Source organism: Salvelinus sp. IW2-2015, linkage group LG20 (assembly GCF_002910315.2).
Source record: "Salvelinus sp. IW2-2015 linkage group LG20, ASM291031v2, whole genome shotgun sequence".
Taxonomy (NCBI): domain Eukaryota; kingdom Metazoa; phylum Chordata; class Actinopteri; order Salmoniformes; family Salmonidae; genus Salvelinus; species Salvelinus sp. IW2-2015.
Window position 1 is genome coordinate 48,003,460 of NC_036860.1, and position 144,179 is coordinate 48,147,638.

The 144,179-nt window shown below is 44.0% G+C and overlaps 6 protein-coding genes and 1 pseudogene across 7 annotated transcripts in view; 3 read left to right on the forward strand and 4 right to left on the reverse strand.

The window, feature by feature from the left end:
- The window catches only part of LOC139029453 (sacsin-like), a 44,015-nt gene extending 36,064 nt beyond the window's left edge, over positions 1 to 7,951 (forward strand). The window contains exon 8 of the mRNA XM_070449464.1: positions 1 to 7,951. This exon is cut by the window's left edge and continues 3,398 nt beyond it. Coding sequence (XP_070305565.1) covers positions 1 to 7,617 — 7,617 coding nt within the window. The 3' untranslated portion in view covers positions 7,618 to 7,951.
- An 8,605-nt stretch (positions 7,952 to 16,556) lies between these two features.
- Positions 16,557 to 18,682, reverse strand: LOC111980401 (ependymin-2). Its single transcript, XM_024011131.2, has 6 exons — positions 18,507 to 18,682; positions 18,275 to 18,306; positions 17,896 to 18,036; positions 17,524 to 17,710; positions 17,261 to 17,345; positions 16,557 to 17,056 (listed from the first exon to the last, which is right to left on the reverse strand). The coding sequence occupies exons 1-6, from the start codon at positions 18,592 to 18,594 to the stop codon at positions 16,924 to 16,926; spliced, it is 666 nt and encodes a 221-aa protein (XP_023866899.1). The 5' UTR covers positions 18,595 to 18,682; the 3' UTR covers positions 16,557 to 16,923.
- A 39,525-nt stretch (positions 18,683 to 58,207) lies between these two features.
- LOC111980737 (cardiotrophin-2-like) lies at positions 58,208 to 59,414 on the forward strand. The gene is made up of 4 exons (XM_024011668.1): positions 58,208 to 58,417; positions 58,547 to 58,648; positions 58,764 to 58,973; positions 59,181 to 59,414. The coding sequence occupies exons 1-4, from the start codon at positions 58,208 to 58,210 to the stop codon at positions 59,412 to 59,414; spliced, it is 756 nt and encodes a 251-aa protein (XP_023867436.1).
- Positions 59,415 to 60,096: 682 nt separating this feature from the next.
- LOC111981987 (unconventional myosin-Ic-like) lies at positions 60,097 to 86,763 on the reverse strand (annotated as a pseudogene).
- Positions 86,764 to 93,809: 7,046 nt separating this feature from the next.
- LOC111980814 (rho GTPase-activating protein 35-like) lies at positions 93,810 to 106,476 on the forward strand. Of its 2 annotated transcripts, XM_024011814.1 has the most exon segments (8): positions 93,810 to 94,207; positions 94,387 to 94,439; positions 99,340 to 103,238; positions 103,706 to 103,847; positions 104,348 to 104,425; positions 104,841 to 104,972; positions 105,483 to 105,588; positions 105,780 to 106,476. In XM_024011814.1, coding segments are annotated over 6 exon segments (4,587 nt in total). In that variant the 5' UTR covers positions 93,810 to 94,207; positions 94,387 to 94,439; positions 99,340 to 99,515; the 3' UTR covers positions 106,186 to 106,476.
- Positions 106,477 to 117,720: 11,244 nt separating this feature from the next.
- Positions 117,721 to 118,872, reverse strand: LOC111979991 (prolactin-releasing peptide receptor-like). The gene has a single exon (XM_024010685.1). It carries the CDS (start codon positions 118,870 to 118,872, stop codon positions 117,721 to 117,723), a length of 1,152 nt encoding a protein of 383 aa, XP_023866453.1.
- Positions 118,873 to 132,756: 13,884 nt separating this feature from the next.
- The window catches only part of LOC111981451 (cell adhesion molecule DSCAML1-like), a 112,449-nt gene continuing 101,026 nt past the window's right edge, over positions 132,757 to 144,179 (reverse strand). Inside the window, 16 exon segments of the mRNA XM_024012720.2 lie at positions 132,757 to 135,926; positions 136,059 to 136,376; positions 136,556 to 136,756; positions 136,957 to 137,109; positions 137,357 to 137,475; positions 137,698 to 137,728; positions 137,912 to 138,067; positions 138,334 to 138,621; positions 138,833 to 139,021; positions 139,488 to 139,586; positions 139,816 to 139,979; positions 140,171 to 140,288; position 140,888; positions 141,009 to 141,161; positions 142,571 to 142,635; positions 142,638 to 142,709. Coding sequence (XP_023868488.1) covers positions 135,490 to 135,926; positions 136,059 to 136,376; positions 136,556 to 136,756; positions 136,957 to 137,109; positions 137,357 to 137,475; positions 137,698 to 137,728; positions 137,912 to 138,067; positions 138,334 to 138,621; positions 138,833 to 139,021; positions 139,488 to 139,586; positions 139,816 to 139,979; positions 140,171 to 140,288; position 140,888; positions 141,009 to 141,161; positions 142,571 to 142,635; positions 142,638 to 142,709 — 2,564 coding nt within the window. The 3' untranslated portion in view covers positions 132,757 to 135,489.

Consider the following 144,179-nt stretch of genomic DNA (forward strand, 5'->3'; position numbering starts at 1 on the left):
TTGAAGAATATGTCCAAAAATGGAGACCTTCAACATTACCAGTACTACACCTTTTGGCCCAATGAAAAGAATGTGAGTAAGACTTTCAAACCCCTGGTTGATGAATTTTACTTCGCCATCACTCAGCACTTCTCTGGCAAAGCTCTGGAGCTCTTCAGTGATGGGGACAACTGGTGCTCAATGTGCAATGCCAGATTTCTGCACCCAACAATTCAAGAGGACAAAGCTGTAGGAGAGCTTGCAATGAAGGTTTGTCAAAGATATCCAAACACATCTTATCATGTTGTCCCTCTGCCATCGTGGGTGAGACAGAGCTTCATACAGACCGGCTTTGATATGATTCTAAATCAGAGAACATTTGATTGGGAAACATTTTACCAAAAAGTGGTATTCAACAACCTGAGCACTATGGACCAGAAGAGTAGGAACACTCTTGTTCTGCATGCTATTGACCTAAATGACGATGCAATTGACAATCTACTGAGGAGCTACCCATGCATTCCTACAAAGAAATGTGGACAACTCCAGTTCATCAAAAAACTTGTGAATCCCCCTGGAAAAGTAGCATGCTTGTTTGAGCAAGAGGAAGGACGGTTCCTTGGGGGGACCAAAAATGACTTCTGTTCCTCTAAAAGGATTCAACGTCTGTCAGAACTGGGGATGCTGAGTAACCAGCTCCCTTTGGAGGACATCACAGAGAGAGCAGAGACCATTGCCAGCATTTGGCAAAAAGAAAAAGGGAAAGCATACAAGCATCTTCAGTGCATCCTGGAGCTGATGAGGGACTCCTTACAGGATAAAGCCTCGCCTCACTGGGAGACTCTGAGAAACACAGAGTTCATTCCAGCATGTGCTCCAGTGAATACATGGGAAGGTAAAGATGGAGCAGTCAGGCTTCAAAAGCCTACTGACATTTACAGTGACCGATGTCGCCATCTAGTTGACATGACACAGTCTGTGGTAGACTCTTCAAATTTGAAAATACACAGTGATGATGCAGTGCTACGCATACTGGGACTTTGTGAAAGCCCCTCACTTGAGACAGTGCTTCAACAGCTGCAGGAAGCATCCAAGCACACAGAAACATTTGACAAACCGATGCTTTTCAACATCGCCCTTGAATGCTACAGATTTCTGAATGAATGGCTGCATGATGAGAAGGAATCCTCAGCCATTTTTGAGAGGGCACACTCATTCCCCTTTATCCTGGTTGAAGACAGATTTGTGGATGTGAAATCTGTGGCAAAAATTGAGTATTTTGAGGCTAAACCGTATCTTCATGTCCTTCCACCTGCCTTGTCCAGTTTCAAAGAGCTCTGGAAATGTCTAGGCATCCAAAAGCAATTCACACCAGAACAGTTCCATGGTGTACTGCAGAAACTTAGCCAAGCCTATGGTATCAGCCCACTTTCCAATAATGATCTAGAAACTTGCCTGACAATAATCATAAGGGGATTATATAAAGCCAAAGATGAAAACCAAAATGATGGTCTCATACCTGATGAAAACCAAGATGACTGTCTCATACCTGATGGAAGTGGTGTTTTGAAGCCATCTAACCAGCTCTATTTTAATGACAGCCCCTGGATGGAAGTGTCAGAGGATGTCACTTTATGCCATAAAAAGATATCTCGTGCCATTGCACTTTATTTTGGGGTGAACACAACAAGACACCACACACTGCAAAAGCATTCAGTAGAGAACTTCTCACCATTTGCCGAAGAGTTCGGACAACATGAGGAACTGACCGTCCGCATTAAAAACATAATTGCAGCTTATCCCTCAAAGAAGGACATCCTGAAGGAGCTCATCCAAAATGCTGATGATGCAGAGGCCACAGAAATTCACTTTGTTTTGGACAAAAGAAATCACAGCACGGAAAGAACATTTGGAGAGAGATGGCATCCACTGCAGGGCCCTGCACTGTGTGTGTACAACAACCAGGTATTTTCTGAAGCTGATCTGAGAGGCATTCAACAGCTGGGAGAAGGTGGAAAGCACAACATTCCAGGGAAAACTGGAAAATATGGACTTGGATTTAACTCAGTCTACCACCTGACTGACTGTCCTTCGATCCTAACTGGTGACAAATGGCTCTGCATATCTGATCCCAATCTGAAGTATGTTGAAGGTGGATCACGAGAATCACCTGGCCGCAAGTACACTCTGAAGAACGAATTGAAGAACACCTTCATGGATGTTTACAATACATTTCTCCCAAATGAATTCTCTCTTGAAAAAGGCACCATGTTTAGGTTGCCTATCAGGTCGTGTGCCATGGCAAAAACCTCAAAGATATCAAACAATGTCGTCAATGACAGAGATATCGATGAACTGTCTTCAGCTCTCCGTGAAGACCCTGAGGGATTGATTCTATTCTTGAAGAACATCAGGAAAATACAGTTCCATGAAATCAACACAAACACAGGAACGCTTAGAATTACTTTCTCGATTGAAAAAAGTATTTCTGAGAAGAGTCTTGCAGAAAAGGTTTATTTTCAAAACCACGTACAACAGTCCTTGTTGTCCGATGGACCAACAACACCACATGAAACCATTTACAATGTCAAGATTTCATCATCTGATGAAAGGCAAAGCCAGTGGATCATTGCAGAGCAGTTTGGCTCCTTTAAAGGAAACACTGATATGAAAGGAGAGACTGGCAGAGTTCCCCAGGCATCTTTGGCAGCATGTGTAAGCTCTCATTCTAAACAGGATGACTTCAGTGGACAAGTGTTCTGCTCCCTGCCCTTGCCTGGTAAAACTGGACTTCCAGTCCATGTAAACGGAAACTTTCAGGTAGATTCTTCCAGACGGGCGCTCTGGAAAGAGGATGAGAAAAGTTTGAAGACTGATTGGAATGAGTCTCTGAAACGGAACATCATTGCCCCACTGTATGCTGGCCTTCTGAATTACATCTGCAACCTAAAGAAAGTGAAACCCAATTCCATACATCTTATTAATTCAGTCCTGGACAGCTCCTACTTGTCCTTCTTCCCCACAATTACCAAAGACATTGGCCAAGATTGGCATGAAATGATTCATGAAGTGTACAGGTCAGTCAATGAAAAAGAACTCTGTGTTGTTCCAGTACTACACAGATCAACTTGTCAAGTCCAACCCCAGTCAATGACACACCTGACAAATGTAAAGGAGTACACTGTTGACTGGTCAAGTGTGAGAAAGACAGAACCAACTGACAAACCTCATCTAACAAGCATGGAGAACAGCATCTTCATTTCTATTTTAGAAGATATTGGAATGCAGTTGGTTCCTTCATCCACAAAGATGACAGAAATATGGACCTGCTTCAAAACAGCTGGAGTTGATGTGGAAAGAGTCAGTCCTTTGACGGTGGGAAACTACCTGAGGAAGAAACCACTGAATGATCCAACTCAAACTGAAATGGGTTTACCTCTACCCATTGGGCAGACTTTGATCAGAGACAAAGAGAGATGCTCCAAGCTCTTGGAGTACTGTATCGAAGATGTTGTAGTTAGCAAGAACACTTCCAGTTCAGAGAGCGGACTTCAAATAGCTGCTAACAAAAAGCATTCCAGATCAGTCAGTGGACTTCCACTCCTTCTCACTCAAGATCAGATTCTCAGAGTGTTCGATCCTGAGTCTCCCAAGCTTCTGTCAACATTTTACGGAATGTTCCATGGACATCAAGAGGATTTTGCTGATTACACAACCAACTTCAATCATGTTGAGGTTCTAGAAGATGGGAACTTTCTTAAGAAATTGACAATTCCAGTCACAGCTAAGTATTTGAAACCTATACTTCTGCAACTCCTTCAAAACGGTGAAACTGATCCACAATGCAGGTTACATGTACCAGACAAGACAATGGACTCATGGCTGAAAGCGCTTTGGGAATTCTTTGATGTTCAAGTCAAATTAGCAGCTAAGAAGGGTGAAGGTGATAATCAGGCTCTGAGGGCCATCAAGGAGTTGTTCTCTGACTGCCCTATTTTGCCAGTTGTGTGCCCAAGACTAAACAACAAACATGTTCTCCAAACAATGAGGAAGATGTCCAGTGTGATTTGCGTTGAATCAAAAGAAGACATGTCATCTATACTCCTGAAACTTGGTCTCATGAAAATAAACATTCAATTCTTCAGACATGTGGACCAACTGCTGTATCAACATCTACTCCCTGAGCTCTTGAAGACAAGTGACGGCAGTGCTGTGTTGGACCAAGTCCACCAGCTGAAACATTCAGAGTTTCGGCACCTGTCTAGTGATGAGTTGATTAAACTACTACAGTTTCTGCAGTCTGGGATGTGCTCATCTAAAAACAGACAGGGCTACCAGAGAAAGCTCAAGTCATTGCCATTATTTGAAACCATACAGGGTAGACGGCAGCGGATTGATGGACAACAAAATGTATTCATCCTCAGAACAGAGTTCAAGGAAAGCTTTCCAGATTTGTACATGGCAGATGACAACAACATCTTCCTCAAATATAACTGTGAAAATGAGAGCTTGTCAGAGAACCTGAGCATTAAAATCTTAAGTGATTTGGAATACTATGTACAGTTTATTCTGCCTTTCCTACACAAGCTAAATGAGAACCAAATTATTCTCTCTGTCCAACTGTTGTTGTTGCTACAATTAAAACCCAACTACAAGTATCATGAAAAAATCATCTCTACAATGAAAAATGTGAAATTCATTCGGAACATCCATGGGAATCTGCAGATGGCCTCTTACTACTTTGATAAGAATGAGAAGTTGTACAAAGTCATGCTGCCACAAGAGAGATTTGTGCCAGAAAGCTTCTGGAAAATATTCCCAGATGGAGGGATCATATCTCACAAGGTTCAAGCAAGGAAACTGCTCAAAGAACTTGAAATGAAGTGCACTGTGTCAGATGAGGAGATAATTGAGTTTGCTCATAAAATTGAATTGGATGCCAAAGTCACTGCCAGCCTCCAAGAGCTGAAACTAAAGTCGTCTACATTGCTTGAAACTATTTTGGAAAGGGATGTCGAAAAGCTAGCACCAAACTTTCTCAAAATTGTTTCTGACATTAAGTTTGTTTTTCCTGTGGAAATTCAAAAGAGGTTGTGCAGCTACCACCAGTCATTTGCTGGAGAGAGGACTGTAGTTTCAATCAGAGGTTGTTTGCTTGGAAAATATCTCCACAAGTCCCTGATTTGGACAACCATGCCAATACTGCACTTAAGAATGTGTATTGAAAAGCATATAACAATGATGAGAGAAGCAGGCGCTGTTGAACAGCCCCCTCCGGAACGTGTGATAGAGAACCTCAGAAACATCTGTCAGTCACCATGCCAAACTCCTGACTTGGTTGCAACCCGAGCTGAAGTGTTCCGGACATCTTACACCTATCTACAAACAATAGAGTTTGACCCCAAGCTGTTGTCTGACCTCCCTGTGGTGCTGGTGGAAGAAGATTCTACTCTTGTAAAGACCAAGCAAACAGCTCTGGTACTGCCTCACGATGTGAAGTTTAGGCCATATTTGTATGGCATTCCTCCAAAGGATGTTAGGTATGCAGAATTCTTCAAGAAAATAGGCGTCAAAGACGAGCCTACTGCAGAGCAGTACTGCAACGTGCTACAAGAAATCCATGCAGATTCCACCGACAAGCAAACCCTTCAACCAAATCAGGAGGAAACTGTCAAGTGTGCTGTAGAGCAGCTTTTTTGTCTGATTAGGAAATTGGAAGAAAATCAGTTGACCTCAGAACTTCCCAAGGGTTTGTATCTACCATCAACAGATGGCAGACTGTACCCTTCAGACTCTCTGTATTTCAACGACACAGTCTTCCAGGGTAGCAGATTGGAGGGTGCTCTTAAAGACTTTAAACTCCTGGAGAAACTGAGCAACTGCCATTTAGGGTTTGACAGGTATGGGCATCATAAAATGCTGCAATTGTTGCCCCTGGAGATACGACCCAAAATGCTCTCCCAGACTGTAGTAGAGAACATGGTGGAATCCAACATGCAACTGTGTGAGTACGGGGAGGGCTGCGAGTTCAGTGGATGGTTTCAGGCACATCTGTCCTCTGCTCCTTTCAGGCATGGTCTGGTTTGTCTCATTAGACAGCAGAAGGAGGGCCAGGTTTCACAAGGCGACGCTGCCACCATGTGTGAGACAACATTTGGCAGCATTGAGATCACCTGCTGCAAGAGCCTTGAAACGGTGCTTTGGCTTGGCCAGGAGCTACTGAGTGGCACAACTGCTGCCACACAGCTGTATGTCAAAAAGGGCCAGCAAGGTTGCACCTTCTACCTGAAACACAACGACGACACGGCCCACAAAGTGAAGAGTGACGTCATCATGAGACTGACTTACGAGATTAATGTCCTTCTCAATAACATTCTCGGCTCAAACCTCCTGCTAGTTCTGGGACACCTTCTCTCGTGTGATAGCATGGAGGATGTCAAGATGGCTCTGGAGCAGAACGGTATCCATAACAGTGCCGATACTGGTAGCACCAATACCGAAGAATCCCCGAAAGGACTGCCAGAACCAGGAGGTCCTATTCCTGAAGAGTGGCACGACACCCTGGACATGAGCTACCTCAACAACTATGAAGCTGGGGAATACGTTGGCTATAAGAAGACGGCAGAGGAGGAGCATTGGTGTTATGCAGTTATAGTGGAACAGCTGTGTGTACCAACAGGCCAATCAGGACAGAGTGCCCACAGACACAAAATACAAATTGGGAAAGATAAAGTCATCTTAGTCTGTGCCCTTGATCTGTATCAATTTAAACGGGAAAAGAAGCCTTCTTCCAGTGGTGCAACTTGCATGGAAGTGGTACAACTGGCAGAATCTGTTCCACGGTCATCAACAACAAGGGTCTTGCCACAGTCTTTGGAAGAAGCCAAAAAGGACTTTGAGGATTGTCTGGCAGAGATCTGGACTCTGTCTGCAGATGAGAGACACAAGGCCATCAAGCGCCTCTGGTTGAGGTGGCACCKAGACAAAAATCCAGACTGTCTGCAACTTGCCACAGAGGCATTCAAGTATCTGCAAAACAGAATTGAGGATCTTGAGAACAGCAGGACGGGGAACCAATCATCCCCGCAATGGAACACAAATTTCCGAAACTTCTACGAACAGTGGAACCAGGAAGCTCATCGCCACCGGTGTGGGAGAGAGAGGTTCTCCAGAGCAAGGGGCCACAATACCAGATACAACTTCTATACATATCATGGAAATGTACCACAACCCAATCGAGCAGAGGCTCAGCGCTGGTTCAGTCAGGCCCAGTGTGATCTAGCTGCTGCTCACAACGACACAGGAGGCAGGGCCACAGAGTGGACTCTGTTCAAGGTACATCAGGCCGTGGAGAAGGCTCTCATAGCAGCCGAGTACAGAAGACATGGACAACATTCCAGCAACATTTCCATCTCCATCCTGGCTGAGCGGGTATCTGACTACAGCCCCAACTTACACACTCTACCCAGCATTGTGAGCAAACTGAAACAGCTGGGAGTCGACGCCAAGACCACTCAATACCCAAACTACCACCCCTTACCAAACATTCCCAACAAAATGTTCAAGTGTGAGAATGAAACAGAGGTACTGGACATGGCATCAAATCTTCTGTGCAAAATAGAAATGTATATTCATTGATTCAAGACATAGCCTGCATATGTTTCCATTGGGCATTGATAGAAAACAAACGGTTGATTATTGCATCCAGTTCTTTTAGAAATGCACACAAAAAAATGATAAATGCTAAATGTATATTTCATGTGAGCTTGTGCTTAGCTGCAGGTGTATTATGATCATTCAAGTGGTTCAGTAATTATTTTTAAGAATACATTAATTTAAAGGAGAAATTGTTTTTGTTATACGTCACAAATACAGTAAAATGTAAATTTTTCCACTTTTTATGTTAAATGTATTCTGTTTTAATAAATGTCAAATATATAGATGTGATTTAATAAAGTAAAGATTGATCATTCTCTCTGCATCCTCTGACACATTACAGTATTTAGTCTCCAAGTAAAACAATGATCAGTCATCTGATAAAAGCATTTTATTTATTAAGAAACCATGAAAATAATGACAATGAACCATAACAGACAAATGCATGTCAACTAACAGAATGTTCTCTGAAAATATCTCCTGTATGAACGATGTCACCACTCATCAGAAAATAACAGTCTGGTAGTGTGTGCTTCGTTGTCTCTCGGCAGTAGCCAGCCCCCAGTGTTTATGCAATACAAAATGTTTTGTTCTGTTGTCTTCATAGAGAAACATGTTTAGTCTGGGGTTTCATTTGAATCATCTTCAGTCTCTTAACACACGTCTTCACCATGACCCTATGGCTGGAGCCTTTATCTGGGATCCAATAATAATAACTTGTATATACAACAGGCTGCTGCCTGGGACCATGCGGTGCACTAAGGATACAGAGGAGTCTTTACATAGCAGATACAGTATGGTGGATGGTAGGGGAACAAAATGCACTTAGCATTCTGGATTGCTGCAATATACGTGGAAGACTACTGTCGCAGCTGCCCAGAGTGTCAAATGACATTTCCGAAACCCACTGGTCCCCCTACCGATCATCGGGGTGCCCATTGAATGCATCTCCATGCACATAGTGAGACCCCTAGTAAAAACAGCACGAGGACACCGGTACAACCTGGTAATAGTAGACTATGCCACCCTGTATCCCGAGGCCATTCCACTATGGGCGGCGGTATCCAAGGGAATCGCCCGGGAGCTGTTCCACCTCTTTAGCCAGGTGGGCATCCCGAACGAGATCCTGATAGACCAAGGTACTGAGTTTATGTCCCGCCTAATGAAAGAGTTGTGTGTTCTCCTGCAGATAAAGCAGATCCGGACCTCCGTCTTTCACCCGCAGACGGATGGGCTCGTCGAGCACTTCAATAAAATGCTCAAACAAATGCTGGGGAAGGTCATTGAGCAGGACGGGAAGAACTGGGACCAGCTACTACCCCACCTAATGTTCTCAATCAGCACCCTTGACCTAACCAAAGGATATTGGCAGGTACCGTTGGCAGCCTCCTCCCGGGAGAAGACGGCGTTTTTCGACACCAGATGGATTATATCAGTCCCGGGTGCTCCCGTTCGGTCTCCAAGGAGCCCCGCCCACATTCCAAGTACTTCGACCCCACCAGCAGTACGCAGCGGCCTATTTGGATGATATCATCATCCACAGCCAAGGTTGGGAAGAGCACCTGACGCACCTCCAGGCGGTGCTGGACGCGCTCAGACAAGCCCGATTGACCGTACAGCAGGTCAGCCACCAGGGGGAGACTTGTCGAGGCCTGGTGACAGACGGAGTATACATCACGAGGTGATGGCTCCATCTGCTGGATGTGGCACAAAAATATCTAAAGACACTGAAGCAGCAAACTTTGTGGAAATTAATATTTGTGTCATTCTCAACTTTTGGCCACGACTGTACAGTTGTGGAACAATGGGAAAGTAATTCTGCTTTGAAAGTTGATAAAATTGTAACCCACTTTTGATGTTTTGGTAAACCAACTGGAGAGCTCTTTGTCTACACCAATTCAGCATCGTTTACACCCTCTTAAGCCTTAGCCCCACCCATCTCTTTAAGGATTCACATGTGAGGCCATGTACTAAATAACCAAAGATTTCAAGACTAAAGGCTGGTTTATACTACGGCAGTATTCGTAAATTCAATCCGGAGTGCCAGAGTTCGTAAACTCAGAGCGTTGTCAACAGGATGGCGCCGGAGGGTAGGGCTGCCGTCTAATCGGCTCTCAACCAATCATGCTATTTTGTTTGTTTTTTCGCGTTGCTCGTAACTTGTTTTGTAAATAATGTTGCTGCTACCGTCTCTTATGACCGTAAAAATCTTCTGGACATCAGAACTGGGATTTGTCGGGTTCACCTAGGGGTCATGAAAAGGGTTGTACCAAAATGTTTGGGGTATTAGAAAAATTGATTATGTTTATGTTTTATTAATAGAAGGGGAGGGGTTATAAGACCCTTACATTTATAGGGTTTTAGACTACGGATTAACAATATATATATTCATTGTAGAAGTTTAGTATTGTTCTACAGTTGTATTTTAGTTTTCTCTCTCTCTCTTTCTGCCTCATTATAAAGAGGCCCCTCTTAGAAATGTGTGACTTAGACAGAACTCTGCAGGGGAGTGAAGGAGATAAGACTAAGCAAACATTCCACAATAAATCAACTTTGGGGGAAGGGGACATTTACTGCTAAGTGTTTAGCTAACAATAAAGGCCCTGTTTATACACCTTTGTAGGCATGGTTTTAGTCCCAGGAGTAGAAGATGATGACCTAGGCAGTGACATCACAAGGGCGTGACTAAGGGTTTAATAAAACAACTGGAGACCTTTTGTTGGATGCAGAACTTACTCAACAACATTCATGCTATGTTCCTGTTTGTCAACTTCTGTCTGCAATTGCATCGTAAAAGGTTTTTGAATGATTTAATTAAAGATATTGTCATAATGCTAATTTCACCAATGAGTAACTGATTGATAAGGAAACGAGGAAACGAACCCGAACAGATTACTAACCTCAAATTGGATGAGAAGTTCTTCTTCAATGAGTCAGCCGCGAGGGATATACTGCAGACACCCGACCAGGCCCCGATCCCTGTGATTCGCTGGAGAAGGAAACTGAGATTTTGAGGCAAACGATCCGGGTGCCTTGCGAGGATCAGGCGACGAGTGGCTAATCTGCCCTTGACTTCCATTCTGCTAGCTAACATTCAATCTCTGGAAAATAAATGTGACGAACTGAAAGCATGTATATCCTACCAACGGGACATTAACTGTAATATCTTATGTTTCACTGAGTCGTGGCTGAACGACGACATTAAGAACATACACTGGCGGGTTATACACTCCATCAGCAAGACAGAACAGCAGCCTCTGGTAAGACACGGGCGGGGGCCTATGCATTTATGTAAACAACAGCTGGTGCACGATATCTAAGGAAGTTTCAAAGTTTTGCTCGCCTGAGGTAGAGTATCTCATGATAAGCTGTAGACCACACTATCTACCTAGAGAGTTTTCATCTGTATTTTTCGTAGCTGTCTACATACCACCACAGAGCGAAGTTGGCACTAAAACCGAACTCAATGAGCTGTATTCCGCCATAAGCAAACAGGAAAACGCTCACCCAGAGGCGGCGCTCCTGGTGGCCGGTGACTAATGCAGGGAAACTTAAATCAGTTTTACCGAATTTCTATCAACATGTTAAATGTGCTACCAGAGGGGAAAAAAATATAYACCAKCTTTACTCCACACACAGAGACGCGTACAAAGCTCTCCCTCGCCCTCCATTTGGAAAATCTGACCATAACTCTATCCTCCTGATTCTTGCTTACAAGCAAAAAAACACCAGTGACTCGCTCAGCCTATAAAAAAGTGGCCAGATGAAGCAGATGCTAAACTACAGGACTGTTTAGCTAGCACAGACTGTAATATGTTCTGGGATTTTTCCAATGGCATTGAGGAGTACACCACATCAGTCACTGGCTTTATCAATAAGTGCATCGAGGACGTCATCCTAACAGTGACTGTACGTACATACCCCAACCAGAAGCCATGGGTTACAGGCAACATTTTCACCGAGCTCAACATTCACAAGGCCGCTGGGCCAGACGGATTACCAGGACGTATACTTCGAGCATGCGCTGACCAACTGGTAAGTGTRTTCACTGACCTTTTCAACCTGTCCCTGACCAAGTCTGTAATACCAACATGTTTCAAGCAGACCACCATAGTCCCTGTGCCCAAGAACACAAAGGTAACCTGCCTAAATTACTACCGACCCATAGGACTCACGTCTGTAGCCATGAAATGCTTTGAAAGGCTGGTCATGGCTCATATCAACACCATTATCCCAGAAACCTTAGATCCACTTCAATTTGCATACCGCACCAACAGATCCACAGATGCTGCAATGTCTATTGCACTCCACACTGCCCTTTCCCACCTGGACAAAAGGAACACCTATGTGAGAATGCTATTCATTGACTACAGCTCAGCATTCAACACCATAGTGCCCTCAAAGCTCATCACTAAGCTATGGACCCTGGGACTAAACACCTCCCTCTGCAACTGGATCCTAGACTACCCCCAGGTGGTAAGGGTAGGTAACAACACAACACGCTGATCCTCAACACGGGAGCCCCTCAGGGGTGCGTGCTCAGTCCCCCTCCTGTACTCACTGTTCACTCATGACTGCACGGCCAGGCACAACTCCAACACCATCACTAAGTTTGCTGATGACACAACAATGGTAGGCRTGATCACCGACAACGATGAGACAGTCTATAGGGAGGTCAGAGACCTGACCGTGTGGTACAAGGACAACAACCTCTCCTCAACGTGATCAAGACAAAGGAGATGATTGTGGACAACAGGAAAAGGAGGACCAAGCACGCCCCCATTCTCATCGATGGTGCTGTAGTGGAGCAGGTTGAGAGCTTCAAGTTCCTTGGCGTCCACATCACCAACATACTAACATGGTCCAAGCACATCAAGACAGTCGTGAAGAGGGCACGACATAACCTATTCCCCCTCAGGAGACTGAAAGGATTTGGCATGGGTCCTCAGATCCTCAAAAGGTTTTACAGCTTCACCGTCGAGAGCATCCTGACGGGTTGCATCACTGCCTGGCATGGCAACTGCTCAACCACCGACCGCAAGGCACTACAGAGGGTAGTGCGTACGGCCCAGTACATCACCGGTTGCCAAGCTTCCTGCCATCCAGGACCTCTAAACCAGGCGGTGTCAGAGGAAGGCCCATAAAATTGTCAAAGACTCCAGCCACCCTAGTCATAGACTGTTTTCTCTGCTACCGCACGGCAAGCGGTACCGGAGAGCCAAGACTAGGACCAAAAGGCTCCTCAGCTTCTACTCCCAAGCCATAAGACTGCTGAACAATTAATAAAATCGCCACCAGACAATTGACAAATTACCTCAACTAACCTGTACCCCCGCACACTGACTCGGTACCGGTGCCCCCTGTATATAGCCTCGTTATTCTTATTCTTATTGTGTTACTTTTTATTATTACTTTTTATTTTAGTCTACTTGGTAAATATTTTCTTAACTCTTCTTGAACTGCACTGTTGGTTAAGTGCTTGTAAGTAAGAATTTCACGGTAAAGTCTACACTTGTTGTATTCTGCGCATGTGACAAATAAAGTTTGATTAGATTTGAAGACAACAGGAGTGGCTTCAGTACAAGTCTCTGAATGTCCTTGAGTGGCCCAGCCAGAGCCCGGACTTGAACCCGATCAAATATCTCTGGAGAGACCTGAAAATAGCTGTGCCTTGACGCTCCCCATCCAACCTGACAGAGTTTGAGAGGATATGCAGAGAAGAATAGGAGATACTTCCCAAACACAGGTGTGCCAAGTGTCTTGCTGGTTAAGGGCTTGTAAGTAAGCATTTCACTATTCGGCGCATGTGACATATAAAATTTGATTAGATTATTTTGAAATCAGAAATGCATCACTTTTGAAATAAAGGTTAAATTAATACCATTTTTAAAAGATGGAGTGCTGTATCATATGACCTGTCCTCCACAATCACCCGACCTCAACCCAATTGAGATGGTTTGGGTTGTGTTGGACCATAGAGTGAAGGAAAGGCAGCCAACAAGTGCTCAGCATATGTGGGAACTCCTTCAAGACTGTTGGAAAAGCATTCCAGGTGAAGCTGGTTGAGAGAATGCCAAGAGCATGCAAAGCTGTCATCAAGACAAAGGGTGGCTACTTTGAATAATCTCAAAACAAAATATATTTTAATTTGTTTAACACTTTTTTGGCTACAACATGATTCCAGATGTGCTATTTCATAGTTTTGATGTCTTCACTATTATTCTACAATGTAGAAAATAGTAAAAATAAAGAAAAACCCTTGAATGAGTAGGTGTGTCCAAACTAGAGCCTGTAAGTAAGCATTTTACTGTAAGGTCTACACCTGTTGTATTCGGCGCATGTGACAAATAAACTTTGATTTGAAATAGGACCAGTGTGGGCTCTAGCTGTTATCTACTTTCTCAGTTGGTGGTGGGCAGTGGACAGTTTCCAGTGGACATTGAGTTTCTGTCAGTAACTGTCCCCTCCAGTTATTTATGTGGTTGTTGTTGTCCCATAGTGCAGAGGTTGGACGGTAAAAATAAATTGATTTCCACTGTATCCTAGTTATTTGCTTGATGCGTAACCCTTTAAATACTAACTAAAATGCTTTCATTCTTGATAATAAGTATATTATCTATGTTATTTCACACATATGTTTGGATCACACATCCACAGCGCAAATCAGTTTCTTTGGTGAAACATGTTGCTGGGATGGCCTATGGAAAGCACAGAAAAAGTCACTGCCACCCCAAACCCCATGGATCCCTGCCAAAACTGTCATGTACACATAATACATCTGTAGTCTGCAGAAGAATAGACGAGAGCAGGGAGTGTTTACAGTGCTGATACTACAGAATCAAACGGAACATAATGGATCTCTATGGCTGATATAGACACACTGCCACACTGAGAATTAGCCTGTAACTCAGCATTAGACTTAAATTATTTTCCCATGTGATTTTATTTGATCTAATTAGGCTATATCTTCACTCACAGACCTGTTTATCTACCTGCAACCTCTCAGTCACTTTATTCAGTATAAATATTTTTAGAGAAAGGATAAAATATAAAAAGCAGTGAAAGGAGGGGTGTGGGAGCGTGTGGATTAGTTTACGAGGTTGAGTCATTTTCAAAGAGCTACAATCTAACTGTTGCTTCACGCAGATTGGCGGCACGGTGAGCCTGCTCTCGAACAACACACAGGACAAGAAGGCTAAAATGTAACTAAGACTACATTTGGAGGGACAAGCAACACCGCTGTTTTAACAAGATCAACATTTAACAATATTGGATAGGTTAATCTGGGGCGACACATTTCAGTAAAATAGCCTATTTTCCTTTGACAGATGGTGGTGGTCTGAATTGCAGTTATGGGCTCTATGAAGCAGGCATAGAARGACCCAGGGATTAGACATGTTTGCGAGATCATCTGATGAGAATGCAAGAATCCTTTCGTGTAAATATTGGCACTGAAATCATTGAAGCAGTGTTTTATATTTTAGGCCTACAGTGATTGACTGCAGTGGACTGCTCGAACTAAACACAGAAAGACAGAGTTTGTCCGCCGAGAACCAATAGTCTGCTCTGATGTGCTCTAATTCTACAGATAATGCTATTTTATCCATTTCTATGTTTGACCCAGATGCTTTTATTCGACCGATTTTAACATTTTAGCGTGTGTTCTGATAGTCTATCAGTAATTCAACTCACCTACTGACACCTCCTGGGCAAACGCGAGCGAAATAAGTAACAAAGGGAGACAAACCGCGATGAAAGTTACAATTTTGTCTACCGCCAGCTCCAGACGCACTCATTTGTACTTTGACTGTGTTGGATCCTTCAATAAAAAGTCGGAGAAAACGTATTCTGTAGCAACGTGTGCAATCGCCATGGTTCAATGTGAAATAGTCACCGTGTGACCAATTTCAAAGTAATCGCCAGTTAAAATGTGTCGTTCATCTGAAAAGCAAGCCGATGTCCCACGTTATTACGCACATTAGGCCTATTTGCTATGAAGACCGCGAGGAACTAAGCTTTACTGTAATTAATTAACAACAAGCATGTTCCTTATCTGAAAGTGCATTCAATGATTCCTGTTACTCATGGTCTAGACTTGCACGGATGGGCTAGCGGCAAAGGGGTGATCGACACGTGACCCACCTCAACGCTCACAGCCTATTATTATTTTACTGTCAATGGAAAAGCAGTGCCAGACTGATTACCTGTGACTTGCCTAGGTCCACGGCCATATATGCAATTAAGTCCACGCACTGAGTGTTACAGAAAACAAAATAATGTTCTCTCCTCCAGGAATAAATTAGGTAGGCCTGATTCATAGCGTTGCTATGACAGTTTAATTTCATACATGGACTAGTCCCCCACTGCTGCAACTGCTGCCGTGCAGTGGGCCCCATGTGGTGGTGCTGAAATGGGCCAGTGGGCCTACACATTTCAGCATGTTTGGAGGGTCCCATTCAGTCACACTGTCCCAGCCCTGGCAGCTGCAGCACCAAGGACAGCAGCTGGCCTCATGCTCAGCAACTCACCCCAGATAGGGTTCACGCTCTGTCTCCCTGCTTGTTTTGGGTTTAATGACTTCATTGCCTTTCAGGTATCACATCCCTCTCTGTTAACCAGAAATAGTTTAAAAGTTATTTCAAACCCAATTTACAACAGGCCACAAGTGACCATGTCTGTGAAATACATTTTATGTAAACCTAACCCAGAAATACTGACAGACAAAGACAGTGAGTCTATTGTTCCGGATCAAAGGCATGACTAATTAATGAGACTAGAGTTTAGCCAATGTGGGCTACAGGGGCTAGACGCTACGGTGCTGCAATTAGTTTCAGCTAGAGGTTAAGAGATATTCTTATGTATGTTTGAGGAAGATGTTGAAGATGACTTGGGTAATAAAAAAAATACATTTGGAGACTGGAAAAGATTTGGAGTTTTTATTATCTTATTTGCCTATGCAGACCTCTTACGCATTTGCAACTTAAAGTGACAGATTGTTAGTGTAAGGTACAAACGTTATATGTCCATCTATCCTGGTCAAATGTAGAGATTACATTAACATGACAACTTGAAATTAACTTTCCTTTTTACATCTGATCCATCTTTTATGCAATGTCTTCAAAGGGGAATCAACAAAGAAAGTAAATTATAATACAGATCTTATCTAACAGAAGAGGAAAGATCGTAATAAAACACTCAAATGTAGTCATTAGAGTGAGAGAAACATCTAGGTGGATTAGCTTGCCAGGCTCTTGGTTGGTTGGGGCTGGAGGTCCTGGTGACACTGTATCAGACAGTGTTGAAAATATTGAAGAAGTCATTCTTCTGGCCCTTTGGAGTCCCCTCCAGCTCCACAGCCTCACAGAAAGACGGCAGAGTGAACATTTCAGGGTCCTTCACCTCAGTGACCACTTCAGAATTGCTGTAAGAAAAAGYGAAATCACATGAATATTTCGGGCAMGCAAGAACCTACACCATAAGCACAATCAGATATACAGTGTAGAACAAAATCTACAATCTTCAAATAAATCTAGTACTGTAATAGGGCAATATGGTAGCAGCATACTTTACATACATGTCAGTAACCTTACCACTGCTTTAAGCAAGTTAAAAGTATGTCACACACCTGAAGAGGAGTGTGATGGAGTCAGTTGAGTAGAAAGTACTGAGTGGTAGACATTCTCCCACAGTAGTTAACACAGAATACTGGCCTGGAGATCAGATAGATAGACAGACAGAAGTACTGACATATACTGTATGTGAATGCTTTGATACACCTCAATAGCCTTGCTATATAATCCATATACAGTATATATCATATATATCATGTATTACTTCATTAATGAAAATCACATTGACAGTCTGACTCCTAATGTGTATCATAATTACCCTTAGTCTCTGCCACGGATCCCATCCATATGTTCACTTTGATGTTCTCCTCCTGAACAGTGTCACTCCCCAAAAACAGCTCAACCTGATGGGCTGCACCAGCGGGGAGTTCAAGAGCGTGAGCATGAGAGTGCAGAGACATCTTCTTACAGGACTGGTTCTTCATGTCAATGTCATAGAAGACCCCCTGAGAGAGATGGTAGAGATGGAGGAAGACTCGGTTATGACAATGCTGTGTCATAACCATAGTAACAAGTGTGTTATACATGTATACTTTGATGTTATAAAGCAGCTATTCTGCATTACAATTGGGTTGGACTCAACTGAAATGTTGTCTTATAAGTGTTTATTTCTGTTAGTTCTCAGTGTTACCTCTTCAAATAGCATCAGGTAGTCCTCCAGATGCTCAGTCTTGTTGAGGTGCATCTCACTTTCAGTGAAACGTAGCTTCTTGTCCGTAGAGTCGTAGCTGTAATGTCCAGTTGCCTTGATTTCACCTCCTGTAAGGGCCATCTGTTTTATCAAGAGAGGAAGAGCGAGAGGAAGATATAAAGAGAGAGAGAGAGAGAGAGAGAGAGAGAGAGAGATGAGTATGACCCCATTCTGTACCTGCAAAAACATCAGTGTACTGAAACAGGATTGCCTGAGCTGAATGTCTGGTTTGGTTTTGAAATAATGGAAATATAGCCACACGGTATCCTTACATGAAACTGGACATTGATAATGGTTAATGGATTAATGGACAACTCACCACAGTCAGGACCCCAGTCATATTAGGTGATGCTAAAAGACAAAAACGGAATTTAGACAGATTTTAAAACTCAGAGATATGTAGGCATATAGGTATAATTTAAGTTAGAGACTGTCAAATCTATGAACCTTGACGATATTACAGAAATAGTCATACAAGTAACAGCAGTTTTCCACATAGTGCACAGCAAACATTAACTACTACAAGTAGATATAAAGCAGATAATCCTTACTGCAGTGTTGTGGGCCGTGGGACTCTGCCAGGGCGGTGGCACCCAGACACAGCCAGATGGAAAGGGCAGCGAAGGCGAAGTCCTGCATCTTCTTGTGGAGGGAGACTGAGGTTAACACTCAAACTTACACAACTCAGAGAGGATGATCACGACTCCAAGCGGTTCCAGGAACTGTGACAGGATGGATGGACACTGGTCCTTTTATAGTGTCCAACCATGGGATTAAACGGAACACCTCTATGGGTCCAACCCCCACAGTGTCTGTAACAGTGGAAGAATGTTTTGGAAAGAGACAAGGGGTGGTTTAAACTTGCTGACCTTTCCTTCCACGTGGACCCTGACAAACAACATCTGCATAAACAGGGACTTAAGGACAAGCCACATGGAGTCACTATGAAGTAATGGTCTGCCTTGCCATTGTGTGTCCTGTTCTGTCCTTGTGTGTCCCCTGTCTTGTCAGCATCTTGTGCTACAGTTGAAGTCGGAAGTTTACATACACTTATGTTGGAGTCATTAAAACTGTTTTTTCAACCACTCCACAAATGTATTGTTAACAAACTATAGTTTTGGCAAGTCAGTTAGGACATCTACTTTGTGCATGACACAAGTAATTTTTCCAACAATTGTTTACAGAGCAGATTATTTCACTTATAATTCACTGTATCACAATTCCAGTGGGTCAGAAATGTACATACACTAAGATGACTGTGCCTTTAAATAGCTTGGAAAATTCCAGAAAATTATGTCATGGCTTTAGAAGCTTCTGATAGGCTAATTGACTTCATTTGAGTCAATTGGAGGTGTACCTGTGGATGTATTTCAAGGCCTACCTTCAAACTCAGTGCCTCTTTGCTTGACATCATAGGAAAATCAAAAGAATCAGCCAAGACCTCAGAAAAAAATTGTAAGCCTCCACAAATCTGGTTTAATCCTTGGGAGCAATTCCTAACGCCTGAAAGGACCACGTTCATCTGTACAAACAATAGTAAGCAAGTATAAACACCCATGGGACCACGCAGCCGTCATACCGCTCAGGAAGGAGACGCATTCTGTCTCCTAGTGATGAACGTGCTTTGGTGGCAAAAGTGCAAATCCATCCCAGTACAACAGCAAAGGACCTTGTGAAGATGCTGGAGGAAACAGGTACAAAAGTATCTATATCCACAATAAATAAGTCCTATATCGACATAACCTGAAAGGCCGCTCAGCAAAGAAGAAGCCACTGCCTCAAAACTGCCATAAAAAGCCAGACTACGGTTTGCAACTGCACTGGGACAAAGATCGTACTGGAGAAATGTCCTCTGGTCTGATGAACAAAAATAGAACTGTTTGGCCATAATGACCATCGTTATGTTTGGAGGAAAAAGGGGGAGGCTTGCAAGCCGAAGAACACCATCCCAACCGTGAAGCACGGGGGTGGCAGCATCATGTTGTGGGCGTGCTTGTCACGTTCTGACCATAGTTCTTGTGTGTTTTACTTGTTTTATTGTTGGTCAGGACGTGAGCTGGGTGGCCATTCTATGTTGTGTGTCTAGTTTGTCCATTTCTATGTATGCCTGATATGGTTCTCAATCAGAGGCAGGTGTTTGTCATTGTCTCTGATTGGGAACCATATTTAGGTGGCTTGTTTTTGTGTTGGGGTTGGTGGGTGGATGTCTTCGTCTTTGTGTTCTGACCAGATAGGACTGCCTCGGTTTTCACGTTTGTTATTTTGTATTTTTGTATATGGTTCACGTTATCGTCTTTTTGTTTATTAAACATGTTGAACACTAGCCGCGCTGCATTTTGGTCCTCTCCTTCACCAACGGAAGAAACCGTTACAGTGCTTTGCTGCAGGAGGGACTGGTGCACTTCACAAAATAGATGGCATCATGAGCAAGGAAAATTATGTGGATATATTGAGGCAGCATCTCAAGTCATCAAGTCAGGAAGTTAAAACTTGGTCGCAAATGGGTTTCCAAATGGACAATGACCCCAAAGCATACTTCCAAAGTTGTGGCAAATGGCTTAAGGACAACAAAGTCAAGGTATTGGAGTGGCCATCACAAAGCCTGACCTTAATCCTCTAGAAAATTTGTGGGCAGAAACTGAAAAAGCGTGTTGCGAGCAAGGAGGCCTACAAACTTGACTCAGTTACACCAGCTCTGTCAGGAGGAATGGGACAAAAATTCACCCAACTTATTGTGGGAAGCTTGTGGAAGGCTACCTGAAATGTTTGACCCAAGTTAAACAATTTAAAGGTAATGCTGCCAAATACTAATTGAGTGTAATGTTACTTCTGACCAACTGGGAATGTGATGAAAGAAATAAAAGCTGAATAAATCATTCTCTCTACTATTATTCTGACATTTCACATTCTTAAAATAAGTGGGTGATCCTAACTGACCTAAGACAGGGGATTTATACTAGGATTAAATGTATTTTGGCTAAGGTCAAATCAAATCAAATGTATTTATATAGCCTTCTTAAATCAGCTGATATCTCGAAGTGCTGTACAGAAACCCAGCCTAAACCCCAAACAGCAAGCAATGCAGGTGTAGAAGCACGGTGGCTAGGAAAACTCCCTAGAAAGGCCAAAACCTAGGAAGAAACCTAGAGAGGAACCAGGCTATGAGGGGTGGCCAGTCCTCTTCTGGCTGTGCCGGGTGGAGATTATAACAGAACATGGCCAAGATGTTCAAATGTTCATAATGACAGCATGGTCAAATAATAATAATCACAGTAGTTGTCGAGGATGCAGCAAGTCAGCACCTCAGGAGTAAATGTCAGTTGGCTTTTCATAGCCGATCATTAAGAGTATCTCTACCGCTCCTGCGGTCTCTAGAGAGTTGAAAACAGCAGGTCTGGGACAGGTAGCACGTCCGGTGAACAGGTCAGGGTTCCATAGCCGCAGGCAGACAGTTGAAACTGGAGCAGCAGCTACGGCCAGGTGGACTGGGGACAGCAAGGAGTCCCTCATGCCAGGTAGTCCTGAGGCATGGTCCTAGGGCTCAGGTCCTCCGAGAGAGAAAGAAAGAGAGAATTAGAGAGAGCATACTTAAATTCACACAGGACACCGGATAAGAAAGGAGAAGTACTCCAGATATAACAGACTGACCCTAGCCCCCCGACACGTAAACTACTGCAGCATAAATACTGGAGGCTGAGACAGGAGGGGTTAGGAGACACTGTGGCCCCATCCGATGATACCCCCGGACAGGGRCAAACAGGAAGGATATAACCCCACCCACTTTGCCAAACACAGCCCCCACACCACTAGAGGGATATCTTCAACCACCAATTTACCATCCTGAGACAAGGCCGAGTATATAAACTTCCGACTTCAACTGTATATTCTATGATTCCTTGGGTATGGTCCACCCAATTAGTTTGTAAGCCATGAGACAATATTCAGATACTAATCATACTGTATGAATGCTTACTGCTTGGTCATAAATGTACTTGTAGTGGACAGTAATATTTGACATGTGTATATATAGTATATATGATATTATAAATACCTCACATGCGACTGGTAATAAATGTTTATCTGACTCCATAAAGATAATTAAAATATACAAGCAAGCATCATGCTTGACGTTGACTAGCAAGAATTCGTCTGAGAATTGTCTACACCAAAGGTAAATATTTAATTAACATTGTACAATGAATGGATTCACATACGAGGAATAAAGCTTAAGTTACAAAGCATTAACTTAACGGACAAAGCATGAACAAAGTGATGCTTATTAGGCGGGAGGCCTACAAGCCTAGGAAATTGGAACTGATCATACAACCTTCCCCCATGGACTGGATACAGGATAGGAGAGAGAACAAAGGCATTTAATTCCATTTCTAACATCTGAAGGTGTAACCTTTCAACCCAAAACCAACCACCATTGACCAATCAAACGATACAAAGTTTACAGTATCCTAAACACTCCCAGGCCCAATCTCCACAGGGTGTCACAGCATTTAAAGACTTGTGTCTTGTGTCGTTTCCCTGCTGATGAGACCAATGTAAATAAGACAGCCTACATACTTTATTCGATGGCGTCTCAACAATAAACTGTAATAGACTGCGTAAACTGCGTAGAATATGGTGCACTTTTCAAACTAGAATATCTACTGTGTAAGTTTTATTCATGCCCTTACAGTATATTAATAGTGCTTCCTGTGTAGTTTCTGTCTCTATGGCTGTGAAAGATCCAGTGATCCTCTGGTTAACTAAGGGGGAGTCCAATCCAAACACTGAAAGCCCTGGTCAAATGAGGTCGGCTCACTGTCATCCTGCTGTCTGTCCTCTATTGCTCTACAGCAAACTCTATAAGATAAGAGATTTGTCTTTCTTTTGAGAGGATGGATATGATCACATTGCTGAAGAGGTTACATTCCACTATATCTTCAACTTAAAGGTATGTTTTGAAAAAGTTGTCACATATTGCGCACACCTGGCAACCATCATTGTGCACACCTGCTCCCTATCGTTAAGCACACCTGGACTTTATCACCACCCTGATTACTCACTTCATATAGCCCTCACCAACCTCAGTCATCAGGCAGTATTGGTTCTGTTTTTATGTCCAGATGCTTTTCTTGTTTTGTAACACGCTCGTTATTATTAAACTCACCATCTGCATCCTGACCCGTTGTTACAGAATACTGCCTCAAATTATGGAAGCAGCAGATTACACCATTTTCCAAATGGTCAAGGAACAGGGTCATCTTCTCCACCAACACCACGACCAGCTGGCTCTACTGGTTACGACCATGAAGGAGGTCCTCCACGTTCTCCACCGCCTCGACACCAGCAGCGAGGTTCTCCATACCTCTGATGGACGGCCTCCTACCACGGGTCGTCAGTGAGCCAGTCCCCCAGCCTACCCAGCCGTCCTCCCAGGTCCGTGATGCCCAACTGTCCCTTCTGGAGAAGTATGTTGGTACTCTATCAAAATGTCATGGCTTCCTACTCCAGTGCTCCCTCTATTTCACCTCTCAGACAGGAGCCCCCACCACCGAGAGGTCCAAGGTTGCCACGGTCGTTTCCCTGCTGACCGGACAGGCGTTGGGGTGGGCTACAGCCGTCTGGGAGAGAGGAGGAGCTGGGTTCCTACCAGAGGTTCATGGCTCTGTGCAAGGTGGTTTTCGACCATTCTCCAGAGGACAGAGAGGGAGGTGAGCGACTTTTCCAATTCCACCAAGGTGCCCAAACCGCTGCGGAGTACGCCCTCGCCTTTTGGACTGTGGCAGCCTCCAGCGGATGGCATGAACCGGCACTCCACACTCTATTCTGCAGTGGACTGCACGAAGAGGACCAGATGGAGTTGGCATGTCGGGATGACAACATATCCTTGGACGCTCTCATCGCGATGGCCATCTGTCTGGATAACCTTCTTCGGGCGCGTCGGTGTCCACCTCACCACTCACCTCCCTCCTTTGGCTGTCCTGAGGCAGAGCCTGAACCCAAGGAGGTAGGGGATACACACCTCCCAGAGGCGTCGCTGGAGACAGCTAGGGCTCTGTTTCTATTGCAGTCACGAGGGGCACCAGCTGGATATGCGACCATTGGGATCCTACACAATTACTCACGTCACAGCACCACTTACCCTCACCATGGGACCCAAGCACCAGGAAAGCCTTCCCTTCTTCATCACCGCACCGTACACAAAGTCATGCTCGGCCAACCGTGGCTCCAAATCCATAACCCCACCATCTTCTGATCAAAGATGAGAATCAACGCCTGGGGACCAGGATGCCGGAGGACCTGCTTTCCTACACCCTGTTTTTCTACCCCTATCAAGCGGTCCTCCCGTATCATTTGCCCCGTGTTTTGGGAGGTAGCTGTGGACATCTGCCAGGCTCTGGAGGGAACCCGCTTCTGCCCTCGAGTGCGTCTACGTCCCCACGGGGTGAGAGATTGGCTGTTGACCTGGGCACACACATCCCTCGCCGCTGGACACCCAGGTATCATCAGCACCGTCTAATCCCTCTCCGATAAATACTGGTGGCCCACCATGGCGCAGGACTTTGCCCACTATGTCAACTCATGTTCGGCATGTACTCAATCCAAATCTCCCTGGCACTCTCCAGCAGGTAAACTACTTCCCCTTCCCGTGCCCCAGAGGTCTTGGTCACATCTGTCCATAGACTTTGTAACGGATCTCCCCCTTTCTGATGGTTTTACCACTATTCTGATTGTTGTTGACATTCTCCAAATCTTGCCGTTTTATCCCGCTCTCTGGTCTACCTACCGCTCTCCAGGTTGCTGAGGCACTATTCCAGCAGGTCCTCTGGCACTATGGCCTTCCGGAGAATATTGTTTCCGACCGTGGTCTCCAATTCACTTTATGGGTCTGGAAAACCTTTATGGAGAAGCTGGGGGCCACGGTCAGCCTCACATCTGAGTCACTGCCAGGTCCGGCAGGTGGAGTGGGCCCAGTTCCTTCCCTGGGTGGTATGTGCCCAGAACTCAGTCACTCCTCCACCGGGCTGACTCCATTCCAGTGCGTCCTGGGATATCAGCCAGCCCTGGCTCTGTGGACTCTGAGCCAGAACGAGGGCCCTAGCAGTTGACGAGTGTTTCCGTCGCGCAAAGGTGTGGAACGCCGCCCACATGAGGCTCCATTTTGCCCTCCGCTGTCAGAAGGATCAGGTGGACCGCCACTGCTGTGAGGCTCCCGTGTTCCATCCTGGTGATCGCATCTGGCTCTCCACCAGGAACCTCCCGCTCCACCTGCCCTGCCGGAATCTGAGCCCCCGGGTGTGGGGCCCTTCAAGGTCCTCCGGAGGGTCAATGAGGTAACCCATCGTTTAGAACTCCCCACTAACTACGGGATCTCATCATCTTTTCATTTTTCCCCTCAGTCCAGTGGTTCCTGTTCCCCTGGCTGATTCCGTCCCCCATGACACCCCTCCACCTCCCGTGGACATGGAGGGAAGCCCCGCCTATGCTGTTAGGTCCCTCCTGAACTCCTGCCGTTTTGGGGGTCGGATCCAGTAACTGGTGGACTGGGAGGGGTACGGTCCTGAGGAGCACTCTTGGGTCCCGTTGGCGGACATCCTGGACCCCAACATCATCCAGAATTTCCATCCCCGCCGACCAACCCGCTCCTCGCGGCCGTCCTCCTGGCCGGCGTCTTTCTACGGCTGAAACCGCATGTCAGGTGGGGTATTGTGCTCCCTCTCTCTGGTGCTCGACGTCGCCGGTCTACTAACCACCATTCCTGGCAACCCATATTGCGCACGCCTGGCAACCATCATTGAGTACACCTGCTCCCCATCGTTAAGCACACCTGGAGTTCATCACCACCATGATTACTCTCCCTTCATATAGCCCTCACCAACCTCAGGCAGTATTGGTTTTGTTTTCATGTCCAGACGCTTTTCTTGTTTTGTAACTCTGTTTGTTATTATTAAACTCACCATCTGCACCTGCTTACTAACTCCCTGCGTCGTTACACACATGAAAACAAAAAATTCCCCCGGGAGTTGACAGAACATGAGTTGCAAGATTATGATATACTGTATCATTAACCCCTTTCAACCTTGCCTGATCTTTTTTCCCTCTCAGATTTCTCTACATTGTTGCTGGCTGACAAAAGACAAAGACAAGATCTGCTGTGGTGGTCTAAAGCGTGCGTCTGTGTGTGAACAAGGGTCTTTAAGTTCACGATTAGTTGTTGCTGATCAATTGCTTGTTTTTTTTCTCTAAACAAAAGTGCTGTTGTTATGTTACCGTATCTACCTTGGTTCTGTTTTCATGTCCAGAAGCTTTTCTTGTTTTGTAACTCTGTGTAATGAATACTCAGGGAGAAAAAGGTGTAGATTCGAGCGCGGCAGGTTTTTATTTCGCCTTAGCAGAAGGCAGGAATCGTAGTCGCAGGCAAGGGTCAGACACAGATAGGCAAACAGGCAGGAATCAAAACTAGGACTGAAGGCTATAACTGGTTCTTTCAAACGAGCTAATGAAAGGCTTAGKGTCAAAACAAACAATACCTCACAAAGGCACAAACAGAATGAACTGAACTAAATAAGGAGCTGATGAGACCAGGTGAGTAACTAACTAACACCGGTGAAATCAATGAACAAAAATGAAAGACAGGGCTACGTTCAAGAACACAAAGAAACAGAACACAAGGTTGACTAAGAAAATAAATACAGAACCTTACACTCTGTTTGTTATTATTAAAGGCACCATCTGCACCTGCTTCCTGACTCACTGCGTCGTCGTTACAAAAGTGGTAAAATGGAGATATATTACCTTGATAAACACCATATTTCACTGCTCCACAGCTCAGGTTACAGAGCATGTTGACTGGTCTATAATCAGTGATCTGACATGCATGGACATCCACATGCTTCAGGATTCTAATCTGGATACACTGTAATAGACACAATCTAAACACTGTAATAGTTGAGTTGTTCCACTAAATTAGTGCCTTTTCATATTTTAAGTAATTGTGCACCAATATTGAATTTGAAGTCTGTTTATATTAAATGAAGTGCCCTTTAATATAGACCACATGGAGAACGTTCTTTATACGAATAAAGACTTGCTAAAGTGCTAAAATTAATCATTTGTACATGTCCCTCTGACTCTTCAGGTTTTCACCATGATTGTAAAGTCTTATTTTGTTGCTTGGACAAGGTCATTTCTGAAGATTATTTATTCAATGTGAATAGTGAGGCATTTTTGATTATTTTTGGCCATGTTCAAGTTTTTTTTTGTGGTGGAAAACTGAGTTGGTTGAGCGTAACACTTAACACTATTGGCACTTAATAGTCAGTATTTCATTTATTTCACCTCTCTAGATGGGAAAACATCTTCAACTTAATAAAAAAAACGTGCTTTTCATGACAATGTTAAAATTAGGTGCAATCAAACATTTTCTTTCACCAAGTTACACATCAAAAGGCACCAAATTGGTGGTTAGTAATTATTATTGTATTTTGGACTGGACCAGTTAGTAATTATTATTGTATTTTGGACTGGACCAGTTAGTAATTATTATTGTATTTTGGACTGGACCAGTTAGTAATTACACCTTATTTAACCAGGTAGGCTAGTTGAGAACACGTTCTCATTTACAACTGCGACCTGGCCAAGATAAAGCAAAGCAGTTCGACACATACAACAACACAGAGTTACACATGAAATAAACAAACATACAGTCAATAATACAGTAGAAAAAAAGTATATATACAGTGTATGCAAATGAGGTAAGATAAGGGAGGTAAGGCAATAAAATAGGCCATAATGGTGAGGTAATTACAATATAGCTGTCACGTTCTGACCTTTATTTCCTTTGTTTTGTCTTTATTTAGTATGGTCAGGGCGTGAGTTGGGATGGGCAGTCTATGTTTATATGTTTTCCTATTTCTGTGTTTGGCCTGATATGGTTCTCAATCAGAGGCAGGTGTTTTGTGTTGTCTCTGATTGGGAACCATATTTAGGTAGCCTGTGTTCTATTGTGGTTGGTGGGTGGTTGTCTTCAGTCTTTGTGTGTCTGCACCAGATAGAACTGTTTCGGTTTTCACGTTTGTTTGTTTTGTATTTTGGAAGTGTTCAGTTTATTGTCTTTTATTAAACATGATGAACACTAATCACGCTGCGCTTTGGTCCTCTCCTTCTTCCACCGACGAAAGCCGTTACAGAACCACCCACCAAAACTGGACCAAGCAGCGTGGTAACAGGCAGCGGCAGCAGGAGCAGCGCGAGAAGGAGGAATGGACATGGGAGGACGAGTTGGACGGCAAAGGACCCTGGGCAGAGCCAGGGGAATATCGCCGCCCCAAAGCAGAGCTGGAGGCAGCAAAAGCAGAGAGGTGGCATTATGAGGAGCTAGTACGGCAGAGCGGCTGGAAGCCCGAGAGGCAGCCCCAAAAATTTCTTTGGGGGGGCACACGGGGAGTGTGGCAGAGTCAGGAGTCAGACCTGAGCCAACTCCCCCTGCTTACCGTAAGGAGCCAAGGATGGAACCAGAGCCGGTCAGGGCGGTATTGGAGGTGAGCGAAGCAGAGACAGTAAAGGAGTTAATGGGGAGATTGGAGGAGAGAGTTATGAGGGAGGTGCTGGTTTGGTGCATGAGGCACGACATCCGCCCGACGGAGTGTCGGGGATTTGATGTCACCTGAGTCAGCTCTCCATACTCGTCCTGAGGTGCGTGCTAGCCGTCTGGTGAAGACTGTGCCAGCACCACGCACCAGGCCTCCTGTGCGCCTCCCTAGCCCTGCACGTCCTGTGCCAGCTCAGCGCACCAGCTCTCCTGTGGCAGCCCCATGTACTAGCTCTCCTGTGGCAGCCCCACGCACCAGCCCTCTGGTGCCGGCGCCACGTACCAGGCCTCCAGTTCCAGCACCCCGCACTCGCCTTGAGGTGCGTGTCCTCAGCTCACTACCACCAGTGCCACACCACGCACCAGGCTTCCTGTGCGTCTCCAGAGTCCAGTATGGCCTGTTCCTGCTCCCCGCACTCGCCCTGTGGTGCGTGTCCCCAGTCCGGTACCACCAGTTCCGGCACCACGTACCAAGCCTACTGTGCGTCTCCAGGGTCCAGTATGCCCTGTTCCTCCTCCCCGCACTCACCAAGTGGTGCGTGTCTCCAGTCCGGTACCACCAGTTCCGGCACCACGCACCAAGCCTCCTGTGCGTCTCCAGAGCCCTGTACGCCCTGTTCCTGCTCCCTGCACTCGCCCAGTGGTGCGTGTTCCCAGCCCGGTACCACCAGTTCCGGCACCACGCACCAGGCCTACTGTCCGCCTCAGCAGGCCAGAGTCTTCCGTCTGCCCAGCGCCATCTGAGCTGCCCGTCTGCCCAGCGCCGCCTGAGCTGCCCGTCTGCCCAGCGCCGCCTGAGCTGCCCGTCTGCCCAGCGCCTTCTGAGCAGCCCGTCTCCCAGCGCCGTCTGAGCTGCCCGTCTGTCCAGCGCCATCTGAGCCGCCCGTCTGTCCAGCGCCGTCAGAGCGCCGCGTCTGTCCTGAGCCGTCAGAGCCACCCGTCTGTCCTGAGCCGCTAGAGCCGTCCGTCAGTCAGGAGCCGCCAGAGCTGTCCGTCAGTCAGGAGCCCCGAGCCGTCCGTCAGTCAGGAGCCTCCAGAGCCGTCCGTCAGTCAGGAGCCGCCAGAGGCCCCGCCGAGTCAGGAGCCGCACACCAGTCAGAGCCGCCAGAGCGCCCGCCAGTCAGGGACCGCCAGAAGCGCCGCCAGACAGGAGCCGCCAGAGCCGCCCGCCAGTCAGAGCCACCAGACGCCCGCCAGTCAGGAGCCCCTGAGCTACCTCTCAGTCCTGAGCAACCTCTCAGTCATTAAGCTACCCCTCAGTCATGAGCTACCCCTCAGTCATGAGCTACCCCTAGTCAGCTACCCTCATCATGAGCTACTCTCAGTCATGAGCTACCCTCAGTCCGGAGCTGCCCCTCAGTCCGGAGCTGTCCCCTCAGTCCGGAGGAGTTTCTCAGTCCAGAGGCGCCCTCAGTCCAGAGGCGCTCCTCAGTCCGGTGGGGCCCTTTATTAGGGTTCCCAGGCCAAGGTCGGCGGCGAGGGTCGCCACTCAAAGGACGCTAGGAAAGCGGACAAAGACAATGGTGGGGTGGGGTCAACGTCCAGCGCCAGAGCCGCCACCGCGGACAGACCCTCCCCTATAGGTTCAGGTTTTGCGGCCGGAGTCCGCACCTTGGGGGGGTGGGTACTGTCACGTTCTGACCTTTATTTCCTTTGTCTTTATTTAGTATGGTCAGGGCGTGAGTTGGGGTGGGCAGTCTATGTTTATATTTCTATGTTTTCCTATTTCTGTGTTTGGCCTGATATGGTTCTCAATCAGAGGCAGGTGTTTTGTATTTTGGAAGTGTTCAGTTTATTGTCTTTTATTAAACATGATGAACACTAATCACACTGCGCTTTGGTCCTCTCCTTCTTCCATCGACGAAAGCCGTTTCAATAGCAATTAAACACTGGAGTGATAGATGTGCAGAAGATGAATGTGCAAGTAGAGATACTGAGGTGCAAAGGAGCAAAATAAATAAATAAATACAGTATGGAGATGAGGTAGTTGGATGGGCTATTTACAGATGGGCTATGTACAGACAAAATTATCTGTGAGCTGCTCTGACAGCTGGTGCTTGAAGTTAGCTAGGGAGATAAGAGTCTTCAGCTTCAGCAATTATTGCAGTTCGTTCCAGTCATTGGCAGCAGAGAACTGGAAGGAAAGGCGGCCAAACGAGGAATTGGCTTTGTGGGTGACCAGTGAGATATAACTCCTGGAGCGCATGCAGCGGGTGGGTGCTGCTATGGTTACCAGTGAACTGAGATAAGGCGGGGCTTTACCTAGCAAAGACTTGTAGATGACCTGGAGCCAGTGGGTTTGGCGACGAGTATGAATTGAGGGCCAGCCAACGAGAGGGTACAGGTCGCAGTGGTGGGTAGTATATGGGGCTTTGGTGACAAAACGGATGGCACTGTGATAGACTGCATCCAATTTGTTGAGTAGAGTGTTGTAGGCTATTTTGTAAATGACATCGCCAAAGTCGAGGATCGGTAGGATAGTCAGTTTTACGAGGGTACGTTTGGCAGCATGAGTGAAGGATGCTTTGTTGCAAAATAGGAAGCCGATTCTAGATTTCATTTTGGATTGGAGATGCTTAATGTGGGTAATATATGTACATGTCCAAAGTTTACACAAGATAAAAATCCAGACAGTACTGTCCATGAAAAATTCTGACCCTGGCATACAGAGAGAGACAGGATCACGTCCAAAAACAACGTTTTCTTGGACAAGGAGAGTCCATCTTAGTGCATATAGATTCTGTAATATTTGTGTTGTGGAGAAAATTACCAGGCAGGAGACAGGAGTACAGTTGAGTGCTGTTTAGTAAAAACATCTCGTGCCCTACAGCTCCCGGCCCAATAGTAGCATGTGCACTTGCTATTAGTTGTCATAACATAACACTGCCATAATACATTGCTGCTTAGTAACAGCATAGTAACTAATATAGACAGATATAGATCACCAATACTACACTCCTCCCCATATCTTTCAACTCCCAGAGAACAAGGTAAATACATTTGTGAAATACTCATGCAATATCTGAACAATACATTCTTGAACATTTCTCAATTACTTGGTTGAAGCAGACTTTTCAGATCCCAGCACAAATCCATGGGATATTTTGCCCAGAAGATGGAACTTTTGTCCTAATAACTAACCCAAGTAATGTAGTTTTTATTTCCTTTTATCTAGGACATATTAAAGTGTTTGTTTGTTTTTACAGTTTGTTACCTCCTGAAATAGCTCAACTCACAGGTCAAGCTTTTGAGGTGCCCTTTGCTGTCGAACAGGATATCTCCGCTCCTCCTGAAATTCTGGTGGTAGGCCAGGTTTGGGTGGAAGGTCAGGTTCAGATGGAAAGCCAGGCTCTGTTTCTCCCATACGTCCACAGTCATGAGAATAGTCCTGGGGGTCATTATTGTTCTTGTTCTTTCGGCATGTCTCTGCTGGGGCATTGGACCGTAGCAGATGATCCCCATGAACATTGACATGGCGATGACCAACTTGGACTTTGTAAGTCAAAGGTCCTCTGTAGTGCAAGATCACACCTGAGTTCCACAGGCACTTGGGGTATCTGAAATCCCGTATCATCACCTTCTCTCCCTCTATCAATTCTCTGACAGTCTTTGAGTGTCTGTCATGAGCTTTCTTCGGCTGTAGCTGGTGCTTTGCCATAGTGTTTGACAAGTCTGGTTTCAACAATGTCAGGAGGGCACGTGGTTGGAGTTTCAGAAACAGTTCAGCTGGTGTACGTTCCGTTACTGTGCGTGGTGTGTTACGGTAAGTAAACAGGAAAAGGGGAAGCCTTTGGTGGGTTGGCACAGACTGAACCTCGAGTCTAGTCCTTCTTAAAGGTTTGCACGGCTCTCTCTGCTGCTCTGTTTGATGCCGGGTGGTGAGGTGGTGACAGGATGTGCCTTACTCCGTTGTTATTGAGAAACATTTCTAAATTGTTCGATGTGAAAGGAGGGCCATTGTCCGAGACGAGCTCCTTGACTAGTCCAAAGGATGCGAACAGGTGTCTGAGAAGATTGATGGTCTTCTCAGCTGTGGTCAGTTGAGTAGGGAACACTTCAATCCACTTGGAATGGACATCGACAAGGAAATGTTGCTTGTCAATCTTGGCGTAATCCACATGGATGCATCCCCATGGTGTTGCAGCCCAGGACCATGGATGAAGAGGTGCAGTAGCAGGCTTATTGCGAACAGCTTCACAGGGTGAAAAGTGGCCTACATGCTGCTGAATGTCCTGATCCAGTCCAGGCTTCGTAAGAAGCATTTCAAGGTCCTGGAGTGGCCTAGCCAGTCTCCAGATCTCAACCCCATAGAAAATCTTTGGAGGGAGTTGAAAGTCCGTGTTGTCCAGCAACAGCCCCAAAACATCACTGCTCTAGAGGAGATCTGCATGGAGGAATGGGCCAAAATACCAGCAACAGTGTGTGAAAACCTTGTGAAGACTTACAGAAAACGTTTGACCTCTGTCATTGCCAACAAAGGGTATATAACAAAGTATTGAGATAAACTTTTGTTATTGACCAAATACTTATTTTCCACCATAATTTGCAAATAAATTCATAAAAAATCCTACAATGTGATTTTCTGGATTTTTTTCCCTCATTTTGTCTGTCATAGTTGAAGTGTACCTATGATGAAAATTACAGGCCTCTCTCATCTTTTTAAGTGGGAGAACTTGCACAATTGGTGGCTGACTAAATACATTTTTGCCCCACTGTATCTCCGGGCGAGTGCTTTAATTCGAGTGATCCCTGGATGTCCCTGAATTTGTGAGGTACCACCACCCTTGATCCCCACAGAACATATCCTTGATCAGTAGACAACTGGTCTTTCTTGTCGATGAATGGACTAAGGTTATCGTCGTTTACGAAGGTTGGACAGCTGGCAATGTTAAGTCCAAGCACTGGGTCTTTCCTTGTTTCCTCTGCTATGTCTGAAGCAGATGTGGGCAGTTCGTCAATGAGAGAGATTTGGAAGACTGCTCTATCATTTTCACTGTCTGTCACTTTTGCATGTTAGTCTTTATAGTGCATTACTATTTGCATGATCACTGGATCATCTGTACTCGATCTCGTAGTCGTACGCTAGCAATATCAGAGCCCAACGTTGCATTCGAAGTGCAGCCAGGGTTGGTATGGCTGATTTTGGTCCAAGGATGGCCAACAGAGGCTTGTGATCTGTCAGCAGTTGGAACTTCCTTCCGTAGAGGTATCTGTGTAACTTATTCTCAAATTATTCTCACTTGGTGACAGAGTCCGTGATGCAAATGCGATAAGGTGTTCTTAATCTGATGGTAGAACATGTGAGATGACGGCTCTTACTTCGTATGGAGATGCATCACACGCAAGTCTCAGCTTCATCTCTGTGTCGTAGTGGTAAAGCCACTTGCTATTTAGCAGATGCTGTTTCTGAGTCTTGAATGCTTCTTGGCATTGTGGAGACCAATTCCACTTTGTATTGGCCTGCAAATTGGTGAATGCCATTACGTAAATGCGGACAAGTTTGCCACAAACTTTCTGTAATAGTTCAGGAGCAAGGTGCTCTTCAATGGTTGGTGCTGACAAGGATGTTGTCCATGAAGCACACACCATTGTCTATCCATCCAAGATCTGATCCACATGTTGGAATATCGCTGGAGCTGTCGAGATCCCATACGCCAAGCTATTGAATCTGAATAGCCCCTTGTGTGTATTGATGGTCAGATACTGTTCTGACTCCGGATCCAGCTTCAGTTGTTGTTAAGTGAAAGACAGGTCCAGCTTACTGAAAACCTTCCCTCAAGCCAGAGTGGCAAACAGATCTTCAGCGTTTGGTGGTGGATTTTCCTCTGGTAGTATGCAGCGATTTACTGCAACCTTGAAGTTTCCTCACATTCTGACGGTCTTGTCTTTCTTTGGGACTACAGCTATCGGAGCGGCCCAGTCGATACTCTCCACTTTCGTGATGATGTTATTCTTCACTTTGCTAGCTGACAACTTTACGGTTTTTACTTTTTACTTTTTAATTACCGTTTATATTTTTAGTTTTTCCCTCATTCAACTTTTTCACTCCGGACGCTTTATCTGGACATGGTTCGTCAGCACCTTCAACAGCCGAAGCTAAGTAGTAACATTAACATGATGCCTTCTAATTGCAGTCGCTATGTACTATAAATTATAATAGGAGAACGATCGCCTTACGGCGAGGATAGCTGTGCGCAAGCCCAGCTTCAGACGCAATCGTTAGGCAAGGGTAATTTCAGTGTAGGAAAGGATGAAACAGCGTCTGTGCCACCAGTAAGTACAGATAGTAGTATAAATCCCCCGCACAGTCCCCGCAGCCGGACAACTTTCTCATGGCTTCTGGATGGAAATACTGTAGGAATGCTCAACTGGTGTCGCTCATTCAGCCGACAGAAATGTTCAACCGGTTTTCCCCATTAATAAGTAGCGAGTCGGAGTCTGAGGCCGAGTCTTCTCTTGTCTCTACTCCTCCCGTACGGGGTCTGAGACGCCGAAGCTTCCCACCATTAGCTCTGACAAATTGAAAACCCTAGTCATTGGCGACTCCATTACCCGCAGTATTAGACTTAAAACGAATCACCCAGCGATCATACACTGTTTACAGGGGCAGGGTTACCGACGTTAAGGCTAATCTGAAGATGGTGCTGGCTAAAGCTAAACTGGCGAGTGTAGAGAATATAGAGATATTGTTATCCACGTCGGCACCAACGATGTTAGGATGAAACAGTCAGAGGTCACCAAGCGCAACATAGCTTCAGCGGTGTAAATCAGCTAGAAAGATGTGTCGGCATCGAGTAATTGTCTCTGGCCCCCTCCAGTTAGGGGGAGTGATGAGTCTACAGCAGAGTCTCACAACTCAATCGCTGGTTGAAAACTGTTTTCTGCCCTCCCAAAAGATAGAATTTGTAGATAATTGGCCCTCTTTCTGGGACTCACCCACAAACAGGACCAAGCCTGGCCTGCTGAGGAGTGACGGACTCCATCCTAGCTGGAGGGGTGCTCTCATCTTATCTACCACATAGACAGGGCTCTAACTCCTCTAGCTCCACAATGAAATAGGGTGCAGGGCAGGCAGCAGGCTGTTAGCCAACCTGCCAGCTTAGTGGAGTCTGCCACTAGCATAGTCAGTGTAGTCAGCTCAGCTATCCCCATTGAGACTGTGTCTGTGCCTCGACCTAGGTTGGGCAAAACTAAACATGGCGGTGTTCGCCTTAGCAATCTCACTAGGATAAAGACCTCCATTCCTGCCATATTGAAAGAGATCGTGATACCTCACATCTCAAAATAGGGTTACTTAATGTTAGATCCCTCACTTCAAAGGCAGTTATAGTCAATGAACTAATCACTGATCATAATCTTGATGTGATTGGCCTGACTGAAACATGGCTTATGCCTGATGAATTACTGTGTTAAATGAGGCCTCACCTCCTGGTTACACTAGTGACCATATCCCCCGTGCATCCCGCAAAGACGGAGGTGTTTGCTAACATTTACGATAGCAAATTTCAATTTACAAAAAAAAAAATGACGTTTTCGTCTTTTGAGCTTCTAGTCATGAAATCTATGCAGCCTACTCAATCACTTTTTATAGCTACTGTTTACAGGCTCCTGGGCCATATACAGCGTTCCTCACTGAGTTCCCTGAATTCCTATCGGACCTTGTAGTCATAGCAGATAATATTCTAATTTTTGGTGATTTTAATATTCATATGGAAAAGTCCATAGACCCACTCCAAAAGGCTTTTGGAGCCATCATCGACTCAGTGGGTTTTGTCCAACATGTCTCTGGACCTACTCACTGCCACAGTCATACTCTGGACCTAGTTTTGTCCCATGGAATAAATGTTGTGGATCTTAACTACTTCATCACCCTCCCGGATCCGGGATCCTCCTCATCAAAAAAGCTGACTAGCATAGCCTAGCCTAACGGGACAGGATATCATTATAATATAATTTTCATGAAATCACAAGTCCAATACAGCAAATGAAAGATAAACATCTGTTGATCCAGCCATCATTTCCGATTTTTTAAATGTTTTACAGCGAAAACACAATATGTATTTCTATTAGCTAACCACAATAGCCAAACACACAACGCATATTTTCACATGTTTCCACCGCATAGGTAGCTTTCATTAAAACCGACAAAATAGAGATAAAATGAATCACTAACCTTGAACAAGTTCATCAGATGACAGTCTTATAACATGTTATTACAATACATTTATATTTTGTTTCGAAATGTGCATATTTGAGGTTAAAATCATAGTTTTACATTGCAGCCACCATCAAAAATAGCACCAAAGCAGCCAGAATAATTACAGAAGGAGCAACGTGAAATACATAAATATTCATCATAAAACATTTATGAAAAATACATGGTGTACAGCAAATGAAAGATAAACATCTTGTGAATCAGCCAATATTTCCGATTTTTTAAGTGTTTTACAGCGAAAACACAATAAGAATTATATTAGCTTACCACAATAGCCAAACACACAACGGCATTTATCACCGCAAAGGTATCTTCGCAAAAAACCAGCAATAGATATAAAATTAATCACTAACCTTTTGACAACTTCATCAGATGACAGTCTTATAACATCATGTTATACAATACATTTATTTTTTGTTCGAAAATGTGCATATTTAGAGCTGCAAATCGTGGTTATACATTGTGAATACGTAGCACATTTCTCCAGAATGTCCGGAGATATGGACACTCACCTAATCTGACCAAAGAACTCATCATAAACTTTACATAAAAAATACTTGTTGTATGGCAAATGAAAGATACACTGGTTCTTAATGAAACCGCTGTGTTAGATTTTTAAAAATAAATTTACCACAACATACAGCTTGGGTTATTGTGAGACACGGCTCACCAACACGGCGGAGAATAGGCATCAACATATTACACAGGAATACGAAATTCCATCATAAATGTTTTCTTACTTTTGCTGAGCTTCCATCAGAAATGTTGTACAAGGAGTCCTATTTCCAGAATAAATCGTTGTTTGTTTTAGAATGTCCATTTCTTCTGTCGAATTCGCGCCACAATGTTAGCCAAGGTTGCTAACATTTTTCCATCCTCTCTTGGAGCAAAGAACGGAAAACTCCAAAAGTCCCAATAAACGTTGAATAAACTGATAAAACTCTGTTGAAAAAAAACTACTTTATGATGTTTTTATCATATGTATCAAAAATAAATCAGAGCCGGAGATATTCGCCGTGTATACCGAACGCTTTTCAGAAGACAATGCCGAGCTCCCCCGCGCGCCGTCGAAGACAAAGAAAATACCGGACCTGTCACTCCAAAAGTCTTTATTCGACCTCAGATCAAGCTAGACACCCCATTCCACCTTCCACTGCCTGTTGACATCTCGTGGAAGGCGTATGAAGTGCATACATATCGATAAATAAAAGCCACTTGAATAGGCAGCCCTGAAACAGAGCCTCGTTTTCTAGATTTTTCAACTTCCTTGTTGGAAGTTTGCTGCAAATGAGTTCTGTTTACTCAACAGATATAATTCAAACAGTTTTAGAAATTCAGAGTGTTTTCTATCCAATAGTAATAATAATATGCATATTGTATGATCTAGAATAGAGTACGAGGCGTTTAATTTGAGGAACGATTTTTTCCAAGTGAAAACAGCGCACCCCTATTGACAAGAAGTTAACCACTAACTGAGGAACTCAATTTAACCTTGCGCAATACCCTAGATGCAGTTGCACCCCTAAAAACTAAAAAACATTTGTCATAAAGAAACTAGCTCCCTGGTATACAGAAAAATACCCCAGCTCTGAAGCAAGCTTCCAGAAAATTGGAACGAAATGGCGCCACACCAAACTGGGAAGTCTTCCGACTAGCTTGGGAAAGACAGTACCGTGCAGTATCGAAAGAGCCTCACTGCTGCTCGATCATCCTACTTTCCAACTTAATGAGGAAATTAAGAAACAATCCAACATTTCTTTTTTGATACTGTTGCAAAGCTAACTAAAAAAGCAGCATTCCCCAAGTGAGGATGGCTTTCACCTTCAAGCAGTAATAAATTCATGAACTTCTTTGAGGAAAAAGATCATGATCATTAGAAAGCAAAATTCGGGACTCCTCTGTTAAATCTGCGTATTCCTCCAAAGCTTAGCTGGTCCTGAGTCTGCACAACTCTGCCAGGACCTAGGGATCAAGAAGAGACACTTAAGTGTTTTAGTACTATATCTCTTGACACAATATTTGAAAATAATCATGGCCTTCTAAACCTTCAAGCTGCATATGGATCCTATTCCAACTAAACTACTGAAGAGCTGCTTCATGTGCTTGGCCCTCCTATGTTGAAAACTAATAAACGGCTCTCTCTATCCACCGGATGTGTACCAAACTCACTAAAAGTGCAGTAATAAAGCCTCTCTTGGAAAAAAGCCAAAACCTTGACCCGGAAAATATAAAAAACTATCGCCTATATCGAATCTTCCAGTTCCTCTCAAAAAAAAATTGAAAAAGCTGTTGCGCAGGCAAACTCACTGTCTTCCTGAAGACAAACAATGTATACGAAATGCTTCAGTCTGGTTTTAGACCCCATCATAGCACTGAGGACTGCACTTGTGAAGGTGGTAAATACCTTTTAATGGCGTCAGACCGAGGCTCTGCATCTGTCCTCGTGCTGCCTGGATACATCGATCACCACATTATTTTGGAGAGACTGGAAACCCCAAATTGGTCTACACGGAACAGAATTCTTGGCCTGGTTTAGATTCTTATCTGTCGGAAAGATATCAGTTTTTCTTCTGTTAATGTTGTCCTCTACACATCAACTGACATTTCGGTGTTCCTCAAAGTTCCGTTTTAGGACCACTATTGTTTTCACTATTATTTTACCTCTTGGGGATGTCATTCGAAAAAACAGAATGTTAACTTTCACTGCTATGCGGATTACACACAGCTGTACATTTCAATAAAACATGGTTGAAGGCCCCAAAATTGCCCTCGCTAGAAGCCTGTGTTTCAGACATAAGAAGTGGATGGCTGAAAACGTTCTACTTTTTAAACTCGGACAAAACAGAGATGCTTGTTCTAGGTCCCAAGAAACAAAGAGATATTCTGTTTAAATCTGACAATTAATTCTGTGCGTTGTAAAGTTGTCTCAAATAAAACTGTGAAAAGGACTCGGCGATTTACTCTGGACCCTGATTCTCTTTTGACACGAACATATCAAGACTGTTTCAAGACAGCTTTTTTCCATCTACGTAACATTGCAAAAATCTAAATTTTTCTAGGTTAGACTACTGCAGATGCTCTACTTTCCGGCTTACCCAGATAAAGCACTAAATAAACTTCAGTTAGTGCTAAATATGCTGCTAGGAATCCTGACTAAACAGGAAATTTTGATCATATTACTCCAGTTCTAGCTCCCTACACTGGCTACCTGTTAAGGCAAGGCGTGCTATTTCAAAGTTTTACTGTTAACCTATAAAGCGTTACATGGGCTTGCTCCTACCTATCTTTCCGAGTTGGTCCTGCGTACATACCTACACGTACGCTTAGATCTTTGTGCGGCTATACTCGGCCTTGTCTCAGGAGATGTAAGTTGGTTGGTTGAAGATATCCCTCTAGTGGTGTGGGGGCTGTGCTTTTGGGAAAGGGGTGGGGTTATATCCTTCCTGTTGGCCCTGTCCGGGGGTATCATCGGATGGGGCCCACAGTGTCTCCTGACCCCTCCTGTCTCAGCCTCCAGTATTTATGGCTGCAGTAGTTTATCGTGTCCGGGGGCTAGGGTCAGTTGGTTATATCTGAGTGTACTTCTTTCCTGTCTTACCGGTGTCCTGTGTGAATTTAAGTATGCTCTCTCTAATTCTCTCCTTCTCTCTTCTTTCTCTCTCTCGGAGGACCTTGACCCTAGTACCATGCGTCAGGACTACCAGGCATAGATGAACTCCTTGCTGTCCCCAGTCCACCTGGCCCTTGCTGCTTGTTCCAGTTTCAACTGTCTTGCCTGCGGCTAATGGAAACCCTGACCCTGCCTCAGCCGACGTGCTTACCTGTCCCCAAGAACCTGTCTGTTTCAACTCTCTAGGAGACCGAAGGGAAGCCGGTAGACGATGACTCATTGAGATCGGCGTAAGAAAATGCCAACTGACATTTACTCCTGATATTATTTGCCATCGACTGGTCATTATGAAACAATTTGAACATGCTTGGCCATGTGTTCTTGTTTATTAATCTCCACCCGGCACAGCCAGAAGAGGACTGGCCACCCCTCATAGCCTGGTTCCTCTCTAGGTTTCTTCCTAGGTTTTGGCCTTTCTAGGGAGTTTTTCCTAGCCGCCGTGCTTCTACACCTGCATTGCTTGCTGTTTGGGGTTTTAGGCTGGGTTTCTGTACAGCACTTCGAGATATTAGCTGATGTACGAAGGGCTATATAAAATAAAATTGATTTGATTTGATTTCTGTAAGCACTCCAGTTCTTTCTCTACTGCTTCCTTAAGAGCATAGGAAACTGGACGTGGTTTGTGAAAGATAGGCTTGGTTCCTTCTTGCTCTCTGACTTTTGCTGTGAAGTCTTGTATCTCACCATATCCATCTTTGAAAAGTTAATTTGTGCTTCTCCAGCATGTTAGTGAGTGTAGCCTGACTCACTGGTTTCTCATTTCTCAGACTGAAGATTTCTCCCCAGTTCAGCTTGATCTTCTGTAGCCAGTTTCTGCCTAGCAAAGCTGGTTTCTCTCCTTTAACAATGATAAGCGGTAGCATCCACTCCTTCCCTCATAGCGGACTGTGTCATGACTGTCCTGTAAGGATTCAAATAGGTCAGATCAGCTTAGAAATAAATAACTTCAGCCAGACATTTAATTTACATTTAATTCATTTAGCAGACGCTCTTATCCAGAGCGACTTACAAATTAAATTMGAAAGTTCATACATATTCATCCTGGTCCCCCCGTGGGGAATGAACCCACAACCCTGGCGTTGCAAGCGCCATGCTCTGCCAACTGAGCCACACACAGACCCCCTCTCACCCGCAGATGGGAGAGAAGGGAGCTGGTGAGGGGTTGACAGCTCACACCCTGTTGTAAATCAAGGACAATAACTTTCAGCTATATCCCTCTCCAGATTTACACAGGAATGTGCCTTTGTTTCACAGACATTTTCCAGACAAAGCTCTAACACGTTAGCGAACACTGGAACAATATTTCTAACATAGAACGTGGAGAATTGTCAGAACTAACCCAATGACATTTTGAGTGTTATTTTGTGATGTCATTAATGGTGTTATAAAATACTATAACTTGAAAAGTATACACACTATGTGTGTGAAGTGTCCATCCGATTCATTGTGCATGAAATATGAAAATGTATTGAAGTGTTTTTGTTAAGAGAAGGATGTGATTTTACAAACTATAAGAGGAAATTGTTTATATAACTTTGTACAAGTAAGTTGTCACCGCCCCCTTGAGTGAGGTCAGAGAGCATGTCAGCCTCACGAACAGGCCTTTCTGAACGAACTGTATAAAACGATGGGTTAAGAATTAACATATCAGACCAGAGAGGCATGTAGCTGCAGCTCACGTCCAAAGTTGTTCGAACTCTGAAATCTCAACACGAGGTAGAGACGATGAAGTCACCTCCCAGACAATCACTGGTACGGCTGATTAGCTGTCCTAAGTAAAGTATCTAGAAAAGTGAATTTAAGTGTGACCATTCTCATACTCTTCTCAAATCACCATAGTACGCTACTCTCATCACCCCACTGAGAACCATCAACACGGCTGGCTAGCCTATCTTCAAATAATCCTCTTCCAGAGCGAGTGGAAGTAGAGCGAGCTTTGTAGTTCTGTTCAGGACTGCACYACGGGTCGCCGGATGCCGGGCAATGGCAGAGGAGAGCAACAGTAGAAGGCGGGTGGGGACCCCTTTTGGTCAATCAGAGCCTTACATTCGTGCCGTGGAAAGGCCCAACCAATCCCTTTCCAAGAATGCTCCGTTAGGAGAAATACACAAAAAACCAAGGCATTTCCATGTAAATACATTCATGATTTCTTACTCCAAACGGGCGGCGGTATATGTGCAAAGTATACAATTACTGTGAGAGTAGCTTCTAAATGTACCAAAGTATTATATCTCTGTCCTTCTCCACCTCCCCCCCCCCCCTCCATCTCTTTTGTAACAAGCTGCGATATTGTGTCAGTCCGCTAGGGACCTGTTTTTAATGTATTAAGTGTGTATGTTTATCCTGTGTTACCATTTACTTAGCTAGTAAATAAATAATTAAACCAATTTGTGTAGTACTGAATCATAAGTAAGGCTGGGTTTTTTGCAGATGCAGGATGTTAAGACTGTTCAGAATGATGATATGATACAAGGATATGATTAATAAGTTGACTGTTTATGGATGTGATAGGTAAAGACCCTTTAGAGTTTATTTCGGGAGATGGTAACTCTTTAGAGCCGCTCTCGTGGTGCCCCAAATCCTAATGAGTTAATTGTTACATGATGAATGTAATCGGGTGACAATTGAACATAGTAAGTTGATTAGATAAATAACAGTTATCAGAGTAAATAAAGTATTAAAGTCACGACAACTGGTACCTGGATCTGCCCTAACACAGGAATAGTGTCACCAGTGTATGATGAAAGGCGGATGGATGCTGGCTGAAGAGGGCACTCTATCAGTTTTTCTTTGTAGATTCTCTCTGGAACAAAAGATACAGATGCTCCGGTGTTCAGCTGCATTTTTACTGGCTTTCCAGCTAACTCCATGCTGAGATAGATTTCATATTTTTGTTCTTGAGCTGTGTACACTGTGAACAGTTCCAATAATGTTTCAGATGTACCTTCCTCTTCTTGTGCTGCGTCTGACACTTTGTGCGCTCTTGCTGTGAGTTTTGGAGCTTTACATACTCTCTGTAAATGTCCAACATTTCCAAAATTGTAGCACTTTTTATTTTGGAATCAATATGCACTGTGCTGATGATAATCTCCCCCACATCTGTACCAATTTGGCTTAGACTTTTGTGATGTGGGCTGCTGTGTTCTTGTGTTGCCTTGAGGATGGGACTGAGAAAAGTGTGACTTATGTGAGCATTTTGCTTCACGTGTGTCACTGTGTCACCTTGTGAACTCCTTTCTGATGATCTGTATGTCCCGATAGGTCAATTGTATCCCTGTGGGCAAGCTCGAGTCCAAGTGCGATATCACAGGCTTTCTTGAAAGTCAAGTCCTTCACTGACATAAGCTGTCTGTGATATGCTTCACCTGTGAGACTACATACAAACTTGTCTTGGAGAGCGTCATCAAGAAATTGTACAAACTCACATGTACTTGCCAGCTGTTTCAAAGCAAGGATGTAGTCAGCCACGGTTTCCCCTGGACTCTGGAAAAATTGGTAGAATCTGAAGGTCAACTCCACTGCTTTTATTGGTTTAATGAGACCTTCCAGCAATCCATACTCAGTTGGACCCAAAACACTGAGAAATACYTCTGCTTTCTTTTCATCTTTAATTTCATTTGCAGCCAGCCAATGCTCAAAACACTCTAAATAGGAATCAAAATCCTCTTTTGTAGCCTTTGTCACAAACGTCGTAGTGAGGAGAACAAAGCGCAGCGTGATGTGAATACATAATTTAATACAAGACGACTGAACATGAAGAACACTAACAAACTATACAAAATAACAAAACGAACGTGAACGCTATAAACACGGAGTGCAGAACATGCAACATCAACGTAGACAATAACCCACAAACCAAACAGGAAATTTGGCAACCTAAATAGGATGTCCAATCAGAGACAACGATAAACAGCTGCCTCTGATTGGGAACCAATCCAGGCCACCATAGACCTACATATGTCTAGACTAGACACACACACCTAGACATACAAAAACCCTAGACAAGACAAAAAACACACATACCACCCTTCGCGTCAACACCCTGACCTAACCAAAATAATAAAGAAAACAAAGAATACTAAGGGCGTGACAGTACCCCCCCCCCCAAGTACAGTACCCGCACCAAAGGTGCGGACTCCAGCCGCAAAAACCTGACTCTAAAGAGGAGGGTCCGGGTGGGCCTTCTTCACGCGGCGGCTCGGGTGCGGGACATGGACCCCTCTCCACCTCAGTCTTGGCCCACTTAGGTGGCGCATCGGCCCCGCACTGAAGACCATCGTAGAGGGCGCCTCCGGACTGACGGGCGACTCTGGCGGCTCCGGACGGGAGGCGACTCTGGCGGCTCCGGACGGGCGGGCGACTTCTGGCGGCTCCGGACGGGCGGGCGACTCTGGCGGCTCCGGACGGGAGGCGACTCTGGCGGCTCCGGATGGAGGGCGCTTGGCGGCTCCGACGGGAGGGCGACTCTGGCGCTCCGGACGGGAGGGCGGCTCTGCGGCTCCTGACTGACGGGCGGCTCTGGCGGCTCCTGACTGACGGGCGGCTTGGCGCTCCGACTGACGGGCGGCTTGGCAGCTCCTGACTGTCGAGGCGCACTGTAGGCCTGGTGCGTGTGCCGGAACTGGTGGTACCCGGGCTGAGTAAACGCACCTCAGGGCGAGTGCGGGGAGGAGAAACAGGATACACGGGACCGTGGAGACGCACTGGAGGTCTGGAGTTTATAGCTGACACAACCCGACCTGGCCGGATGTTTATTTTCACCCTGCACAGGACGTACTGGGCTGTGCAGACTCACCGGAGACACAGTACGCAAAACCGGCGCAGGATATCCTGGTCCAAGGAGGTACACTGGAGACCAGGATCGCTAAGCCGGCACCCTCCTTCCCTGGCTGGATGCTCATTCTAGCCCGGCCAATGCGAGGAGCTGGAATAGAGCGCACTGGGCTAGAATAGCACACTGGAGACACAGTGCGCTCCACCGCATAACAGATGCCTGACCAGTAACACTCTCCCCACGGTAAGCACGAGGAGTTGGCTCAGGTCTCCTACCTGACTCAGCCAATCGCCTCGTGTGCCACCCCCCAAAAGAATCTTGGGGCTGCCTCTCGGGCTTCCGTGCAAGCCGCGTACCTTTATATCGTCGCCGTTCCTCCATTCTCCTGTATCCCCCCTCGCACTGTTCCATTGAATCCCAGGCGAGCTCTGGCACTCTCCCTGGATCGATCGACCATCTCTCTATCTCCTTCCAGGTTGTTACTCACTCATCCTTCTCCCGGATCCATTTTTCCACAAAGTGCTGTTCCTCCCTTTCACGCTGCTTGGTCCTTGTTTGGTGGGTTATTCTGTCACGAACGTCGTAGTGAGGAGACCAAAGCGCAGCGGGATGTGAATACATAATTTAATACAAGACGACTGAACACGAAGAACACTAACAAAGAATACTAAGGTCAGGGCGTGACAGCCTCAAACTCTGGTACTCGACCAATGGTTGCCATTTTCACAGTTAATTGTTCAGTTTCCACATTCCTTGTATTCCTTCATTTTCAGAAATGTCATCTAATTCTTRWCTTTCTCCATTTCAGAAGTTTCTGAAATGTTTTCATTATCTGCGCTCATTTGTAATAATGTGCACACTGTGTTACGTTTCATCTTTKTTATTTTTACACTATTTCTCCACTGAGATTGTCTATTTTCAATGGGTTCAATGACAGTTCTTATGATCACCAGCAGAGGACATTGTCGCTATTCTGGACTCCCATAGGCTTGCTATTTGGCAGCTCTTGAACACTGTTCCTGCTAGCAGTGCTTAGCATAAGCAGTCTTCTACTGTAGGAAACAACGGACGATTTACATCATTATATTGAGTTTAATTACTCACYCAACATTCTTCCCATCAAGCAATGTCCGTTTAATCAGAGCTTAATAAAGAGCTTAATCACCTCATCGCCACTGTAATATTTGTGTTGTGGAGAAAATTACCAGGCAGGAGACGGGAGTACAGTTTAGTGCTGTTTAGTAAAAATATCTCATGCCCTACATTAGTAGCATGTGCACTTCCTATTAGGTGTCATAACATAACAGTGCCGTAATTCATTACTGCTTAGTAACAGCATAGTAACTAATATAGGCAGACACAGTACCAGTCAAAAGTTTGGACACACCGACTTATTCAAGGTTTTTACTTATTTTTTTATATTTTCTACATTGTAGAATAATAGTGAAGACATCAAAACTATGAAATAACACATGGAATTATGTAGTAACCAAAAAAGTGTTAAACAAATCAAAATATATTTTTTATTTGAGATTCTTCAAAGTAGCCACCCTTTGCCTTGATGACAGCTTTGCACACTCTTGGCATTCTCACAACCAGCATCACGAGGTAGTCACCTGGAATGCATTCCAATTAACAGGTGTTCCTTAAAAGTTAATGTGTGGAATTTAAGTTAATTTGGGCCTCCTGAGTGGCGCAGTGGTCTAAGGCACTGCATCACAGTGATAGCGGTGCCACTAGAGATTCTGGGTTCGAGTCCAGGTTCTGTCGCAGCCGGCCGCAACCAGGAGACCCATGGGGCAACGCACAATTGGCCCAGTGTCGTCCGGGTTAGGGGAGAGGTTTGGCCGGCAGGGGTATCCTTGTCCCATCGCGCACTAGTGACTCCTGTGGCGGGCCGGGTGGTGTATGGTGTTTCCTCCAACACATTGGGGCGGCTGGCTTCCGGGTTAAGTGGGCATTGTGTCAAGAAGCAGTGTGGCTTGGTTGGGTTGTGTTTCAGAGGACGCACGGCTCTCGACCTTCGCCTCTCCCAAGTCCATACTGGAGTTGCAACGATGAGACAAGACTGTAACTACCAATTGGATACCATGAAAAAGGAAGAAAATAAAAGTTAATTTGGGGAATTTCTTTCCTTTTTAATGCGTTTGATCCTATCAGCTGTCTTGTTCAAGTAACAGATACATCTCAACATCAACTGTTCAGAGGAGACTGTGTGAATCAGGCCTTTATGGTCGAATTGCTGCAAAGAAACCACTACTAAAGGACACCAATAAGAAGTAGAGACTTGCTTAGGCCAAGAAACACGAGCAATGGACATTAGACTGGTGGAAATATGTCCTTTGGTCTGACAAGTCCAAATTTGAGATTTTTGGTTCCAACGGCCGTATCTTTGTGAGACGCAGAGTATGTATGCAGATGATCTCTGCATGTGTGGATCCCCCCGTGAAGCATGGAGGAGGAGGTGTGATGATGTGGGGGTGCTTTGCTGGTGACACTGTCTGTGATTTATTTAGAATTCAAGGCACACTTAACCAGCATGGCTACCACAGCCTTCTGCAGTGATACGCCATCGCATCTGGGCTTAGTGGGACTTTGGGCTTAGTGGGACTATCATTGTTTTTTCAACAGGACAATGACCCAAAACACACCTCCAGGCTGTGTAAGGGCAATTTGACCAAGGGGAGTGATGGAGTGCTGTATCAAATGACCTGGCCTCCACAATCACCCGACCTCAACCCAATTGAGATGGTTTAATTGAAATGCATTCCAGGTGACAACCTCATGAAGCTGGTTGAGAGAATGCCAAGAGTGTGCAAAATTGTCATCAAGGCAAAAGGTGGCTCAAATATAAAATAGATTTTGATTTGTTAAACACTTTTTTGGTCATTACATATGTGTTATTTCATAGTTGATGTCTTCACTATTATTCTACAATGTAAAAAATAGTACAAATAAAGAAAAATCCTTGAATGAGTAGGTGTGTCCAAACTTTTGACTGGCACTATAGATCACCGATACTACAGGTTTGAGTACGTAATCACACTGAATATTGACAGTTTATTATTTTTTACTATCTTTAGGGCTTCTCTAGTGCAAATAATGTGGCAGGGTACAGATGTACAGTGGGAGATAGAGATATAAGGAAAGGGATTGCTGGGGTCAGGTACTGTCCGTACATTGCAAATGAGCAGAGCAAGCGTTTTGGTGTTCCATGGTATCGTCAGTGCTCTCTTGCTTACCAAAAATGGGAATGAAAGCTAAACTAAACTAAAACAGATGTATTGAAACTAAAAGTGACCGAGACAGGGGAATCTCTGTCAGTGTTCCTTCAAACAGAATGAGGGTAGCCCTACTGGTGAGTCGTGTGTGATTTGACACTGTCGTGCTCGTGCATGAAAAGCCTAGGATGCCGGACGTTTCTGAGATACTGGAACCGGCGCTCCTGGCACTGACGATTATACCAGGCTCAAAGTTGCTTAGGTCACTCGTTCTGCCCATTCTAACGTTCAATCGAACAGTAACTTAATGCCTCGATGCCTGTCTGCCACATGACTCACTTTCTGTAGGAGTGAAATGAGGTTGGCCCACTGTCTTCTGCTGTCTGTCCTCTGTTGCTCTACAGCAAACTCTATAAGACAACAGATTTGTCTTTCCTTTGAGAGGATGAATATGATCACATTGCTGAATAGGTTACATTCCACTAAATCTTCAACTTAAAAGGGATTTGTTGAAAAAGTGGTAAAATGGTGAGATATTACCTTGATATACATCATATTTCACTGCTCCACAGCTCAGGTAACACAGCATGTTGACTGGTCTATAATCAGTGATCTGACATGCATGGACATCCACATGCTTCAGGATTCAAATCTGGATACACTGTAATAGTTGAGTTGTTCCATGAAATGAGTGCCTTTGGCATCCTTTTGATATTTTAAGTACAAATTGTGCACCAATATTGAATGTTAAAAGCCTGTTATATTCAATGGAGTGGAGAATTCAATAAATCATTTTTTTTATATGAATAATGACTTGCTAAATTGCCAAAATTCAACATGTTGACAAGTCTCTCCGTGCACCATCTGTGACTTCAAGGGAGATTTCAACCCACTTAACCCCAACATTTCTCCAAGTTTTCACCATGATTGTAAAGTCCTAGTTATTTTGTTGATTTGACAGTCATTTCTAAAGATTATTATTTATTTAATGTTTTTAGTGATTCATTTGAAGGTAAAAAAAAAAAAAAACCTGTCCCTCATTTTAAGGTCAACCTGTAACCTGTAAGTGAACTGAACATTCATTTGAATAAGATGAAAGACTGTGTGAGACTGTGTGAATCAGGCCTTCATGGTCGAATTTCTGCAAAGAAACCACTACTAAAGGACAGCAATAAGAAGAGACTTGCTTGGGCCAAGAAACACAAGCAATGGACGTTAGACCGGTGTACATTTATCCTTTGGTCTGGAGTCCAAATTTGAGATTTTTGATTCCAACCACAGTGTCTTTGTGAGATGCGTGTGGGTGAACGGATGATATCCGCATGTGTATTTCCCACTGTAAAGCATGGATGAGGAGGTGTGATGGTGTGGGGGTGCTTTGCTGGTGACATTGTCTGTGATTTATTTAGAATTCAAGGCACACTTAACCAGCATGGCTACCACAGCATTCTGCAGCGATACACCATCCCATCTGGTTTGCGCTTAGTAGGACTATCATTTGTTTTTCAACAGGACAATGACCCAACACACCTCCAGGCTGTGTAAGGGCTATTTTACCAAGAAGGAGAGTGATGGAAACTACTACTACTGAAAGAGCTGCTTCCTGTGCTTGGCCCTCCTATGTTGAACATAATAAACGGCTCTCTATCCACCGGATGTGTACCAAACTCACTAAAAGTGGCAGTAATAAAGCCTCTCTTGAAAAAGCCAAACCTTGACCCGGAAAATATATAAAACTATRGGCCTATATCGAATCTTCCATTCCTCTCAAAAATTTTAGAAAAAGCTGTTGCGCAGCAACTCACTGCCTTCCTGAAGACAAACAATGTATACGAAATGCTTCAGTCTGGTTTTCGACCCCATCATAGCACTGAGACTGCACTTGTGAAGGTGGTAAATGACCTTTTAATGGCGTCAGACCGAGGCTCTGCATCTGTCCTCGTGCTACTAGACCTTAGTGCTGCCTTTGAACCACCATCAATCACCACATTCTTTTGGAGAGACTGGAAACCAAATTGGTCTACACGGACAAGTTCTGGCCTGGTTTAGATCTTACCTGTCGGAAAGATATCAGTTTGTCTCTGTGAATGGTTTGTCCTCTGACAAATCAACTTACATGTCTATCGGTGTTCCACAAGGTTCCGTTTAGGACCACTATTGTTTTCACTATATATTTTACCTCTTGGGGATGTTATTCGAAAACATAATGTTAACTTTCACTGCTATGCGGATGACACACAGCTGTACTTTCAATGAAACATGGTGAAGCCCCAAAATTGCCCTCGCTAGAAGCCTGTGTTTCAGACATAAGGAAGTGGATGGCTGCAAACTTTCTACTTTTAAACTCGGACAAAACAGAGATGCTTGTTCTAGGTCCCAAGAAACAAAGAGATCTTCTGTTAAATCTGACAATTAATCTTGATGGTTGTAAAGTCGTCTCAAATAAAACTGTGAAGGAACCTCGGCGTTATCTTGACCCTGATACTCTCTTTTGACGAACATATCAAGACTGTTTCAAGGACAGCTTTTTTTCCATCTACGTAACATTGCAAAAATCAGAAATTTTCTGTCCAAAATGATGCAGAAAAATTTATCCATGCATTTGTTACTTCTAGGTTAGACTACTGCAATGCTCTACTTTCCGGCTACCCGGATAAAGCACTAAATAAACTTCAGTTGTGCTAAATACGGCTGCTAGATCCTGACTAGAACAAGAATTGATCATATTATCTCAGTGCTATCTTCCGTTCCTACACTGGCTTCCTTTTAAGGCAAGGGCTGATTTCAAGGTTTACTGTTACCTATAAAGCGTTACATGGCTTGCTCCTACCTATCTTTCCGAGTTGGTCCTGCCGTACATACCTATACGTACGCTACGGTCACAAGACGCAGGCCTCCTAATTGTCCTAGAATTTCTAAGCAAACAGCGGGAGCAGGGCTTTCTCCTATAGATCTCAATTTTTATGGAACGGTCTGCCTACCATGTGAGAGACCCAGACTCGGTCTCAACCTTTAAGTCTTTACTGAAGACTTATCTCTTCAGTAGGTCATATGATTGAGTGTAGTCTGGCCCAGGAGTGTGAAGGTGAACGGAAAGGCTCTGGAGCAACGAACCGCCTTGCTGTCTCTGCCTGGCCGGTTTCCCCTCTCTCCACTGGATTCTCTGCCTCTAACCCTATTACAGGGGCTGAGTCACTGGCTTACTGGTGCTCTTTCATGCCGTCCCTGGAGGGGTGCGTCATTGAGTGGGTTGATTACTGACGTGATCTTCCTGTCTGGGTTGGCGCCCCCTTGGTTTGTGCTGTGGTGGAGATTCTTTGTGGGCTATACTCGGCTTGTCTCAGGATTGTAAGTTGGTGGTTGAAGATATCCCTCTATGGTGTGGGGGCTGTGCTTTGGCAAGTGGGTGGGGTTATATCCTTCCTGTTTGGCCTGTCCGGGGGTTTCTTCTGATGGGGCACAGTGTCTCCTGACCCCTCCTGTCTCAGCCTCCAGTATTATGCTGCAGTAGTTTATGTGTCGGGGGCTAGGGTCAGTTGTTACCTGGAGTACTTCTCCTATCTTATTCAGGTCCTGTGTGAATTAAGTATGCTCTCTCTAATTCTTCTCCCGCTTCTCTCTTTCTTTCTTCTCTCTCGGAGAACCTGAGCCCTAGGACATACGTCACGGCAAACCGGATTGATGACTCCTTGCTGTCCCAGTCCGCCTGGCCTTGCTGCTATTCCAGTTTCAGCTGTTCTGCCTGCGGTATGGGAACCCTACCTGTCCAGACCTGCTGTTTTCAATCCATCTTATGATCGGCTATGAAAGCAACTGATATTTATTCCTGATATTATTGACCCAATGCTTGTCATTTATGAACATTTTGAAAAATCTTGGCTCTCTCTAATTCTCTCCTTCTCTCTTTCTTTCTCTCTCTCGGAGGACTGAGCCCTAGGACCATACGTCATCGGAAACCGGGCATGATGACTCCTTGCTGTCCCAGTCCGCCTGCCTGCTGCTATTCCAGTTTCAGCTGTTCTGCCTGCGGTTATGGAACCCCTACCTGTCCCAGACCTGCTGTTTTTCAACTCTTAATGATCGGCTATGAAAAGCCAACTGATATTTATTCCTGATTATTATTTGACCATGCTTGTCATTTATGAACATTTTGAAAATCTTGGCTCTCTCTCAATTCTCTTCTTTCTTTCTCTCTCTCGGAGGACCTGAGCCCTAGACCATACGTCAGACTACCGGGCATGATGACTCCTTGCTGTCCCCAGTCCACCTGGCCTTGCTGCTATTCCAGTTTCAACTGTTCCCTGCGTTATGGAACCGCCACCTGTCCCAGACCTGCTATTTTCAACTCTTAATGATCGGCTATTGAAAAGCCACGTGAAAATTATTCATCGATTATTATTTGACCATGCTTGTCACTTATGAATATTTTGAACATCTTGGCAATGTTCTGTTATAATCTCCACCGGCACAGCCAGAAGAGGATGGCCACCCCTCATAGCCTGGTCCTCTCCAGTTTCTTCCTAGTTTTGCCTTTCCTTAGGGAGTTTTTCCTAGCCACCGTGCTCTACACCTGCATTGCTGTGCTGTGTTGGGGTTTTAGGCTGTGGTTCTGTACAGCACTTCGAGATATAGCTGATGTACGAAGGGCTATATAAAATAAACTTGATTTGATTTGATTTGATGGAGTGCTGCATCAAATGACCTGGCTTCCACAATCCCCCGACCTCAACCAAATTGAGATGGTTTGGAATGTATCAGACCGCAAGGTGAAGGAAAAACTGCCAATAAGTGCTCAGAATATGTGGGAACTCCTTCAAGACTGTTGGAAAACCATTCCAGGTGAAGCTGGTTGAGAGAATGCCAAGAGTGTGCAAAGCTGTCATCAAGGCAATTGGTGGCTATTTGAAGAATCTCAAATATAAAATCTATTTTGATTTGTTTAACACATTCTTGGTTACTACATGATTCCCTGTGTGTTATTTCATAGTTTTGATGTCTTCACTATTATTCAACAATGTAGTAAACAGTAAAAATAAAGAAAAACCCTTGACTGAGTAGGTGTTCTAAAACTTTTGACCGGTAGTGTATATATTCTTATTCCATTCCTTTACTTAAATTTGTATGTATTAGGTAGTTGTTGTGGAATTGTTAGATTACATGTTAGATATTGCTGCACTGTTGGAACTAGAAGCACAAGCATTTTGCTACATTCGCAATAACATCTGCTAACCATGTATACGTGACCAATAAAATTAGATTTTATTTTTGATTTTATTTGAAAAATGGTAAGGAAAGGTAATGAAATTAAAATAGATGTATTGAAACTAAAAGTGACCGAGACAGGGGGAATCTCTGTCAGTGTTCCTTCAAACTGAGAGAGCACAGGCGGAAGTCATAAAAATGAGGGAAGCCCATCTGGTGAGTCATGTGTGTGATTTGAAAGGGGTAGTATGTATGTATGTGACTCATAAAGATCTTCTTCCACACAACACACACATCCACACACTCCCACTCAGCCCCTCCCGATACCGCATCACTGTGAGAGTGTTCTGCTCCCCAAGGAGAGGAAGTAGATACTGTATCTGTCCATCAGCACTGTTGTCCTGACTGTCCACTTCCTCTCTCCAGGTCTGAATCTGACCTGTGTGCACGGGCCAGTAGTGCCACAACAGTGACACGACAGATACACACTCAGATAGTACCAAAGCTGTGCCCATACTTGGCTGGTTTTGACTGATCACTAAATCGATTAAGCAGCTGCTTAATATATATTTTAACTCTCATTTGAATCTTGATTATGACTATTTATGACCATTGGCTTTAGGGTAATGCCAGAGTGCCATATCATATCTCTACTATGTTTCTTGATAACAGAAAGTGGGATGGATAGTCATGATGGTCATGACAGTGGTGGTAAAGGTGGTAAAAATGGTACTGATGATGTACTCTGAGACATTCCCATGGCAGTCCCCCTGCAGGCTGCTGATTCTGGGGGATCACCAGGAGATTGGCAGGACAGAAACTCCTCTCTGCTCTTTTTATCACCTGCCACTCTCTGCATAAGACTGTGATGAAACGGCCTGCTTCCGCAATCCAGAAAATGACTCAGCCCTATCCTTCTCTCTCTCTCTATCGCTCGCTCGTAATTGAGAAAGTAGATGGAGAGAGAAAGCGAAAAGAGGGAGACCACTATTACTCAGACTGTCTATGACACACAAATGTGACGCAATGCTCTCTCAAGACGGCACTATGATACAACAACCTACAAATATATTTTTTATCATCAAGAGTATATTTTAAAACTGCCTGAAATTTTTATTTTCCAAAAATCTCAACTGTCAAATTGTATAAATAAATGGCAAGACAGAACACCAAAAACAGTAAACTGCTGCATTTGCAGCAATGATTGTGCAGTGGTGGGTCATTCTTGTCTAGGCACAAGGGTTATTGAGTGACCTTTGATCCCTTCACTGTATGATTACCACATTTTCCCTGCACACGTTTTCCCTGTAATGTACATAATTTATATGGTGCAACGACCAGACTGGGTACGCATCATAATGACTAACACAGTGTGTGTGTGTGTGTGAATGCAAGAACGCTGGCCACCTTTGTGAAATGTTGTCTTGTGACTTATCATCTCATACCGTGCAGCAACAGGTAAGCTGTAAAAAATGGTTGATAACATCTATAGGTGCTTTCTACACTTTTGTTGTTAATTATACAAAAATATACACTACCGTTCAAAAGGCCAGCATCCCGGAGTCGCCTCTTCACTGTTGACGTTGAGACGGGTGTTTTGCGGGTACTATTTAATGAAGCTGCTAGTTGAGGATTTGTGTTGAGGATCTGTTTCTCAAACTAGACACTCTAATGTAGTTGTCCTCTTTCTCAGTTGTTCACTYGGGCCTCTCACTCCTCTTTCTATTCTGGTTAGAACCAGTTTGCGCTGTTCTGTGAAGGGAGTAGTACACAGCGTTGTACGAGATCTTCAGTTTCTTGGCAATTTCTCGCATGGAATAGCCTTCATTTCTCAGAACAAGAATAGACTGATGAGTTTTAGAAGAAAGTACTTTGTTTCTGGCCATTTTGAGCCTGTAATCAAACCCACAAATGCTGATGCTCCAGCTACTCAACTAGTCTAAAGAAGTCCAGTTGTCAGTTTCAGCTGTGCTAACATAATTGCAAAAGGGTTTTCTAATGATCAATTAGCCTTTTAAAATGATAAACTTGGATTAGCTAACACAACATGCCATTGGAACACAAGAGTGATGGTTGCTGATAATGGGCCTCTGTACGCCTAGGTTTACCATTGTATTAACTGTGCTGCCAGACTTAAAGTACTGCATCCTGAATGAGAACAGTGCTTTCACAATTATTCACTTTCAAAATTACTATCAATTGCATTTTGAGATATTATTTCAGGTGGGCAAAAATGTGATATGTTTTTCATACTCTACAACTACCTTGGTGGGCTGTGCAGTAACATCAAAGTGAATAAAAAATGTAATTGCCCAATGGAGCTTTAGTTTCCACGATTATTTTAGGCTGTGATTAGTTCTCTATTACTGTAACAAAATACTGTAATTTAGATAATAATGCTGTTTCATCCTCTTCTTCTATAGCCACCCCCCTACGTCTTGGTCATCCATCCATCCAAGTTCACAATTTTTTTAAACACTATACATAGTATAAGGTATACTATTATAAAGGTTTCTGAAAAATAAAGGGATTAGTTTAATTTACCTTTAACTCTTAATTTGGATTAAAACAACAATTTGCATGTGGAATCAGCTGTTTCTGGTAAACTTGTTATTGTCAACGTCTCAGCTAGTGCTATCCTATAGCCAAACCCATAATATATGCCCCATTATAAGAGGTGCTGTATGCATATAAAATGTGACAAAATTCAAGATTACATGTTGATGTAGGTATTTATGCATTAAATATTTTTGACCAGATTTTGATATTTCTACTTTAGCTTATTTCCAATGCGTGTTTTCAGATTACCGACGGGATTCGTCAGGGCGTGTCACATATATGAATATATAAAGACATTGGGGTCCGAAATGATTAACACCGTTGATAAAGATGAGCAATAATGACTGTATAAAATAAATGATTCAAATACTGAGCTACAGGTAAATGCCAAAATAATGGAAAGACTRGAGTAAATGAGGGATACAAAGAAAATTGAAAGCAGGTGCTTCCACATAGGTGTGGTTACTGAATTATTTAAACAATTAACATCCCATCATGCTTAGAGCCATGTATAAAAATGCTGGGCAGGCCATTATTTTGGCTGCCATGGCTATGCCTCCATAGGATGACAATGCCCCCTTCCAAAGCGCAGTGGTTTGACGAGCATGAAAACTATGTAAACCATATGCCATGGCCGTCTTCGTTACCAGATCTCAATCCAATTGAGCACTTACGGGAGATTCTGGAGCAGTGCCTGAGACAGCATTTTCCACCATCATCAACAAAACACCATTGAAGCTGTTCTGGCTCGTGGTGCCCCAACACKCTATTAAGACACATGTTGTTGTTTCCTTTATTTCAGCAGATACCTGTAGTTTATACATCAGTAATAAACAGCTAGGAATCCAATGGTTGAATTTGTGTGATTGTTATTTTGGTTATATGACAGTATTTGGCAACCAGCTAAATGACAAATCACACAATTTCAATCATTGTTTTATAACTGTATATTAATTATTTATAAAAGATTAACAAGTATCTAACAGTGTATAAACTAATTATACGGCCCGTTTAAAATAATTTGGCCCACTACTAATGTAAAGAGTAAAGGAGGGATTGTAGGTCTTTAAACCCAATACCGATCCAATGGTCTAATAAATCAGATACAAAAATAAAATGTAGTTCACTAAACTCATCAGAATATCATATATAATGACTAATTAGGCTAGATTACAATTAAACTGTAAAAAGTAGAGTTTGATCAAGATAAGATTTATTAGCAAAATTAGACATCATATTAGGCCCTTCTATCTCAAAATGATAGTGAAAACGGAATAATTTAGCAATTATGTGCTTACAAACTTCTAAACAGAATTGGCAATTGAGATGAATCATCCGTGCAGGAACCCCTACTCAAGCTGCTGAGAAAAACTCCAGGCCACAAGAGAAACTAAGGACGTATATAAATATCAAAGGATGCAGCTAGGATGTATGTCAATCACAGATTGTTATCGCTAAAAGGTAAGTCTGCTCTGTCTCTCTCTCTCTCTCTCTCTCTCTCTCTCTCTCTCTCTCTCTCGAGCTCACTCTCTGAACTAGTGTTGAGCTTTACAGGTGTTCCATAGCTGGACCACCTGTGGTATACTCCTTTATCGCTATAAGGCTTAGATACTAAGAAGTCTGTGTTAGTGCGATGGGAGAATGATACTAGGTTAGAAAGCAAGGATTTTTGGAGCTTGTCAAATTCTACAGTTTTCCATAGTAGGTACTAGATTGTCAAGGATCTACAATTTGTACTGTCTTTGTGTTGTTGTTGTAAAGTAATACATATTTAGGGCTTTATTCAATTTGTATTGCTGAAGCGTTACAGATTGCGCTATAGAAATGTAAAGGTAATTTCCTATTGAGACGAAATATGTAGCGTTTACCATCTGTCAGTGCAGTCTCCATTAAAGCCAGAACATTGCCTTTAAATTTCAATCACGCTATAAAGCTGAACTCCTGCAATACAGATTGAATAGAGCCATTACAGAGAGTTCCACAAGTAGCCAACATGTAATGAATATTGATTAGAATAAATGTTGACATGATTGTGCAGTTCAGCATATATTCATCCTCTCCCTGTCTCTTCCAGATGGCTGTTTGGTGGTGCGTTCTGTTTCCCCTGTTCTTCCTCACCCTGAGCTGTGTGTACCCATGTTGTGCTTCCACTCCAGGCCTACTCCAGGCCTACTCATACTCCCTCAAATCCACCAGGTGCACCCACGCCCGGGTTCAGCAGCTGCTCATGAGATATGTGAGTTAACTCCTCTGTTATTCCTCTGTTACTGGTGGCTAGTCTGCTAGCACTTATATGCCCAGAGACAACAGCTATCCTCACCTACTACAGGCTGTTATCATAATGTACCCTCATTTGTCTTGTCAGAAAGAGGAGCTGTTGGAAGACAAGCAGTTTGAGGACAGAGATCTGGAGTTACAGACCATACCATCACTCTCTACAGACTTCTACCACTGGCTTCAGATGAAGGTTTGTGTTTGTGTGTGACCTGTGTATGAATCACTGTTAACCTGTGGTGGTTTAATGCTTTAAAAGGTACGATGGAGCAGGAGTGACATTGTGTATAATGTTACGATCTGTACAGGACTGGGAGCGTCTGAGTGCTGCCTCTCAAGACCTGCACACTTTCTGGGCTCACCTGGATATGAAGAGAAAGGAGATGGAGGTGGATAAGGTGGAACAGAGAGCAGCCCACTGGATGGGGACAAGGGGGAAGGCTAAAACCACCATACCCCAGGGTATACACCGCATTCAGACAGACCTGCGGGATCTCATGACAAAAGTCAACTTTCAGGTACAATGCCCACCATATAAACGAATGAACGAACACATGCACAGATACACATTTGAGGTGTTCACACATTGTGTGTATACTTATTGTCTTTGCACACTAAATTAGGTGTTCACATAGCTACCCATCACTCAGCAGCTACTGTATATCCACCGTGAGGAGAATATTGTTACGAGCTCAGTCTGATAAACCTCTCTGTGGTCTTTACAGTTGAGGTGTGTGAACAGTTCCAGTGTGAGCCCCACCTCTCCCCCAACCCTGACCCGTGCAGTGAGCCCTTCCTCCAGCCACCAGGCCCTATCAAAGTCCCTGTGGACCAGCCGCCTGGAGGGCTACGTCATCCTCAGGGACCTGGAGCGCTACCTCACCAAGCTGGCCAGAGACTTCATCCTCTTGAAGACCAAACACAGTGGTCCTCCAAGCGCCCAGCCCAGTGGCAGATAAACACGGTGTGCATGGATTCATATTCATAATGCGTAATAGTACTGCACTAGCCTGGAAAAGTTGTGGTCAGAGTGGCTTTTAACTTATTTTGTGGACGAGGGATAATATTGGATGTGAGAATTTACGTATTGTTATGAATCATAACACAACAGGATTTTATGTTGTCAATGCACACCGTTTATTTAAGCAGTAACAAGTTAATACAGCTAATACCAATAATAATGATATTCATATTATTCATATTTATAAATAATTCAGTATTACTTTTGACAGAAAGACTTCAATGGAGTTTAATTTCTGGTATTTACCCTAAGATCATGATTTCTCATCGTTGAGAGATGCTATGTTCACTTTGTTACATGGAGTATTACTGTAAGTTGTACAGCCTTACTCTCCTCTGGGTTTCTCCCTGAGTTTCCATCTTTTCTGTCTCTCACTCTCTCTGACTAACAGCCGAGAACCGGAAGAGTGTTGAGAAACACAACCCAACATCCCCTTTTTCCACAGCCCTCACTGACTTCAATGCATATTTGCCTATTTATTTACTTATTTATTACTTATTTATTTGAAAATGCTGTTTATTGTTGTTACTATGGAAATATAAATATTGTTTTGTATTTTTATTACATACAAGAGCTAATATATTGTAAACAGGACTACAAAATAAAGATGAAGCATAAGATTTAAAATGTGTGGTTTCATTTAATACGACTATTGCTAATAAACATCAAAGTATTATGAATGCCGGCAAAACCTCTGAATCCATTATATATGATATGTCGTCAATAACTAAATCAATAACTATATAAAAATGCAGATTAATAAGTGCAATTGTGTTAAAAGAGAAAATAATCATTCTATTTTTTGCAGTGAGTGTATGGCTATGGTCTCACATTTAAAGAAGAAATACAACTTCTGTGTGGCTATAATCTGATTGGCTATGGCAGGAAATCATCCTGTGGAATGATTGGTTTGCTGTGGATTACAGCGAGGCGGTCATTCCTTCCCATCATCATCATGGGTTGAGTTTAGGAGCCGTCTGCAAAACAAGTCAATTTACAAATGGCGTCATTGTTATTACCTAATGTGGATTATTGGTCAAAACTTCCAATGAAAATATAAAGATGAAAGAGGTGGCTATCTTTAAACTCTACTGCTTTCCATTTTACAATCCCAGTCCTCCTCATGCTCCATCTACAAGTCCTCTCTTCTCCTCTATCCCCCTTTCTCATCCTCCCTTCCTCAGCCCTGCTGTCCTCATAATAATGGGTCTCTTCCGTCCCCTTACTCACCACTAGCAGGTGTCCTTTCTTGCCTTTGGCCACCTTCAGCTCTGGTCCACTGGTGAAGTCAATGACCCCCTCTTTCCCCTGAGCCACTGCAAACTTAATACTGCACACAGGAACAGACAGGAGGAGAGGACCAGAGGAAAGGAGGGAAGGGGTAGGGGGTGAGAGAGAACACTATCATGATCACTAACAGTGGATGACAGTTGGAATGGGTTGACAAATGTCAGCAGGCTCTCAAAGATACTCTGATGAAGCTATCCAGTGTCCAGATGATCAGAGGAGCCAAACTCACCTGTCCTGGCTCATGTTGACCTTGATCTTCTTGTCCGCCATAGTGGCCAGCTTGGTCACCACCTCGATCAAATGATCGCACTGGAGCACCATATCACTCTACAGGGCAGACAAGGYGTCAGAGGTTAGGTACTGTACTTTATGGCATGGCAGTAAGTCGCCATGACAACTGCTAGATAGAATAACCAGGATGAGGTCATCCTGTTACCTTCTGCTTGTTATCCTCACTGGGCACGTTGGAAGAACCATGAACCCATCACTGAGAGAACTCACAGAGATGCCTGGAAAAAGAAGAACCGTGTTATACAGTGGACACATACACTACAACTACCTTATAACCAAGGTTATAACCCCCCCCCCCTGGCCGGACCACCCCTAGCCCCTCAATCCCCTATGGCCCCCAGCAGAGACTCACTCCTCAGGGCTGCATAGTCGATCCTCTGCTTCAGCTTGGCTTCGGTCACCAGCATGGCGAAGGAGGAGGTGAGGAGCAGCTGGCGAGGCCGTGCCTTGTAACCCCTCCTATCATACTTAGTCACCGCAATTCCATACTGACAAAGACAGATAGAAAAAGAGGGGGATTGAGAGAGAAAGAGAGAGAATGACAGAGAGAGAGGGAGAGACACAGAAAGAGGGAGGGGTTGTCATAAAAACCCAAAGTTTGAAGTCTAACTGTATCAATACTGATTCAAAGCAATACATGACATTGTAAAGATGATGTACACAGCAAACAGACAATTAGCAGGATTAAACTACTCAGCCAACAACAGCAGAGTGACAGAGGTAAGACAGAGGTCGCAAACACTGTCTCACAAACACGACAGGGGGATAGTATTACAATATCATATTACTCACCTTCACTTTGTCATTGCCCAGAGTCTGTATCACTTTGAGGTTGAACTCCTCACTGTCTGTGTACAGGAGAGAACATCTGTCAGTGGCGTGTTTGTGAAGTACGTGGTCTGTGAAGTTTGGAAGTGTGTGCACACTGTGTTAGTGAGTGGACCCTACTTAGTCTGGAGGCCACAAACAGCTTAGGGACACTCTGGGGATAGCTGTCCTTCTGGTCRTTGAATATCTGACTGGCTACCACCTTCTGCTCCATCTATAGAAAGAGAACAGAAGAGATGCCTGTAGAGTGAGAGAGATGGAGAATGGAGAAATGTGGACAGAGACAGAGAGACACAGAGAGACACAATGACAGAGAGACACAGAGACAGAGAGACACAGAGACAGAGATACACAGAGRGAGAGAGAGAGAGAGAGACAGAGAGAGTGTGTGAGATTTAAAAAACGAATAGAAAGAGGACAGAAATATCCTTTCTATGTGTTCCCGTCAGGTGAGTGACAGTAACAGACAGTAGCCTACCTGTTTCTTCCACTCTGGCTGGATCCTCCTGCAGTAGGCCCGCATCATGTTCTGCATACACAGCCTGCACAGGTGCTCTGACGCCTACACAGACATAGGGACAGATACAAATAAAACATTGACACATTGAATGTACAACAGTCAGATGCATTGCACCATCACCCCTTGGCTTACGCTTAATGTCCCTCAGTGCGTATTGTGTGGAGTGTTGTTGGGCTGGTTGCAGTACCTCAGTGAGGCTAGGTGGGGGGATGGGCCAGCTTTTGTCCAGGACACTCTTAGGTGGGTTCCTAAACAGCATCATCAGGAAGGAGAAACGCTGATGGTCCAGGAAGTACTCGTTTTCTGGACAACGCTCGTAGTGGCGGTAGATGAAGCCTTTGATGAACTTGCGTATGATGTCCACAGCGTGTCTGCGATGCCTGGCCCTCTGGCGGGATTTCATCCCTCTCCACGCAGACTGGATCACTAGAACTAATAGATAGATAGATGGATAGAGGACACAATCAGTCATGTCACAGACACACCACAACAAGCTACAACTGTGCAGAGCTCATAAGAACAAACAACAAAGTAATATCCTCTGCATTACTTCATTCATAGATTCAGCAGATATCAAGAAAGTGGCTACAGAGTAACTGCTTCAGGAGGCAGTAATTGAGAAGCAGAGAAATAGTGTCAGCTCTTTGATTCAGACCCTCACCTGCCTGTCTGATGCGGAGGTACTTGGCCCTCTCTCTGTAACCCCTCCATGAGGTCTGTAGGGTGAGAACTAGAGCAGAGAACAGGAACAGAGGAGACAAAATGGTTGGACCACAGAACATAAATGTTTAATTGGATCCTACACTGAACAAAAATATAWATGCAACATGTAAAGTGTTGGTCCCATGTTTCATTCAAATACAATTGTGCACACATTTGTTAGTGTTAGTGAGTATTTCTCCTTTGCCAAGATAATCCATTCCACCTGACAGGTGGGTATATCAAGAAGCTGATTAAACAGCATGATCATTACACAGGTGCATCTTGTGCTTCGGACAATAAAAGGCCACTTTAAAGTTTGCAGTTTTCTCACACAACACAATGCCACAGATGTCTCAAGTTTTGAGGGAGCATGCAATTGGCATGTTGACTGCAGGAATGTCCAACCGAGCTGTTGCCAGAGAATTTAATGTTAATTTCTCTACCATAAGCTGCCTCCAATCGGCCTCACATCCACAGACCACCTGAAACCACGACAGCCCAGAACCTCCACATCCGGCTTCTTCACCTGCGGAATGGTCTGAGGGGGGATGGGGTGGAGGTGAGCTAAGGAGATTCTGAGCTATTTCTGTCTGTAATAAACTCGGGATAAACTCATTCTGATTTGCTGGGCCTGGCTCCCTATGTGGGTGGGAGCCATGGCTGCACCCCTGCCCAGTCATGTGAAATCCATAGATTAGGGCCTAATTAATTAATTTCAATTGACTAATTTCCTTATATGAACAGTAACTCAGTAAAATCTTTGAAATTGTTGCAAGTTGTGTTTATATTTTTGTTCAGTATAATTACATTAGCTTACTGTTTTATCCATCCTTATGCTGCTGCTTAGTTGACCAAGTGGGCACTTCCCTGTTTTCCACTGCTACTGCTACTCTGCTGTTTATCATGATCTATGTTATTCTCCTAGCTAATTACATGAATTACATTAATTTCCCCCAAATGGCCTTGTCATCATCTTCCCTGCTGTATAGTCTCACCGAGGGCAGGCCTCCTGGCTTCCAGGGAATCTTCAGTGCTGAACAGAGTCTTAGGGAAGCGGATGAAGATCTTGGTCCTGCAAAGAGATAGGGAATTATACATCAACAACATACTGTCTCATGTTTCTCCTCACAACATGACTAAGGGAAATGTATGTCCCCTTACTTCCCTCCCTCCCCTCTCTCTCTCTGTGTACCTACTTGCCCAGTTTGTATTCCTCTGGTTTGTAGCCGAGGTGTTGGACCAGAGTGGCTACTCCATCAGCCAGTCTGCCCTGCCAGTTAGGCCACGTCCTGGGACACAGAGACTTGTACCTGTGGTTACAGAAATGTATATAGTTAATATAGAAACTGTGGTTACAGAAATGTATATAGTTAATACAGAAACTGTGGTTACAGAAATGTATATAGTTAATATAGAAACTGTGGTTACAGAAATGTATATAGTTAATATAGAAACTGTGGTTACAGAAATGTTATAGTTAATATAGAAACTGTGGTTACAGAAATGTATATAAGGTTAATATAGAAACTGTGGTTATAGAAACATGTAAACAGAGATGGCATAATATAGACACACACACAACACACACACACACACACACACACACACACACACACACACACACACCACAACACACACACACACACACACACACACACACACACACACACACACACACACACACACACACACACACACACACACACACACACACACCTCTGTAGGAAGGTTTCGTAGTGTCGGCGGTAGGCAAACCCAGCTCTCCTGACCCTCAGGTTCTCCATCAGACCCAGATACTTGACCTGGTTCTGACTAAAGCCTCATCAAACCTCCCTGGGGAGAGTGAGAATATTTATTGACTGATTGATTGATTGGACTGATTGACTTCACAGGGTGATGATTACCTGACTGCTTGGCATCGTTGGGTTTGATACAGCGCACATAGGATGGCTCCTTGGACATCAGTATCTCTATAAGTTTGGCCAGGCTGTTCTTAAACTGAGTGCAGCCTCAGAGGGAAGCAGAGAGGTGACATATCAAACTGTTTGAGTGTGTGTGTGTGTGTGTGTGTGTGTGTGTGTGTGTGTGTGTGTGTGTGTGTTGTGTGTGTGTGTGTGTGTGTGGTTGTGTGTGTGTGTGTGTGTGTGTGGTGTGTGTGTGTGTGTGTGTGTGTGTGTGAGCTTGCTTGCATCTGTGTGTGTGTGTGTGTGTATACATCTCACCGTTTCTGGGCGTTTTTGGTCAGTCACTTCCTCTCTGTGGAAGCACTGACTCAGGACCTGGCTATCTGACTGGCATATGACCTGGACAGAGAAAGCACACCACAGAACCATGTAAACACAACACACCAAAACATCCACCACACTCTATACCTACTGTAGTGTACACACATAAACCATGTGTGAGAATTCCGAGAGAGATCATGGGAAACCTGTAGTAATTGTGTGGTGAGTGTGAGTGTGTGGTCTGTGTGTTCTCATTTCTCTATTGTTGCTCCAGCCTCACCTCTTTCAGGTTTCTGTAGAGAAGGTCCTTGTTCTTGTCCAGAAACCCTTTGATGCAGATGAACACAAAATATTACAAACAGTATGTGTGAGGATGAAATCAGTTTATTATTTTCTGCAGTTACACTATTGCCAGATTGATTAGCTAGCTCACCATTGACACTGTAGTTGACCTCTCCTGCATAATGAATCAGTTTGAACTCCTCTCTGCTCACTGCCTTGCGAGTCTTCCCATTCGCCAACTTGTGACTGACAGACAAATCATATCTTAGATACAGAACCACAAATATACACACAAAAACATATTTGGAACATGGTGCAAATACACAAACAAACTGTGAAGGCACCCATGTGTTTTGTGCATGTGTGTGTGTGTAAAAGAGACTCACGTGACAAAATGGGCATGGCCTCCCAAAGTGTCCTCAAGCTTCTCGAGGAAGGAGATATCGCTGGGCTCCCCTGGTCTCAAACACTCCTCATCCTAAAACACATTTATACCTTAACATTCAACTAGAGACAGGAAAAGTACAGAAGGAGAGCGATATTAGAGAGAGGTGAAAGGCTAAAGTGAGTCAGATACACTACTAAACTGAAGTGAATGGCAGTTATTCTCACCAGGATGGAGATCAAGCCTTTGTGCTTTTCCTCTACCAGGTCACAGATGATCTTGTTGTCGAAGTACTTCACCGGCTCCCACTGAAATATACAGTATCATTACCGAACTACACCTTCATCACTACATGACAGTATGTTTTTCTTAGTATAGCTCAATTCTTGTTTTGTCTATTTGAATGAAAACACCCCTCTCTTTCTCTGAGTACCCATCGACCCTCCCTGACTCACAGTGATGCCCTCTGCCTCGTACTCCTCCTGCTCAGACTTGAGGGTGAGCTCAATGAACAGCTGCTGCAGCTTCTCATTGCAATAGTTGATGCAGAACTGCTCAAAACTACAGGGAGATGGTTAGGGTAAAAAATATGGCACAAAACAACTGTGCTACAATGTTTTTTATTTATTTATGAACCTTTATTTAACCAGGGAAACCCATTGATAACGGGGTCTCATTTCCAATAGTTCTCTGAGAACAACAGTTCAAGCAATGTGAGCAACACATTTAAGCATGATCACCACAAAATTAGTTACAGAGCTTCAAATAAATTATATTACATTCAAAGAGCCGTAGAAACAAATATACAGTGCATTCAGAAAGTATTCAGACCCCTTGACCTTTTCCCAAATTTTGTTACGTTACAGCCTTATTCAAAAGTTGATTACATAGTTTTTCCCCTCATGTATCTACATACAATACCTCCTAATGACGAATCAAAAACAGTTTTTTTATAACATTTTAGAAAATATCTGAAATATCACATTTACATAAGTATTCAGACCCTTTACTCAGTACTTTGTTGAAGCACCTTTGGCAGCGATTACAGCCAAAAGTCTTCTGGGGTATGACGCTACAAAGTTTGGCACACCTGTATTTGGGGAGTTTCTCCCATTCTCTACAGATCCTCTCAAGCTCTGTCAGGTTGGATGAGGAGAGTTGCTGCACAGCTATTTTCAGGTCTCTCCAGAGATGTTAGACAGGTTTCAAGTTCGGGCTCTAGCTGGGTCACTCAAGGACATTCAGAGACTTGTCCCGAAGCCACTCCTGCGTTGTCTTGGCTGAGTGCTTAGGGTCGTTGTCCTGTTGGAAGGTCGTTGTCCTGTTGGAACCTTCACCCTAGTCTGAGGTCCTGAGCGCTCTGGAGCAGGTTTTCATCAAGGATCTCTCTGTACTTTGCTCAGTTCATCTTTGCCTTGATCCTGACTAGTCTCCCAGTCCCTGCCATTGAAAAACATCCAGGGTGGGTGCCAGGTTTCCTTCAGATGTGACGCTTGGCATTCAGGCCAAAGAGTTCAATCTTGGTTTCATCAGACCAGATAATCTTGTTTCTCATGGTCTGAGTCTTTAGGTGCCTTTTGGCAAACTCTAAGCGGGCTGTCGTGCCATTTACTGAGGAGTGGCTAATGTCTGGCACTCTACCATAAAGGCCTGATTGATGGAGTGCTGCAGAGATGGTTGTCCTTCTGGAAGGTTCTCCCATCTCCACAGAGGAACTCTGGAGCTCTGTCAGAGTGACCATCCGATTCTTGGTCACCTCCCTGACCAAGGCCCTTCTCCCCCGATTGCTCAGTTTGGCCGAGCGACCAGCTATAGGAAGAGTCTTGGTGGTTCTAAACTTCTCCCATTTAAGAATGAAGGCCACTGTGTTCTTGAGAACCTTCAATTCTGCAGAAATGTTTTGGTACCCGTCCCCATATCTGTGCCTCGACACAAAACTGTTTCGGAGCTCTACGGACAATTCCTTTGACCCCATGGCTTGGTTTTTGCTCTGACATGCACTGTCAACTGTGGAACCTTATATAGACAGGTGTGCGCCTTTCCAAATCATGTCCAATCAATTGAATTTACCACAGGTGGACTCCAATCAAGTTGTAGAAACATCAAGGATGATCAATGGAAACAGGATGCACCTGAGCTCAATTTCGAGTCTCATAGCAAAGGGTCTGAATATTTATGTAAATAAGGTATTTCTGTTTCTTATTTTTAATAAATTAGCAAACATWWWWAAAAAAAACATGTTTTCACTTTGGGGTATTGTGTGTAGATGGATGAGGTAAATCTTTTTAATACATTTTGAATTCTGTCTGTAACACAACAAAATGTGGAATAAATCGGGAGGTATGAATACTTTCTGAAGGCACTGTATATCAACATGTCCAGGTGAACAGGCTACACTGATAACTCGAGCTTGGCTCCCAAGTTTCTAAAACATACAAAACCATCTTTGGTATAGTGTCGCCATAATATTTTAATTGCGGAAATGTGATTATAATCAGATTAGGATATTTTAGCGATCCGCAGTAGAAGACATCCTAAATGCCCCCAGCCTGCAGATGTGAGCTAAACAGCACACTTGCACTTGAGATGTGTTTTTAGGTTATGGATGAGAAAGTGAACTGGTAAATCCAAAAGTTTAGCTCAGTTGTAATGCTGCTTTGCGATCTATTAAGAGCAAGGGTTGTATTAAATAGGAACAATATGTATTTACTGACGCATTTGCCGATGTTCAATTCAATGGCACAAAACGTATAAACAAAATCATTCACTGTGAAAGTTGACACATACATGTAGACCTTCATATATACGCTATACGCAGCACTTCGTTTAAAGCATCAATTTATCGAATCAATTATTGTTTTGTTGCTCAAACCGCAGGCAACACCTGTCAAACTCAGACATTTTCAAAAGACAGGGATGTCGATTCGCACAGGAATAGTATTATCAGAGGACCTTGGAGTTAGTCGAAAAACAGTAAGTGTTTTGCGGCTGGAATTATTACTCTTCTCCGATGTAAAAATGACCGACATAGCAGATTCAGAAAGGACTTAAATTACAGKCGTGGTGATACGTGCTAGTGATAAAACACAAGGCTGAGTGGTAGACTTTAAACAGGTTTTAAAACAGAATCTGCGCGTGCATCTAGATTGAGTCGCCATAGTCAATTTCTGGGAGAAGTGTTGCTTGAACAATCTTCCTCCTATTTTCAAAAGAGAGACAGGATTTATTTCTATACAGGAAACCAAATCCTTACTCGCATTTTTTTTTGTCAGTTTATCAATGTGTGTTTTAAAGGACAGTTTACCGTCAATCCAAATACCTAACGTAAACTCACTCACTTTTGTACATCACCTTGGTCCGTACAATTGACCTTATTTTAGCGCCCCAAAAACGTAATACTTCCAGATCAACTGTAATGTCAATACCATTGTAAAGCACACTTTTTCCCCTTTCCAACAAAATTAATGGCCTCCACGCTGCCCGTTTCTGCATAATTCAAGAAGGCAATGAGCTCCTTCGGGTCTTTTTAAAAGTGGCGGGTGGGGAAGCGAAACTAAAAAAAAGTTTGAAAGTCATGATGTGTGGGAAAACTTTTTTTTTTTTTTCACTCGATCTGTCCAACTTATCGCCTCTAAAATGTAAATAAAACAATATAAAGGGTTTATATAATGTGTCACTACTGTCACGTTCGTAATAAGGACGGGACCAAGGCGCAGTGTGTGTTGAGTTCCACATCTTTATTTGCAGTGAAACTTCTAAAAAAAATAAACAACCTCGTAACCTCAGTGGTGCCACCAGCACATACACAAACAATATCCCACAACCCAGGTGGGAACAATGGAGAACTTAAGTATGATCCCCAATCAGAGACAACGATAATCAGCTGCCTCTAATTGGGAACCATACCAAGTACACCAACACAGAAATAGGAAAACTAGAACACCCCCCTAGTCACGCCCTGACCTACAACACCATAGAGAACCAAGGGCTCTCTATGGTCAGGGCGTGACAGTACCACCCCCCAAAGGTGCGGACTCCGGCCGCAAAACCTGAAACCAAATGGGGAGGGCAGGGGGGTGACTAGTGTCGGCTCCGGTGCGGGTTGTAGCCCCCGCCCAGACCCCGGATCCGGCCATGGCYCCGGGCTGAACGCCGTGCCTGGACTGGGCATCGGCGCAGAGGGCCCCGGCCATGGAATTGGGTTGGACGCCGCGCCCGGACTGGGCACCGAGGAAGGCTCCGGCCATGGAGCTGGGTTGGACGCCGCGCCCGGACTGGGCACCGTCGCAGAGGAAGGCTCCGGCCATGGAGCTGGGTTGGACGCCGCGCCCGGACTGGGCACCGTCGCAGAGGAAGGCTCCGGCCATGGAGCTGGGTGGACGCCGTGCCTGGACTGGGCACCGGCGCAGAGGAGGGCTCCGGCCTTGGAGCTGGACTGGGACGCCGTGCCTGGACTGGGCACCGGCGCAGAGGAAGGCTCCTGCCCTGGAGCAGGACTGGATACCGTGCCTGGACTGGGCATCGGCGCAGAGGAAGGCTCCAGCCTTGGAGCGGGACTGGACGCCGTGCCTGGATTGGGCACCGGCGCAGAGGAAGGCCTCCTGCTATGGAGCGGGACTGGAAGCCGTGCCTGGACTGGGCACCGGTGCAGAGAAAGGCTCCTGCCATGGAGCGGGACTGGACGCCGTGCCTGGACTGGGCACTGGCGCAGAGGAAGGCTCCTGCCATGGAGCTGGACTGGACGCCATGCCTGGACTGGGTACCGGCGCAGAGGAAGGCTCTGGCCTTGTGGCGGGACTGGACGCCGTGCCTGGACTGGGCACCGGTGCAGAGGAAGGCTCCGGCCTTGGAGCAGGACTGGGGAGGCGCCCTGGAGGCCTGGTGCGTGGAGCCGCACAGGTGGCACCGGACTGGTGACACGCACTTCAGGGCAGGTTCGGGGCGCTGGCACCGGACGAACCGGGCTGGGGAGACGCACTGGAGGCCTGGTGCGTGGAGCCGGCACCGGACTGTAGACACGCACTTCAGGGAGAGTGCGGGGAGCTGGCACAGGACGTACCGGACTGGGGAGGCGCCCTGGAGGCCTGGTGCGTGGAGCCGGCACAACTCACCAGGACTGCTGAAAGGCTCTTCAGGTCGAATGTTGAGCAGAACACACCTTCCTCTCCTCTCTCTCCCAACTTCTCATCGCCTCCCTCGACGGTCTCTGGCTCTTCAGGGCGAGTGCGAGGAGCTGGCACAGATGCACCGGCATGATGACCAGCTCTTCAGCACGCCTGCGCTGCAGCATACTCCTCGCTAAATCTTCTCTTACGGTATCCCTCATTGCACTCCTCCATCGACTCCCATTCGGGCTCTGCACCTCCGCTGCTCAGCCGGGCACACCCCGTCGTGCCTCCCCCCACCCCAAAAAAATCTTGGGGTTTCTGTGGCTGCGGCCCCGGCGTCGTTGCTGTCCTTCCTGAGTCCTCTGCGACTCCCCCAAGGAAGGGTCTCGCATCCACTCATTATCTCTTCCCAGGTCCAACTCACTTTTCCCTCCGTTGTACGCTGCTTGGTCCTTTCGGGTTGGGATATTCTGTCACGTTCGTAATAAGGACGGGACCAAGGGGACAGCGTGTATTGAGTTCCACATCATTATTTGCAGGAAACTTCTCCAAAAACTATAAACAAGCAACGAAACGTAACCTCAGTGGTGCTACCAACACATACACAAACAATATCCCAAACCCATGGGAACAATGGAGAACTTAAGTATGATCCCCAATCAGAGACAACGATAATCAGCTGCCTCTAATTGGGAACCATACCAAGTACACCAACATAGAAATAGGAAAACTAGAACACCCCCCTAGTCACGCCCTGACCAAGGGCTCTCTATGGTCAGGGCGTGACAATTACATACCTATTTGAAGGTTTGTGTCGAATTTGAATCGGGTTTTTAGGGCGGTGCTAAAGTGATCTTCAGAAGTAAACAGCGGCTTTGAAAGTCATGATCGCTTACAGTGATGTCGCAAAAAATGACGGTATCCCCCCTTACCCTCGTCACTGTCCATTTCTTGTGTTTAAACGATGAGAGAAGTGCTACACCTGGTGGAGAGAGATTGTAAGACAGAAATAGTTGCTTTATGCGTGCTGTACGTTACGGCATTACACGTCACGATGTAACGGAGGGTCAGTTTTTTCAACTTTTCTCCAATACTATAGAGCCATTACCATGTCGATCAACGCTTGAATAGAAACGTAGTTCACACCCCAGATTTTGAAGTCAACACAGTTGCTACAGTCCCATTAGTTTTCTTTGCAGCCTCGTTTGAATGTCGCGGTTGCGCACATTTGTACGGAATGCAGTTAGTTTACGTTAGATACTTATAATGAGGAACAAGCTCAATTTGGGCGCCTCTCAAGGTACAGATACGCAGGTCTTTAGGATACATTTTACGAGACCTGGAGAAAAACATAAACCTGGTTTTATCGACATTTAGAACTCATTTAAGATCACTGAGGGATTCTTGAATTGAGTCATAGCCAAACAATTACATAATGTACAGTACATTGCTATACAACACATCTTCATGCACTGAATAAATTAGCTAACATTTGTTCTGGTACCTATTGTGCTGGAAGACCTCAAAGCCATAGATATCCAGCAGTCCTATGACTGATGATGAGCCTTTACTGCTGTTGTACACATCATCCTGCAGATAGACAGCACACAATACACTCAGTTTTGGAGGTAGGAAGCAGCATTATGTAGCTAGCAAAAAGAGGAGCAGTAACTATGAGCAAAAAAGCTAATTGTTTTGCTAGCTAGCTATCGTGAGTGATGTTTGTGTGAGACCTTGAATGCCAGAGACTGGTTGATCTTCACCACCAGCCAGGTGAAGGCACGGCCATACACCGCTTTGGCCAAGGCATCACGAGCTTCCACAGCCTGCTCAAAACTCAACGGGCTTATCATCTGGGACACACACACACACACACACACACACACACACACACACACACACACACAACACACACCCACACACACACACATATATATTAGTGATGCAAAATACTTTAATGTTAACTTTAGTGTTATCCTCTGGGCTCAGCTTAACTGTATCAGTACCCTCTCTTTAAAACCAAAATCTAAATATGCATGCCATACACATCAAAGGCATACTGTATCACTTGTTTGTAAGTGGATATTAAATTATATTACCAGACATAGTTCTGAATCAAGTGAAACAGCCCGCCATAGACACTCACCTCCTCCCCTTTGGCAGTGATTTTCTTATGAGTGAGAGCCTCTCTCAGTGCTGCTCCATCCACACCTAGCAGCTGGAGAACAAGTAGACAACATCAACATCTGCCTTTAGAATGGGGAATGTGTGTGTGTGTGTGTGTGTGTGTGTGTGTGTGTGTGTGTGTGTTGTGGTGTGTGTGTGTGTGTGTGTGTGTGTGTGTGTTGTGTGTGTGTGTGTGTGTGTGTGTGTGTGGTGTGTGTGTTGGGGGAGAGGGTATCGTTTCATCTTCATAGTTTCCAACCTTGGACAGGTATTTGAGCTGTGGCCTCAGTGGTGATCTGGTTTTCCCATTCCTTCCCTGCTCAAACTGAGTGTTCCCAAGATGGAGGACACTGGCGATTATATTCAACAGATCCTAAAGAGGGAGAGTGAACAGACATTTAAACCATGACCTTCTCATTCTTCATGGTGAAACTTTGGGTTGAGTGAAATTTGTTTGCAGTGAAAAACGGTATGCAGTATTATTATACACTAAAATGTCTCTAACCTCCACCTCATCCTCATGGAAGCCGATGACGTTCAGTGCCTTCCTCACTGTTCTCCAGTCATTCTTATCATTGATGGAGCTCACCCTAGGACAGCAACCCTGAGAGGAACAGGACATCACTGATCAAATAACTGCGCGCACACACAGACACACACACACGTGCGCAAGCACAAACACACACCTTGACCAGGTATTGGTATTTCTGGGCGTTTCTCTCCAGTCCCAGCTTGCTGAGAAGGTCTTGTTCTCCTCCCTCGAGCAGCTGGTAGAAAATATGGAAGTTCCTCTCGCCGTGGTTCTGGTGCACAACACGGGACTTCTCCAGCAGGTAGTTGAGGATGTGGCCTCCTATCGGCGCCCCCTAGGGGAGGTTAGGAACAGGGACAGTCAAGGTACTGCTGAGTGTGGTCCTACTAGAGCTGCTTTAAAGCCGATTTATGCTTGATCCGCTAATGCGGTCTGGAGGCTCCATACGGAGGGTGTAGCACAATATAAACACAAACTCACTTCCTTGACAACTTCCTTCACAACAGCTCTGCTCCGCAAAGCGCAAGAAGTATGAATGKCCTGACTTCTGCAGAGGCCGCATCGCAGTAAATGCTGTACGGCCAATGCAGATGCGGAATGACCATAAATCGTCTTTTAGCTGAATTATGCCCTCATGACTTAAGACTCATAGTAAGGCATGCTGTATGGTAAGACCTGAATGCAACATGTTTTAGTTATGCACAATCTTTTGATGGAATGGTGTGTTGTAGAGACAGTATGGTGGTATGGCATGAGTATCAGCGATAGTAGACTTATGTGAGGAAAATCCCTTAACCCAGGAGCCAAAGGAAGGAAGAACAAAAGGCTTACCCTGAAGTCAAACTGGACATCCATGTATTTGCCAAACCGGCTGGAATTGTCATTACGCAGTGTTTTGGCATTACCAAAAGCCTGTAGAGAGAGAGAAGTGAGTGAGGGGAACAACGGAGATAAGATCAAACACAGCTGAGAGATAGGAAACATTAACAGTACAGTAATAGCAAGTTCACAGCAGGATGTATCTATTGTTATGGCTTTGTCAGAGATTGGTTCAAAATATYCAATGTATCAACATGATTTCCCTCATCCACAAATAGATTTACTTGTTTGAAGCAACATGATTTTGTAGTGGGCCATTCATTTCTCGCATTGATGTTACACCAGTCTCAGTACCCCTGCTATAAATGTCCTTCCTCCTCCAGAGCCTTAGAGGTGCTCATGGGAAGAGATCCTTGGCAGGGGATCTTGGGAGGGGGCGGGGGGTATACCTTACCTCCAGAACAGGGTTGGACTGCAGCAGGCGGTCCCGGAGCGTACTCATGTGGTCAGTGACAGGGCAGGTAGTGGCATAGTACTGGAGGATCTTCTTGGAGGCCTCGGTCTTCCCTGCTCCGCTCTCCCCAGAGATCAGGATACACTGGTCCCTCCTCTCAGTCCGCATGGCCCGGTACGTGTTGTCTGACAATGCATAGCTACAGGATAGAGAAACAGAGGGGTGGGATATAAACATGATATTAGCTAATGATCCWGCTCATACTAGTGTTTTCACATACAGTGGATCACGATCATATAGCAAACACACAATACATACTGTAAATGTATTGTACCCAATGCAGATTCATGTAGGCCTACTGTATGTACATAAAGACATCTACACATACATGCTGGTCCTGCTTGGTCAGAGAGAGGTTCAGGATCAGGGGTCAGGGGTCAGAGGGTGACTCACATGTGGGGTGATATCTCGTAGAAGCTGACCCCTCGGTAGCGCTCCATGTGCGCCTTGGAGTAGATCTCCAGGTCCTTGTTGGGGTTCACTGACACCAACACTGACCCTATGTAGGTCTGATACAGGGAGACAAGACCCGCACACTGCCGTCACCAACCCCTCAAACACTGACATAAAATCAACCTTAACCAAATGTGAAGCTATGTAGGATCAGTCGTGAAGAGGGCACGACAACACATCTTCCCCCTCAGAATGCTGAAAAGATTCGGCATGGGCCCTGAGATCCTCAAAAAGTCACTGCTTGGTATGGCAACCGCTTAGCATCCGACTGCAGGCGCTACAGAGGGTAGTGCGTATGGCCCAGTACATCACTAGGGCCGAGCTATCTGCCATCCAGGACCTCTATACCAGGAGGTGTCTAAGAGAGGCCCTAAACATTTTCTAAGACTCCAGCCACCATAGACTGTTCTCTCTGCTACCGTACGGCAAGCAGTACCGATGCACCAAGTCTGAAACCAACAGGACCCTGGACAGCTTCTAACCCCAAACCACAAGACCGCTAAATAGTTAGTTAGTCAGGTTAGCTATTGGTTAACGATTTATCTGCATTGACCCTTTTTGCACTAAGTCCTTTGACTTATCACATACGCTGCTGTTACTGTTTATGATCTATCCTGTTGCCTAGTCACTTTATCCCTACCCATATGTACATGCAGTGCATTCGGAAAGTATTCAGACCCCTTGACTTTTACAAAATGTTGTTATGTTAGTCTTATTCTAAAATTGATTAAATAAATAAAAATTCCTCATCAATCTTCACACAATAACCCATAATGACAAAGCAAAAACTTTTTTTTCCTATTTTTTTTGCAAATGTATTAAAAATAAAAAACAGAAATACCTTATTTACATAGTCAGATCCTTTGCTATGTTACTCAAAATTGAGCTCAGGGTGCATCCGGTTTCCATTGATCACCCTTGAGATGTTGCTACAACTTGATTGGAGTCCATCTGTGGTAAATTCAATTGATTGGACATGATTCGGAAAGGCACACACCGGTCTATATAAGGTACCACAGTTGACAGTGCATATCAGAGCAAGAACCAAGCCATGAGGTCGAAGGAATTGTCCATAGAGCTCCAAGACAGGATTGTGTTAAGGCACAGATCTGGAGACGGGTACAAAAAAAATTCTGCAGCATTGAAGGTCCCCAAGATCATAATGGCCTCCATCATTCTTAAATGGAAGAAGTATGGAACAACCAAGACTTCCTAGAGCTGGCCCCCCGGCCAAACTGAGCAATCGGGGGAGAAGGGCCTTGGTAAGGGAAGTGACCAAGAACCCGATGATCACTCAGAGTTCTAGAGTTCCTCTGTGGAGAGGGTTGTCCTTCTGGAAGGTTCTCCCATCTCTGCAGCACTCCACTAATCAGGCCTCTATGGTAGAGTGGCCAGACGGAAGCGAATCCTCAGTAAAAAACACACGACAGCCCACTTAGAGTTTGCCAAAAGGCACCTAAAGGACTCTCAGACAATGAGAAACAAGATTCTCTGATCTGATGAAACCAAGATTGAACTCTTTGGCCTGAATGCCAAGCGTCACATCTGGAGGGAACCTAGCACCATCCCTACGGTGAAGCATGGTGGTGGCAGCATCATGCTCTGGGAATGTTTTTCAGTGGAGACTGGGAGACTAGTCAGGATGGAMGGAAAGATGAATGGAGCAAACTACAGGGAGATCCTTGATGAAAACCTGCTCCAGAGCGCTCAGGACCTCAGACTGGAGCGAAGGTTCACCTTCCAACAGGCCAACGACCCAAGTACGCAGCCAAGACAACGCAGGAGCAGCTTCGGGACACGTCTCTGAATGTCCTTGAGTGACCCAGCTAGAGCCCGGACTTGAACCCCATCGAACATCTCTGGAGAGACCTGAAAATAGCTGTGCAGCGACGCTCCCCATCCAACCTGATTGAGCTTGAGAGGATCTGCAGAGAAGAATGGGAGAAACTCCCCAAATACAGGTTTTTCAAGCTTGTAGCGTCATACCGGCAGGTAGCCTAGTGGTTAGAGCGTTGGACCAGTAACTGAAAGGTTGCTAGATCGAATCCCCGAGCTGATAAGGTAAAAATCTGTAGTTCTGCCCCTGAATAAGGCAGTTAACCCACTGTTCTTAGGCCATCATTGTAAATAATAATTGGTTCTTAACTGACATGCCTAGTTAAATAAAGGTTAATAAAATCAAATAAAAATGAAATACCCAAGAAGGCTCTAGGCTAACAAAGTACTGAGTAAAGGGTCTGAATCCTTATGTAAATGTCACGTTCCCGTTTTTAATTTGAAATAAATTTGCTAACATTTCTATAAACCTGTTTTTGCTTTGTCATTATGGGGTATTGTGTGTAGATTGATGAGGGGGAAAAACGATTTTATCCATTTTAAAATAAGGCTGTAACATAACAAAATGTGGAAAAATTCAATGGGTCTGAATACTCATTGTGTATTTATTCCTTTCTCGTGTTATTTTTTAMATTTTTATATTATTCCCCAAAAGATTGGGGGGGGGCGGTTAGTTTACACCTGCTGTTTACGAAGCATGTAACAATCATTTTTATAGGACCAATATTTCCATAATGATATGATTCTTTACATAGATGAGGTTCTCCCCAAAACGTCGGCGCAGGTTTTCGATGAAGGCCGCCTCGCTGGTGTAGTTCTCCAGCAGGACAAAGTCCTGTACCCCCACCCTGTCACGTGCTGTCAGAGTACTCTCCATAACTAGATGAACTCTGCCCTCACCTCCCACCTCCTAGAAAGAGAGAGAGAGAGAGAGAGAGAGAGAGAGAGAGAGAGAGAGAGAGAGAGAGAGAGAGAGAGAGAGAGAGAGAGAGAGAGAGTTGGGAGAGAGAGAGATACTTTGACAATGTAAGTAATAATGAACTTGCCATGTCAATAAAGTTAATTGAATTGAAAATTGAATTGAAAGAGAGAGATAGAGGGATGGGGTGAGAAAAGGGGGGGGCTTCATTGCCTGCTGCTCTTTCCCCAGATACACATAACCCAAATTGACCCCTTGGCCCTACCAATATGCACTTCATCTAGACACGATAGAATTTGACAGGTATAAACAATATGTTAAAATCCTCACCTTTCCCTTGATAGGCTTGGAGTAATTTTCCCCATATCGCTTACATAACCTCTTAGATCAACACAAGTGCATGGAGGGTTGGGCAGAGGGTCGAGTTGGGATTGAGTGTATACTGACAACACCACAGCACTGCAAAAACACCTCCACAAGAGGCTTGTCAAAGAACAACCACATCAACCAGATGAAAGCACACACAGGACATTCAGACATGCAGAACACAAATCAAACAATGATGGCATTTCAAGAATCGCTAATATAAACAGTGTCTCTAAACTCCTCTATTGTGTGATTGTGAGATAGCGTATTGGGATGTATATACAGTAAATACAGGCCATAGCTCCAGTCAGGTTCTGACCAATGCTGCTAAAGAGGTGTTTGTACATGTAAACACTGGTACAATGATGGCAAACATGACAGGAATTAATATCCAGAGAAGTTCACCGTCATGTCCATCAGAAAAAAATCCCAAGGGAACAGACACACAAATCAAAATATACCTACTGTGGATTATCCAGCTATGACTGTACTATAATCCAGCAGTACAGACCAGAATTTCAAGGCTAGGCTACATCCTATATTCCAGCACAGTACTACTACAACCAATACCCTCTAGTTCGTTTGATCACTCTCTGTATCTTTTGAACAGAGTAAGCCAGCCCCCCCTAACACACACATTCACACATGCACGGACACCCCCCCCCACAAACATACACACATACAAGCACACACACACACGCACAAACACACACAAAGGGAGAGGAACAATGGGGCCAGGTGCTTTGGGAACACACAGCCCTGTCAGGGGTGTCGTTAGGGGCTCGTTAAGGTAATTAACTGGTCGTTATCTCTGAACGCTTAATGGTGGAAAATCCTTGAAACAACACAAGGACAACAGTGGAGTGTAGCCAAGAACTTTGAGCAGAGGAAGGCCGGAGACACTTCCACTCTGCACTCCAACCCAGCCCCCCTCTAACTCAGTGTATTGTGCTCCCACTCACTTCTGCAGGTGGCCTTCCTGCAGCCAGTAAAACAGAGGAATTCTTTCTCACACACACATGAATACATAGCGATTAGCGAAGCAGTCAGATTTTCCGAAGGATACAACTGAAGTATTTTAGGGTCAGGTTTAGGGTCAGGTCTTCAAGGAACTCCATTGACTGTGTCTTTTGTGTGTTTCTCTCAACTCTAATGCTTTAGCTCACACCCTTCTTCTGCCTCTTTAAAGGGTTGTGAGTGGACTCTCAAGTAGTGTAGGCCTAGTTGCTGTTGTCCTGTGGCCCTCAGTGAGAAGATAAGTGCAGTAGGTACTCATCAGAAAAGCACAAGCCTCTAGGTCAGGGACGTCATGCACCCATTATTTTCGAGGGAAGTACGTGAGGATGAACGGAGGTGGTCCGGAGGGGGGAAATTCTAAGAATTTTGCATTTTTCAAACACCTGAAACAGATTTTTCCTGCAATATAGAGCCATAATCATTATGCCCAATTCCATGTCAACATTACGTATCTTTTTCTGCATAGATTATATTCTAAGCATACCTCTTTACCTGTTCAATTGTCATTTAAAAATAATGCACATTGATTCTTTAATGCCTTAAGGGTTGTTCCACCTCAAAAAGCACAAGAAATAGGATTGACACCSTCCATCTCAGATTGTTCTGAAATAGTTTTTGTTGTTGTTAAAAAGAGATAAGATTAGTATTCCTGCAACACTATTTTGTTGAAATATAATTTGATCTCTAAGAAATTAAGCTAATTGATTGCACCCAAATTGGTAATTTTAATTTATAGGATTCATATAATATTCAGTAAATATAGTACGTACTATAACATCTGATTTTGACTATAAGTTAGACATGAGGAATCCAAAAAAGAAATCAGAAGCCACCAACGGACATTCTCTGTTAATTTGGTGATGTCCCCCCCCGTTCAGAGAAATTTGTAATTTAAGTTGTTCGGTTTATGTCCCATCCTACATTCTGATATTACCAGGTTCTGACCACTAGATGGATAGTTCACCCAGATTCAGCCCATTATCAGCCTGAAAGCCTCATTCTGGGACATTTCTGCAAAAAGGTAGCTGACATTTCTCTCAATACATTGCGGTCAATGGAGAAAGATGAGTGTCACAGGCGTTCTCAATACTTTTATTTATTTATCCTTTATTTAACTAGGCAAGTCAGTTAAGAACAAATTCTTATTTACAATGACGGCCTACCCCATCCAGACCCTAACCCGGACAATGCTGGGCCAATTGTGCACCGTCCTATGGGACTCCCAATCACGGCCGGTTGTGATACAGCCTGGAATCGAACCAGGGTCTGTAATGATGCATCTAGCACTGAGATGCAGTGCCTTAGACCGCTGCGCCACTCGGGAGCCCAATACATTCGGTTCAATGTGAAAAGAGACCTGAAAATAGCTGTGTAGCGACGCACCCCATCAAACCTGACAGAGCTTGAGAGGATCTGCAGAGAAGAATGGGAGAAACTCCCTAAGTACAGGTGTGCCAAGCTTGTAGCGACATACCCAAGAAGACTTAAGGCTGTAATCGCTGCCAAAGGTGCTTCAAAAAAGTACTGAGTAAAGGGTTTGAATACTTATGTAAATGTGATATTTCAGATATTTTCTAAAATGTTCTAAAAAACTGTTTTTGATTCGTCATTATGAGGTATTGTGTGTAGATAAATGAGGGGAAAAACTATGTAATCAACTTTTGAATAAGGCTGTAATGTAACAACATTTGGAAAAAGTCAAGGGGTCTGAATACACTGTATATTTGTTTCTACTGCTCTTTGAATGTAATATAATTTATTTGAAGCTCTGTAACTAATTTTGTGATGATCATGCTTAAATATGTTGCTCACATTGCTTGAACTGTTGTTCTCAGAGAACCATTGGAAATGAGACCCCGTTATCAATGGGTTTCCCTGGTTAAATAAAGGTTAATAAATAAATAAATAACATTGTAGCACAGTTGTTTTGTGCCATATTTTTTACCCTAACCATCTCCCTGTAGTTTTGAGCAGTTCTGCATCAACTATTGCAATGAGAAGCTGCAGCAGCTGTTCATTGAGCTCACCCTCAAGTCTGAGCAGGAGGAGTACGAGGCAGAGGGCATCACTGTGAGTCAGGGAGGGTCGATGGGTACTCAGAGAAAGAGAGGGGTGTTTTCATTCAAATAGACAAAACAAGAATTGAGCTATACTAAGAAAAACATATTGTCATGTAGTGATGAACAAAATACTGAGTAAAGGGTCTGAATACTTATGTAGATGTGATATTTTCATTTTTTAAATTTATAAATTAGCAAAAAGTTCTAAAATCCTGTAATTGCTTCGTCATTATCAAGGAGTCTGAAGACTTTCCGAAGGCACCGTAGATTCAGCTGCAGATCGATTTTGTTGTTGAGTGGATGCTTGGGGGGCCAGAACATAATTACAAATCATTTGCAGACTGCAAATTGACCGCAAGAAGCCCAAACAGATATATTATATAATATTTGACTAAAACATAATAATTTCAAACCTTGCTTACATTTGTATACAATCACGTGTCTCTCTATTATGCGTGGGAATACTTGGGAACAGATTGCCAAAATTAAAATCACTTGGAGCTGATTTCCTGGTGTTTTTAAAGTATTTTATGTCCAACAATGAAAATTTAAAAAATTATGTTGCTCAGAAAACTTGGTGGGCCAAATTAAACTGCCAGTTGGGGAACCATGGCGTGGGGTGGGGGTCTGTTGGCTTTTGACCATCTCTTTGGATTCCTCATGTCTTAGTCATTGTTAGAAAACAGTTTGGTCCAAATCAGATGTTAGGTACTATTATTATTTAATATTATATGAATCCTATAAATTAAAATGGCCAATTTGGGTGCAATCAATTTTCTTAATTTCTCAGAGATCAAATTATATTTCAACAAAATAATGTTTCCAGAATGCTTATCTTATCTGTTTCTACTACAGAAACTATTTCAGAACAATCTGAGATGGTGGGTGTCATGGCTTGCTGAAATTACATTGAACAACCCCTATAGTAGTGAGGGTTGAAGGTATTGTAGTCCTATGGAGCCAAAAGGGTTGTGGATGTGGATCTATGAGAGGCAGCAGAGAGGCTTCAGCTGGACTTGGCTCTGGTCCCCTTAAGCCAGCTCAGTTGGGCTGATTCCCCTCAGTCTCTTCCTTATAAGGTGCCCCTCTCCTCTGTCCCCAGACAAACCTACTATGGGTGGACACACATCATCCCCACAGCTGGCTCTCTATCATGGATGTGCTAGCACTGGACAGTGTGGAAAAATACCAGCTACAGTATGTCCCTGGAGAGCCTACAATCAGTCCCAGGAAATGTAGATGACACATTGTAATGGTGGGACAATTTTGGACACACCTACCCATTCAAGGGGTTTTCTTTATTTGTACATTTTCTACATTGTAAAATATTAGTGAAGACATCAAAACTATGAAATAACACATATGGAATGATGTAGCAACCAAAAAAAGTGTTAAACAAATCCAAATATATTTTAGAGTTTAGATTRGTCAAAGTAGCCACCCTTTGCCTTGATGACAGATGCACTCTTGGCATTCTCTCAACCAGCTTCATGAGATAGTCACCTGGAATGCATTTCAATTAACAGGTGTGCCTTAATTAACCTCTCTAGGCTAGATGGGACGCTACCGTCCCACCTGACCAACATCCAGTGAAAGTGCAGGGCGCCAAATTCAAACTACAGAATTGTAAACATTTAACATTCTTGAAAATACACATGCAATGTCAAAATAAAGCTTAACTTCTTGTTAATCCAGCCAAGGTGTCAGATTTCCAAAAATACTTTACGGCGAAAGCATACCATGCGATTATCTGAGGACAGCATCCCATCAAACAAACACATGACAATCATTTTTCAACCCGCCAGGCGCGACACAAAACTCAGAAATAACTATATAATTCATGCCTTACCTTTGAAGATCTTCTTCTGTTGGCACTCCAAAATGTCCCATAAACATCACAAATGGTCCTTTTGTTCGATAATGTCCTTTTTTATATCCATAAAAACTCAGTTTAGCTGGCGCGCATCAGTCAATAATCCACTCAGTTTCCCTCCGTCACAATGCATACAAAATGAATCCCAAACGTTACTAATAAACTTTTCCATACAAGTTATTCGTTATTGTCTTTACCGGAGATAAACAAGAAAGAACACGCTTTCCTCCACGCGCTTGGAATCACTTAAAGCCAAAATGGGAGCCACCTAGAAAAACTACAATTTCCGGGTCAATTTTCTAAAAACCAGCCTAAAACTCTTTCTAAAGACTGTTGACATCTAGTGGAAGCCCTAGGAACTGCAATTTGGGAGGACTTGGGCTTATAATAAAAAATTGAAAACAGTGCCATATCAGTTCTGTTATACTCACAGACATAATTTTAAAAGTTTTAGAAACTTTAGAGTATTTTATATCTAAATCTAATTATATGCATATCCTAGCTTCTGGGCCTGAGAAACAGGCGGTTTACTTTGGGCACGCTTTTCATCCGGACGTGAAAATACTGCCCTCTATCTCAAAGAAGTTAAGTTAATGTGTGGAATTTCTTTCGTTCTTAATGCGTTTGAGCCAATCACTTGTGTTGTGACATGGTAGGGTTGGTATACAGAAGATAGCCCTATTTGGTAAAAGTCCATATTAGGGCAAGAACAGGTCAAATAAGCAAAGAAAAAGGACAGTCCATCATTACTTTAAGACATGAAGGTCAGTCAATCCGGAAAATTTCAAGAACTTTGAAAGTTTCTTCAAGTCCAGTCGCAAAAACCATCAAGCACTATGATGAAACTGGYTCTCATGAGGACCGCCACAGGAAAGGAAAACCCAGAGTTACCTCTGCTGCAGAGGATAAGTTCATTAGAGTTAACTGCAACTCAGAAATTGCAGCCCAAATAAATGCTTCATAGAATTCAAGTAACAGACACATCTGAACATCAACTGTTCTGAGTAGACTGCATGAATCAGGCCTTCATGGTCGAATTGCTGCAAAGAAACCACTACTAAAGGACACCAATAAGAAGTAGAGACTTGCTTGGGCCAAGAAACACGAGCAATGGACATTAGACCGGTAAAGATCTGTCCTTTGGTTTGATGAGTCCAAATTTGAGAATTTTTGTTACAACCACCATTTCTTTGTGAGATGAAGAGTGGATGAACGGATGATCTCCGTATGTGTGGTTCCCACCGTGAAGCATGGAGGAGGAGATGTGATGGTGCTTTACTGGTGACACTGTCAGTGATTTATTTAGAATTCAAGGCACACTTAACCAGCATGGCTAACACAGCATTCTGCAGCAATACGCCATGCACTTAGTGGGACTATCATTTGTTTTCAACAGGACAATGACCCAACACACTTCCCGGCTGAGTACGAGCTATTTGACCAAGAAAGAGAGTGATGGTGCTGCATCAGATGACCTGGCCTCCACAATCACCCGACCTCAACTCAATTGAGATGGTTTGGGATGAGTTGGACCGCAAAGTGAAGGAAAAGCAGCTAACAAGTGCTCAGCATATGTGGAAAATCCTTCAAGACTGTTGGAAAAGCATTCCAGGTGAAGCTAGTTGAGAGAATGCCAAGTGTGTGCAAAGCTGTCATCAAGGCAAAGGGTGGCTACTTTGAAGATTCTCAAATATAAAATATATTTTTATGTCTCTATTTGGTTTGGTCAGGGTGTGATTTGGGGTGGGCATTCTATGTTTTGTTTTCTATGATTTTGTGTTTCTATGTTTTGGGCGGGTATGGTTCTCAATCAGGGACAGCTGTCTATCGTTGTCTCTGATTGGGAACCATACTTAGGTAGCCCTATTTCCCTCCTTTCGTTGTGGGTAGTTGTCTTTGTTTGTGGCACTATAGCCCTTCAGTTTCACGGTCGGTTTTGTATGGTTTATTGTTTTTYTTGGCGTCATTCTAAAATAAAAGTAATGTACGCTCACCACGCTGCACCGTGGTCCGCTTCTTCCAAAAACACTTTTTTGGTTACTACATGATTCCATATGTGTTATTTCATAGTTTTGATGTCTTCACTGTTATTCTACAATGTAGAAAATAGTACAAATAAAGAAAAACCATTGAATGAGTAGGTGTGTCCAAACTTTTGACTTGTACTGTACACCCTGACTCATGCTGAGCACATTATTTGTGATTGATGAATGACTGAACGTGTCTCCCTTTCCTCTTTGTGGTCGCTGTGAGGGCAACCCAACATGAGCTTACATTACCTTGGTTTTCAGAGGAATGTTCAATATGTTCTGTACACATCTGCTCTGTGTGTTCTGCAACACACACACACACACACACAAACAGACATCTATGACATGTTATGAGCAGCATGTAGAGAAAGGATAAGGATCTTACCCTGCCTCGGTACCTCATCCTGTCCTAGCTTAGTGTTTGGTGATCTCGCTCTCTGGTCGTTGGTGCCTCTGGAGTCACTGGTCCTCCCTCCTTGTCAGGAAGACTCCCTACGTGTTCTAGTTAGTCTCTCTGTCCATGTGCAATAGATTCAGATTACAGTTCCTCTCTCCTTCTTCTCGCTCTCGCACACAGTACAGTATACTGTCTCTGTTTCTGTAAGTCTGGTTCTCTCTTCCAAACACACACATACACACCCTCACACCCCGCTCTCCCTCCCTCTCTGTTCTCTCAGTCCCTCCTGCTACCCTATGACAAAACACACAGCATCAAGCCTAAATACCAGCAGTTCAACTTGTTTACACCGTCAGCCCTTTAGTCCCATTGACAGGTCAAGAAAACATCCTCTTCTCCACTAGTCCGCAAGTTCTTAAACCACCGATCTGCAACACGGGCTGTAACTCCACTTACGCGTCACACATTTGGACCGGAGAAACTTCCAAAAAAGAAAGAGGGAGAGAAAGAAAAATACGAGGGAAAGTATGCTGTCTGAGCCAGACCAAAGAATAGAGGGCAAAGAAAAGGAAGACTTCAAAAGGTTTGGAAAAATATCCAAACAGCCCATGGATGTTGACAAAACATGTAATCGCTCTGAAACTATATAAAAAAAGTTACAAAAATCACATGACTGAGGCCTGAGGGCACTATTTCCCTCCCTCCCTCCCGTCTTCTCTTCTCCCACAAGCTGAGACAGATTTGTAGGAGATGACAGCAATAGAACTGTCACACCAACAAGATTAATTTCATACCCAACCCTCTCCTTTGGCTCTCTTCCCGTCCATGAAAAAAAAAAAAAAACAGTCCATTAAACACAAGATGCATCACTCTCTTATAACACCAGCACAGACATTTCTCTTATATCATTACCCTGCTACCCCTACTCTGCTACCCCTTCTATGCCATATGTTTGTAGGCTACGGCTATATGTTCACACATTTGTTTTGTGTGTGTTAGTGATAACTATATCCCGTAACCCCTCATGTACAGTACACACGGAGTGGAGCAGCAGTGCACTTATTTGACAGTCTCTTTCACCCTACAGTGGCTTCACCCCCTGACAGGGTTGGTAAGGCCAAGGTCACTGGTCTCAGTTTGAGGATGGCACTCCCCATTGTCCGCCTCCACCTCTGTTCTGATTTCCAGTTACTATCATTTAACCCCCCCCCTCCCCCCATAGTCCCCTCTCTCTCTTTGCCAACATCATCAGAAATCCAGCCTTGTGGAATTTGAATAATGTTTTCCAGACGGAGCCTCTCTCTCTCCCACTCTGAACAGAGTCACATAAGAGCAGTGTGCAGAACAGTGAGATCCAATATCTCTCCACCCAGACCTATCCTAAAAGACCCACAGTGCATGCTATGCTCTCCACCCCCTTTTCACTCAATAACAATAAACAAGATCTTTGGATGTGTTTTTACAAATGCTATAAAATACTTTTTTTAAAGGCATCCCAACACTTTTTTACAAATAGAGCCTAAATAACTTCCCTACCATATTCAGTCCTTCTCATAGTAGCATAGACTGACTCTAATTTATGAAATTACAGTTAATTGCATTACCAACTCGAAAACAGCAACATTGTGCATGATATTGTAGCCTTGGCTAAATCTCCAACGACTAGACATTCTGACAAAAGCTACATGCAACAGCATTGATAGGCTTTAGGCCTATGCCGATAGTTTGTTATGCTCTTTCCCCTCATTGTGTTTTAGCTGGTGCATTTTCCATCACTGTCATGATGAGGCATGGAGGAATGATAATGATATTTGGGGCAGGGAAGTCTGAGCGAGGCCAGGGGGGATTATCACACTGGATGTCATTCCCACACACACAAAAGCATGTGCACATGTGCACATACATCCACGCGTAACACATGCAGGTATGTACGCACACACAGGTATGCATTCACCCTCACACATGTACACACACACACACAGTTTATACATCAAATATTCATAGGAAGACCAGATGGACTTCAGTACCACATCAGTAACAAAAACACACACATACACACAGGTACACACACAAAATGCATGTGAGGTGACAGCGTAAAAGAGGTAGTCTAATGAGTATCAGGTATAATCCCTGGAACAGAGCAATAAACTCATCGTTATCTACACGACAACTCTTGCCAGACTTCTCTTTTTTTCCTCTCTCCTTTTCTATCCCCGTTTATGCTGCCACCTATACTCCATTTCACCCAGTCTGTTAGTGTTATAAAGCACGGACGCTTAAACAGTGTTCTGTGGGAGAAGTGCTTTGTCCAGAAAAAAAGTAATAGGTGTATTAACAGAAAGTTGGTATTTTTTTAAACATTTATTTAACTAGGCAAGTCAGTGAAGAATAAATTCTTATTTTACAATGACGGCCTACCCCGGCCAAACCCTAACCCGGAAAACTCAGGACCAATTGTGCGCCGCCCTATGGGACTCCCAATCACGGCCGGTTGTGATACAGCCTGGAATCGAACCAGGGCCTGTAGTGACACCTCTAACACTGAGATGCAGTGCCTTAGACCGCGGCGCCACTCTGGAGCCCCTGTCATTGTGATGTTGTGTAAACAGCAACCTATGTATGTGGCTCTGTCTAGTCCACTGGTTCCCAACCTTTTTTGCTTACTGTACCACCAACTGAATTTTGCTCTTCCCGGAGTACCCCTGAAGTACCCCCTCATGTACATTTTATCAGTAAGCATGTGGTCTCATGAGTGTTCTCAAGTACCCCTTGTGGATAGAACAAGGAATCTGGTTGGGAATCCCTGGTCTAGTCTATGAGTCTATAGTATCACACACCTTCTCCTGCTTGCTGTCCATCTGTGTTTGATTCCCACAGCCACCATCTTTTTCTCCCTCTCCTTTACTCCCCCTCCTTACCTTCACTCACCCTCAGCAGTCTCAGGCCCCCTCTCCCTGACAAAACACTGGAGCAGTTCCTCTGAAACCTCACCCACTCTCTACAAAGGCCTACGTCCTTTAGGGCTGGGTGGTATACCATATTTTACTATATACTGGTATACAGTGCATGGACCGGTTTGGGATTTTACTTTACCTTCTATAAAAGGTATTTTAATGCTTGGTTTGTTAAATGTGATATGCCATGTGTAACGTACATTTTTGTAGTTTAAACCGCAACTTGAGTCATCCCTCTCCACTCTCTATCCATGGCGCTTTCCACACAGACCTAGTCCCGACCCGTCACTCAAAGAGCGCATTTGTTGTTGCTTGACCATAAGACACTTCCATTCAGTCTATACGGTCAATGCAGCACATGCAACAATGTTGATGACAATGATGCTGTTTTCACTTTGCTTCTTAATATAAATCCACAAGCGTTCTATAATTACTCTATTAGTTTGTGTTTCTTACATCTGCAAACAGTCTTTTCTTAGCAAGTTTTAGCTAAATTGTGTTAGCTGCTAATCGCTAGTTAACTGGCTAGCTAGTTAATAAATGTACTGAGTCAGAGCAAGCGTAGCTAGCTAATACAGCCTGATACCAGTGATGGTGTAGGTCTAAATCAGCATGRTGTTTGTGCAACAGTATCTTCTGACATAGAATAATAGGCGAAGCATGAATATGTTGGCTACATGAAGAAAGATTTAACATAACCAAAGAGTATAGGGTCCCCTGGGAAACACTGACTAACACTTTGGTTCCTACCCTGTCGCAATAACTCCTCCCTGGCATTTTAATTCGTTGTCATGTCAAACAACCCTGTATTCAAAGTGCCCACTATAATTTATAGTCTAACTATTGAATTAGACATATTTCCATGATACCAACAGTTCACCCAAGTGTTTTGATCTATATTGCAAGTAAAATCGCAATTCCAACATTTAGTTAAAAATAAGGCCTAGATTATTTGTCCATATCGTGCAGCCCTACGTGGCAGTGTGAAAATTGTCTCAAATGAGTGCATGAAATGCTGAAATTTATGAAAACGCAGGAAATAATTTATGCTTGAAGTTGAAAGTGCATTGTGGGGTTGTGGTTCTGGGAAACCACCATGGTTGGCCTTTAAACAGAAAGTGGCATAGAGGAGAGGAGGAAGTGAGCTCAGATCAGGTACCTGGGCATCAATAGAGACACTGTGTGGTATGCCCAAAAATAGGACATGGCTCATGCAAACACAAGCAACAAACCACACAACAACAACAGATGAACTGTAGGCCTAGAGACAAAAAGCAACTGAGTGACCCTATGCATTGCATTTTAGTAACTTTAGTTCACACAACAGAGTGCATGGTCATATTTAATAAGCTAATAAGAAACTGAGGAATTTTGTAAAGGAGTTTGACCTTGGCATTACAGTTGCATTTTTGGTGACATTCCGCAGCTGACTGAAATATGTCAGATAATGATGTTCCCTCATGCACCACAGAAAGAGAACACATATCATCTTCCAGTGAGGAGGGAGGCTCATTCCAAGGTCAATCTGATCTAACAGAGGAGGCTAGCAGAGTCCACACTAGGGTTGAATATTTTCCCGTGTATTTCTCCCGGGTAACCCGGTATTTCCCACCAAAATCGGAAATGTCATTCAAAAGCATTATAAAGCATATGAATATGTCTGGATATGAAACCTGATGCTACCTAAGCCTGATGAGCCATACATTAAATACATTTTATGAACCCTACATTAACGACATTTAATGATCCCAAGCCCAAAAAAGCCAAAATGATTGTGCCATTATCCAATACATATATGATATACTGTAGGCTACGGCACATTACGCACAACATAAAAACATAAAAACCCATATATGTAGCTAGCTATATGCTCTCTTGGGTAAATAAATTAAACTAGCTCCAGTAGGCTAATCTTTTTTAGTGTGAACTGTATTACTGTGCTSTATTGTATTATACTGTATTAAATGGCCTGGAATTACGCACATTGTTAAAACTATGATAAAGCAGAAGAGAACATGTGATTCTGGTGCAGCACATGAGGCCAGTATAGGATAGCAAATTTGATTTTGATTTTGAAATATAATAGGGCCTATTTGTATAGGTTAATTAGTAGACTGACAGATATAAAAAATATATATATATTGTTCATTTAACTAGGCAAGTCATTTAAGAACAAATTCTTATTTACAATTACGGCCTACCSTGGCCAAACGCTCCCTAACCCGGACGACGCTGGGCCAATTGTGCGCCACCCTATGGGACTCCCAATCACAGGCAGTTGTGATACAGCCTGGAATCAAACTAGGGTCTGTAGTAACACATCTAGTACTGAGATGCAGTGCCTTAGACCGCTGCGCCACTTGGGAGCCTAACGTTACCAACCCCTACGCTATGTATTTTCTACGTTGTAGAATAACAGTGAAGACATCAAAACTACGAAATAACACATATGGATTCATGTAGTAACCAAAAAAGTGTTACACAAATCKAAAAATATTTCATATTTGAGATTCTTCAAATAGCCACCCTTTGTCTTGATGACAGCTTTGCAGTCTTGGCATTCTCTCAACCAGCTTCACCTGGAATGTTTTTCCAACAGTCTTAAAGGAGTTCCCACATATGCTGAGCACTTGTTAGTTGCTTTTCCTTCACTCTGCGCTCCGACTCATCCCAAACCATCTCAATTTGGTTTAGGTCGGGGGATTGTGGAAGCCAGGTCATCTGATGCAGCACTCCATCACTCTCCTTCTTGGTGAAATAGCCCTTACACCGCCTGGAGGTGTCTTGGGTCATTGTCCTGTTGAAAACAAATGATAGTCCCACTAAGCCCAAACCAGATGGGATGGCGTATCGCTGCAGAATGCTGTGGCAGCCATGCTGGTTAAGTGTGCCTTGAATTCTAAATAAATCACTGACAGTGTCAGCAGCAAAGCAACCCCACACCATAACACCTCCTCCATGCTTCACGGTGGGAAATACACATGCGGAGATCATCCGTTCACCTACTCTTCGTCTCACAAAGACACGGCGGTCTCCAAATCTCCAATTTGGACTCATCAGACCAAAGGACAAATTTCCACCGGTCTAATGTCCATTGCTCGTGTTTCTTGGCCCAAGCAAGTCTCTTCTTATTATTGGTGTCCTTTAGTAGTGGTTTCTTTGCAGCAATTCAACCATGAAGGCCTGATTCACACAGGCTCCTCTGAACAGTTAATGTTGAGATGTGTCTGTTACTTGAACTCTGTGAAGCATTTATTTGGGCTGCAATTTCTGAGGCTGGTAACTCTAATGAACTTATCCTCTGCAGCAGAGGTAACTCTGGGTCTTCCATTCCTGTGGCGGTCCTCATGAGAGCCAGTTTCCTCATAGCACTTGATGGTTTTTGTGACTGCACTTGAAGAAACTCCAAATTCTTCCGTATTGACTGACCTTCATGTCTTAAAGAAATGATGGACTGTTGTTTCTCTTTGCTTATTTGAGCTGTTCATGCCATACAATGGACTTGGTATTTTATATATATAAAGGGTAATTTAGTTAACTATTATTATAAAGCTAACGTTAGCTGCAAAGGTTGCACTCAGCTACAAAATACCATGATGAGTTCCTCCTTTGAGTAGCCTTGATCACCTTATCCATAAATGTAATATTTCAGCTAATTGAAGAAATGCTATAGCCAAAGATAAGAAAATGCTTGAATTAAAGCTTACCTTAAAGCTGTATACTTAATTTATGTTCCCGTTATTTATGAAATCCCACACGAGCTCCGTAATCCACTCAAACAACCGCATTAGAAAAGTGTCAGGAGACGAACTGTCACCATGGTGTCTTGTCCTGTCGTTCCAACGCTTGCCTCCCCGTGCGCAAATGTTTTGGAAGTACGTCATCAATTATCCAATATATAATGTTGGTGTGACGTGTGCTGCTGTGGCTGAACTTCAAATGTATCTATTGCATATATTCAACGCGTATTCGGGCTAAATTATTACATATATATATTGCAGTAGCACTGGCCCCATCCATAGACGTGTAAAACCTGTATTTATTTGTACAAATATACGTACACAACAGTAGGCTACACCAGGGGGCGGCAATAGCCTTTACGGCATCAGATTTATAGAAGCCCACAAGATAGGGTCGTCATTAAAACCAGTTCTTTACCCACAAAGTCATAAACCCCGCCCATTTCTACAATTTATATTGTTAAAAATTGATTTTAAACATAACCCTAATCTTAACCACGCTGCTAACCTTAATTAAGACCAAAAAACTTTGTGGCTGTGGAATCTGACTTTGTGGCTATAGTCTCTAGAAGCTAGTGGAAACTCCAAGATACAGTATATTGTACAATGTTGGATAGGAAATATTATTTTTTAGACAATGTTAAAAAGTTGGCCTATCCTTTCACTTTTACTTGAAAGTATTTTAATCTCTTTTGGGACTGGTCTCAGAACAAGGATGAGCCTAATAATAATAATTTGAACAAATATTACTATGACGCATTGTGTGAATTTAAAGTAGGACACAATAATAAAATAATAAGACAAAGACATAAGGCCTACCAAAGCAGGTGATGTCATTTTGTTCAGACAAAATAGAACTCTATTAAAAATATATTGGTTAGTTTGTGAAAAGCAGGAATGCACAGAGATATATCACAGCCATTATCACCCTTGACATACATTGGCTAATGTCACCTTTGTAGCAGTGATGGTGATTGCGCGTGTCGGCATGACAGCAGCGTCTCGCCTTTGTAAATAGCGACGTTCTGCAGTTGTGTGTGTGCACCGCTGGGCGAGTCTTCGCCGCGTCTGTCTCCGTAGCTCCCCATTTTCCGAGAAAAGGAGAGGAGAATTAGCTCAAGGAGGAGGGCCGCCGCCATTATTGGGAAGCTGGGGGAAAAAACACTTTCACACACACGCAATCTCTTGTTAAATTGATAAGGACATTACCAATTTATTGCATGAAGCCAGTTTAGAATAATCCTTGTACGGTAATTGCAGCAACCTCGACCAGTGTCCCGTGCATGATCGATCCAGCATAATGTTGGCACAACAATGGACATAATAATTGGACAAAAGCAACGTGGTGAACCAAGGAGAAGACGGTGAAACAAGCTTTTATTCTCCCGAGGAGAGAAAAAAAACAGGAAGATCATTGTTTTTACGTTAGTAGTTTTATTATCACAAAGACAACGAAAATATCAATGGAATTGGAAATCATCAAAATAGGGATATAGATTTACAATTAATCTGTCAAGCTAACAATAACAACATATGTATAGTTATTTGTGTCTGTTTCGGAATCAAACGAGCTACATTTCTGTTTCTTGTCCATGTATATCAGGCGGCGAGGGCTGCGGCAAGCGCTGGCCTGACAGATTCAGGGAGAATGCGATGGTATGTATTCACTTTCTCCCCATTTTAATCTGAAACACAGACTGAAACCAGTGTTCCAGCTAAACATTCTCATGATCAATTGACTCACAATGTATCAATTGTCTGTTACAAATGTATCTTTGGGTGATGATTAAAAAGTGCAAGTGGATTCAGAAATAAATACGAGGTGAATGGGTTTAGTTACGAGTCGGCTATTTCATTCTGTGGACAAGAGGCCTGGCGTGGCCAGTGCTTTCCATGAACATTCATTCCAAAATCGTTGTTAATCCATTCAAATATGCATAAGGAGTTGTAACCAACCCACTATATATTGACAATGTCGAACAATATGTCGCAATTATGTTTGTGCTTCTGAATATAGAAAATGATGTATCTTTACAATCAGAGGGAAGGGTAGTGACTTGCTTGTTTTCATTTCCAAATAACTTGCCTGTTCGATCTGGTTGTCAGTCAGGCCTTGCACAGCTGAGCTTCATGATGGACTGCCTACTTTGCCTTTGATGGGCTATTTAGGCATGTTTTAAATGCTAGATTTTATATAGGTTTAGAATATATGGAGATGCCTCCTTTTGTAAACAATAATAATGAAAACAGTTTTATTAAATGGCAGTAGCCTGTCAGTTTGTAGTCCACATTTCATGTCAATATTGATACAGTAAGTACATCAATAGTCTATTTACATGAGTGATTTTTATCACAATAATACAGTGTGATTTGTTTTCTGGTTGTACTTCGTGCCTCCTCTTGTCATCATTTGGTTGTAGTTATGGAGTTTCTCCAGTATAGCCCCTTCCTCTGTGTCAAATATACTGCTTGGCAACTTGACAGACGAGTACACCAAACCTTACCTGATTCTAATACTGGTGATTATGATAGGTTACTGTGTACATGCAGTAGACTGGATTATGCTAATTAGTGATTGTCTGTATGCTGGGCAGATCTATCATCTGTTGTTTTTTCTTTGTTTGGCAACAGTATAAACACAGCAATTAGGAAGCTATTACAATAAGAACAGTGCAAACAGACCTCTGGCTGATGAGTTTATATTTTTGTTGCTGTCTAAAGAGGTTGATGTTTACCTAAATGTGTGTTGTCATTCATCCATGATCATGATATTCAGGATCAAGGCCATAGTCAAGAGCATAGATCCTTAATAGTGACCAGCTAAAGGTCCCGGTTGGCAAGGAAACCAAGAGCACTGCTTAGCCCTTTGTCTGAAGAGGTCCTTGGCCACCATCGAGATAAGGACGTATCTTACATAGTTATGAGACACACAGACCATCCATCCCCTCAATGCTTTTGGCTAGCGATAGGTAGGATGGGACTCCAATTAGTGTGAGTGCTTCTCCTCTTCCTCCCCTTCACTCCCATCCCTGCTCACACTCCAAAACCTGCCAAGTCATAAAGTAGGCAGAAAAAGAGCCTAAAAAAAGATAGCTCTGAGCAGAAGTACAGTACAGCCTGGTGGCTAGGGAACCAAACTGCTAACTCGCAGGTTAATGATCCAAATCCCAAGTTGGGTTTAGGGCTAACATTGATTCATCCACTTTACGTGACCAACTCCTCACATGTTGTATTGTACTTGATGTTGTATTGTACTTGATGTTGTATTGTACTTGATGTTGTATGTACTTGATGTTGTATTGCAGTTGGTGTGATCCTTTTATGGGATTGTCAGTAGCCTGTATGTGATAAGTTTGTCATTGAGTTGAAGTATGTGGATCCATGGCGGAGAGTACCCATGTCTCCAGTCCCATTTAGGCTCCTTTCATGTGACATCTCTCATACAAGGCAAAAAAAAAGAAAATGTAATCTTTTCACTCCATACACCCTCAACATATTTACTGTCTCGCTTGATTTGCAGGGATATTGAGTTTTTCTTTGTATATTGCATTTGGTGTTGGCTTGTTCCATGTCATTTCAGCAAGCCATGAAACCCACCATCTCAGATTTTTCAGAAATCGTTTCTGTAGTTAGAAACGTATAAGATTAGCATCCCTGCCACGTTATTTTGTTGAGATATAATTTGATCTCTGAGAAATTAAACGAATTGATTGTACACCAATTGGCCATTTTTAATTTATACGATTCATATKATATTTAATAAATAAAGTACCTTACATCTTATTTGGACCAAATAGTTTTCTAACAATGACTAAGACATCCTCATGTAAATGGTCAAAAGCCATCCATGGACCCCCACACCCCACGCTAATCCCAACCCAACAAAGATATACAGCAGTTATGAGGACGGCTCATAATAATGGCTGGAATGGAGTGAATGGTATCAAACACAAAAACATGTTTCTGATACCATTCCATTTACTCCATTCCAGCCATTATTATGAGCCGTCCTCCCCTCAGCAGCCTCCACTGGGATACAGTATCAGTTTTCTATTTCTGACAACTAGTATGGAGCTGCGGCTCGGAGAATTGTTTCTTCATCCTTTGTAATGTATTCTCAGTGAATTTGGATTAGGCAATTTCAGCCACACCTGTTGCTGACAGGTGTATAAAATCGAGCACACATCCTTGCAATCTTCATAGATAAACATTCGCAGTACAAATGGCCTTACTGAAGAGCTCAGTGACTTTCAACATGCCACTGTCATATGATGCCACCTTTCTAACAAGTCAGTCCATCAACTTTCTGCGCTGCTAGAGCTGCCCCGGTCAACTGTAAGTGCTGTTGTGAAATGGAAACATCTAGGAGCAACCACTTGCTCAGTCGTGAAGTGGTAGGCCACATAAGCTCACAGAACGGGACCCCGAGTGTTGAAGCACGTAGCGTGTAAAAATTGTCTGTCTTCGGTTGCAACACTCACTACCAAGTTCCAAACTGCCTRTGGAAGCAACGTCAGCACAATAACAGTTTGTCGGGAGCTTCATGAAATGGGTTTCCATGGCCGAGCAGCCGCGCACAAGCCTAAGATCAAATATGCAATGCCAAGCGTCGGCTGGAGTGGTGTAAAGCTCACCGCCATTGGACTCTGGAGCAGTGGAAACGTTATCTGGAGTGATGAATCACGCCGACAGACAGACGAATATGGGTTTGGCGGATGCCAGGAGAACCGAATGCATAGTGCCAACTGTAAAGTTTGGTGGAGGAGGAATAATGGTCTGGGGCTGTTTTTCATGGTCCGGTCTAAACCCCTTAGTTCCAGTGAAGATAATTCTTAACGCTACAGCATACAAGGACTCTCTAGACGATTCTGTGCTTCCAACTTTGTGGCAACAGTTTGGGGAAGGCCCTTTCCTGTTTCAGCATGACAATGCCCCCGTGCACAAAGCGAGGTCCATACAGAAACAGTTTGTCGAGCCTGGCCTAATCGCGCAACATCAGTGCCCGACCTCACTAATGCTCTTGTGGCTGAATGGAAGCAAGTCCCCACAGCAATGTTCCAACATCTAGTGGAAAGACTTCCCAGAAGAGTGGAGGCTGTTATTGCAGCAAAGGGGGGGACCAACTCCATATTAATGGTCATGATTTTGGAATGAGATGAGCAGGTGTCCACATACTTTTGGTAACATGTATGACGGCAATCCATGCTTTGGTTTTGTTTACCAGGCCACTGTTTCAAATGCAAGTCAATGGTATTTATAATAGTATTTTTGTGCTTCATAACCAAATCATCTAAAAGTAACATCATTGAATTACACAATATATTTTTTAGATACTTTCAGATGATTTGAATATGAAGTGTGAAAATGCTAATATAGGTACTATTGATTTGCATTGGCTTTGTGCCACAAATCTTAAAAAGTTACCATTTGAAACAATCACCAAATTCACTAGGAATATATTACATATAATGGAGAAACAATACTCAGAGCCGCAGCTTCATAGTACTTGTCAGACACAGACCGGTACCGGAGTGCCAAGTCTAGGTCCAAGAGGCTTCTAAACAGCTTCTACCCCACCAAGCCATAAGACTCCTGAACATCTAATCAAATGGCCACCCAGACTATTTGCATTGCCCCCCCCCTCCTCACACCGCTGCTACTCTCTGTTGTTATCATCTATGCATAGTCACTTTAATAACTCTACATGTACATATTGCCTCAACTAACCGGTGCCCCCGCACATTAACTCTGTACCGGTACCCCCCCCCTGTATATAGTCTCGCTATTGTTATTTTACTGCTGCTCATTTAATTACTTGGTACTTTTATTTCTTATTCTTATTCATATTTTTTTTAAACTGCATTGTTGGTTAGGGGCTCGTAAGTAAGCATTTCACCGTGAGGTCTACACCTGTTGTATTAGGCGCGTGTGACTAATAACATTTGATTAGATTTTTGATATACTCGTTGTTGGGGTGGGATTGGAATGGGGGGTTCCGTGACTGGCTTTTGACCATTCCTTTGGATTCCTCATGTGTAACTCATTGTTAGAAAAAAAGTTAGGTCCAAGTTGGATGTTAGGTACTATATTGACTATTATATGAATCCTATACATTTTAAATGGCCAATTTGGATAAAATCAATTAGGTCAATTTATATTAAAACAGAATAATGTTGCAGGACTGCTAATGTTCTGTTTCTAACAACAGAAACGATTTCAYAACAATCTGAGATGGTGTGTGTCAACTCTTTCTTGTGCTTTTTGAGGTGGAACGACCCTGTTCTATTAAAAGGCCAGCCCAGATTGAGAGCGGATTAGAAATGAGAAATTCTTGCCCCTACTCAGTGTTCTCTCATTAAGTTGAAGGGAAATGATTCTTAGTCTTGTCTTCTTTTAACCACTGTCGTTCTTGTGAAGGTGTTTGACTGTTCTTTTTTTGATGAGAGCAGAAATAAGGTTAACTTGGCTCAAACTAATATTTGTTCCTTTTTTAAACATAAATTAAGATTTTGTTTAGCTAATTATTTGATTTTTGTGCTCTTTTTCTTCCTGACAGGCTCATAGCTACATTAGAAATGACTGAGAGAAGCCTCTGCCTTTGCTACACCCCTACACTGCTGTGATTAAACATGAAGCACACTAGAGGAAACACCAACTAATCTGCCACTCACATCCAGGTGTACTCTTCTATCGAGTCCCTGAATATGGCAGGATGAGTGTCAGCAGACGATAATGATGGCGAAAAAGCAGGATGCTAAGTCACCCACATACAACCTTATTGTTGTGGGTTTGTCAGGGACTGAGAAAGAGAAGGGCCAGTGTGGAGTGGGTAAGTCCTGCCTGTGTAACCGCTTTGTGCGCCCCAGTGCTGATGACTTCTATCTGGACCACACGTCAGTGCTGAGCACCAGRGACTTRGGGGGRAGAGTGGTTAACAATGACCARTTCCTGTTCTGGGGGGAGGTGGGGCGGGTGGTGGAGGAGGGGCCGGAGTGCAYGATGCATGTGGTGGAGCAGACKGAGTTCATTGATGACCAGACGTTCCAGCCACACCGCAGCACTGCCATGCAGCCCTATATCAAGAGGGCGGCCTCCACCAAGCTGGCCTCTGCAGAGAAGCTGATGTACTTCTGCACGGACCAGCTGGGGCTGGAGCAGGACTTTGAGCAGAAGCAGATGCCTGAGGGCAAGATACAGGCTGACGGGTTCYTGCTCTGTYTGGACGTCAGTAGGGGGATGAACCGCAACTTTGACGACCAGTTGAAGTTTGTCACAAARCTTTARGGTCAMCTGAGCAAAACAAAGAAGCCCATTGTGCTGGTCTTAACCAAGTGTGATGAGGGGGTTGAACGCTACATCAAAGATTCTCACACCTTTGCCATCACTAAAAAGAGTCTTCCAGTAGTGGAGACWTCTGCACGCTCTAACATCAATGTTGACCTAGCRTTCKTTYCTTTGGTGCAACTCATTGATAAGAGCAGGGGCAAGCCCAAGATCATTCCTTACTTTGAGGCCCTCAAGCTCCAGAGTCAGCAGATAGCCRTGGCTAAAGACCGATACGAATGGCTAGTCAACCGCYTAGTGAAGAACCACAACGAGACCTGGCTTAACACCAGCKGACGCATGCACASRMCTTCAGAGTTCAAWGAATACGTCTTTCTYGAGGGTACAGCYAAATGCAAYAAGCTCTTCCAGCAGCWTGTGTACCGTCTGAAACAGGAGCACATTGAGAGACGTCGGAAAATCTATCTGAGCACTCTTCCTCTAGCACTTAGCTCCCTGGTGCCTGACCTGGATGAGATCGACCAGCTGAGCTGGTCTGGGGTTCAGAAGGTCCTGGAGTCTAAGCAGCACTTTGCCCACTGGTTTGTAGTTCTGGAGGACTCTCCATGGGAGGACACGTCTCACATAGATAACATGGAGGATGAGCGCATCCCCTCAGACCTGCTGGAGACGGCCCCAGCCGAGTACATTTTCAACGCCCACCTGGAGCACCTGAGGAATGAGTGCAAGCGGGCCGAGATGAGGCAGGAGTTCAAGCACAAGCTGGCCTGTTCTCCCTTTGTCACGCCAGGCAAGCCCTGGGAAGAGGCCCGCAGCTTCATCATGAACGAAGACTTCTACCAATGGTTGGAGGAATCAGAGTACCTGGACCTCTACAACCGCCACCAGAAAGAGATAATAGACCACGCTAAAGAGGACTTCCAGGAGCTGCTGCTGGAGTACTCTGAGCTCTTCTATGAGCTGGAGGTGGATGCCAAGCCCAGCAAGGAGAAGATGGGGGCCATCCAGGAGGTTTTAGGGGAGGAGCAGAGGTTCAAGACCCTGCAGAAGCTTCCAGCTGAGAGAGATGCTCTGGTGTTGAAGCATATCCACTTTGTCTACCACCCAACCAAGGAGACCTGTCCCAGCAGCCCACAGTGTGGAGACTTCAAGATAGAGCAGCTCCTGGCCTCACGTTTCCCAACATGCTACCCTTTCTTCAATGTGAAGTCCCATTTTGGGGATATTAAAGCTGACCGAATCAACCTTGTGATATTGGGCAAAGACGGACTGGCCAGGGAGTTTGCCAATGAGATCAGGACTCTCTGTACCAATGACGACCGGTATGTGCTGGATGGGAAAATGTATGAGTTGACCCTGCGACCTATCGAGGGAAACATACGACTTCCTGTAAATTCCTTTCACACTCCCACTTTCACACCCCATGGATGCCTGTGTCTGTACAACTCAAAAGAGTCCCTAACCTACGTCGTAGAAAGCATTGAAAGGTTGCGGGAGTCAACAATAGGTAGAAGGGACAGCCATATAGCTCAGCTTTTAACGTCTCTGCTCTTGGTTACTAAAAGGGGAGTAGGGACATATGCAGATATTGGGGGAGAAACTGCCTTAGGCCTAATAACACAGGGACAGCAGGTAGCAAGGAGACTGCAGTGTAGCTTCCTAGACCCAGCCTCTCCTGGTGTGGGCTATGGGCACAATGTGAATGACAGTCAGATCAATCAAGTATTGAGGGGTCTCCTGGACTCTAGGAGGAGCTCATCTTTTAGTAGCAGCTCCCCGCCTCTGCCCCCTAAACCTCCAGGCCCAAGAGACTCTCCTCACCAGCCCAGCCCAGAGGCAGACGTTCGCATCGTCATGTGCTTGATGTGTGGAGACAACTACGACGTGGAACAGCTCCTCTCTCCCTTCCTACTGCCTCAGCACTGCAGGCCAACATCCAATAGTGGGACCTCAGTGATACTGGAGCAGACAGTGGGGCCTCACAAACAGGTGATTGAGCTCTCCCTTCTTTCCTACCACGCCTCCTTCTCCCTGAGGAAGAGCAGATTAGTGCATGGCTACATCGCTGTGTACTCAGCCCGCCGCAAGGCCTCCCTGGAGACTCTATGTGCCTTCCTGTGTGAGATCCAGGACATCATCCCTGTTCAGCTGCTGGCAGTAGGGGAGAGCCAGGTGGAGCTCACAGAAAGTGAGTCTGCCAGAGAGCAGCTAGTCCAGGGAGAGGAGCTGGCCCAAGAGATAGAGGGCAGGTTCAACAGTGTGGTGTGTGGGTCTGGAGGGGTGGTGGGCGGCCTACACAGGATAGAGATGTTCCAGCACTTCCTGATGGAGGTGGTGGAGAAACGCAACATTGTGGAGGCAACACACATGTATGATAACGTGGCAGAGGCCTGCACTAACGACACTGCCTACTCCCCTCGCTGTAGCTCACCCAGCCCTGGCAACATGTTCCTAGACTCTGATGTGGATGACGTGGAGCCCTCCCCACCCTACTTCGATGGCACACTCACCTCCCATGGTGGGGGCTTCAACCTGCCTGACCTGGACTCCAGCGATGTCTCTGTCATCTCTGACATCAGCTCCTTTGAGAACAAACTCAACAGCAAGGTCCCTCCCCAGGTGAGGCCCAAGCCCACTGTGACCTTTGACTTCCGGAAGGTGGGCCGAAACCCCTACAACACAGACACCATGGGCCACCGTCGCTCCCTGCCCTCTGCTGTGACATGGGTACCAGGTGGGGACGGAGGTTACGACCCCTCAGACTATGCAGAGCCCATGGATGCTGTGTCCAAGCCCCGGCCCAGCAACGAGGAGATCATCTACTCTGTGCCCCATGACAGCACGCAGGGCAAAATAATCACCATCCGCAACGCCAACAGGATGCACTCAAATGGGAACGGCTCGGACAGTGAGGCAGACAGCAGTTCCCTGGAGCGCTGCAGGAAGTTCTCGGCGGCGGGGGTGAAGCCCCGGCTTTACCGTGACCGCTCGAAACGCCTGGGTAAGTTCAGCAGCTTTCGCACTAGCTTCATTGGCAGCGACGACGAGATGGGGGCCCTGCCAAAGACCAAGGAGGATGAGTTCGGAACCCTGAAAGGAGACATCATCAATGAGGAGGGAGAGGACACCAAGAAGAGGAACATTCTGAAGAGCCTACGGCGAACTGCCAAGGTACGTATTTCTTCACTTAATATTCTCCTCTTAACTGCTAATGGGTTAACACTATAATTTTCAAGTTTGAATGACTATTGTCTTTCAAGTTTAGGTAAATGGATGGCTAGCTTTGATACGATAAAAGTGGTTAAGTATTGACAACATGGTTATTATGATTTCTCACGTGAACTCTACTTTCGAAATAACTTTTTTGATGCATAATTGCTTGATTGTTTTAATCAAAACTATTCCTCCATGCTAACATGCTATTCATAGAAAGTAAGTTCAAAAGTGAGTGGATAGAATTTATGCCTGTATTTCAGAGTGTCTAAGACACTTGATGCGGCAGCTGTTGATGCTGAATAGATAAAGGCTAATTTAGTTTGCCAGCTTACAGCTGAATTGAACATAGTGTTGACATAATGAACAACCATTCTAATATGGACTTGGTCATTAACAATGTCAACATTCCTGTTTCTGTGCAGAAAACCAGACCAAAGGCTCGGCCCTCTATTCCCAAGCCCCTGGAGAGCAACTACTTCGGGGTACCCCTGGTCAATGTGGTGTTCCCAGACAGACCTATCCCACTTTTTATTGACAAGTGTGTCCACTTCATTGAGACCACAGGTAGGTCACAATTTTCTGTCTCCTCTTCTCCCCTGTGTTTGTGTGTGTGTATTTGTCTTGTTCATTATGCTATTTGACGTGGATGCTGTCCAAAACATAGGCAGAATCTTATTGTTGATAATTCTGAGGTAAATCTGTGGTGCTGAATTATGAAAATGTGTTATGTCTTTTTAGTGTTGCACTGTGAAAGTTTTACTTTCAATAATCACTTTATGAGATTGTTCATTTTCAATGTGCTTTAATGTAAGCCATTCTGGATGAGGGCATCTGCTAAATGAAAAAAATGTAATGTGAATGTAATGATTATTTTTCTTCCCAACTCTATTTACGTTTAATAAGCCAAGAATAACTAACTACACTAGAGCAAATGTAGCCAGTGATCAAGTTCTGTACTTCAGCAGTGCCCTCATTGACTTTACAGGAAATGGATAATGACGTAATGCAGATGAAGTCGATGGAATGAAGCATTCTTCCTGGTTTCAATCTCTGTCTCTCTGCAGGTCTCAACACAGAGGGGCTCTACAGGGTGAGTGGGAACAAGTGTGAGATGGAGAGCATGCAGAGGCAGTTTGACCAGGGTGAGTTACTGTACCTAGTCCTGTCTGGTCTAAAACATTGTATCAGACCCATGGATGGATTGACTGTAATACTTACCACACTCTGTCCCTAACCCCTGGACTAACCCTGGTTAGTTATTTGGCTAATCAATATATTGACACATGAGCTGTAGAGGAAATTATGGCCTACAACAAAATATATTTAGAACAGTGACAAAGCCGACTACCTCTTACACACTATTCCTATTCTTCTCTCTTCCCCTTTCTCCTCCCTCCGCTACCTGTTTTTCTCTCCTCCCCCTCACCTCCCTCTACCACTCTCTCCTCTTTCTCTTCTTCTACATCTCACCTTCCTCTCCTGCTCTTCTTCCCTCTTCATCTCCCTCTCCCCCATCTTGTTTTACCTCTCTATCCCTCTACCTCTTTTCTCCTCTAGACCATGGGCTGGACCTAGTGGAGAAGGACTTTGCCATCAACACGGTGGCWGGGGCTCTGAAGGCCTTCTTCTCTGAGCTGCCGGAGCCGTTGGTGCCCTGCATCCTGCAGGTGGAGCTGCTCGAGGCCTTCAGTAAGACTTGGAGCTGGCTGGGGTTAGGAAGGGGTACTGGGGTTCTGGAGAGCTCAGTAAGACATTGAGCAGGCTGGGGTTAGGGAGGGGTACAAAGGTTTTGGAGGGTTCAGTAAGACATGGAGCTGGCTGGGATCAGGGAGGGGTACTGGGGTTCTGGAGGGCTCAGTAGGACATGGAGCTGGCTGGGGTCAGGGAGGGGTACAAGGGTTCTGAAGGGTTCAGTAAGACATTGAGCAGGGTGGGGGAGTCAGGGTGGGGTACAAGGGTGGTGCTGAGTGGTTGTTCAGGGAGTGATTCTTGTGATTTTTGACAGTCAAGTTCTTACAGGGTACTGTAAGTGTTGGGGAGGATTTCTCGTAGAGGGTGGGATAAGGATATGTCGTGTTTTCTTCTCAGAAAATATAATATATTATAACTGTGTGTAGATGTATACTGTATGTAGTGCTGCATATGGAGTTGAAAACATGTGAGTCATAGCACTGACCCCCTCCCTGTGTGTGTGCACAGAAATCAACGACAGGGAACAAAGGCTGTACACCATGAAGGATGTGCTGAGGAAGTTCCCCAGGGAGAACTATGACGTTTTCAGATTTGTCATGAGCCACTTACACAAGTGAGTGCAGATCAGACTGGCTAACTGTTTCATTCTATGACCTTGGCCCTGACTGCATTGTGACTGAAACCATTTGCATGTTTTGTAACATGTATCATCAAGTAGCTCTTACACCTGTGTAATAATGTTATTACACTAGTAGCTGTTGTCATGCTGTTGTTGATGGYYGTGTATTGTGTTGTKTCTCCCAGGGTGAGCCAGCTGAGCAGACAGAACCTGATGACCAGTGAGAATCTGTCCATCTGTTTCTGGCCCACTCTGATGCGGCCAGACTTCACCACCATGGACGCCCTGACGGCCACGCGGACCTACCAGACAATCATCGAGACCTTCATCCACCAGTGTGCTTTCTTCTTCTACAACCAGCCCCTCCTGGACTCCCCCACTGGCCTGGCTGGCTTCCCTGCCTCCCCTACCACCACCCTCACCGGGGGCTCTGCCAATTCCTGCTACCACTCCTCCCCTCCCTCCACCGCCACGCACTTCAGCCCTCTGCAGCAGTCGCCCCCCACCACCCCCCAGTCTCCCCTGCAGTCCCTCCTGACCCCCCTCCACCAACACCCCCACCATACCCCCACCGAGCAAGAGACACTGTGAGAGACACTGAGAAGGGAACAGATGGTGCACCCCTGATCTGATGCTGCTGCACCCCTGATCTGATGCTGCTGCACCCCTGATCTGATGCTGCTGCACACCTGATCTGATGATGCTGCACACCTGATCGGATGCTGCTGCACACCTGATCTGATGATGCTGGACCTTAGTCACTTACACACACACAAAAACATACATACTGACAGTACATTGTTCGGTCGTTGATAATAACATGTAAACAGAGAGAGGAGACGAGGAGTGTTTGACAAATAAACTTGCCACTTGTGAACAGCGTCCTGCTGCCCCGCCCCTGTCACCTGTGTGCCAATGCAGATCACCATGCTGACCCGTCCACTCCACCCCCTATAGCCCCTGATAACCTGACTCTACGACTCACTCACAGGAGGGCTGGGGGCAGAACAGAGTGGGTGTCATTGTTACAGTAAGCATCTCTCTGCCAACCAACCGTTCTTACCCTAACAATACACTACGATTTAAAAAAAAGTCCAAGCCTCCATGTCAAGTTGGAAGATATGATTTGTGCCCATAGCTATGTTGTTATTTGTGTATAATAATTTTACATCTGTTTGTTAATGAAAGTAGCCACTGGATGTATGGACTGTGCTCTGAAGGGGGCTGTAGTTGGTCTGTCTCTTATACACATCTAGATGTGTATAAGAGACAGGGGGTAGTTTGGGAGAGTGGGGGGACATCCAAGGATGCACTTTAATGGTCAGAATGTTTTTGTAAAAAAAAAAATATCCCAAAAGGGTGTTGTTGGCCCAGAATGTTTTAGTGTGTTGAGTTCCCAGCTCAAACAGCCATACCCATTGTCTCTCTGAAGGGGCCTTGGCAGATCAAAATGTTGTTTACATCCAAACCCTTGTATTTGTATCCACATACTTATCTGAAGCACTTTTAAACTCTAGTGTGAAGTTCCATGAAATACATCCTTGATCAATTGACTTTGTTTTAATGGCCGGGTGGGTGTGGCAGTAGTAGAGAGGGACTCGTTAACATGACCCTGTCATAAAAGTGTTATTTTAGAGGATTCAGGGCTCACTTTATAACCCCATGGAAAACCAAACCATAATACTGATTACACATTCCTCTTTCATCTTAGTCAAGACAGAAATAGTTTGTTCTGAGAATGCAGGTTTGAATAGCACACAGTTCCCCGTCTCTGTTTAGAACTGCTGTTGCTTTACTAGTGGTTGCGAATATGGAAGTTGCCTGGTGTTGTTTAGGCAAGTAAGTTTGAGCCAGGGTCAGTTAATCAGGCCCTTTAGGATCCAGGAGAGGAATGCTCTTGGTTAAGATGACCTCAGGTCCACTCCATCAATTAGGGTTTGATGATTGAACATTGAAGATTGATTATGGGAATTATTGACAGAAACCTCAGACAGTAGCATAATGAGGGAGAGGTTAGAGAGACATTAGTTATACCAGACAAGTCCTCTATGTACTGTATTTGTTCCACTGTGTTATCTGGTGGCCATGGAAACCACTGCCCTATTGCAAAATGATGCCGGATATGTTGCTATGGGTGTCTAGCCAGTTGAACTCTTTGTACTCATCTTAAACTGAGGCAAGGTGTGCATACAGAAAACACTACCACGGCAACAAACTACTGTACAGTAATAACAGTATAGTATATCCTATAGAGATGTATGGACTCATGCCCAGGAATGTCAACAAAGCATAGAGTAACTAGCTCCAGTGTTCTATGGGATTTATGTTGGTGTTTAATTGTCCTCTCTCTTGTTGAAAAAAAAAAAAACAAGTAGTCAAGGTAAAGTAGTTTAATGAATATTCCTGGTATATTCTGTATTCTATCAATATAAGATAAAAGCATTGTCACAGGCACCTTTTGGGGTTGACTGAGGATTGGCCAGGAGGCATGGCGGTACTCTGTCGGCCATGTTGGATTGTTCTCATGCTGCCTGCTCAGAACAGATCAGTCAAAACTATTGGTTGTATTGAGGGTCAACTCTACTCAATACTTGGGATCACTCACTGGTACTCATCCTCTGTGTTTTCCTGCTGTGGGAGGCAGTTGTCTCTGTGATCAATATACTAACGCTGCAGTGACTCCTCACCCAGTACTGTACATTATTACCACACGCACAACAGACCAGATTGGAGATGGATAGGAAAAACAAATTGTCCCAGTAGAATGTGACTTTGGCTCAGAGGATTAATGTGGCTGCATCACATCATTTCTGACAACTTTGACAGATCTGCAGTTCATTGAAGAAAAAAAGGCAAGAGCATACAATAGTAAAATGGTTGTTTATTTGTATGTTAGGGGGTCTAACACTTTGCCCTTTAGTCAATGGTAGGACATTTTTTTAGTGTGCATTTCAATGATTTGAAAGTCAAATTTTTACAATTTTGTGAATGGTTTAAGGCCACTTCAGTTTAGTGCATGATTTAACAACACACCAAGGGAGAAGGTTCAACAAATCATTATTTTAAAACATGAAAGTGTGACAACAAAATAATACAAAAGTGAAATAGCAAGTGAAAGATGAAGTACTGTTCATCAACAGCAAACCATGGGATTTGTCTGACTGAGAATGGTGTATGACGATGAAGGCCTTATGTGATCTGTATAATAGTGAATAAATTAAATCTTGTAAAATTGTCCTTAGACCTCCTGTGATTCCATGTCTGTGAGAGAACATCAAGTAAGATATTTCTGTACATTTGGCTGCATGATTAGGCAAGTGATGTCTGACACATTGCTTATTCAATTGTTTTTGCCTATATAGCAGTTATTCTGATTTAATGCAACGATGACTGACAGGAGAGTTATATAATTTTGTGCGATTACAATTAAGTAAATGCATTTAAATTTCAATCTATGGTTATTTCAGAGATATCCCCTTAGATGTAAGGCCGAGGCTGCAGATCTGTAGGTAACTGGCTGCCTGTTACACCCCGTGGAAACCCTGGATTGCTGATGCTATGTATTGGCCAATAAGAGGGTTTTTGAAGCCACCGGTCAGCCATATTTGCACTCTCCAGAAGAAGCAGTCCTTAGGAATAAATGGAATTCTACAGTATTTCAATTAAATGTTTGAAGGACAAATGTATACTGAACAAAAATATAAACAGAACATGCAACAATTTCAAAGATTTTACTGAGTTACAGTTAATATAAGGAAATCAGTCAATTGAAATAAATGAATTAGGCCATAATCTATGGATTTCACATGACTGGGAATAGAGACATGCATCTGTTGGTCACAGATAACTTTTTAAAAATAGGTAGGGACGTGGATCAGAAAACCAGTCAGTATCTGGTGTGACCACCATTTGCCTCATGCAGCGTGACACATATCCTTCACATAGAGTTGATCAGGCTATTGATTGTGGAATGGCTGTGCGAAGTTGGTGGATATTGGCGGGAACTGGAACACACTGTAGTACACATCAATCCAGAGCATCCCAAACATGCTCAATGGGTGACATGTCTGGTGAGTATACAGGCCATGGAAGAACTGGGACATTTTCAGCTTCCAGGAATTGTGTACAGATCCTTGTGACATGGGGCTGTCCATTATCATGCTGAAACATGAGGTGATGGCAGCAGATGAATGGCACGACAATGGGCCTCAGGATCTCTTCACGGTATCTCTGCATTAAAATTGCCATCGATAAAATGCAATTGTGTTCTTTGTCCGTAGTTTATGCCTTCCCATACCATAACCCCACCGTCACCATGGGGCACTCTGTTGAACTGCATTGTTGGTTAAGGGATTGTAAGTAAGCATTTCACTGTTGTATTCGGCGCATGCAACTAATAAAAATGCATTTGATTTGTTCACAACGTTGACATCAGCAAACCGCTCGCCCACACGACGCCATACATGTGGTCAARACACGTTTGTGAGGCCGGTTGACCTCACTGCCAAATTCTCTAAAACTACGTTGGAGGTAGCTTATCGCATCTGTGGCATTGGGTTGTGACAAAACTGCACATTTTAGAGTGGCCTTTTATTGTCCCCAGCACAAGGTGTACCTGTGTAATGATCATGCTGTTTAATCAGCTTCTTGATATGCCACGCCTGTCAGGTGGATGGATTATCTTGGCAAAGGAGAAATGCTCACTAACAGGGATTTAAACAAATTTATGCACAACATTTGAGAGAAATGCCGGGATAATTTATTTTACCTCATGATACATGGGACCAACACTTTACATGTAGCTTTATAGTTTTGTTCAGTGTACATGTATTTAAGTATTTTCTTAATGTAGTGGGGACAATAACATTAGAACGTTAAAAAAAAGTATACTTTATGTTTAGCTCACATAATATAATGTAAAAGTATGCATTAAGGTGTGTGTAATATAAAAAATGTGGCAAAAACAAATGTAGACATTAACAAATGCATTTCTATAGCTTCCAAAATACCGTGAAACTTCCATGCAGCATCTGCATGCCAACCATGTGATCTCATTCAGTTGCATGGGGATATGCATTTACATGTTCTTAGTTATGTACAGTGTTGTTTTGAATTATGTACAGTGAGCAAATTGTTTAGAAGATGGTGTTAATAAATCTGTGTTTTGTTTAAATCAAAGTACATACAGTGCCTTCACATCCCTTGACTTTTTCCACATTTTGTTGTTTTACAGCCTTGATTTTCAAATGGATATGTCACGAATATCGTCGGGAGAAGGAGAAGAGGACCAAAGTGCAGCGTGATAAGTATTCATAATACTTTTAATAAATATGAACACTCGAACAAAAACGACAAAACAAACAGTTCTGAAAGGTGCAACAAAACACTAAACAGAAAATAACCACCCTCAACCAAAGTGGGAAAACAGGCTACCTAAGTATTGTTCTCAATCAGAGACAACGATTGACAGCTGCCTCTGATTGGGAACCATACCAGGCCAAACACAATAGAAATAGAAAACATAGACATACAAACATAGAATGCCCACCCACATCACACCCTGACCAAACAAAAAATAGAAACATYCAAAGCAATCTATGGTCAGGGCGTGACAGGATTAAAATACTCCATAATATCAAAGTGGATGAAAAAAAAAAGTAAATTTATTTTTTAAGTATTTAAAAATGAAAATCTGAAATGTCTTGAGTCAAGCCTAATAAATCCAGGAGAATAATGCTCTTAAAAAGTTACATAAATTGCATGGACTCACTGTGRACAATAATAGTGTTTAACATTATTTTTTAATGACTACCTCATCTCTGTACCCACACAATTAATTATCTGTAAGGTCCCTCAGTCGAGCAATGAATTTCAAACACAGATTCAACCACAAAGACTATGGAGGTTTTCCAATGCCTCTCAAAGAATGGCACCTATTGGTAGATGGGTAAAGCAGACATTGAATATCCCTTTGAGCATGGTGAAGTTATTAATTACACTTTGGATGCTGTATCTATACACCCAGTCACAACAAAGATACAGGCATCCTTCCTAACTCAGTTGCCAGAAAGGAAGGAAACCGCTCAGGGATTTCACCATGAGGACAATGGTGACTTTACTTTATGGTAACAGTTACAGAGTTTAATGGCTGTCATATGAGAAAACTAAGGATGGATCAACAACATTGTAGTTAATCCACAATACTAAATATCCCAAAACATGCATCCTGTTTGTAACAAGACACTAAAGTAATTTTGCAAAAAATGTGGCAAAGCAAATTTTACCAGAATACAAAGTGTTATGCTTGGAGCAAATCCAATACAACACATTACTGGTACCACTTTCCATATTTTCAAGCATAATGGTGGCTGCATCATGTTATGAGTAGGCTTGTAATCGTTCAGGACTGGGGAGTTTTTCAGGTTAAAAAAGAAACAGAATGGAGCTAAACACAGGCAAAATCCAAGAGGAAAACCTGGTTCTGTTTGCTTTTCAACAGACATTGAGATATGAATTCACCTTTCAGCAGGACAATAACCTAAAACACAAGGCCAAATCTACACTAGTGTTGCTTACCAAGAAGACAGTGAATGTTCCCGAGTGCCGAGTTTCAGTCTCGACTTAAATCTACTTGAAAATCTATGGCAAGACCTGAAAATGGTTGTCTAGCAATGAAAAACAACCAATTTGACAGAGGTTGAAGAATTTTGAAAATAATAAATGAGCAAATGTTGCACAATCCAGGTGTGGAAATCTCTTAGAGACTTACCCCCAAAGAAAATCAAGATATATTAGTGGTTTATTTTTTATATATATTATTTTACAAATGTTTGATTTTTTTCTGCCACTTTGACATTACAGAGTATTTTGTGTGGATCGTAGACAACAAATTACAATTAAATCAATTTAATCCCACTTTGTAAAAAATGGGAAAACGTTAAGGGGTGTGAGTACTTTCTGAAGGCATTATAATTTGCCTAGTGGCACACGTTGTTGACTTGTGGCCACATGAGAGAAAAAATGTGATCATTCGCACAATCATCCTAAAATCTCATAAGAAATATGGTGGTGTTTTTGTCTTACAGTAACATTATATTTGGTATAATACTATCATTATGTGGTCTTGTAGAAATGTATTCAACTTTGATCTAACTTTATTAAGCAAGCACCATTCTCCATGAGTAGAGCAGAGAATGTGCATAAGTAGAGAATCCTGCACATGAGCAGAAGCTTCAGGACCTTTAGCCCCAGGGAAGAAAGGTCCACAGCCACTCTGTTAGGACACTGCTGACCTGCAAAACGACTACCAAAAACTCAAACTGACCCTTACCTTAACCCTAACCTTTACCTAATTTTAACCAATTCTGAAATGAAATATTGGTTTGCAGGTCAGGGGTGTCCGTATAGCCTTTTCCACTTGACTGATGTAAAGATAGTGTCAGTTATAAAGCTGAGGTGGAACTCTGCTGGAGCTCCTAATGTGCGGGTTAAATATTTAGGGAATAGTTAAGGTGCCATTGAAATGCATCGATAATTTGCTGTCTGCATTTACAACTTTTGAAGGGTGACTGCTCTGGGTAAATCTCATCAGGTTTGAATTTTCTGATGCCACCTGGTGGCTACATAGCTGTAGGGCCGCACCACCATCATACTACCTATGAAGTTGCACTGAATCACACTTACGTCAGTGAATTCTGAGGTAACATATTTCATTGACTGATTCTTCATGATTGCTCACAGTGCTTGACTGGGACATCTTTAGGCTCCTATGGATTAAATTACTTGGAACAGTCCATAATACTTCAACTAATGTTACAAGAAATGTCAGGTGTGTCAAGTTGAAGTTTAATAAGAGTCTAAGCCTTTAGATGGAAATATCTACTAAGCTAACATATGTCATTGTTTTAATATGGCCATAACATAAGAAGGACCGTTTAGCTATTTTATTTTGAGTTTTAGGACCCCTGGAGGTATATCCCCCCCCCCCCCCCCAAAAAAAAAGAATGATCCGATGAAACATTGAATTTGGCCTTACTGCTATTAGCCCATAGAAATGCTTTGAATAACACATTCATATATGGCAAAAAAAGATAGTCCAAAAATGAATCTAAAGGAAGTATGGTTTGAGGTGTCTGAAATGCATCTGAGAGATATAGGAAAGCTTCTGGGACAAAGACAAAGGTTACATGAGTAACCTTGCGTCCAAAAAAGCCTATTCAAGTCTATTCATTTTTTTTTTTTACAGGACAGTAACAGGTGACCTTCTCACGAGTCCTGTGAAGCTTGTCGGCGTTGTAGAGCAGAACGGACGATATCTTCGTTTTTGTGAGAATCGCAGTTTATCATAGTGGGGTCATATTAGTTTGTAACTCAAACCATTCGGATTTGACAGAAGTTTCCATGAGAAAAAATATTCAATCGGCACACCGAAGGGAATAACTTCAGACGAGTCCTGTGAACCTTGTGGGCGTCATAGAGCAAAACATCCGTGAGAGTCTCAGCTTTCCATAGTAGGGTCACACTCGTTTTTTGCTCAAACCGTTCAGACTTTACAGACGTTTTCAGGAGAAGACAAGTTATAGGGGATAATCCTGTTCTGAAAAACAGCGCTGTACCTCAGCTGCCTTCCGCATCTTCGGTGGAAGGCCGACATTGAGACGATTGAGATGCACCCCATGCAAAAACCTAGAAGTTTCTAGCTTAATCAGACGGATTTTGATGAATTAAACTGTGATTAAAATAAGAATAAAACGGCGATTCCGTGTGGCCGCGGACATCAACCCTAGGGAGGAGAGACAGTTGAGCTCCAGACAGACAGACCAGTATACTGATACGGTAGTAGCGTAGATCCAGTCTCTTTAATTACACTGAACAAAAATATAAACGCAACATGTAAAGTGTTGGTCCCATGTTTCATGGGGTGAAATAAAAGATCWRAMAAATGTTCCATATGCACTAAAAGCAGATTTCGTTACATTTTTGGCACAAATTTGTTTGCATCCCTGTTGGTGTGCATTTCTCCTTTGCCAAGATAATCCATCTATCTGACAGGTGTGGCATATCAAGAAGCTGATTAAACAGCCTGATCATTACATAGGCACATCTTGTGCTGGGGATAATAAAAGGCCACGCTAAAATGTGCCAATGCCACAGATATCTGAAGTTTTGAGGGAGCGTGCAATTGGCATGCTGACTGCAGGAATGTCCACCAGATCTATTACCAGAGAATTGAATGTTAATTTCTCTACCAATGTCGTTTTGTTGAATTTGGCAGCACGACCAACCGGCCTCACAACCGCAGACCATGTGTAATGCGTTATGTGGGCAAGCGGTTTGCTTATGTCAAGCTTGTGAACAGAGTGCCACGTGTTTGTGGTATGGGCAGGCATAACCTATGGACAACAAACGCAATTATATTTTATCTATGGCAATTTGAATCCACGGAGATACTGTGATGAGATCCTGAGGCCGCCCTCATCATCACCTCATGTTTCAGCATGATAATGCTGTAACCAAGGAAAAGGGTGGCTACATTGAAGAATCACAAATATAACATATATTTTGATTTGTTTAACACTTTTTGGTCACTACATTATTCCATGTGTTATTTCATAGTTTTGATGTCTCACTATTATTCTACAATGTAGAAAATAGTAAAAATAAAGAAACACCCTTGAATGATTAGATGTGTCCAAACTTTTGACTGGTACTGTGTATGTTTGTGTGTGTGCGTGTTTACCATTGCCCAGGCTCTTGAGGGCTCTTCAGGGCTGATGAGCCTGGTCCTCCTCTGTGTTGAGTTGAGGCTGAGGAGCTCTGTCTGTCTGCGCATTCCTCTCCTCTCCTCGCTGTTTCCTTCCCTGCTAATTACTAATACAGATGCACCCGTGCCTTGTTTATCACTCAAAATACAGAAAGTGCTTCTATGCAGCTTGGCATGAAATAGAATCTGTATTATTATGGGATAAAATGATAATGTGTACACAACACAATACATGACTCCTGGATTCTATTCATGTCTATCAGTGTTTCCTGCTGTCAGCAGATGAGATTACCTTTTCAGTCTTTAGCACATGGTCATCCATTACAATGGAAAGATGTACACAATCAAACCACAGTTGGGAAACCCTAGCTCAATCTTTGCCAAATCACACATGGGACCTATCATATTTAGCATTTTTACCACAGTATGTGTAAATATTGTAGTCTGGAGGAGTTTATAGGTATGTAAGGAGGTTACATAAAGATTCGCAACAGCCTCCTACATTTTCTGGATTTATCAATAATCCATTAAATATAACAGAGCTCTAAGTTCTTCTTGCGGTTGGCACTTTAAGAGGCTAACACTGTTACTGTACATCCCTGCTAGGGACTGATAGTCAGCAGAGGGAGCAGACAGCACTGCAGATCTATACTTTACTTTCAGCTGTGCTTTCATCATCCTGCATGACCTTTGACGTCCGAGAATTCTTCCCAGTTTCTGACATGAGAATGCTCTTTAGAGGGCCTTTTCTCACCCCTGTGAGGGGCTAGTGCATTAGGCAGCCCTGTCAGGCTTTATTCAGAGAGGAACAAGGGGGAGAATATAACATGTCACATAGAGTTCACACGGTTGAACTTAATATCAGTCATGATTGATAAACAAAGCATGGGCTGTGACCCTGGGATACCAACGCTGGTGATTACTCAACGTTGGGTTTTGTGTTTGGTGCTCAACCTAACAGAACCTTCTGCAGTACCACAAGAGAACTAGATACAGCAAACCAGGAAGACTGAAACCTACCATAACCTTCAATAAAGCACCACAAGACACAGGAAACCAGAACGACACCGCATGTAGACTGTATCACAAGGGCATAGAAAACAGATATGGAGATTTGCAGGTATCATGAGAGACGGATGTGTGTGTGTGTGTGTGTGTGTGTGTGTGTGTGTGTGTGTGTGTGTGTGTGTGTGTGTGTGTGTGTGTGTGTGTGTGTGTGTGTGTGTGTGCATGTGTGTTTGTGTACATATGGTAGCGGTCGTGAGGCTGTCTCTTATACACATCTAGATGTGTATAAGAGACAGGTGCATGTGTGTTTGTGTACATATGGTAGCGGTCGTGAGGTGTGGAAATATAGTAAAAGAGAGGACCCTTTGTGTATACAAGTTGAGAGACACAGCTGGGAGTTTCAACATAATACCAGGTTTATCCAGGTGCTCACCTGACCTGTGTTTTCACTCAACATAATTTCTTTGAATCCCCCCAGTTCCTGGGCTCCATACAGGGACAATGGTTGTCACAGAACACTGACTAAAACTGCTCGACCCACACAGGTGTCTTTGCTTCTAGTCCAGACCACAGTAACTACAGGATAGGAAGAGTCAACATCATTGGGGAGGAAACCTGTTTATTCACAGTTTGGTACATCTATGATATACAAGTAAGCTTGAACAAGTAACGGTGAACTACTATACAGGCGCCTCCCTTTTCCAACTATTCTTGCAGATGTATGAGGTAAAGCTATATGCCATAATACACTGACACTATATCATAAACATTAAATGTTACTTGACAGAATCACTTGTAACAGCTTGTGAAAAGATTTTGAATTATGTACAGTATGCTGCGGTAGATAACTATGACAAACATGCAGAGTGACAATCTAGACAATCAGCATACACACTCACAGTTGAGGCATAATATGAGTGCTGTACAGCTGACAACTTGAGAGTAAGAGAGAGTGTGACAGAAAGAGAGAAACAGAGAGGCATATACAGAGACCTCTGTGCCACCCTTGTTCGCTCATCATCCATTGGCCATAATCTCATTTGAGGGATTGGTAGTGTGCGCCTTCAGGGGAGCTGGAGGACATTAAAACAAGCATCAAAACAACACTGGCCTCAGGTAGGACTCTGAGTACTATGGTGCTATAGACTTTTCACAGAACGCTTAGAGAGAGTGGGGCTAACTGAATTACTGAGAGGTGAGAACCCGGGAGAGGGTCAGGGAGAGGAGCATTAGGGAGATGGGTGTGGAGGCAAACCTAAAGTCAAATCAACAGCAGTACCACCTGTAACCTCTCGCAACATCACCTTATCCTGAGCCCTGTCCTCTCTGAGTGTGGAGAGTGCGTGTCTCATCTTTCAGAAGGAGTTGTCAGCGTTGGTCTGTGGCCCTTCCTGCTCCTCTCTGATTGGCTGCTCAGACACCATGCTGAGACAGGTGTTAGTGTTGTGCTGTAATGCATGCTGGGAGAGCAGGCTGCTCTGGCGGCCTCGCCCTGTCAGGGGTCTCAGGTAGTCGCGGAGGCGCAAGCGCACCTTGCTGTGCAGCGAGGCGTAGATGAAGGGGTTGTAGCAGGCAGAGCTCATGGCCAGCAGGTGACAGCACACCTGCAGCAGGTTGACGTGGCGTTTTCCCACCAGAAGGAAGTCCTGGTCCAGGTCCAGTAGCAGGTTGAGTACCTGCAAGGGCAGCCAGCAGAAGGCGAAGGAGAGCACAGACAGTACCAGCAAAGAGAAGGTCTTCCTCTTCGTCCTGTTCCAGCGATGCAGGCTGTGGGAGGGCGCCCCAGGGAGACAGCGCTGACGGAGCCGGGCTGTAATGCCGCAGTAGGCCACACTGACCGACAACAGGGGAAGCAGGTAGGAGGTGAGCAGGATGAAGAAGGAGTAGAGCAGCCGCAGGTGGTCTGAGTCTGGCCAGAACTCCTCACACACCACCAGCTCCAACCCGCTGGGACGCAGGTCTACGTAGCGCGTGTGGAGGGAAGGAGGAGTTGCCAGGAGCAGGGACAGAAGCCACATCCCCACCGCCAGCYCCCCACACCCCCTCAGGGAGATCCTCCTCCTCACAGGGTGAACCACCACCACATAGCGGTCCACAGCGATGGCCGTGAGGGACAGCACAGAGACAAAGACGGTGGAGGTCTGCAGCAGGGGGACCAGGTGGCAGAGCGGCCGGCCAAACAGCCAGCCCTCAGACTCGAAGGCGTAGGAGGCAGTCAGAGGGACACAGCTCAGACACATGAGCAGGTCGCCTGCAGCCAGGTTCCCTATGAAGAAGTTGGTGGCGTTGTGGAGTTTCTTGTCAGCCAGGATGCATGCTAGTAGGAGGGAGTTGCCCACACAGGCCACGGCCACCAGGAGGCAGTAGAGAGGGATGAACAGAGGGCGGTAGCTCAGCAGTAACTGCAGACCTGAGAACAACTCTACTGGGTCACTGCGGTTCAGAGGAGGTACTGCCAGGCTGGCATTGGAGGAGCCACCCACAGACCTCTCCAACACTGGCTCCATCTCTAACCAGAACTGGTAAATAGAATGGAGATACACACAGCTGTGTGTGAGTGTTTTAAGCCAATCACTGATTTACAATTTGAGAGAGCTTTGTTTTTTTGCAGTACAATAATAAAAAACTAAAGGTGGGTTGAAGCTTTCTGAAATTAAAAAACAGAAATATGCATGTAAAGAAATAGAGCAAAGAGCACTATGTATTTTCCTCAATGAGACTACAGTAACTGTTTGATGATTTTTATGGAAATCCTACTATTCAGCATAAGATAATTTCCTAGGAAAGCGATACAACAATATTGGATAAAAACAGCAGTACACAGTTCCATTACTCAAGTGCAATATGGACAAATGCCAATCTCTTTAACATATAATTTGAATTCCTGTTGATTATCCCAGGTAGAGCAACAGCTGTGTCCAATCAAACCTACAACAGAACTGCTGGTATTTTAGTTTGATAATCTGGGATTATATAGCTGGTGGAACTGTCCACTGGCTATTTCTGATAATTATTATTTTAATTGATAAATAGACTTTAAATACATTCCCAATGTATGCCGTTTTCTATTCCAGTGACTGGAATTCTGTTCTATTCTGTTCCATCTATCATTATCTCTATAACACAAAACACATTTTTGTAGAGACAATAAGAGGTTTAGAGTATTTGCAAGTAAAGGAGAGTGTACAGTACCTGTGCAGAGGTTTGCAATCCTGTAGTGTAGAGATGAGTGTTCTGTGTTCTCTTCTCTCAGCTCTCTCCCTGATGGCTCCTATCTGTCTGTTTGTCTGCCTGCTTGCCTGTATGTCTGTTCGTCTGTCTGTCCGTCCGTCAGTCTGTCCATCCATTCAACCTGTCAGTCCTTCACTCTCTTCTACTTGGCTTTGATCTGCGCAGTGTTCTCAAACCTGGAGCAGCTGCCTCCCTCCACTCTGAGTGGGTGTCTCTGTGTGAGAGTGGGTGTCTGTGTGAGTGATTGGGTGTCTGTGTGTGAGTGTGTGAACTGTGTGCTCTCCCCTTACTGCTCTCTCTGTCTAACCTCATCAGTGTGCTATCGACACACACCTCATATTACCTGCAAATGTCTATATCCATTTGCTATGTCTTTCTGTGTCTTGTTTATGGTAGGTTTCTGTCTTTCTGGTATGCTTTATGTACAGTACACACACACACACAAAATATGTGAAAATCCACACAGCTCCCCACTGTTGTCCATCTCTGTTGCGTTTCCTTGTCGTGATATTAGGGAGAGGCAATCAGAGCCAAAGACCAGGGGTAATCCTACAGACCTACACACCACAGTAAACCTTCAGCTGAGAGAGAGTGCTAAGTCACCATACATGTAGAAGCAAAATGCGGCTCTGTACTTTCTATAATTTTCTAACAGACTCCTGCAGTCCAAGCCTGAAAACAGACACAGCCAGACTCAAAGCAGTATTCAGTAGGAGTAGGATTAGGATGGGAACACAGGGTACTAACATAAAGTCGTTTTTGGAGTGTTTTCAGCAAAACAAAATGACAATCCCATTAACTATAAACAAACCTGACTTCCCCATTCAAATATACTGTAGCCTAAGAAGTCAGAAGAGAGACTATGGAGTGATTTCAGTGCCAACAGAAATTTAATTTGAATAACATTATTTTGAATTTGTATTAAGATATTTAATTTGAATTAAATATTTTTGAAATTGTAATGCACAAATCAGGGCATTTCTAGAATTTGAAGACATTTGTGGCATAGCCCAAAGCCAGTAGGGGGGTCCAGTGGCATCCTACCCTTGCAACAAAAAAAAAGGAATTTCAACAGTATAATGCATGAATTTTGTGCACTTTGAGATTAACATTAAGAGATTAGATCTTTTTGCACCTTCCCACCTGCCACAGCAGACACTGCCAGTACTCCATTACAGTAGCTACTGTGAGTTTCTCTACTCTCTACTGATGAGTCAGTCTACATGGAGGAGGTCAGAGACTTAGCAGTGTGGTGTCAGGACAACAACTCTCCCTCAACGTAAGTAAGACCAAGGACCTGATTGTGGACTATAGGAGAAAGAGGGGAAAGCACACCCCATCCACATCGACATGGCTGTTGTAGAGCGGGTCGAGAGTTTCAAGTTCCTTGGCGTCCACATCACTAATGATTTAACATGGTCCACACACACCCATACAGTCAGGAAGAGGGCACGCCAGCACCTCTTCCCCTCAGGAGGCTGAAAGTATTTGGCATGGGCCCTCGGATCCTCAAAACATTCTACAGCTGCAACATTGAGAGCATCTTGACTGGCTGCATCACCGCTTGGTATGGCAAATGCACTGCTATTGACTTATTATCTATCCTGATGCCTAGTCACTTTACACTGCCTTCATGTACATATCTACCTCTGCACATTGATCTGGTACTGCTACTCCCTGTATATAGCTCCGTTCTTCTGTATTGTATTGCATTCTATTGTGTTACTATTTTTTTTAACTGTCATTGGGAAGGGTTCGTAAACAAACATTTCATGGTAAAGTCTACACCAGTTGTATTCAGCGCATGTGACAAATACAATTTGATTTGACTCTGGAACACAGATAGTGCATTCGGAAAGTATTCAGACCCATTGACTTTTTCCACATTTTGTTACTTTACAGCCTTACTCTAAAATTGATTAAATAAAAACATTCCCTCATCAATCTACACACAATACCCCATAATGATAAGCAAAAACAGGTTTAGACATTTTTGCACATTTATATATATATAAAAAAAAAAATACCTTATTCACATAAGTATTCAGAACCTTTGCAATAAGACTCAAAAAACCTTCCAACAGGACAATGACCCTAAGCACACAGCCAAGACAACGCAGGAATGGCTTTGGGACGAGTCTCTGAATGTCCTTGAGCGGCCCAGCCAGAGCCCAATCGAACATCTCTGGACAGACCTGAAAATACCTGTGCAGCGACGCTCTCTATCCAACCTGACAGAGCTTGAGAGGATATGCAGAGAAGAATGGGAGAAACTCCCCAAATACAGGTGTGCCAAGCTTGTATCGTCATACCCAAGACTGAAGGCTGTAATTTCTGCCACAGGTGCTTCAACTAAGCACTGAGTAAAGGGTCTGAATAGTTATGTAAATGTGATATTTAAGTTTTCTATTTTTAATACATTTGCAAACATTTCTAAAAGCCTGTTTTTGCTTTTTCATTATGTGTGTAGATTGATGAGGGATAAAAAAATATATATATTTTAGAATAAGGCTGTAACGTAACAAAATATGGAAAAAGTCAAGGGTTCTGAATATTTTCCGAATGCACTGTACATCTACAATGTATTGCCAAAAACCTCCATACCTCTCAGTAACTTCAAACAGACTCTGACCAGACCATTGAGCCAAACTGATTAAAGAATCCCACAGAGTTCTGTTATACTCAAAGACATCATTCAAACAGTTTTAGAAACTTCAGAGTGTTTTCTATCCAAATATACTAATAATATGCATATATTAGCAACTGGGACTGAGTAGCAGGCAGTTTACTCTGGGCACGCTTTTCATCCAAACGTGAAAATGCTGCCCCCTATCCATAACAAGTTAAACAAAGCCTGTGTGTCCATGCATGCTGATGATTCAACCATATACGTGTCAGCAACCACAGCTAATGAAGTCACTGAAACCCTTACTGGCTGGCCACTAATGAACTTGTCCTGAACATCTCTAAAACTATGATCATTGTATTTGGGACAAATCATTCCCTAAGCTCTAGACCTCAGCTGAATCTGGTAATGAATAGTGTGGCTGTTGAACAAGTTGAGGAGACTAAATGACTTTCTGTTACGTTAGACTGTAAACTGTCATGGTCAAAACACAAAGATTCAATGGTTGTAAAGATGGGGCGAGGTACAGTGCCTTCAGAAAGTATTCAGACTTTTTCCACATTTTGTTACATTACAGCCTTATACAAAAATCTATTAAATAAAAACATTTCCTCAGCAATCTACTCAAAATACCCCACAATGACAAAGTGAAAACATGTTCTTAGAAATGTATGCAAATTAACAAAAAAARGTAACTAAGTATTCAGACCCTTTGCTATGAGATTCGAAATTGAGCTCGGGTGCATCCTGTTTCCATTGATCATCCTTGAGATGTTTCTATAACTTCATTGGAGTCCATCTGTGGTAAATTCAACTGATTGGACATGATTTGGAAAGTCACACAAATGTCTATATAAAGGTCCCACAGTTGACAGTGCATGTCAGAGCAAAAACCAAGCCATGAGGTCGAAGGAATTTTCCATAGAGCGCCGAGACAGGATTGTGTCGTAGCACAGATCTATGCAAGGGTGGCAAAAACATTCTGCAGCATTGAAGGTCCCCAGGAACACAGTGGCCTCCATCATTCTTAAATAGAAGAAGTTTGGAACCACCAAGACTCTTTCTAGAGCTGGCCGCCGGTGGAGCAATCGGTGGAGAAGAGCCTCGGTCAGGCAGATGACCAAGAACCCAATGGTCACTCTGACAGAGCTCTAGAGTTCTTCTGTGGAGATGGGAGAACCTTCCAGAAGGACAACCATCTCTGTTGGTTTGTTAGTAATTATCAATTAAAGGTGTGAGGAATTAATTGCCAGATGCAAGGTGTTTTGAATGAAAAACAGGATGCGATGTTCTATAAATAGTGTGTCAAATTATAAAAAAGTAACCATGGCTGTTCTTGCGTTATTGGAAGACATTGAAAACTGTGCTTTTAGAAGGGAGAGAGTTTTCAGAGACCGGAATGACTTTTTTGCACATGATGATCCATGGCTTATAAATCGCTATCGTCTCCCAAGAAATGTTCTGTTCGATTTGTGCACGGAATTAGCCCCTAATCTGGAAAGGAAGACACGCTGTAATCATGCCATACCCATATCTGTCCAAGTACTGTCCACTCTGGGATTCCTCGCTACTGGGACATTCCAGAGGGAAATTAATGACAGGTAGGCTATATCACAGCCATCATTCAGCTGCATCCTACCACAAGTGATTGAGGCGATTCTACAAGTATTGTCCACGAGATACATTAGTTCCCCATTTACAGCCGACGAACAGGCACGCGTCAAAGCAGAGTTTGTCCACTCATTTAATTTCCCAGGTGTCATAGGTGCAGTTGACTGCAAGCATATTTCCTTACGCGCACCGTCTGTAGATGAACATGTACAGTTGAAGTTGGAAGTTTACATACACTTTAGCCAAATACATTTAAACTCAGTTTTTCACAATTCCTGACATTTAATCCTAGTAAAAATTCCCTGTCTTAGGTCAGTCAGGATCACCACTTTATTTTAAGAATGTGAAATGTCAGAATGATTTATTTAAGCTTTTATTTCTTTCATCACATTCCCAGTGGGTCAGAAGTTTACTTACACTCAATTAGTATTTGGTAGCATTGCCTTTACATTGTTTAACTTGGGTCAAACGTTTTGGGTAGCCTTCCACAAGCTTCCCACAATAAGTTGGGTGAATTTTGTCCCATTCCTCCTGACAGAGCTGGTGTAACGGAGTCAGGTTTGTAGGCCTCCTTGCTCACACATGCTTTTTCAGTTCTGCCCACAAATTTTCTATAGGATTGAGGTCAGGGCTTGTGATGGCCATTCCAATACCTTGACTTTGTTGTCCTTAAGCCATTCTGCCACAACTTTGGAAGTATGCTTGGGGTCATTGTCCATTTGGAAGACACATTTGCGACCAAGCTTTAACTTCCTGACTGATGTCTTGAGTTGTTGCTTCAATATATCCACATACTTATCCTGCCTCATGATGCCATCTATTTTGTGATGTGCACCAGTCCCGCCTGCAGCAAAGCACCACCACAACATGATGCTGCCACCCCCGTGCTTCGCGGTTGCAATGGTGTTCTTCGGCTTGCAAGCCTCCCCCTTTTTCCTCCAAAGATAACGATGGTCATTATGGCCAAACAGTTCTATTTTTGTTTCATCAGACCAGAGGACATTTCTCCAAAAAGTATGATCTTTGTCCCCATATGCAGTTGCAAACCGTAGTCTGGCTTTTTTATGGCAGTTTTGGAGCAGTGGTTTCTTCCTTGCTGAGTGGCCTTTCAGGTTATGTCGATATAGGACTTGTTTTACTGTGGATATAGATATTTTTGTACCTGTTTCCTCRAGCATCTTCACAGGGTCTTTTGCTGTTGTTCTGGGATTGATTTGCACCTTTCGCACCAAAGTACATTCATCTCTAGGAGACAGAATGCGTCTCCTTCCTGAGCGGTAAGACGGCTGTGTGGTCCCATGGTGTTTATACTTGCGTACTATTGTTTGTACAGATGAACGTGGTACCTTCCGGTGTTTGGAAATTGCTCCCAAGTATGAACCAGACTTGTGGAGGTCTACAATTTTTCTTCTGAGGTCTTGGCTGATTTCTTTTGATTTTCCCATGATGTCAAGCAAAGAGGCGCTGAGTTTAAAGGCAGGCCTTGAAATACATCCACAGGTACACCTCCTATTGACTCAAATTATGTCAATTAGCCTATCAGAAGCTCCTAAAGCCATGACATCATTTTCTGGAATTTTCCAAGTTGTTTAAAGGCACAGTCAACTTACACGGAACCCAAACCAGCTGCGCGCGTACGCCATCGTGCGCTATCGTGCATAAATATATTTTGTCCCCCCACACCAAACGCGATCACGACACGCAGGTTATAATATCAAAATATCAAAACAAACTCTGAAACAATTACATTAATTTGGGAACAGGTCGAAAAGCATTAAACATGTATGGCAATTTAGCTAGTTAGCTTGCACTTGCTTGCTAATTTGTCCTATTTAGCTAGCTTGCTGTTGCTAGCTAATTTGTCCTGGGATATAAACATTGAGTTGTTATTTTACCTGAAATGCACAAGTTCCTCTAATCCGACAATTAATCCACACATAAAACGGCCAACCMAATCGTTTCTAGTCATCTCTCCTCCATCCAGGCTTTTTCATCTTTGAACTTATATAGTCATTGMCATCTAAACTTTCATTGTATTACCACGACAACACAGTTCGTCTTTCAATCACCCACGTGGGTATAACCAATGAGGAAATGGCACGTGGGTACCTGCTTCTATAAACCAATGAGGAGATGGGAGAGGCAGGACTTTCAGCGCGATCTGCGTCAGAAATAGAAAGGAGTTCTATTTTAGCCCTTTGCATCGCAGACGCTCGTTGGCGCACGCGAGCAGTGTGGGTGCAGTAATTGAAGAACATGGATTTTCTAAATGTATTTTGCGACGCTCGCGCACGCGACGTGTCCGGTCTGCTCAGCATGTCAGTGTATGTAAACCCACTGGAATTGTGATACAGTGAATTATAACGTAAAAAAATCTGTAAACGATTGTTGGAAAAATTACTTTTCATGCAGAAGGTAGATGTCCTAACCGACTTGCCAAAACTATAGTTTGTTAGCAAAAAAATTGTGGAGTGGTTGAAAAACGAGTTTTTAATGACTCCAACCTAAGTGTATGTAAACTTCCGACTTCAACTGTATATGTTAACTGGAAGAATTTCCATTAATTGAATTCAGATCTCCGAGGCTCCAAGCGGCCAGGGTCTACACACGACTCATTCGTTCTGCGCCACAGCAGAGTAGGCCTGGACGCAGGAGTTCAGAGTAGAGCCTACGGACGCAGACAGACACTCAAATCTTCCCCCTCACTCCTGGCACCTGCTGATTTGCGAGCCTCGCACACTTTATCCCTGGGTCGAGGGCGCACTGGCTGCAACGCAGCTTCCCCCATTTCTGTGTGAATATATATATATATATATAAAGTACATGTCTTGTATATTAAGTTACTGACAAAGTTTCACATTCTCTTAATTATTTACCGTGATGCAGTCATGGGGTTTTCAGATGTTACTGCTAAACGATGTAAAAATTGAGATTAAACCACATGAAAAATAAGCAAAATATAAGATTTTTTTCCTTTTTTTTTTAAACATTCACTGTCGCCGGCGGAGCATGTGCCAGTGTATGCGCTTTCCAAGGATTGCCCCGATGCTCCGGCGTGCCAGGCCCCCCTCCCGTTGCCTTAATGCTGAGGTTATGTATGGCTATTGTTTTTCCTTTGCAGTTTAAGGTCAAACCATTTCTTTTTCACATCAGCCACAGTTCTGTCTTGCTGCCCCACCTCGTTCACTGCAGCGGCGTCACACTCCCAAGCTACCTGTTTGGCTTTGTTTGTCAATCCACTATTTAGTCCACCAAATAATGTGTTGCCGGTCTTCAATCTCTTCTACCATCGCAGTGATTTCGTCTTCCAAAAAGTTTGCTTTTCTCTTTTGGTCCATGGCTATTCCTGACTAAGCCCTCATTTGTGCTAGCATTCTATAAGGGGAAATCGCTGATTGTAAGGCACGTTCAGGTGCTGTCAATTCAAAGTTAATTTGAGATTTATAGATCCCAGGTGCGTAAATTAACAATGGGCTTCTTAGAACCTGCGTATGCAAGATTTTTTATGTTTGGTATCTTTTATGAATCGAACGTAAGCACACCGTTGGAAATTATCTTACGACTAAGTTCAAGTATAAATCTAAGAACATTTTTATAAATGAGGTCCCAGATCTCTCAAGTACAGTATAGCTACTGAACTTGAAGCAGCAAGAATGAAGCAGCAATAATAATGACAGCGGGCACTTGCACTTTCTCTTGAGCTACATAGTGCTTCTACACCTGCATTGCTTGCTGTTTGGGGTTTTAGGCTGGGTTTCTGTACAGCACTTCGAGATATTAGCTGATGTACGAAGGGCTATATAAAATAAACTTGATTGATTGATTGATATAAGATATAGCRTACCTTTTAGGAGGACAATTTACAGGCAGAGACAAATGCATGTGTAATCAATATTTACTGAAAATGACATGGCGCAAAAAACTCGCTCACCATGGTAGCCTGTGCACGCATTTTTCTTTTCAATTATATCATTTTTTGATTGCGCCCTCCACTTTTTTCCATTATCAATATTGATTTACAGAGACTGTATTAAACTATAGTATAATCATATTTAAGTTAATTTCCTTGGAAATGTAACTGCCACTTGATTATCCGCCCATGAATAGACGTTACAGTGGTGGAAAAGTACCCAATTGTCATACTTGAGTAAAAGTAAAGATAACTTAATAGAAAATGACTCAAGTGAAAGTCATCGTGTAAAATACTACTTGAATAAAAGTCTACAAGTATTTCGCAGGTTCTAAGAAGCCCATTTTTAATTTACGCACCTGGGATCTATAAATCTCAAATACTTAAGTACCAAAATTACATGCTAAAATATACTGAAGTATCAAGAGTAAAAGTATACATAATTTCAAATTCCTTATATTAAGCAAACCAGACAGCACCATTTTCTTGTTTTTATTTTATTTATGGATAGGGGCACATTCCAACACTCAGACATCATTTACAAATGAAGCATTTGTGTTTAGTGAGTCAGTCAGATCAGAGGCAGTAGAGATGCCAGGGATGTTCTCTTGATGAGTGTGAATTGGACCATCTTTCTGTCCTGCTAAGCATCCAAAATGTAACTAGTACTTTTGGGTGTCAGGGAAAATGTATGGGGTAAAAAGTACATTTGTTTTCTTTAGGATTGTAGTGAAGTAAAAGTTGTCAAAACTATAAATAGTAATGAACAGATAAGTAGTACTTTACACCACTGTAGGCAACATATTCTATTTCATTGAGACCACACATACTGAACTCGCAAGCCCAGCTAGTAGAGGAAAGGTAGGCTACTGAAATTAAAGCAGCGAATTCTGAGTGGATGAATAATACGACGAACATGTGCTTTTAATACAAAAGGTAGGCTAACCGTTTCCAAATCATCTGTAGGACAACACAAATATTTTCATCCCAAAGTAATCTGTCTGATCGCTCGCTTCCACCTGCAGCATGAAAAATTCCAACCGTGCCGCAATGATCTCTGTCGGGACCTAGAGGGAAGACAGACTGCTACTCTACCTGCTCTACCTGCTACTGCCTAGCGCAGTGTATTGTATTGTCAGTAAAAAAAATGTTATACAGCATAGCACAAGTGATTTGTGATTATGGAAACTCATATAATATATATCTATACACAGTACCAGTCAAACGTTTGGCCACACCTACTCATTCCAGGGTTTTTCTTTATTTTTACTATTTTCTACGTTGTAGCATAATAGTGACAATGACCCAACACACATCCAGGCTGTGTAAGGACTATTTGATCAAGAAAGAGAGTGATGGAGTGTAACATCAGATGACCTGGCCTCCACAACCACCTGACCTCAAGCCAATTGAGATGGTTTGGGATGATTTGGACCGCAAAATGAAAGAAAAGCAGCCAACAAGTGCTCAGCATATGTAAGAACTCCTTCAAGATGGTTGGAAAAGCATTCCAGGTGAATCTGGTTGAGAGAATGCCAAGAGTGTGCAAAGCTGTCGTCAAGGCAAAGGGTGGCTACTTTGAAGAATCTCAAATATAAAATATATTTGGATTTTTTGTTACTACATGATTCCATATGTTTTATTTTATGGTTTTGATGTCTTCCCCATTATTGTACAATGTAGAAAATAGTAAAAATAAAGCAAAACCCTTGAATGAAAAGGTGTGTCCAAACTTTTGACTGGTACTATATATATACTATACCGTATATATATGCGGTATAGTATATATATAGTACCAGTCAAAAGTTTGGACAGCATTGATCAAAAATCAATAAATGCTGCTTGAGCCCCGGATGTTTTTGGTCCAGCCCCGATCCTTTTGAAGGTATAGTATATACCGGTATAGTATAGTATATACACTGCTCAAAAAAATTAAGGGAACACTAAAATAACACATCCTAGATCTGAATGAATGAAATATTCTTATTAAATACTTTTTTCTTTACATAGTTGAATGTGCTGACTACAAAATCACACAAAAATGATCAATGGAAATCAAATTTATCAACCCATGGAGGTCTGGATTTGGAGTCACACTCAAAATTAAAGTGGAAAACCACCACTACAGGCGTGATCCAACTTTGATGTAATGTCCTTAAAACAATTCAAAATGAGGCTCAGTAGTGTGTGGCCTCCACGTGCCTGTATGACCTCCCTACACGCCTGGGCATGCTCCTGATGAGGTGGCGGATGGTCTCCTGAGGGATCTCCTCCCAGACCTGGACTAAAGCATCCGCCAACTCCTGGACAGTATGTGGTGCAACGTGGCGTGTGGATGGAGCGAGACATGTTGTCCCAGATGTGCTCAATTGGATTCAGGTCTGGGGAACGGGCGGGCCAGTCCATAGCATCAATGCCTTCCTCTTGCAGGAACTGCTGACACACTCCAGCCACATGAGGTCTAGCATTGTCTTGCATTAGAAAGAACCCAGGCCAACGGCACCAGCATATGGTCTCACAAGGGGTCTGAGGATCTCATTTCGGTACCTAATGGCAGACAGGCTACCTCTGGCGAGCACATGGAGGGCTGTGCGGCCCCCCAAAGAAATGCCACCCCACACCATGACTGACCACCACCAAACCGGTCATGCTGGAGGATGTTGCAGGCAGCAGAACATTCTCCACGGCGTCTCCAGACTCTGTCACGTCTGTTACATGTGCGTGTGAACCTGCTTTCATCTGTGAAGAGCACAGGGCGCCAGTGGCGAATTTGCCAATCTTGGTGTTCTCTGGCAAATGCCAAACGTCCTGCACGGTGTTGGCTGTAAGCACAACCCCACCTGTGGACGTTGGGCCTCATACCACCCTCATGGAGTCTGTTTCTGACCGTTGAGAGGACACATGCAGCATTTGTGCACTGTGCACTAATCCTCCTTGCACAAAGGCGGAGGTAGCGGTCCTGCTGCTGGTTGTTGCCCTCCTACGGCCTCCTCCACGTCTCCTGATGTACTGGCCTGTCTCCTGGTAGCGCTCCATGCTCTGGACACTACGCTGACAGACACAGCAAACCTTCTTGCCACAGCTCGCATTGATGTGCCCTCCTGGATGAGCTGCACTACCTGAGCCACTTGTGTGGGTTGTAGACTCCGTCTCATGCTACCACTAGAGTGAAAGCACGCCAGCATTCAAAAGTGACCAAAACATCAGCCAGGAAGCATAGGAACTGAGAAGTGGTCTGTGGTCACACACTGCAGAACCACTCCTTTATTGGGGGTGTCTTGCTAATTGCCTATAATTTCCACCTTTTGTCTATTCCATTTTGCCAACATGCATGTGAATTTTATTGTCAATCAGTGTTGCTTCCTAAGTGGACAGTTTGATTTCACAGAAGTGTGATTGACTTGGAGTTACATTGTGTTGTTTAAGTGTTCCCTTTATTTTTTTGAGCAGTGTATATTACCGTCAAAAGGATCCGGGCTGGACCAAAAACATCCGGGGCTCAAGCCCCGGAAGCCCTAATGACGCAAATTGAACAAATGTAATAGTTTAATTCACAAATGTAACTTGTATTTCATGATTTGAAAGATAATTAAATGAATATTGCATTCAGTTTAAAAATGCAATTTAAATGTAATTAATATTCAAATTCAATATTTATATATTCAGTTTCAATATGGTAAATGTTGCATTCATTGTCTGTGTATCAAGTTTACAAACTAACATGCAAACTATTTCTCTTGGCACTGAAATCACATACATTAGTTATCTTGGTGACCTAAATCGGGGACTAGGCTACCCTCAATAAACCCCGTTTCCATTGCCACTAGAAATGACAAATTATGTCATGTTGCTAGGTAGCCAATATGTGACTGCAGCTGGCTTTGCTAATGTTGAAGAATTTACCCTGCTGTAACTAACGTTACCCCATACTCCTCCCAGTGCCAGCCAGACTCGGAGCCATGTATATAGCTTGCTCATGCTAGCTATGTTAGCTAACCAAGCAAACCAGATGACAGAATTGATGATATAGCTACAGTAGCTAGCTAGCTTTCAATACGACCTGGTCAGCTAAAATGCCTGCTAGCTCACATTAGATAGCTAGCTTGTTTCAACTCTGATTTGGTAGCTAGCATTTGAGGGCTAACTGTTCTCATGAAAGTGTATTGTGTAGTGCAAAAATGAATGATGGATCCAGCTATGGTGGTAATTTGTGTCATGTCTGACTACTGCAGTACTGCTTGTCCATGTGCTAGCTAACAGCAACAAGCTCAGACGAGCTAGCTAAACGTTGTGTGAGTTTCCAGCAGTGATCTGCTTGGTGGTTGCATAGTAACGTCGTCACCAGCCCAAATTATAATCGACCTGGGACTAGTTGTGAAACTGGGCTGCACTGGACCGGATTTCTCTCGACCCAGCTCAATTTGAATATTCCTTTCGAGCCAGCTCGAATTTGGCCCAAATTTTGCCCTAATTTTAAGTGGCAGTGTAAACGGGGTTTATAGAGGACAGCATTGATCAAAAATCAATAAATGCTGTCTTTGGTTGATAGATTGGATGGTAAAAAGGGCATAATTGAGTTTGTCCAGAGACATCCTGATTTCTAGTGGTGTCAAATATCTCAGGTCATGTAGTCACACCATAGATGTAATATCATTCATACGTTGAATGCGATTATTGATTGATGATAGATTGATGGACCCAGGCTGACACTAGATAGGCCTAATACAATTATGAGAGCCTGATTGTGGGTTGTAGCATGATACACTATTACCGGAATTAAGATGTGGAAGTCAAAAGTTTATGGAATGGATTCAACAAGTAAAAACAATAACATGCTAAATGACTTTTCCATTAGAATGTATTATTGCTATTGATGCTTTTTTATTTTCATTCTGGTATAATTATTATCCATCTTGATCATTCTTTGGTTCCAGTTCTGATTTCAGTTCCCAACAGTAGCAGTATGTGGCAGTGTATCAAGCAACGTTTAATTAAGAATGACAGAAACCATGGTGTATAGAAAGATAGCTTTATTGCACAAGGTGTTAGAATACTATTTTTGTTTGTTTTTCATTTAATTTAATAGAAAATTTTCTTTTAAACACAAGCAATTGCTATTAGAAGCAACTCAAACGAATGTTTGGAATCACCTCAACATTTTTTTTCTTCAAATTTAAAATTTTAGTACATTTCTTTCCCTCACCTTTGCCCTTTTACCAAGCATGCAATGTCATTTTTGAGGATGAACAAAGTACAAAAAATAATAATAAAAAAATGTGAATTTGGAACACTAAAATATATTTAACAAATGATAAAAATGCAACAAATTAGTATCAAAAACATAAAGGGAATAGAAAGAATGACTACATTTGTTGCCCGTTGCGGAAATCAATGTTTATCAAATCAATATGTTGTTTTAAATTTGGAGTTGGGGCATGATTCAACCCTGATCTGTGGCACTGTTTTATTCTGACGAAAATAGCTCTTCATACAAAACTGTGTTTTATGTACAAGAGTTAACCTATAAACAACACCGACAAAGGTATTGGCGGTGGGTCCAGTACTGTATGCCCAAGGTGGGAGGGAGTTGAATAGGGAGAGCCAGTTGGGAGTGGCAGTTTTTCCTGACCCAGTCCAGTATATACACAAGTTCTGTGTGTGTGACCTAAAGAGCTAGGAGTCCCTGATTTCACTTGGCTAAAACTGGCCAAAGATATAGGTGTGTCATACTTCAGTACTGTTTGGCCTCTGGAATCACATAAAAATAAAAATAAAACAGAAACAAGTTAAAAGGAACATAATTCAATCAAAATGAACATATGGACGTAATCCAAAAACAAAAGAAATGACAAAACACTAGAATGGCGATGCTTCAATAGACATTCCAACAGGTTCCGGTGTTGATGTAGCCTCCATGTAGTAGCACAAAATGGAGCTGGGGATGAGGATGGACATGGCTATTGGGGATGGAGAAAGAAGTGGGGAAATATACAGTACTTAAGACAGGGCAGCATCAGAGACACCAATAGACCACTGACCACATCATCCTATCATATTCAAACTGAACACCCCGATTGGCTGGCAACATCTCGCTGATAGACAGTTCACTTACTTCACATGATTATCCTCCTTGGTGCCGTGGCTGACATGTTGTATTGGAGGGAGGGAGGCAGTAATACATGGGCTGAGAGGTTGATAAAGGTTACAGGGCTACTGGTGTGTACTCTGTGTAGTAGCTAGCTGTGGGATACAGTAGCCGTGCTCTGATACCTGACTTCTGCTCCACTCACAGTGACCCTATAACCCCACTGGTACCACAGGTCAAAGGCCCATACCTGAGGCCCTGAGAGGTCATGGCCCTTCTTTACTCAAGTAACAGGTGAACGAAAGCAGAGAAATTATAGACAACAGTGTTGGTTACACCCATTTTAAAGGAAATTATTTGGCTTCTGAAAAGTAAGTATACCAACCAATCACTGACAACCTCATGAGATACCAACTAAGAGGGCTTTGAGATGGACACTTTCTGTCTGGAAGTCACTTCCTTCCTCTCAGCCAGTCTACATACAGTAACATACAGAAAACCCTCTATATACACGTGCTCCTCCCTCTTCATAATACTCTTCTACCCCTCTTTCATTTTCACTGCTCTTCACATGATTGAGCGATTGTCTCCTTATATTTTTTTAAACATTTAAATTGTTGTATATTTTTATTCTTTGCCATAATTTCACTTAAATGACATGATATACTTATATAGAAATATATATGCGAAATCTTTAAAATACCAAATATTCTACATTTGTTAGTATTGCAAGAGCCCTGATGTTTTTAATTCATTGCTGGGTCATTTGGGTTGTCATGTTTCGGTCAAAAGCTATCGGATACTGTTGAGTTGGAAGGAGGAGGGGAGTTTGAGGAAATATCAACAATAAATGTGCTAAAATACAAACTCAATGTTCTGAGTGAGGTGAACCTGAAATCCTTCCTTATGGAATCTAGACAGAGAGAGTAACTGCCAATGGAGAGTGAGACTGGACATTGAGACATAGAGAGAGTAAGACGAGACTATAGGGGATAAAACTGGTAGTCCTGCAGGAGCTTCTGCTCAAACCTTAGAGGGCAGCATAATGTGTGTGAGGGTATGATGAACACTGATTTTTAGCCCAGCCTCTACTATCATTGACTTCATCAGCACGAGCAGTGAGCTTTCACCGTTCAGCTCCTCAGTAATACTCAATGGTTTGAAATGACCTTGGAGAACAGCTCTAGGTCTTCCTGTGTGTGTGTGTGTGTGTGTGTGTGTGTGTGTGTGTGTGTGTGTGTGTGTGTGTGTGTGTGTGTGTGTGTGTGTGTGTGTGTGTGTGTGTGTGTAGTGTGTGTGTGTGTGTGTGTGTGTGTGTGTGTGCTCAAATTGAGCAGCGTGGCATCAGGCTAGAACTGGTGGTTAGTAGGAGATAGTAGTTTGTTTTATACAGGTCCAGGTGAGCATGAATCAGGCAGGTTACAATGGTCTCTGGTCATTCCTGGGAGGCAGAACCCAAGGTCAGAATAAAGACTAATTACACTACTGGGTAATTAGCTGTTACAGTAGCTAGCTGTTAGCTGGGGACACCTGCTGCACTGCACTGCACTACATGCCCACCCTGACCTGGAGTGTAGAACACTGATGTGGGGCTTGGCTGGGTGTGGGCCGGCGCCAGACAGGAGTGTATAGTCTTTGAGAGAGAGAAGGGGGGCTAGTAGCTACACCAGTGTGTAAGACTTAGAGTAGGCCCCAACCCCTTGCTTCTGCAGTCTGCCCAGCGCTGAGGAGCTATTCTCTAGCAGTGAGTCTCTGGAGCCCCCCATCTTTGTGCTGGAGCCAGTGGGGTTGCTGCTGGTACTGGAGGTGGAGGCTGTGGCTGCAGGGTTGGAGCAGGGCATGGTGAGAGTCCTCTGGGGGAGGGTGGCAGTGCCTGAGCTCACGCCCAGACTGCCCAACCCAGAGTGGCCTAGCGTCAGGGCCTGTTGCTTGGACGGATCCAGAGTCATATGACGTCCCTGGGTGTGGTACGCCCGCTGTGCCAGGCTGCGGATGGAGGCCTCCCTGGGCGGGACCGCAGGGCATGGGTCATGCAGTTCTGCCTGCTTCCGGAAGAAAGGATCCGTCTTCATGTAGAGCGGGAGGTTGCAGAATTCACCTAGCAACGAGGACAGAACAGAGAGAGGGAGGGGGGAGGGGCTTAGAGACCTGTTGAGATGTACAACAAACAGCCTGTGGCAGAGTATAATGTGGTGCCACTGTGCCAGACAGGGTGGCTCTCTGTACTCACTCTTATTGGCACGGTGGGGGATGGGCACGGCCACGTTGGTAGGTCTGCCGCGGTCGTAGTCCTGGGGTTTGGGTGGCGAGGCGGTGAAGCGACACAGGCCTGTCTCGGATGGCGTGCTGAGTGATGTCATGCTGTCGGCCGGGTCGTTGGTGCCTGTGGTCATCTGGTCAGAGGAGCTGTCGGAGATGAAGCACTCTGTGATGGTGAACTTGGCATGCTGCAGGTGCTCCTCCAGTTTGGCGTGTTCGTAGGCCCGCGCCAGCTCCTCATACGTAGACGACGCACTCTCTGTGGACACCATGCTGTTACGACCCTTGTCTGGAAAAACAATAAATGCCATATCATATTAGAACAATGCAGTATGAAGTTTGCATACAGTACAGCTGTGCCAGTAGGCCTTTCAAGGTATCCTACAGGTCTGGTTTGGGGATGTAAAAGATAGATGTGTTAATGATGGGTCTTTAGTGGCGTTGTTGCCAGGGCGGCGCGGTACCCACCAGTATCCTGGGACAGGCTGGCGCTGTAGCTGTCACTCTCGGTAGCGGTGATGCCGTGGGAGCCCATGGTGCGCCAGTCAGAGGTCAGAGTCCTTGCGGAGGCTGTTGATTGGCTCTGGCCCGGCCTGCTCAGGGTCCACTGGCTGGAGTAGCGGTTTCTGGAGCTGTGGGCTGACTTCACACACTTCCTCGACACTGGGTCTGAGACAAAGAGAGAATAGGAGGAGGACAGTGAGAGGATAGAACTCACTCACTGGGTACTATTCATAACACTTATAATAATTTAGGGTGTAAGCATGTACAAACATTTTGGGTGTCAGCTCAAGTTAACTCCTACACATTACACTGTATTAAGACATATTGCCATACTATGCACATCCTAGTGTATGTGAAGTACTCACTGGTTCCAGGGCGGATGTCTGACATGTCAATCAAGGGCCCTGTGTTCTGGATGAGGGCAGGATGGTGCAGAGACACACCCGTGCAGAAGCTCTGTGGATTCACTGATTGGCTGAACTCTGTGTCCGTCACTGGGGCCACTGCCTTGTCCTCACCTATTGGATGTAAGAGATGAGGAAAACATATTATGACAGTTGTTCAAAATATCTGTGATAAACAATTAATCTCCCTTGTCAGATGTTCTCCTCATAGGCTGATTGTAACTCACACTCTACCAATATGTATTTAGTAAGTTGAGAGAAATAATTTGATTGGTTAGTTAGTGTACTGTAACTAAAGGCTATTTAATTGGACGATATTCCGTCTGATCAATCTGATTAGCTGCAGTGTGTCCATACTGACCTATCTGCTTGATGCCCTCCTTGTCCTCGATGAGCAGCTGGACACGAGGGATGTCGATGTGGAGCCGAGGGCCCTGGGGAGGACCCTTCACTGGGGTGTCCATGCTGCGGTTGTTCTTACTGCTCAACACACAAAACAAGACACACACTTAGACTGGATCCACTGTCACATCAGCAGTACTTACATAGTGTACATGTATACATATATAACAGGAGTCTATTGGTGATACTTTAAAAGAGTTTACTGGGACTTGCAGGTATATTCAAAGATCCATCAAGATCCCCTGGAAAATGACACATCCATAACCACAGGCACCAATCAATCAAGAGTATTATCCTTACCTGATAAGCATCTCTGCAAGGCTCTTAGCATCTGTGAAAACAAACACAAATATCTTTATTAGATTATAATGGATCATCATGTGGATTAGGCAAATATTTTGACGTGTTACCTTTAGTGCTTCTGAGTTATTTACTAATTTACTTATGGCTCTTCCTCTCTGTTCTCCCCTCCCCCTCTTCCCTCTCTTTCTCCCTCCTTCCCTTTGTTTCTCACCTCTGAGTCGTTTGAGTCTCTTCTCCTTGCGTTTCTTGCGGATGATGAAGAGCAGGGCGACGCCCAGGGTGACCAGGATGACAGGAGAGCCGATGGAGAACAGCTTCTTCACATCATCCCTGTCCTCCTGGGCCGAGTTTATAGGAGGGATGGTACCTGGGAGGGAGAGAAGGGGTGAGAGGGAAAGACAGAGGGAGGGAAAGGGGGTTAGAGGTAGATTAAAGGACTGCTTTTACCATCACTTTCAAGCCCACTCACATTCTACTCCTCCCTCTCTCCTTCCCTTTTTTGGTCCTCCTCCTTATCCCCTTCTCTTTGATGACTGTAAGTAGCTCTGAATAAGATAGTTTACTAAAATGTACATGTAAATGTCAAAGCAGCAACTGAGAGCAGTTATCTGGTAGAAACAGGAAGTGACTCACTGCCGTCATAGTCTGTGGTGGCAAACTGGGAGCTTTGGTTCCCACAGCCGGCGCTATTACAGGCCTTCATCTTCAGCTCGTACCAGGTGGCCTCCCGCAGCTCGCTGAGGAAGAGCTGGGCCGTGGCGTTGGCCTTCAGGCTCTGCCAGGCCCACGTGCCCTTGGGGCGGAAGTCCAGCAGCAGAGCGGTGATGGGGCAGCCTCCGCTGGTCCAGCCCTGCAGGTTGAGCCCCGCGTGGGTGGAGTTGATGTGGGTGAGCAGGGGCTGCTCCTTGTTGAACACGGGCTCTGCAGGAAAAGAGGAGAGACAGGGAGATAGTCAGACTGGCAGTATTGAAGTTAGTGTGTTAGAGTGGGGATGTAGTTTATGTGAGGTAAAACACAAGATGTGAGGTAAAATATAAAATCATGCCGTTTTAAAATTCAACTCTTTCTGCTCTTTCCTCCGCCACACCCTCTCACCTTCCCCCCTTCCCCTTGATCTTTCCTTTTCCCTCACCTCGTCCGTGGGTCTTAGCCTCGATGATCTCAGAGATGCGTCCTGAGCCCACACTGTTCTTGGCTGCCAGTTTGACCTTGTACCAGGTCCCACAGCGCAGGTTGTCCAGCCTGAAGGAACGCTCACTGGAACTAATGAACACATCCCTCCACTCCTCTGTGTTGTCCACTGAGTACTGCAGGACGAAACCTGAGGACACACAGGGATACACTACAGAATCATTTAAGCATTTCTTTATCATCTGCCAAATATACAAATAAACCATTTAAAAAACAATGAAATACTGTAAATGTCTAACAATTACAATATCCTCCCAGTTCAAATATTAAAGCCATATTACACAACCTGCACACACTCCATTGAGGCAAAATCAGGTCAGCTCTAACGGCTGTTACACCCCTTGAACACCAGGGGGAGATAAAGGATTTAGAATGCCCTCAGTGATACAGTACCTTCATTTGCTAGTATATCAGACATTAGGAGCTAAAAGTTAACACATTGACGGGAACCGAGAAAATCACACAAAAAGGTAAAAGGCTATATCAATATTATTTATATTTTTAGAGGAATTATCTCTCAGTGAGATACAGCAGCTGAAGAACTCTCCTCAGACTGATCCTAATGCACTAAGGCCCTGGGGGAGGGAGTGGTGTACCTCTGATGGAACTGCCTCCGTTGTCCCCAGGGATCCAGGCCAGCGTGATGGAAGAGGTGGAGGTGGTGGAGACGGTCAGACGGGGCTGGTCTGGAGGAACTGAACATCCAGAGAGAGAACACAGTCAGACACCGTTAGAGTCAATCAGCACCACAGAGACCAGGCACAAACAGCACACAGTTACAGTGAGCAGATTGAGGGACCAGATAGAGAGAGACGATACACACACAGTCAGAGGAACACAGAGAAACCAGCTGAGACAACCCCAAAAGGTCCTCAGATCTCGCCCCACCCATACACTCAACCAGTCCAGTGTATCCCAACTCACCTTGCACCAGCAGGTTGACTATGATGGTGTCAAAGCCCAGGGTGTTGGTAGCCGTGCACGTGTAGTACCCAGAATCCTCAGCTTTGACGGAACGTAACACCAGAGTACCGTTGGACAGGATCTGACGCTGCCCGTCCACCGTCACAGGGATAGTCGAGTCCTCACTGAGACACACACATAGAGGATCCCAGTAAGATCATAATACAGCAACCTCACACCTCTATGGTAGACTTAACCCTGACCTGAACCTTATCTTCCAAAACCCAGCATTGGCACCAAGTCTAAAGTTTCTCCTAGCATTGATTGTGAGTTCCCCACTTTACTTCCATTGAGGATGAGTTTGGAGAGTTCTGACCTGTCTTTGGTCCATTTGATGGTGGGGGTGGGTTCTCCCACTGAGCTGCAGGGCAGACGGACCTCCTTCACCCAGGGAGTAGTCACTGTGCCCCCGAACGACAGGATCTTAGCTGGGGCTGCAGACAGAGGGCAGGTGACACAGGTTAAACTGGGATGTCACATATATACACACACACACACACACACACACACACACTGAATGTGCTCACGTACACATGCACACATGCACATTCACACACTTAGGCACCCAGGCACATTTACAGCCAGACAAACACTCTAACCTCCCTGCTCTGTTTTCTCTTTCTTGATGTGTAAACATCTTTCTCTAGTGTTTGCAGAGTGATCCTGGTATTGAGTAGGTTAGCCTGAGGTCCTTTTACCCCTGTTATGAGAGCAGAGCTTTGGAGTGCCCCCCCCCCCCCCCCCCTCCTATCCCTCCGTCTCGCTCAGTCCATCCACACTCCATAGATCTCCCCAGTATTGATCCCTGTCCACCCCCTCCCTAAGGGCCAGTTTACTGGGTAGGCCCTGTCATCACCACATAATTAACAACAGTGTTTCCTGCTACACCGCCAGCCCTCAATCAATACTACAGCTGTCAGTCAATAGAGAGAGAGACGAGAGAGAGAGAAGAGAGAGAGAGAGAGAAGAGAGAGAGAGAGGAAGAACTTGGGATAGAGAGGAGAGAGAAGAAAGGTACAGAGAACAGATGAACCCTCTGTGTAAGACAGACATATTATGAAATTCATCTTCCTCTTTTTTTCTTCTCTTTTTAAATAACCTTTACACAAATCCCTCCATCCCTCCTCAATTACCCTCATCCCCTCCTCCCTTACCTTCCCAGCAGCTCCACCGGTGACCTTTTCGCTGATGTTGCCGCGGCCAGCAGTTGTCACAGCGGAGGCCCAGATGAGGTACTGTTTACCGCGGGTCAGATGGGTGATCCTGTAGAACAACATCTCTGGGTTGGCCTCATACTCACTGGGAGCCTGGGGGAGAGATATACAGGTTCGATTATTAACACTGTGTAATATCATGGTATAATGGTACAGTAGCACTTTGGAAGGGCTGCTGGCATCTATGGTCTAATGGCACGAGGAAGCCCAGATGACTTGAAAGAAACTAAGGAGTTTAGAACTAAAGAGTATAACTCATGCATGTATGCAGGCACGCAACACACAACACACACACACACACACACACACACACCACACACACACACACACAACACACACACACACACACCACCACACACACACACAACACACACACACACACCACACACACACACACACACACACACCACACACACACACACACACACACACGCCACACACAACACAAACACATGCACCACCTCCCTCATCTGTTCATCACTCAATACCCATCTTCACCTCTTTTTCCATTTGCCTCATTTACCTTTTTCTCTCTTTCTCTCTCCCTCCCTATCTCAGCCTCTACCCAGGCTTGCTGGAAGCAGGGTGGGTATGACAGAGGGATAGAGAGAAGAAGGGAGGGGAGGAGGGAGAAGGGGTGAATGTGGGGCTCGGGGGGGTGAGTAACAGGACATTAGAACATTCCTCCAGCGTGGAGGCAGCAGTGTAGTGGTGATCCAGGAGTGATACGAGAGATAATGAAAGAGGAACAAAAGCACTCTCATCTCTGGTGGACTGATACCCTGCTCTGCTCCTCCCTCCCCCGTCTCCCTCCTTCCTCTTCTCCATGCTCATTTACATGGTACTCATCCACATAGGGTGAGGATTTGTGAATGATAAGAAAGTGGAATTCTTCCATGGTAGCAGAATTTTATTGGATTGTGTGTGTGTGGTCTGAATGTGTCCACCATAAAATGTGTGTGTTGTTGTGTGTGTGTGTGTGTGTGTGTATGTGTGTGTGAGAGAGAGAGAATAATGTAGATGTGTGAAAACTGCATAGCTAGTGCAGACCTGTGTGTGTGAGAGCTCCTGATGCTGCAGTGGGCATGTGTGAGCTTGTTCACTGCTTCATTTGCTATCTACGTCTCATCCCGTTGCCAAGACAACCTATTCTGTTCATCTGGGAGAGCAGGAATAAAGCGACGGAGCAAACACAGTGAGATGGAGACACACCCAAACACACACACAACACACACACACACACCACACACACACACACACACACACACACACACACACACACACACACACACAACACACACACACACAACACACACACACACACACCACACACACACACACACACACACACACACACTGAGTGTTGGTTACAATTAATTATCCATCAAGTGCTACATCATGCATTCACATCATGTGTTGTCATTAGGCCTTAATTCTCTGCCTCTCCAATACCTGTAAATGCGCCTCCCCCATCCCATACTCTCCCTCTCAGTGGTACTTACCGGCTGTCCGGAGCCTGGGCTGGAGCAGTAGATGGTGTACTTGCGGATGACACCATTGGGTTTATGGGGGGTAGCCAGGACACGACCACACTGTTGGGAGATGAGGGCACGGCTTTGATACCAGCTGGAGGACCTGGGACTGTAGAGGATACACAACACATAGACAGGTCAGCAGAGCTGTGTGTGTGTGTGTGTGTGTGTGTGTGTGTGTGTGTGTGGTGTGTGTGTGTGGTGTGTGTGTGTGTGTGTGTGTGTGTGTGTGTGTGTGTGTGTGTGTGTGTGTGTGTGTGTGTGTGTGTGTGTGTGTGTGTGTGTGTGTGTGTGTGTGACTGGGTACTAAAGCCATGTTCAAGTAAACACGGCTGTGTGCAGGCGCGTGGCTATTTCCATGCGCGTGGGTGTTAAAGCCGTGTTAAAGTGAGCAGGGTAGTTTGCAGATTGCCAGTCTTATCCTGTGCTGTAACCGCTCTGGGAGGACTTGGAGGAGGTCCCCTGGGAGAGGCCAGGCCCGGCCAGACCAGGGCCAGCGGTGACATATGTTCACTCAGACACCGTGGTCAGCGGTTCTGCTCTGCTCGCTCTGCTCTGACACCCTGCAGTCTAACTCTCTAACCCCTAAACAGATTAACACACACCAGGCTCCTCCTCATGCTCACTGCATGGCCACTTGACTGAGACGCCTAAAGAGCCATAAAGCCTCAATAGTCTCCCACTGTCCACACATACAGTACACTGGACCTTATTCTAAGAATACAACCCGTTCATCAGATAGAAATGCATGGGTCTCCCTGGGTTACAAGAAAGGTTCAAATGAATACTGTGAGGCACACTACATTAGACCTTCCTCCATGTACTGTACTGTACAGCAGGACCTAAAGCAGACATGAGAGGGGAGGGAGTGAGGGAGGAGGGTTAGGGCAGCCCCAAGGGGAGATGAGAGGGGGGATGGGGGGGGTTATAGGGAAAATGCATCATTATCATAACTGGGCCTTCATGTCAGAATGGGGGGGGGGCGGGTTAAGCTCCATCTGCTGCCCAAAATCTGCACGTTCCCATCCAGACTGTCTGATCCACTGTCAGACAACCCAGTGATGAGGAGTCATATACAGTCACCTACAGTACACTACTGCTGAACAACTAGCTACTTCTAACCATGGTCTTAACCATCACCATGACTATGCATCCCAAACCACAGCTACCAAAAGCCTTCAGAGAGAAAGGGACAACCTCAGCCTCCCAAAGAGCCTCAAATACCAGGGACCAGCAGAGAAGAGCATGTGGCACAGGAGGGATAACATAGATGAAGTCTAATGTACCACCAAGGCTAAAACAGTATATATAGGAAGTATTACAAAGAGCTAACAAAGCATCTAGTAAAGCAGGGCAAACCGAAAAGGGCTAACATGTCTCTTGTCCTCCATCCATCAACCCATTTTTCTTTCTTTTCATCTTTTGTCTCTCGCTCCTTCGCCCGGGCAGGCCCAGCTGTGCCACCTCTCCCTCTCTCTCATTCTCCTCTCTCTCTCCACCCCCCTCCTCCTCCTGTTTAGGGGAGTGAAGGAGACAGGGATCGGCCTGTAATCCCACCTTCAATGGTGTAAGCACAAAA

Excerpts from the sequence above, each read along its gene's own strand:
- LOC111980401 (XM_024011131.2), bottom strand. The coding sequence starts at position 18,594 with ATGCAGGACTTCGCCTTCGCTGCCCTTTCCATCTGGCTGTGTCTGGGT. Across the intron at positions 18,037-18,274 it reads TGACTGGGGTCCTGACTGTG|ATGGCCCTTACAGGAGGTGA; the intron begins GTGAGTTGTCCA and ends TTGATAAAACAG. Across the intron at positions 17,057-17,260 it reads TCCATCACACTCCTCTTCAG|CAATTCTGAAGTGGTCACTG; the intron begins GTGTGTGACATA and ends TTTTTCTTACAG.
- LOC111980737 (XM_024011668.1), top strand. The coding sequence starts at position 58,208 with ATGATTGTGCAGTTCAGCATATATTCATCCTCTCCCTGTCTCTTCCAG. Across the intron at positions 58,418-58,546 it reads AGCAGCTGCTCATGAGATAT|AAAGAGGAGCTGTTGGAAGA; the intron begins GTGAGTTAACTC and ends TTGTCTTGTCAG. Across the intron at positions 58,649-58,763 it reads ACCACTGGCTTCAGATGAAG|GACTGGGAGCGTCTGAGTGC; the intron begins GTTTGTGTTTGT and ends CGATCTGTACAG.